The sequence below is a fragment of the Aedes aegypti genome, chromosome 2 (genome assembly GCF_002204515.2).
Source record: "Aedes aegypti strain LVP_AGWG chromosome 2, AaegL5.0 Primary Assembly, whole genome shotgun sequence".
In the NCBI taxonomy this organism is placed as follows: Eukaryota; Metazoa; Arthropoda; class Insecta; order Diptera; family Culicidae; genus Aedes; species Aedes aegypti.
The window spans coordinates 212,127,194-212,271,372 of NC_035108.1; the positions used below are offsets into that span (position 1 = coordinate 212,127,194).

At 38.5% G+C, this 144,179-nt stretch overlaps 3 protein-coding genes and 1 long non-coding RNA gene across 5 annotated transcripts; 3 read left to right on the forward strand and 1 right to left on the reverse strand.

The window, feature by feature from the left end:
* The first annotated feature begins 10,616 nt into the window (after positions 1–10,616).
* LOC5576997 lies at positions 10,617–12,089 on the forward strand. Its single transcript, XR_002500305.1, has 2 exons — positions 10,617–11,497; positions 11,557–12,089. It is a non-coding gene; the product is annotated as an uncharacterized LOC5576997 (long non-coding RNA).
* A 12,903-nt stretch (positions 12,090–24,992) lies between these two features.
* On the forward strand, positions 24,993–26,806 carry LOC5576996 (chitinase-3-like protein 1). The gene is made up of 4 exons (XM_001663049.2): positions 24,993–25,164; positions 25,220–26,079; positions 26,138–26,260; positions 26,317–26,806. The coding sequence occupies exons 1-4, from the start codon at positions 25,095–25,097 to the stop codon at positions 26,755–26,757; spliced, it is 1,494 nt and encodes a 497-aa protein (XP_001663099.2). The 5' UTR covers positions 24,993–25,094; the 3' UTR covers positions 26,758–26,806.
* A 4,825-nt stretch (positions 26,807–31,631) lies between these two features.
* Positions 31,632–62,463, forward strand: LOC5576995 (chitinase-3-like protein 1). The gene is made up of 4 exons (XM_001663047.2): positions 31,632–31,775; positions 31,834–32,290; positions 55,008–55,533; positions 61,897–62,463. Exons 1-4 carry the CDS (start codon positions 31,706–31,708, stop codon positions 62,251–62,253), a joined length of 1,410 nt encoding a protein of 469 aa, XP_001663097.2. The 5' UTR covers positions 31,632–31,705; the 3' UTR covers positions 62,254–62,463.
* A 787-nt stretch (positions 62,464–63,250) lies between these two features.
* LOC5576993 (glucose-6-phosphate exchanger SLC37A2) lies at positions 63,251–117,870 on the reverse strand. 2 transcript variants are annotated; one of them, XM_021843881.1, is made up of 11 exons: positions 117,652–117,869; positions 117,379–117,576; positions 96,175–96,534; positions 95,902–96,099; positions 74,482–75,262; positions 74,352–74,402; positions 69,409–69,592; positions 69,196–69,344; positions 69,015–69,138; positions 63,627–63,704; positions 63,251–63,560 (listed from the first exon to the last, which is right to left on the reverse strand). In XM_021843881.1, exons 4-11 carry the CDS (start codon positions 96,027–96,029, stop codon positions 63,394–63,396), a joined length of 1,662 nt encoding a protein of 553 aa, XP_021699573.1. In that variant the 5' UTR covers positions 96,030–96,099; positions 96,175–96,534; positions 117,379–117,576; positions 117,652–117,869; the 3' UTR covers positions 63,251–63,393. The 2 variants fall into 2 exon arrangements, with proteins under 2 accessions (XP_021699573.1, XP_021699574.1); XM_021843882.1 differs by lacking the exon at positions 74,352–74,402 and having other exon boundaries at positions 117,652–117,870.
* Between the last annotated feature and the right edge of the window lie 26,309 nt (positions 117,871–144,179).

Consider the following 144,179-nt stretch of genomic DNA (forward strand, 5'->3'; position numbering starts at 1 on the left):
TGAGTTGTGGACTTTGGGGCTACTACCAAGTAAATCCAAAGATCAAAATTAAAAATATCCAAAGCAAAATTTAAGTGCATATTACACTTCCATGCTAACATTGCGTACACAAAATCTTTCTGCAGACGGAAGCTTGGTTCTACCTAAAGCGAAGTATGCACTTCAACAGAAAAGTAATCGCCTATCTCGTTGCGTGGGAAATTTCTTGCAAGAAATGCTCAAGAAAAGCATTTTTCTTTGATCGCAGTACGCAGTTGAAACGAAATGTCAATTCAAATGGAGCTCACTGTAGGAAATTTCTTGACCATTTCTTGGGCAGAAATTTTTACTTTTCTTGAGCGGAATAGCATACCTAAAGCAATAAAACAGTACTTTTCACTATTTCATAATTATCGATCACTTACGATTCTTGCTTTCAATTTTTTGTTTGACCTGCTATTATGCGTTAGCGGTGGTTATCCCTTTTGGGCAAAAAACTTTGATGATGATTACTACTACGAATAAATGGTAGGGTAAATCTCTAGATTCTTAACTAACATTACTAAAATTTGGATTCTTCAACTGTTACTAAAAGTGGTAAAAATGAAAGGAATAGTATTTCTTCCAAATGCATGCTTTCTTCAAAGGTTGCGAAAGATAATGTTGAAAATTATTTTGAAATGAGCAAGCAATCTTATGCAAATTCCACAAGCTATAAATCGAAGCAACCTTTAAATCAGGTTTAAGTGAATAAGCAGAGAGAGCCGCCAATCAAAGTCAGTATTTTTGAATTCACTGCCTTTAGGCAAGAGATCTTGAACTCCATTAGTGGACTAAAGGTTTGTTTCTGAATCGTCTTTGGACTTTCAAGTTTTTCCTTAACCTTTAGAGATCACGTAGGAAAAAAGTGCAAGTTTTCGACTTAGAACTAATTTTCACCCATTCATACGACTTAGGCCTACTTTGTATGCAAATCCGAAAATTGGTAGGTCGAAAAATAGTGCTTTTCCACTACTACTTCTCAAACCATTTCAGGAGTAGCCGAAATGCATTTACGTCTGGCCACATGTCTGTCTCTTATTTTGATTTCTTATCTGAACTATTGTAATAGATAATTGGCGCAATGCTCAAAATTGCAACTATGTATGAAACAGTTGAAGTTGGCTTGAAATTTTCCAATAAAATTGTAATTAGATTACGATGTTCTAAGTCATCACAATAATGTTTTGAAATATGAAGAATTGTTCTTTCAACGAGTTTTTTTTACAGTTAATAGCTCGTATGTTTTAGTTAATACTGAAATCTTTTTGAAACTTGAATCCAAACTCAAAAGATATGCACATTTTTTCATATGTCATAATGATTTTAATGGCTAATTTTAACCGAGATCCGCACAGCCGAGAAGTCGGCAAACTAATTTCCTGGGATCTCAGTAAATAAAAGCCGAGTATCAGTAAATCGTGCTTAAGCAACCGGACAAATTGTTAGCTGAGTCTCGGTTAAAATCGGAAAACCGAGATTTGCACAGCCGAGCTCGTGAAAAAAATCCTAAGTGTGTGTATCAATTAAAATATAAAAGATCTTGCCCGGATATTCCAGGAATATCTTAGTAGAAGTGTTTACTATGGAATGATGTTCAGAATTTTCATAGAGGACAATGGGCGACCTCTGGCGATTTTTCCTTGCAAAAGTAAGTTTTCCCATAGTAAATCCCATACAAACTTTGAACGGCTGGCGCTAAAATATAGTTTCACCGATCGAGTTGAAATTTTGCACAGTTCGTATGGAACCCAAATGCAATCCAAAGAGTGAACGGGAGCGAGAATCTAAATTTTTCATATCACCGTGTCCCAGGATAATGTACATGAAAAACTTATCAGAACAAGCCATTTTTTCGATTATTGGTTTAATCGCCCATAGTGCTAGGATCGCATTTGCACTGGTTTTGTGTTGTATAACTCGATACCTCCCTTACTTGATGGTCCTTTCAATTTCGAGTTATGGAGAATTGGAAGAATTTTTCAACAGGTTCTTGAAGAATCGTTCTTCCAAAAAATTCTCAAAGAAACTCTCAAGTCATTCCAGATTTCTCTGAGAGCGTATCCTGGGAGCTACTAAGAAATTTTTTTCAGAAATAATTGGACAGAATTCCTGGAAAAAACTCGTGATTAATTCCTACAAACTACTAAAGAGAAGCCTTTTACAGATCTCCAGAATTTGTCTGGACTCTTGAGAAAATCTTGGATCTTGGACACGGAAAATGGCCATGCAAATTGTGGAGTTTTCATGTCTTCACTGTATGACAGTTTCATTATTATGATCCTCCATATTAACACGGTCTACTCGACAGTTTGCCAAATCCTTTTCTCTTGAAGAACACGGTAATTCGGCTGGTTACGTGTCCACCAATGCGTTGGGTACTCTGTCCAGGTTCAGTCCGTACTCGCTCGTTGCTTCGCCTTCGAGGTCGACATTTCCATCCTAGCTGACATCCTGATCGGAGCCATTCCACTGCTGACGACATGTGTACCGAATTTCCCAGATGCCGTCAACCGCTCGACTGCCTGTGCCAACCAAATACTACTGGCGTTTCTGCACCAATGCAAGGCGATCCTCGAAGCAGGTCCGTCCCACTCGGGCTCAGATTGGGTACCACTTCTAGTACTGCATTTGGTCCCTCGGTAGTGCAACGGTTCCGAAGGACAGAAAAGCCGCGTGGACGGAACTCCTAGGACGGGTAGGTCCTAGTAGATGAGTTCAACGAACGTCCATTTCCAGTACCCGTTCGGTGTTTCCACGCTACCACCTCCACCGAAAGAGTTCCGCAGTCTACCGTACCACCATCTCTCCAGAGATCCCGAGCATACCGGCCGGTTAAGTAGGTTTAGATTTAAGTAATTACACTACTACCTTTTCCAGTCTTCGTCGCTTGAGCTGTTTGCCTCGCTTACCACAGTCGGAGTGTTTTGTCTGAAAATACGTTTAATTTGGTGTATATTATTTGTTTAATGTTATGTAGTGTATTGCATTCTGAAACGCCAATTTCACTGCACAAGAAAACATCTTCCTGAGTCTACGAACGTGCATTTATTGCCGATTTATTTCATTGCGGGAACGAAATTATATTCATCACCATCGTTTCGACTCTACTTGCATCCAACACAGTTGTTATTCCAGATTGCTACACGACGCCATCAATACGTATACTTCTCGTCGATAACAGTTGGTGACGTAATGGATAGCTGCAATGCATGCAAAGCCGAAATCCGTCCAGAAGATATCGTTGTTTCTTGTGACATGTTATGTGAAAGTCGGCACTGTTTTCATGCTAAGTGTGTGGGTCTAACGTACGACGAAGGTTGTGCGTGCTTACATCGCAACATTTTTTGGATGTGTGACTCCTGCAGGAACTTCATCGAAACCGGTCGATTCCGAACTTCGGTTAAGGATGAGGAAAATGTCGAATATGCGACGAGAAATGAGCTCAACTCTTTGAAATCCGAGGTGGAACGAATTAGTAAAATAATGTCCCAAACTGAAAAGAACTGCGAGACTGTAATTGATACATCCGCTTCATCTAGTCAACGACATCATAACTACATCGCTAAACATTCTACTCCTGTTACTTCAATTTTGATGCATGAAAACGACCTGGCTGCCAATACTATGAACGATTCAATAGATCTGTACGTATCGAACATTGCAACCGACGTGACCGAAAATGAACTGAAGATGATGGTATGTGAGTCCATTGGAGCGGAAAATGTGTTGCATGTAAAATGTTTGGTAGCTTCGTGGATGAACGTCTCAACACCAGGCTTTATTCTGCTCATCTTGATCTGATAGATGAAGCGACCTCGTACGCTCACAACAATTATGAACCAGCATTCGCTGTTGGTTGAATAATCCGTGGCTGAGAGAGTGGAGAGAAACGTTGGCTCTATCCAAACGCACATCTTCCATTTGACAGCTCTAGCTTACTGCGAGGCTCTGCAAACACATCATCATTGGTTTTGGGATGAACTGAGGTTGGTTTCTCCGTCAACACAAGAGCATGATTTCGCTGTCCTCTTTGCCCTTTTGGGCAAAGAGCTACAAAGAGACAACGAAGAGCTGTCTGGAAATGCTCTTCCCCGAACTGAGAAATGGGAAAACATGCTCTCCCCCTAACTGAGAAAGGGAGAAAATAATCTCCTTCTCTTTTAAGCACTGAGGTTGTCAAAACAAGCTCTTCACCACTGTGGGAATGAAAATAACAAAACACAAACGTGTGAACTCTTCATCCCGCAGAGCTCGTACGCTCAGTTTGCGTATGGGTAAAATCGCTTCTCTTTTGTAGTTGATCATTAAAAGGGGGAGAAAGAGGATAAGTCAAGAGCAAGGAAGAAGCCTGCTCAACACTGAACTATGTATCTTTCAAAGTTTCCGTCGATGCACGATTCCGTGATGCTGCCCTGAGGAGATCTAGTTGGCCAAACGGAGTAAGATGCCGTGAGTTTCATGAACACGCAAACGTTGTATGGCGACCAAATCGAACAACATAATTCTATTTCGATTTATCTAAACCGTTCTTTTAAATTTGCATCTCTTTATATGTAACTTTGCTGATATGTAATGTATTTTAGTTAAGAATTATATCATACTACTGAGGGATTCCACGGAGGCATGCAAGTCGATTCTGATCGACCATTTCAAAAATATCTGAAACTTTGCACAGTTTTTCAGTTCCATCTAAATCGTCATTTTCCGATATCAAATCTTCAAGTTGAGTCACGACTAACTTTTCAAAAGGGTGTATGTAAAAATGGTTCAAAAATATTCAAAAAGCTGCACAGCAAAAACGGTTCGTTCGATTGTTAGACAACTAAAGAAACAAAGTTAGACAACTAAATAAAAATTCCAAAAAAAATACACACAGTAAAAAAATTTTTTTTTCTGCATTAAAAAACATTATTTTTGTCACAAAAACTCAAATATCTCAAAACCCTATCGGAATACCAACGTAATTTTTTGAGGGAAAACGGTCCATTATATTAGCTATCTACCATAAAAATTTGGTGATGGTAAGCCAATAAACAAAACAGTTATGACATTTCAAATATTTCACAAATTTGACACTTGGCGAATTTTTTTTTTTTCATTGTTAATTTTTTTTAGGACCGCAGTTTGTTGCTGAATTTTTTGTTAAGGGTACCACATGAGGTTAACAAGTTGTTTTCATGATATTTTATTTAATTATTCATAACTATTATAGCATCTATTAGAAAGTTAGACGCGATCCAGTGTTGTGATCTAAAATCTTGATAGTGTCATATTTTTTATTGTACGTAACTGAAGAAAAATTCTCTCAATAGTGTTGAATCCTTTTGATAAAAGAAACCTATAAGAAATCTAATATTGAAGACAAAAGCTACAAAAAAAGTTTTCTATACAGGTATACGACTTGTTTACCTGCAAAAAGTTTACCTCGTAGAGAACAAGGCGGGTCTATACCCAGGTGATCTAGTATACGTAAAGCAGGTCGGTTTTCTCGGCGCTGGTTTTCTCCACAAAGTTAAAATCTGATTACACCTGGGTATAGACCCGCCTTGGTAGAGAATAGACTTTGTTAATCATATTTAGGAGAAAGCGAGTAACTTCAACAACATTAAAAACATGATAGGTACATACCATGAACATACTCACGAAAAAGCTAAAAATATACTACCACTATGGTTATAAAAGATTTAATTGTAAAATTTTTCTTCAGTCAAGCAAACGACACCAAACTAGTCAGTAAAAACTTAAAAGTGATTTTGTTTATTAAAATCTAACGAGCAACATGAGTAGTCGCTTTCTCAACTGTTGCAGGCCGTTTGCAGAAAAAAAGTGTTCGAAAGAGCTACGAAATCTCACCGAAAGCACCATAGATAAACTGAAAGCGGCTGGATATGCTCCAATGTCTACATTGAATATAAATTTACGCATTTGTACGTCCTGCCGTTTAAACGTTGACAAACGGGCAATCTGTACATCATCGGTGGATCAGGTTGCAGGAAGTTCGAAAACAACAACAACTGAGGAATTACTAGATGCACCGACAACAACTGAGGAGTTACCAGAAGTACCAAGTGCAGATAGTCTTGCCACGGTACCATCAGCGACATCTGTTTCAACAAATCAATCAGAAGATGAGTGCATCCAGAAGGTCAACATCGAACGCTTCAACGAAGGGATAGCTGGAATAAAAGTGACTCCGATTAAATGGACGAAGATGGGTTACGTCAATTATCCCGAGAAAAAATACCGTGAAATCAACGAAGCTGTACGAAGAAACCTCTTCAAATTAGGACCTGAGGATGTGGAAAATACAGACTACGATGAGGTAATTATGAATATGAAGGAAAGGTTCTCGAATCTAGCCACGACAAGGAAAGAAAAATTATTGATTGTGTCGATGCTGCCAAGCTCGTGATCTATTCAAGACGCCATTGATGAGTTCAAAACCAATAGAAATACAGCAAAAGAGGCAAAACAATTCAAAAATAACTGTCTTGCAACCAAAAATGCTAGGTCGAGTACTTCATTAACAGATGAGACAAAAGAAAAAATAATTCAATATTTTGAAGACGATGAAGTAAGTAGAGCTATGCCTGGCCAAAAAGATTATGTATCTGTAAAAAAAGATGGAAAGCGTCAAGCAATCCAAAAACGATTAATGATGACTACTTTGAAAGAAGCGTATACACGCTTCAAGGAAATTAACGAAAATATTAAGGTAGGTTTTTCCTCATTTGCAAGCCTTCGTCCAAGGCAATGCAAGCTTCTATCCAATTCAGGAACTCATAATGTTTGTGTGTGCACAACACACGAAAATATTAACCTAATCTTACATAGTTTGAAAAGAATCAATTTATCAAAGGATATTAAAATGTTAACTGGTAGTCTTTTGTGTGAAAATACAACATCAAATTGCTATCTACGATCTTGTTCGGATTGTCCAGATTCTTCATCATTGGAAAATACTTTATTCGCTGAGTTTGAAGAAAATTATATTGATCAGTTATCATTTGAGCAATGGGTGACCACGGATAGGTGTGACCTAGAAACTATTGTAAAACCTGTAGATGAGTTTGTGTCATTTTTTTGCTTGAAATTAGAAAGTTTAATTCCTCACGACTTTATTAAAACAGAGCAATCCCGCTTTTTAAAAAATACGAAAAATACATTACAAGATGGTGAATTTTTAGTCATTTGTGATTTTTCTGAATTTAGCTTTGTATTGCAAGATGAAGTGCAGTCCCATCACTGGAACGTACAACAAGCTACAATTCATCCATTCGTTATTTATTTCAATGGAAGTACGCAAATTGAACATTTTAGTTTTATTGCAATTTCCGAAGATTTAAGACACGACTCAGTATCTGTAAATTTGTTCATTGCCAAAATGATTAACTTTTTACGCGTTGATAAGGATAAAGAAATCAGAAAGATATATTTCATGTCTGATGGAGCAGCATCGCAGTACAAAAACCGTAAGAATTTTTCGAGCCTATGTCAATTTAAATCAAAGTACGGAATTGATGCAGAATGGCATTTCTTTGCTACGTCACATGGCAAAGGTCCTTGTGATGCTATTGGAGGAACCATAAAGCGCATGGCCACAAGAGCAAGTTTAGTCAAAGAACGTGAGCATCCAATTAAAACTGCAAAAGAACTATTTGATTGGGCGAATCGCAGAAAAGAAGAAGATTTAACAAAATTATCATTTTGTTTTACTACTACTGAAGAGTACGAATTAACGGCATCAGAGCTCAGCGAGCAATATAATAACGCGAAAACGATCCAAGGAACCCAAAAATTTCATGACTGATAATGATGCAAAAGTGTTCGATATTGTAAAAAAATTGAATAACAATAAATAAATAAATAAGTATTAATAAAATGTTTTCATGATCTCATAACGCATACCTAAATCCAAAACTTTTAAAGTTTATATATAACATTTAGAAACTCATCGATCATACTCTAAAAAAAAATATCCTGGTAAAAAAAAAAAATATTTTCGTGTAATCTGTTAATTCATTTTAATTTATACATATATACATATACATATAATATTTATACATATACATAATATTTATACATATAATATACATAATACTAATGAATACATGAAAAAGACTTGTTTAATTCACGCAAGGCCCTTAACAATAAAATCAGCAACAAACTGCGGTTCCCGTAATAATTTACAACGAAAAAAAAATTTTTTTTTTCTACTATATGTGAAAATTGTGACATGTTTGAAATGTCATAACTTTTTTGTTTATTGGTTTACCATCACCAAATTTTTATGGTAGATAGCTAATATAATGGACCGTTTTCCCTCAAAAAATTACGTTGGTATTCCGATAGGGTTTTGAGATATTTGAGTTTTTGTGTCAAAAATTATGTTTTTTAATGCAAAAAAAAAATTTTTTACTGTGTGTATTTTTTTTTGGAATCTTTATTTAGTTGTCTAACTTTGTTTCTTTAGTTGTCTAACAATCGAACGAACCGTTTTTGCTGTGCAGCTTTTTGAATATTTTTGAACCATTTTCACATACACCCTTTTGAAAAGTTAGTCGTGACTCAACTTGAAGATTTGATATCGGAAAATGACGATTTAGATGGAACTGGAAAACTGTGCAAAGTTTCAGCTCAATAGAAAAAAATGAATTAAAAAATTTACCAAATTTTGGTGCTGTTGCTTGGAATCACTCTACTAGCAATCTGTACGACTTAGTCGAAGATGAAGTATAAATAAATAAATAAATAAATAAATATATAAATAAATAAATACACTGCACACCCACCACACAGCTATGTACAAATAGGGCAATATACAGGATAAATTGTGAAAAACTAAAGCTTTTAATTACACCCAACCCGATATCCGAGGTCTGATTATCCTAATAGAGTATTCCAGCCGACCTTGAGACCAGAGAGGTGCTCCAGATCGCGCTAGCCAAGAAAAGAGGTCCTTGACGCACCCAACCTCAAAAGGCATGCCGTTGCTCAGCCAAGCTTGCCGAGGTCTTTGTCCTGGCAACCCACGTGTTGTCCAACCTAGCAGTAACAATGGACGCTCAGGCGAAGAGAGGATATCCGATATCCAGGGACGAGGAGCTACATCTTCTCCGTAGAAAGTGTAGGAGTGGCAGTAACGACGGCGGTGGAGTCAGGAGTCAGGAATCCACTACTAAACGAATCGACTCCGGGAGGTTCGAGACTGGAATCTTATGGCGGTTCGACAACGTGCAGTTTCCCGATAGTAGGCCGATAGTAGACAGAAGTTGTTTGTGCAAAATATAAAAATGCTCGCCGAAAGCACCCCCAATTGCACCACTTTCAGCCGCTCGTCTTAAACCATATGTTAGAGCTTTCACGTTTACGGGTCTGGATTATATTGGGCCGCTGAATGTACGCTTCGGCCGTGGCTGTATCAAGCGATGGGTGGCGCTCTTCACGTGTTTAGGAACGCGTGCAGTCCATCTAGAGCTCGCATATTCTTTGTCCACTGAATCATGCAAAACAGCGATTCGTCGGTTCGTCGCTCGTCGCTGAGCACCGAAAGAGATCTACTCCGACAGGGGGACCAATTTTCAAGGGGCTAGTGCAGAATTACGACTATTAATGAGATCAAAGCTATTAATGAGGAGTTGGCGGAGGTATTCACAAACGCCGAAACAGCGAAGAAAGTGAGGCCTTGACTCCGAACCACTTTCTGCTGCTCAGTTCTAATAGAGTTAGTTCAGCTTCGTGGTCGAACTGGTGCCATATCAAAGTTATGTTAGACCGATTTTGGCAACGTTGGATTCGCGAGTATCTTCCGGTTTTTGCTCGGCAGCCAAAATGGTTTGGGGAAGTAGTTCCTGTCGGTGAATTGGTAATTGTTGTGAATGAAGGAGTAAGGGACACTGGAAGCGATGGATGAGTACGCAGTGCGGATGTGCAGACCTCGATGGGTATCATGCGACGCCCTGTGACGAGGCTCGCGGTATTGATTGTTGCCAAGGAAGAGAGTACCGCTGAAGAACTCTTGAAGCAATACAGGCCGGGTGTGTTGGCAATACAGGTCGACTCGTTCTATATCACCCGTATTCAACGAGAGATGTGCGCGAAGCCCGAAGTTCGATAGGGCATGTTTTGGATCGAGGACAAAAGAATAGCAAGAACTACAATCCATGTTTACATCTTCCACATATATCATTAACTAAATTTGTGCCAAAAAAAAACTCAATTTGTTTCTAAAATATTGCAACCATGTAAGTACGTACCTAAATTAACAATAAATAACTTTATGAACATGTAACATGTAGGGACAGAAACCAACAGAAACTATATTATCAGTATCACAGATCGGCGGGTTCTTATATGTAGGACTGATAATGTAAGTAAAACTTAACCTAAACCAATTGAAATGGTAGTACACATGTTTTTTTTATGTTTGTAGCTAAAAGCTAACTCTAGCAGAAGATAACGAGTTTACTCGTAGAGGTTTGAAAAGCATCCTTCCCGTGATAACAGTGGGAATTTTTTACCTTATCGCCGAACACTTTTCTCATTCTGTCTCATATTCCAAGCAACATGAACAATCAGCATTTAAATTAATAATATCGCAAATAAATTTATCTGAGCTAGTCGTTTTGACCTTGAACTCTTGCAACTCATAAACTTAATCATGAAATGCAAATGAACGCCCTATTCTGAATATCAATTGACAGTTTACAATGAAATATTTCTTTGTAATCTCCAAGTGCTTGAAATGCGAGACAAAACGGTACTCGTCTGTACTTTTTCGTGGTAATGGAGGTGGTAAATCGCTTGTGGTTTTAACTAATAACATCGAATTCAGAAGTCATATAACTTAGGTTACATTTTGACCAAATGTTTACAGATTAACACCGTCAGTGGCGTCTCTCAGTCGGGTATTTCGTCAGAAATGGTAGCGCATACAAACTGATGTAAACTTTAAATTTCACAATGGTAAGTCATCGTCCTACACATGTTCTAATTAGCCAAAATGAGTATGCTCAACTGATGATTTATACAACCTGATGAAACTCATTCAATCATACAAAAGTTTAGCAAACCAATTATCAAATATTCCTTAAACTGTTGGATGTGTACACATTACACACGACAGACTACAGGTGACCGTTTTGTGCTAATTGATATCAGAACTATAACGTGTCTAGTTCGTAGTTATGAGTAACGAACCAAGAACGGCTTGTAGGGTGCCATATTTTTCACACCCTCCGGAATAATAGACAGATGCCTTGCAACTTCTTAGAACTAAAATTATCGTGCTAGGGATCACGTATAAATGCGATTGCTAATCATCTCTCAGGGCTCAGATCCATCGCATCGATCAAGTGCGCATTTTAAGTCGGACGTCAATCCAACGTGATAAACAAGTGTGACTAAAGTGCTAAAGAAAATCCTACGTGCGATATCCATATCAAAAACAATGTTTCTTGTGAAAGTTTTGATTTCGGTAAGGCTATACAGGCATTAAAATCAATTCACAATTTTGACAGTGGTTTATTTCTTTAGTTTTTTCCACTAGTATTAGTTGGAGTCTACGGTGTCCCGCTCCAACGGGAGTTGTTGGACACATCGTCAGAAGGCACATCCTCAGATGCTGCTCCAACATATGTGGTGAATTTCGACTCGGTAGAAGCGACAACCGATCAATACTTGTTATATGAGCTGCCCATAGTGAAAAGAAGTATTATTGCTACATTGGAAAAGCAAAAAACTGCAGTCGTAGATTCAGATTCTTCATCGGTTGAGCAAAATGATATGGAAGTGGCAGAGACGCATCTCTTCCGGCCAGTGTTTCGTTACAAGTCCCAGTACGCAGAGCGAAGACGTATCAGACAAATTCCTCCGCAATTTTCACTAGTTGTGCAACAGTGAGTGTAGGTATTATCATGCTGATTTAATCTATCCTAAGTACGTTTGTGAACGATTTATCAGATCTCATTGAATAAGATAAGTGAAACGAGTGATTCTGTGAATGCTATTTGTTGAGTAATAAATAAGTCGAAAATATTCAAAATAAAATTTGTGTTTGAAATGCCCAACGCGCAATTTTTCTACGCTATTAGACCAACATCCGAAAACTCCGTTTGACGCTTGATTAAACAAAACGCAATTTAGTCAAGAAGTGATGAGGTTCGTTTAAAACTATTTGCACTCATTTTTGATATTTAACATGCCAGAAAAAAAAACCGTTTTGACTCATAGTCCCGAACACTTAAGACTAACAGTAACTTCCAATGCATTTGATATGCATGAATTTGCAGATATCTGTAAAACATTCAATTTCTTTGCAAAACTCAACCGTTAGCAGTTTGGTGTGCCGAAAATGTTGTTGATTCAATAAATTCTAGTATTGTTTTTACGTAAATGTATGTACCTAACAACATTTTAATTCAAATGCTCATACTCCGAACACCTTGATTCAAATTTCGAACAGCACGAAAAAATCGTACCGTAATCCGGGGTAACATTGATCAGTTTTTTTTTTATTTTTCTTAAAAATATCATTTCAAAATGCATACCTTGCAATTTTTAATTTTTAAAACAAGTACTGACACTCATTCCTCGTGTCTATATACAGTATTTTGCTTTCTGAAAGTTCAAAGTATGTTTGAAAAAATGTTTAGAGTGATTTTTTTATTTAGCTGATAAGGGGTAACATTGATCACCCATAACAACAACGTTCGGTAATATTAAAAACATAACTAAAATCATGGTCCCTGAAGCCGAATATGAAGGCCAATTTCTTGAAAGTAATTTACTTTTTGAGTTATTTCAAAAATAAAAACACCTTGAATTGGGTCCTAAAATTTTTAATGAAATTTCGTTTTTATTTGATAACACGAAAGAGCATGTTGCTGCAATTACTTTAGCAATTTTTCCCGCTTAAAAAAAGACTATATCATTTTTAAACTTTAACTTAAAAATTGGGTCCATAAATGAACCTTGACACTTTTGATCATGTTTGACGTTCGCTTAGTCGACAAAAATACCACAGGGGTTGTTCCTATCTGACATTTTGGAAGGGACATGGAAAACAAAATATACCCAAAATTTGAGTTTAAGCAAAGGGGTGTGACAATAAGGCAATCCATGAGACAGCTGTGATCAGCTGGTTTTTTGTTTATCATGAGATTTTGACGTTTCGCGGTCGGAGTGACGGTCGATTACAAAGGGAAATGTTAAGCTCTGATAATTTTTGCATGTTTTGTTTACCCTTCCGTTTCGGTTGCATTTACACTTTTAGCTGTCAGTCCTATCGCGGAAAGTCCTCATGGATAGCCTTCTATCTAAAGAAACATGAAAAAATGTTTTTTGGACTTAAACCATCGGAGAACATAAAAAAAATGATTAAACATGTATTTTTGGCCTAAACTTAAGTTTTTGGCACTGAAATTGGTACAGGGCTTAAGAGTAGTGTTTGATCTTTCGACCTTGACGCTTGCTGCAGCGGGAGCAGGCGATGAGGGCAGGATCGAACATGTCGCGCGTCGGTAGTTAGAAGTGAAAAAGTGATCGGTTCGTTAGGGGTCGTTCAAATATTACGTAACGCAACAGGGGGAGGGAGGGGGTCTCAAATAGTGTTACGGTCCATACAAAAATTTAAAATTGTCCATACAAAAAAAGCTGTTAGCTGTTAGCCCCTCCAACAGGGGGAGGGAGGGGGTCTAAAATTGCCAAATTTTGCGTTACGTAATATTTGAATGAACCCTTAGTAGTGTTTGATCCTTTGACCTTGACGCTTGCTCCAGCGGGGGCGGGCGATGAGGGCAGAACATGTCGCGCGTCGGACGAGTAAAATGAAAAAGTGCCGCGATCGATTGGTTCTTTTTTATCCTTCGACCTTGACGCTTGCTCCTGGGCAGACGAGTGAAGCTGATAGTGGATTGTTGCTGCTCAGTCAAGGATGACAGATCAATTGGTGAGCTCGTTTCATGTTACTATTTCTAATCTATAAAATATATATGACTGCACATTTAATCGTTACAATGGTGGGACGTAAATATGATTTTTCAACAAACTATGAATGGTTCGTCACTGTGAGTGTCGACATAAACTCTGATTCTTAAATTATTTATGTTTACCTTTTTTTTTTCAAAACACCCCTTCCTTTTTACCTTTATTTTTGTAATTAAAATAAAAACTTTGAATGGTTCGACACTACAAGTGTAGGCTTGCGAAAGCTTCACTTTATTCAACGAACTTTGAATGGTTTGCCACTGTAAATGTCGGCATAAGTATAAGGGTGTTAGAAATGTTACATTTAGATATTTGTTCAACAAACTTTGAATGGTTCGTCACCTCAAGTGTCGGCATAATTTTCCTCTACATAGAAATTGTTCATATTAAATGAAAATATTTTTTTACATACAAGCATATTTATATCTCACAAATAATTATTTATCATGGTCTAATCGCTTATCAAAGTGAATCCTGTGACCCAACGATCCTCCCCATTAACAAACATCCCTCCCAGTAACCTTTGTGGAGATGCAGAGGAAAACACGGTCTCCAAATAGCAAAGATTACACACTAACATTCCTTCCCCCAATCCCACCTGACTGCAAGGACGTGGCCGGCGCCGTTATTGACCCTGTATAAATAAAGGCATTGAATTATGCACACTGAAGAAGATTATGGCCAATCCCAGCCGAAATTCTAGTTGATTCTTTGTGCATTTTCACTGACTTCGGTCAATCACGGAATAGCAACCATTGATATTTGTAGACAGTCTAAGCTAAGCTAAGCTACGCTGAAATTGGGACAGGGCTTAAGGAACCTATTGTAAAATAAGCCTGAAGGTAGGCAATTTCCTAAGAAAATTATTGTAAGTTGTGAATTATGTTTCACTGAACATATTTATAAAAGTTTTGAAAACGGATTCGTTTTCGGCGATGTCATTTTTAGCAACAATCGCATTTTTTTGCTCATATCATTTTCAGAACTCATGTGAGACATGATTTTTTAATCGTGTCATCCATAATAATGAAAATCAATGTTTCCAAAAGTTAAAAAATTTGCTCATTAGCACAATTTAATTTTCGCAAAAACCTCAACGGGGAAAGAAAAACCATTCATGCATTGAAAATATTTCATCGTTCATTTTCATTTATTTAGTTAACATCTAAACAGATAACACTGAATTAAAAATTTCACGCCACAATACTCGATTCGTGGCCGCATCTCTCCATCCTCGATTCTGCCCCACGTTCGCCAAATCGATACGCACTTGATCCGCCCACCTTCTTGTACCAACTGGATCCAAATCGAACACTATCTTTGCAAGGTTGCTATTCGGCATTCTTGCAACATGCTCTGCCCATCGCATCCTTCCAGCTTTGGCCATCTTCTGGATACTGGGTTCACCGTAGAGTTGGGCGAGCTCGTGGTTCATCCTTCGCCGCCATATACCATTTTTCTGCACACCGCCTAAGATCGTCCTAAGCACCCGACGTTCGAAGACTCCAAGTGCTTGCAAGTCTTCCTCGAGCATCGTCCACGTTTCATGCCCGTAGAGGACTACCGGTCTTATGAGCGTTTTGTACCTGAGAGAGAGGAGACAGCTCACTGACAACTGGCTTGTTTTCTTGGCTTCTTTGATTTATTCTTCTCAAAGTGGGTTGTGCACAATGGTTCGGAGAGCACAAACTAGGTCAAAACCATTTTCACATCCCATTTGTTATCAAAAAGATCATAAAATTAAAGAATTTCAATAGTCCATTCGACAATATTTAAATATTCAACGATTCTATATGCGAGAGCACAGGAAAGCAACCTGTATTTTTAATCACATCCAGTTTTAGTTTGACCAAATTTTGACGGTTTTTCACGCTCTACCGTTTGAATGTGCGGTTTTCCAGTGACAGATGATTCCAGGTTCCCTTGACTTTTGGGAGCTCGCAATCCAAACCAACTGTCTCCTCTCTCTCAGTTTTGTACATGGTACATTTGGTGTGAGTGAGATTTTTTTTTGACCGAAGCTTCTTGTGGAGGCCATAGTAGGCTCGACTTCAACTTATGATGCGCCTCCGTATTAAACGGCTTACGTTATTGTCAGTCGTCTGCAAGGATCCAAAATAAACGAACTCGTAGACCACCTCGAACACTGCTAACTAGGCGAGTCCTGTCGCGCTCGGCCCCACCAGCTAGCATGTATATACTTTGTTTTGGTCGCATTCACTACCAGTCCAACTTTTGCTGCCTTGCATTTCAGGCGGGTGTACATGTCTGCCACCTTTTCAAATGTTCGGTCGACAATGTCCATATCATCCGCGAAGCAAACAAATTGACTGGATCTCGTAAAAATCGTACCCTGGCTGTCAAGCCCGGCTCTCCGCATAACACCTGCTAGCACAATATTGAACAACAGCTACGAGTGACCATCGCCTTATCGTAGTCCTCGGCAGGATCCAAACGAACTGGAGTGTTCGCCTGAAACCTTCATACAATTTGGCACACCTTCCATCGTCGCTCTTATCAGTCTCGTGAGCTTCCCGGGAAAGCTGTTCTCGGAAAGCTCTACATGGTCGATACTATCGTATGCCACCTTGAAATTTATGAAAAAGTGATGCGTTGAGAACTATAACCTACTATAAAGTGGTCATGGCAGCCGGTGATGCTGGAAATACTTCGGAAAGCATATCCTTTGAAAATCATGAAGTTTGATGCCCATATTGACATGGTTCCGGATATGTTCCTAATTGACCACTTCCCCCAGGGCACCTGGAACCTTCTATAAAGTGGTCTGTGCATCTAATGGTTCTGAATACGCTGCAAGAAACATCATTTTTAAGGTTGATGTCCTCTTGGATATAGCTCTGGATATTATTTACATGATTGGAAATACAAACATGACTGACCATGCTTTCCGGAACCAGTTTTACGGAAATGGTCATATTTCTGAAGATTTTGAACCAATCTTAATGCGTCCGGTGGCATTCAACTTCCTATTAGTTATAGTTTCTAGGAAAATTGCAAACATCTATCTCACTTTTCACCGCACAAAAATACAAGCGACAGAAAAAATGACATTTGGACATGACCTCAGAAAATTCGGAACATCTCCGGTGTCCAATGGCCAATATGCATGGCCAAGGAAGTTCCTAAAACTGGACCAAATTTGCCGTCGACTGCTTCCAGATGCATCCAATTTCATCCATTTTTCATAAAGTTATAAGCATTTGTTTTTGGGCAAAATTTTGCCTATCTCAATCATTTTGCCTAAACCCTGTACTTTGTAGGTCGCATTTAAGGTGAAACAGTTTTGAATCAACTTCTAAGATTGCACTAAAACTTCAAAGGCACAAATTTCGCAAAGAAAGCATCCAACAACCGTGCACTTTTTATTTTGGCTTTATGCACTAGCAGTAAGCTTAAAATAAGAAGATCAGAAACGTTTGCCAACTATTTCTCCAGTTTTGTGCCTTTGAAATCGTGAGTAGGGGCACAAGTCGGCCATTGTGCCGGCCATCTTTGGATTCTGAGATGTTTCACCTTAATATGGTGATCGCTTGAAAGTTTTTACATTCTAACTTGTCGCCTTTCTTGTAGATGGAGCATATTACCCCTTCCTTCCTCTCTTTCGGTAGCTGTTTTGTTTCTCAGATTGTGACTACCAGCTGGTCTAGACAATTGGCCATTGCTGTGTAGTTTCCGGCTTATATAATATAACTACGGATGACCTGTTCCGGCGGTAAGAGTCCACCAAACAGGGTAACCCCAATTCAAGGTGTGAAGCGAAAAACCGTGCTGAGGAATGAATGGTCGAGGGGGTGCAAAAGATGTTCGGCCATTAACGGAGCCTGTGGGGCACCTGGTCACCCCTCACAGTAATTTGTCCCTTACCGCGTTAATGCAGGGCTCTGGCGTGGTGGGCCTCTTTTCCCGTGCTACTTGTGGGATCCAAAATGAGTACAATTTCAAATCAAAATAGCAGTAGTAGTGCAGGTAGTAGCAGTAGTATGGAAGCGAACCCCTTCACAAGAAGTGGGTTAGCTAGGTCTCCGTTGAGGAGAGCGGAAGCAGGAGGAGGCAGCAGTGCACGTAGTGCCAGTGCTGGACACCATATCTCATCCCCGGCTAACGCATCGGGTGAAGTTATGGATGGAGCGTGGTTGATGAGGGCCATCAATAAAAGTAGAAATTGGCTCTCTGCTATGGAAGTGGCTGCACAGCAGCTTGACTCCATCATTGACTTTGCGTCCTCGAAGTCTAACATCAGCAAGGACCTTAAGCAGGCCCTGTTCAGACTTCGTAAGTCGATGTTGGCGGCCAAGCAGAACCATGCTGAACCCATGGCGACTGTGGCAGCGGCAGAACCCGTGGAATTGAAGGTGCCGAAGTCTACCCAGACGGAGCCCTTCGTTTTCGCGGGTAGCCCCAAAAGTACGGAAGCGGATGCTTACAACAAGCAATCGCAGAAGCGTGCGAGGCAGCCGTCTGGGGAGGAGCTACCCGGCGGCGCTCGCAAGGCCAGGCGAATATTAACCCCGAAAGATGGCATAAGTGCCGGAAAATCGGACCACAGCCAGGTGTCCCGGAAAGCCGAGAAGGGTGGGCCCGAAAATGCTGGCCCCTCACGGAGTGCGGTGGGACCAGGGGGTTGCGACCTTTGAGAGGTCCTCAATCACCACAGGTTAGGGCGGATCAGGGGGGGACGCCCCCTGGACAATCGTAGAGCGAAAGAAGAAGAAGAAGAAACAGGAAGTGCAGGAGCTCAGGGACACCAGGCCAAAGAAAGGTAGGAGGGTAGGTGCCAAGCGCAAAAAGGGTGATGCGATCATCATTAAGACGGAAGAGTCCAAGTACTCGGAAGTCCTGAAGGCGATGCGCTGTGACGCGAAGCTCGCAGATCTAGGAGCCGACGTACGCAGTGTCAGACGCACTCGTACAGGTGAAATGATCCTCGAGCTTAAGCGCGACAAGGAGCGCAAGGGTGCCGCCTACAAAAAATTGGCGGAAGAGGTCCTTGGCGAGGGTGTCGAGGTGAGGGCTCTAACGCAGTCAGTGACTCTGAAGGTGATGAACCTTGACGAGATCACCAACGCAGAAGAGCTCGTCACTGCACTGCGGCAACAGTGCGAGATTCAGGTGCCCACCGCTGCCGTTCAGCTACGGAAAGGTCCGGCAGGAACTCAGGTGGCCTTAGTACACCTACCTGTGGCGGACGCAAATAAGTCAGCTAAGGTAGGTAAGATCAAGGTTGGTTGGTCAGTATGCTCACTGAACATACATGAGCAACCAGTGATCTGCTTTAGGTGTAGGGAACCAGGACACAAGTCCTCGGGCTGTAAAGGCTCTGATAGGACCAGGTTGTGTAGGCGATGTGGTGAGGAAGATCATAAGGCACTAGGCTGCGAGAACCCTCCCAAGTGCTTGATTTGTTCCGGGAAGTCCGCGAACAACAAGCATCCAACGGAAGGCTCAAGGTGCCCGACCTTCAAAATAGCCATAATCGAAAAGACACAGTGCAGGTAACGCAGCTGAACCTGAACCACTGTGACGCAGCTCAGCAACTGCTGTATCAGGCAGTTGCTGAGTGGGGGACGGATATCGCCATCATATCGGACCCATACTGAGTACCCGCCGGCAATGGCAACTGGGTCGTGGATGAATCCGGAAAAATGGCGGCGATATGGACGACGGGTAAATACCCCATCCATGAGTTAGTGTCTACTACATACGAGGGCTTCGTGATCGCCAAGGTAAACGGGGTCCTCTTCTGTAGCTGCTATGCGCCTCCGAGTTGGTCGACCGAGCGGTTCACCCAGATGCTGGACTGTATGACGACCGTGCTGACAGGGTGAAGGCCAGTAATAATAGCCAATGCAGTCGACAGCCGGGGATTGGGGCTGGCGATGAGGATAGGGTAACCGATGAGGAACTTGTAGGGATTACAAAATCCCTTAGCATGGGGAAGGCACCAGGTCCGGACGGAGTTCCAAACCTGGCCCTCAAAGTCGCAATCTTGGAGGTTCCCGGGATGTTCAGATCTGCTATGCAGATATGCCTGGACGAGGGAGTATTTCCAGATGTGTGGAAGAGGCTGGTACTATTGCCAAAGGCGGGAAAACCACCCGGTGACCCGTCGGCGTATAGACCAATATGCCTGATTGACACGGCGGGGAAGGTGCTCATCTTCAACAGACTGTTGAGGTACACTGAGGGTGTAAATGGTCTCTCAAGCAACCAGTTCGGCTTCCGGAAAGGGAGGTCCACCGTAGACGCTACTCTGACGGTTAAGAAAACCGCTGAGATATCACTCCAGCGTAAGATGAGGAGTATTCGCTACTGCGCAGTAGTGACTCTGGATGTAAGGAACGCATTTAATAGTGCCAGTTGGGTGGCTATTGCTGATGTGCTCCTGCGTCTGGGTATACCCGAGTACCTGTACAAGATTCTCGGAAGTTACTTCCAGAATCGGGTATTAGTCTATGACACAGAGGTGGGTCGGAAGTGCTTTCAAATTGATTCCGAGGATAGATATCTGGGTCAATAGGCGCCATGGGGAACTAACATTCCACCTGACACAGGTCCTTTCGGGCCATGGTTGCTTTTTTAGACAGTATCTACACCGTTTCGGTCATGCGGGTTCTCCCGAATGTCCAGTTTGTGCAGGTTTAGAGGAAACGGCGGAACATGTTTTGTTTGTGTGCCCGCGTTTCCACACAATGCGTGACCGCATGTTTGCCACATGCGGTCGGGACACGGACAATTTGGTCCAGAGGATGTGTGAAGACGAGTTTGGCTGGAATGACGTATTATCGGCTATCACCCACATCGTCTCGGAATTACAAAGGAGGTGACGAGTGGACTCGAGGAGTGGCTAGTGCAGACGCTAAACAACAGGTGGTCCAAGGGTTCGCAGTCGGCTATGTAGGTCATACCGGTGCCCTACGGTCGAAATCGACCCTCACAGCGATTAAGTGGCCGCGGGAAGAACATCCTGGTAGCGCTGCTGTCGTGGCGCCGGCCTACTGGGTTGGATACGAGCCTCTGGTTGTTCGGGGCAGGTGGAGGCCCCTTCGTCAGCAATCCCGGCTGGTGCTAGCTGATAGGGCCTGAGCCTTCAGTAGGTCAAATTGCGAAGCCCGCAGTATCAGTTCTAGATACCTGCGGTGTAGCTGGGCGCGGGCGTAGTGGTCGACCCTGCCCGCCTTCAGTGGACAATGGGAGGTAAGAACCACCTGGGAAGCTGGCAAAGCGCCAGCATGCTACCTTGGTGGACCCCCCTAAGCGTGTCATCGATGTTCGTTGCTGCATGGCTACGCAGCTAACCTGGAGGATGCGATGTGCAATAGCCCCTCTCCGAAGCAATGCCTGCTTGGTGGTCCCGGAGAGACGAAGGGTTTGGTGGCAATGGAAATGGTTTAGTGGGTCGGGGGTGTAGTCCTGTTTACTGCTTGCATGTAGTAAATGGTCCCCAACCCCACACTCCTGGACCTTGGTCCGGAGTCTGTTGAGCAGATTATCTCCCCATTGCTTAGAAGGAATAAAAAGACAAATGGCCAGTCTCTCCGGACCCATCTTAATGAGTTCAGCTCTCAGCGCCATTCAGGTATTCGTCGAAGTGCTGCTTCCACCTTTTGATCACCTCACGCTCGTCCGTCAAAATGATCCCATCCTTATCCCTGCACATGTCGGCTCGCGACACGAAGCCGTTGCTTGATGCGTTGAGCTTCTGATAGAACTTACGTGTTTCTTGAGACCGGCAGAGCTGTTCCATCTCCTCGCACTCCGTCTCCTCCAGGCGGCGTGTTTTTATCCCGAAAGAGGCCGGTCTGCTGTTGCCGTTTCCGTCTATTGCGTTCCACGTACTGTCGGGTCCCTTGCTGCAGCATGACCGCCCGCGCTGATCCTCCTCCTCAATTCTTCTCCTCCAGAATCTGCCTACATTCCTCGTCGAACCAATCGTTCCGTCGACTCCGTCCCACGTGTCGGGTACGTGATACGTTGCTCTTAGCTGCATTGTTGATGGTTGCTTTTACTGTTCTCCAGCAGCCCTCAAAAGGGACTTCATCCAGCCCCAGTTCCCCCCCCCCCTTCCGATAATGCAGCCTCGAGGTGCTGCGTATACGCAGTTGCGACATCCGGTTGCTTAAGCCGCTCTAGATCATACCGGGGTGGCCGTCGGTACCGTAAGTTGTTAACAACGGAGAGTTTTGGGCGCAGTTTAACCATCATAAGATAGTGGTCAGAGTCGATGTTAGCGCCACGATAGGGCCACGTTAAAAGCGTCTTTATCATCATCAGTGCTTGCGGAGTGAGGGCTGTGCACGTTCATTATGCTGAAGTTGAAGGACCGGCCTTTGAGCCTCAACTTGCACATTCTCTCATTGATCGGCCACCACCAGATCACGCGGCTCTGCATATCACCCATCACTATAAAAGCTGTTCCCAGCTCGTGTGTGTTGCCGCTGCTCTGGTAGATGGTATGGTTGCCTCTGAACGTTCGCACCATTGATCCCTTCCAACACACTTCCTGGTCCTTCAGCACGTCGGCGAGTATGCGTGTGCTCCCGATGAAGTTGAGAGATTTACAGTTCCACGTACCGAGCTTCCAATCGTTAGTCCCTTTACGTCGCTGGTCTTCGCCGATTGTTCCGGTTCGAATTCTCTCGTTGGTTATACGTTGCTTGATGTTTTTACGGCTGGCTTGCAAGGCCTGACACCAGCCCTCTAGATTTCCGGAGGACCATTCTTCCTAAATGATCGGAGGACCATAGTGCGCAGATTAGCTTAGAGTCCTTCTCTGGCACTCAGACGATGATCAGCCGCCCCTGACATGGAGTACAGACGCTCCAGCAAAAGCAAAAGCAAACCCCCCTTCCCTGTCAGCAGACGACTAGAGTTCCCAACGGGGTTGGTTACCCGATCTTCCCTAAGGTTACTCGTACCCCGGCCAGTACCGCGAGGAGGTAGGGATAGGAGTTGCTGGGCAAGAGGCTAAGGACCGCACAAAGGGGTCTATTTTATCCCTGCAGGTAAGCGAGGTACCAATGGTACGCCATACCCAGCCATTTACCGAAGAAAGCTTACACGGGGGTGGGACATTTCGCATAAGGACGTTTCGCATATGGACATTTAGCATAATGAGAATTATATGCCTGCTTTAAAATGCTACCTGTTCTTGTATGAAACTGCTTTATGCGAAATGTCCATTATGTCAAACGTCCGTATGCGAAACGTCTTTGTGCGAAACGTCTTTATGCGAAATGGGTCACCCCTGCTTGCACCCTTTTAGCCATAGGATTAAGGTAGTCCCCTATATTTCACAAAGTATTGCGAGGAAAGCTTAAAAAGAATACCTACATCACAAAATCAATCAAATGCTTCTACGCGAAATCAATCTGATGACGAAGTGCTATTTCTTACATTTCAAATTGGCTCAGGAATATCCACTGTGGACTGTTGTATTAAATTATCAATAATTCTAGGCAAAACCGTTGTAATTTTCTATTGTCACAATAAGCTTCTTATGATTCAATTTAAAAAATGAAAATGGCAGGATCTTTTATTGATTTCAGGAGTTTTTAAATTAGTATCTTCATTCAAAATCAAGAAAAAATACATAAAAATGTCCTCACTGTATTATATTTTCCAACCGAAACACAGTAGACACATTTTCATCGAATATGTTTTTAGAAAAACTGCTTTTACATACAAGTAATTCTTAATCACCCTTTAATTTCTAAACTGTCATGGAAAATAAAAATAAAAACATTATTTAATAAAATGTTAACAATGGCACAATTTGATTTTGAAATGTAGTGCGTTAAGTATCACAATTTGTCATAAAAAATGAATGATACAGGAGTGATACCGTAATTTCGGGTGAAATTGATCACTTTTCACGGTTTTTCTTGTCTGTTTTCTATAATTTTGAAAATGCCGAACAACTAAATGCAGGAAAACAAGTACAAAGGTGAGCCTCATCGGCTCACGTACTGAAATTTTCTAACAAATGTCATCTTAGTGCTAACAAATATCTCTAAAATAAAAAATCGGGGGATCTCATTTCGGGGTGAAATTGATCACTTGTCAATGCGATTATTGTTAGTTTCCAAAACAATTTTTCTTAATAAATTCGAGCTCCCTGAATCCGAATATGCTTGTTAAATTCTTAACAATACAGTATTCATATGAATATTGAACAGTTAAATTTCAAGAATTACGCGGAAAACGCCTAAATGTATGCAATTTCCTAAGGAATTCCCTGATATCTATCAGAAATTCAATTATTTCAACCAAATGAGCAAATTGTTACGAGTTTTGGTGATGAAATCTGCTTTGGGGATATATCTTAATCATCCTCTCAAACTTTCAGGTTTATACCATGTTCGAATCCTTGTTTATAACTAGGAGTTTATGTATGTTTGTCAATACTGCACCGTACATGATTTTGAAATTTTGCATTATTTTCATAGTAATTAACATTCGTTAACGCAAAAAACATCACAACACACAATTCGACAATAGTTACGACAAACAATGCTCATTCACTGCAAGTTAAATTGATATTTGTGCTCCATAAGGAAGACATAAAATCTAGTGACACGATGATCAATTTCACCCAACTGATCAATTTCACCCGAATTTACGGTACTAATGAACAAATTAAAAAAATAAGTCTCTTGCAGCGCATCAAGTAAGTAGTAATAATAAAAACTGCTCTGATTGTATTTTAAATTTCATCAAGCTTCACTAAGAAAAAAAAAAGTTATGAGGATTAATCTTGTTCTGGAATATTTTTACATGTTAGAATAGAAATTAATTAGTCAGTGTTCTAATTCTTTTCCATAGCACCACAAAAACTAATCTAACTTATCTGAAAATGAATTTACTTCAGTTGAAATGTAGCTCCTAGCCGAAATTGAAGAACAATGTTTTGTATCGATGCGAATAATCCATTTACCTCAATACTTCGAGAGCTTCATATAAACACAGGAAGTATGACTCGTGTGCTCAGTTCATTACAAGGTTTCCATTAAAAACGTTTGTCTCCAATTTTGATTGAAATCCACTTTCCACAAGTGCACCACTTCAGAATGGTATCAGCAAATGTCACAGGATTAGTGCTGACGACAATAGTTTTTCTGTCCAAGATAATTAATGCAAGTGAGTAGCATATATCGTGTGCTGTTCTTTGAAAAAATAAACTATTCATTTTTAGAAAATATTGTGTGCTACTACGGCACTTGGGCCACATATCGAAATGGAAATGGAAAGTTCGTGGTGGACAATATAGACCCTTTTCTTTGTACGCATCTAATATATGCTTTTGTTGGAATCAATGCAAACGGTACCATCCGAGTTCTGGATCCGTGGCTTGACTTGGAGGATAATTGGGGTCTCGGAACTATGCGACAATTCAACGATTTGAAAAATTCCAATCATAAATTGAAAACTTTGGTCGCCGTCGGTGGATGGAACGAGGGATCTGAGAAATTTTCCACCGTTGCTGAGAGTCCTATTCTAAGGAAGAGATTTGCCCAAGATGCAGCTCGTTTCTGCTCGTACCACGGATTCGATGGACTGGACGTTGACTGGGAATATCCAGCGCAACGTGATGGAGATCCAACCGTGGACCGAGAAAACTTTGTTTTGTTTTTGGCTGATCTAAGGGAAGAATTTTCAAATCGCGGGCTTTTATTGACTGCAGCAGTTGCAGCCACTGAATCGTCAGCATCGATATCTTACAATATTCCGGAGGTATCCAAGTACTTGGACTTCATTAACGTGATGGCATATGACCTACACGGTCCTTGGGAGTCTAAAACTGGGCACAATGCCCCACTCTTTGTAGGACTCCACGATAATACTACGAATAAAATGCAGCTTAATGTAAAAAGCAGTATAAGCTATTGGTTACATCAAGGTGTTCCTGCAAGGAAGATTATGCTGGGAGTAGCATTCTACGGTAGATCGTTTACGTTGCGATCCAATAGTGAGCACGGCGTTGGAGCTCCAACAAGTGGCCCAGGACAAGCAGGCCAATATACATACGAATCTGGATTCCTCGGATACAACGAGGTGAAATGTTTGAGTTAGAACTTGTAGTTTAGTGTTTTAAATTTCTTTTGTTTCCTAGATATGTGAGAAATTGATAGTTGACAAGTGGAATCAGAACTGGGATGCTGATCAGAAAGTACCTTACGCCTATAGTGGCAATCAGTGGGTTGGATTCGATAATGATGAAAGCTTATCTCTGAAGGTGTGATACATGAAAAGCTATGAAATTCATTAACTTAGTAAGTGTTTTTTTTACAGTGTGATTTTGTAGATCAATATGAGCTCGGTGGCGTGATGCTATGGTCTATTGAAACTGATGATTTTCATGGAAGGTGTGGTGAAAAATTTACTCTGCTGAATACATTGAACAGCAAACTATTCGGCTCAACAGCGTCTACGGTAGCTACAACTAGCATGCAGCCTTCAACTACCACAAACGACAGTGCACCAACGTGGTCAACATCTCCAGTGGAAACTACAGTCACAACGACAGTTTCTACATCAACTATTACGCAGAGCACAAGTACTACTTCGGGTGAATTTGTATGTGTTACGACTGGTTATTTCCGTGATCCCGAAAATTGTGCCAAATTTTACTACTGTGATAAAACCTCTCGGTATGATTTTGAGTGTCCTGCTGGATTGGTTTACGATCCGGAAAATTTAATTTGCAACTGGTCAAATGTTGTGGAGTGCTAACAATATTTACTAATAAAGTTTAAAATATGCAAATGCTGTAAAACTATGAGATGTTGTGGCTTATTTTTAAGAATTTACTCAAAACCGAAAGATCGTGTGCTCTTCAAAATTTAAACCAAATGAAAAGATAATCCTAAAGTCCGAGCATCAATATTAAGATTTAAATGTGACACAAGTGATAATGCATAGTCAACCGATTTTTTTACGTGCTTATGGAGATAATATTTATTTTTTATCAAACAGCAAACATTAAAAATCGCTACCGAAAAACTAAACATTACATATATTTTGCAATTGGATTAAATGAACAAATTGATGTTAAATTTGCGTAAAACTTTCACGGCTTCACATATGAAAACGTTAAATAGCCATATCTTTTCCAAATCTCAATCGAATTCTATAATGTTTGGAATTAAAGTCCTCTACCTGAGTAGCATTCGAAGCATCATGACATTTATATCATTAGGTTTGAAGTGAGATAGAAAATTCAGAAAAAAAAACTCTTGCCCCACTTTACAAACAAAGAGTGCCGCCTATCGTGGTCAGTTGTTCCGAATTTGGGGGAACTTCATTAGGGGAATCAAGATTACCTTCCAAATCACAAAGAAGGGAGACTGTCGCGTTTTGCCGGATACTCTTAACGATCGCGAACTTTTTCTCAAACATCTTGAAGAAGCACATTTTTTTTACTTATGACGCCAAAATTGAACGTTTGTTCAAAGTTGTCTTGAAAGGTCTCTCAATTGACTATAAGTTGCCGGAAGAGATCAAAAATGGAATAAACGATTTACTTGGATTTTCCCCAGTCAAGTAATCACTATGAAAAAGCGAACCCAAACTGGCATTCTTCGGAAAGGGCTTTCTCAAGAATATTATTTAGTTCACTTTAACAAAAGTAATCTGAATAATATTAAAGCTTGAGAAAAAGCTAGTCTTATGTTCGATGTCCATGTGTATGGATCCAGCTGATTAATTTTCTTACAGCTAATAACGTGAATATAGCAGTTATTACTGAAACATATTTTAAACCTGGAAATAAACTAAAAAAAGATCCTAACTTTTTTTGTTTGTTGTTTCGTAATGATCGTCTAGATGGGCCACGTGGGGGAATTGCAATCATCATTTATAGGCGTATAAAACATCAAGCTGCCTATTTGCCGATTGAATGCACTGGACAGCAAGTTAGTTTGATCCAAACTGACTTGCGAAAATTGACTCGTAATAAGTCAAATTTATTTTTGTCATTGGTGACTTTAATGCCAAACATCGGTCATGGAATAATTCACAAAGTAATTTCATCGGCAGAATTTTATTTGATGAGTGCTCTTCAAGATATTTTTCAATTCAATACCCTGATAGCCCTACATGTTTTTCCTCTTCTAGAAATCCATCTACGATTGATTTGGTCTTAACCGACCCTAGTCATCTTTGTAGCCAACTAATTACTCATGCTGATTTTGACTCTGATTATGTCCCTGTTACGTTTCGAATATCTCATGAAGCGATTCTCAATCCTATCAGCTCCACTTTCAATTATTTTTGAGCCGACTGGAATATATATGAAACAAATACTGACTCTAATCTTGATGTCAACATTTCTTTACAAACAAAACTTGATATTGACAATGCTCTTGAAACTTTAACAAATTCCATTGTTGAAGCCAGAAGCATTGCAATTCCAAAATGTGAAATAAAATTTGAATCCGTGATTATAGACGATGGTCTTAAACTCTTGATCCGTCTTAAAAACGTGAGGAGAAGGCAATTTCAACGAATTCGCGATTCTGCTATGAAAATTATATGGCAGGATTTGCAGAAAGAAATCAAGAAACGTTTTTCACAATTAAAAAACAACAATTTTGAAAATAAAATTTCTCAATTGGATCCTGGCTCTAAGCCCTTTTGGAAATTATCTAAAAAAAACTCAAAAGCCAATACCGACATTGAAAGAGGAAAACAAATGGCGAAAAAGCTCAAAAACTTGCTATGCAGTTTGAAAGCTCGCAAAGTTTGCTTCCCTCCATCAGTGAACTTTTTGATAAAATCATTTTGAACAGAATGATGGTCCACATCATTGAAAATGCAATATTTGCCAATAAACAGTTCGGATTCTGACATGGACACTCATTCGACCACCCACCAAATTTTACGTGTAACAAGTTTGATACGCTGGTGTTCCTCAGAGCAGCATTTTGGGATCAATATTATACAATATTTTCACATCTGACTTACCTGAATTACCTCAGGGATGTCAAAAATCCTTGTTTGATGATGACACGGGTCTCTCCGCCAAAGGACGAAGCCTGCGTGTCATCTGTAGTAGGTTGCAAAACAAATTGGGTATTTTTTATTCATACTTGCAAAAATGGAAGATTTTTCCAAATGCATTCAAAACTAAACTAATAATATTCCCACATAAACCAAAATTTCTTTATTTGAAACCTTCAAGTAGACATGTTGTCACGATGAGAGCATTTCCAATAAATTGGTCAGATGAAGTTAAGTATCTAGGGCTACCCGTAACGCGGGTAGATTACCTTTACGAGGTGCGTTACGGGGTAAGATCTACCATATTGTACTCTTGTTGTATCTGTTCTAGTGAATACTTATAAGTTACGGTCGGAAGAGTATAAGAGAGTAACAAGCCACTAAGACCCACCTATTTGTCCTAGATGATGAGGAGGTCGAAGTGGAAAAATGGCTCAATCAGCAACTGAGGTTGGTTTTAACTCATGAGACAATTTCTTTACGAGTTCAAGAGTTTATCATTCGATATCTATGAGGGAAACGATTCCGAATCGGTGGAGAGCAGAACTCATAAATTCTAAAATAAGCTTTCTGTTTCAAGGAATCTAAATGTCTAATGCAATGAAACCTGTTCACAGTTTCAAAAAACGACTTTGAATCTTATAAGTAGAAGCAATAATTTGATACGCTAGAGTACCGATGCATGGTCAAAATCAGTATCATTCAACCAGCTTAGTGGCCGAACCTAATAAAGGGGCGCGCTTTTGAGAGTTTAATGGTGACAAACTGTTTTCTCCAAAGGGTATAATTAGCGGTATCTTCTTCTAAAGAGGCTCTATGTAAAATGGTAAAGAATGATATTTGTATAAAAAACGACTACTTCATTATTTCTCAATAGTAATGGAGTAGAACGACATGCACTAAACAAAGGACACGGGTATACCACAAAAGATCAAAGAAAACTGGTCGCAGTGGTTCATCCCGAACAGAAACAGAAAAAAAATCTAGGGCTCATGCTAGATACGAATTTAACTTTAAAAATCAAATTGAGGACATTCAAGCCAAATGTAACAAATATGTAAAATGTAATTAATAGAAAATCAAAACTTTGTCTTAAGAACAAGCTTTTGATATTCAAACAAATTTTCAGGCCAGCTATGTTGTATGCTGTACCAGTATGGACTAGCTGTTGCAATACCAGGAAGAAAGCTCTGCAGAGAATTCAAAATAAAATTTTGAAAATGATTCTGAAGCTTCCTTCCTCACAGAAAGAAAAATCCATGTAAATTTCAGCGAAAAATCATGCACATAAAGGGAATGCCAAGTGTGTCGCAAATTTACACGACACATCGTGTAAAATAACATGCATATCTTGTAAATTTGTGCGAATTGTCGTGTCATTGGTTTGAGTCCATGCTAGATTACACGATGTCTAGCGGAAACATACATGCTGTTATTGTAATTTTACATAATATGGCGTGTAAATTTGTGACAAATCTGGCATTCCCTTCATGTGCATGATTTTAAGCTGAAATTTACAAGAATTTTTCTTTCTGTGCTGGTAAAGTACCATAGTTACATAGAATATCCAATGTTGAAGCATTGGAACAAATGTCAAATAAAATAACTAATAATTTCAGGCAAAAATCGTGACAATCTTCTATTGCCACGATTAATGCGTTATATTTTTAGGTTAAGTTAGGGTAAGTAAATTCAAAGGTTTTTTTTTCTCTTATAAGCAGGTAAAATCATCTCACCTGTTAAAAAATCTGAACTGCTACGGCAAATGAAATGTAATATGTAGTTAACAAAATGTTAATAAAATCTTGAATTTGGTTTACCAAATTAGGATGACAACACGTCTAATAACACAGAACACCTAGACTTAAGAAATGAATGTAATGTTTGGAATGACACTAAAAAAAAAGGAAGAAAAATGGCGGAGAATGGCGAATCTGAAACGGTTAACATTCTTAACAACCTGTTTCTCGTATGGTCGAGTGTCTAAACACTGTATTCACTAAGGTCGAAACTTTATCCAAGTAATTTCCTTCTATGATTCATAGTACCATATCTATTACGATTATAAAAGGAATGTACACAGTTATTTTCATGATTCTTTCAAGGTTTTGGTTTATGCGGGAGATCACGAAACTTGAATAGTGTTGTGTCAAAATTTTATTGAATTGGACTGAATATTATAGAAATTATAGCCAAAAGATCATGAAAATTTGGTTGTACAAAGTGGTCAGGAACGTAATTAAGCACATTAATCTGTGCTGCGCCATTACGACCTTCTTGTAAAGGAAGAAATGTTATTTAGCTACCATTATATGGTAACTAAGAACAGAGAAGTCCGTTGCTTCTCCATGGTCATCAAGGGAAAGCGTTTCCGTTGGTTGTGCAAAGTGGCCGATCCTAAGGTGATGCAATCCCTTATGAACGATTTACCTTGAAATGGAATCACACTATGGTCGTGTGGAGGAAACAAATCAATAACGATGAGCTAATTTGCTAAATGCATAATACCTCTGCTTAAGTGCATTAGTGATATCAATTCAAAGTATTGAGTGATTTCAAGACCCTCTTAAGCCGACGATTGATAAAAAGTTTATAAAAGCGACACTCGAATCAGTTTTATTCACAGTAGAAGAAAGGTGCAATTTCTGTTCAATGTTTTCAACATAAAAAAATCACCAACATGAACTATTTTGTAGCTCAATTATTTGTGATACTGCTAGCGTTTGTTATAACAAATATCTGTGCTGAAAGTAGGAGCATTTCAGTGAAAGTGCAAGTGAAAAATTATAAATCTCGAATATTTTTTAGAAAAAATCGTTTGCTACGTTGGTACATGGGCAGTGTACAGACCAGGACGAGGTCGCTTTGATATTGATCACATTGATCCTTTCCTGTGTACGCACTTAGTTTACGCGTTCTTTGGAATCAACATCGATGGTTCGATAAGGATCATTGACCCTTACCTGGATTTAGAAGAAAATTGGGGCCGAGGACATATAAAGCGATTCAATGCACTGAAATCTGTGAATCCAAGTCTGAAGACGCTGGCAGCTGTTGGAGGTTGGAATGAGGGCTCGAGAAAGTTTTCTGCTGTGGCTGCAAATCCAGACTTGAGACGAAGATTTATCTCGGACAGTGTAGAATTTTGCCGGATACACAGTTTCGATGGAATCGATCTTGACTGGGAGTATCCTGCGCAACGTGACGGAGATGCGAATATCGACATGGTTAATCATGCAGTGTGGCTGGAAGAAATAAGACATGAGTAAGTTTTTATGGCAACAAAGCAATAAATACGTAGCGTTGATAAAGGAGCGTTTCTTGGATTGCATATTAAACTTACATACTCAAGTGGGTATAACGCCAAGCAAGCACTCATGATTTATTGAATTTTTTTTTTTATTAGTAAATCATTTCAAACGTTACATTCATTTCTTCTATCTAGGTGTTCTGTGTTAGGTAACACTATGATCCTAGTTTGGTAGAACTCAATTAAAATATAATTTACATTTTGTTGACAACTTATTACATTTCATTTGTCTTAGCAGTTTAGATTTTTACAGGTGAATTGATTTCACCTGCATATAAGAAAAAAAAGGTCAATTAATTTAACCTTTCTTATCCCAAATATATTAACTTCAGACACGAATGCCATGACAAATGGTAAAGTGTCTTAAATAAAACATAATAATAATAATAATAATGCATTAATCGTGGCAAAAGCAGATTACAACGACTTTTGTCTAAAATTCGACATTTGATCAAATGTTTCAACATTGGCTATTCTGAGTAGCTCATTAGTACTATATCAGAAAGGGATCTTCAAGAACATTTTTATTTTGCTCGTATTTCTTCTTGGTATTACAATAGTTAGTTCATATTGGAACAGCATACAACATGGCAAGCCTGAAAATTTGTTTAACGTTCAAAAACTTGCGTTTGAGACACAGTTTAGATTTTCTGTTATTAAGAAGCTAAAGACATTTTAAATACTTGTTACACACTTAAACAGATCATAGGAGTTCGGTAATGAAAATCACCGAAAGCGATCGGTAACTTATGAAATTACTGATGTTTCGGTAATTCAGTTCGGTAAACTAGCATGGAATTGTCAAAAAAATACCGAAAAGTCTGTAAATCATCGGTATCACCGAAGACGGTAAATACAGAACCGAGTTTTCGGTAATCGTCTTATCAAGTCACCGAGTTCGGTAACTTGGCAGATTGAAAAGTCAAAACATGACACTTCTTTTAGATGTGTGGTGCGGTGAAGTGCAGATTCTATAGCAGAGGTAATTGTATAGCAGTTAATAATTTTTCAACTAAACTGTATTGCTTGCAGCATGAATAAAGCTTCCGCTGTGAAGGCCACTTCATAGTTTATCCACCGACGAAGTTTACCTTTGATTTGAAACATCGAAAGAAATGGCACTACAGGCTCCGCATTACTGATATAACGATGATTTTTTTCTGGAATCAATTATTGTTGGGTTCAATTCCACGTATTATTTGTATAAAACTAGTGGGCCCGGCAAGCTTCGTCTTGCCATCAAGTAGGCTGTTCAAAAACGCTATTGATCGTCCCATACAAAATGACAGTTCCGTTCACGTTCGTTTTTCCGACTTTCCCGGTGAATATCCTAGGATTTTTATACACACAAACACGTCGGAACACTTGACGAACAAAACGGAAAAATAATCATTCAAATCAGTTGACCCGTTCGGAAGCCATTTCATGACATACGAACACCACTCCATTTTTATTTATATAGATAAATCATTGCAGTAACCAAATGTCGTAGCTTCTACCTTTTTTCTCGATAAAAATGCAACAAAACGCAGCAAAATACCGGTGCACCAAGCTGGGCACGGATTACCGTATTTCCGTAAGCGATTACCGAACGGTCAGTAAATTTGACAGTTGCTCACCAGAATCCAATTTACAGACTTTTCGGTAATCTGTGAGTTTACCGAATCGTTTACCGATTAATCAGCTGTTGAGATTTCGATAAATAATTTATCGAATTCAGTAATTTATGTCAAGTGTGTACATAAACCCTATAAAACACAAATTTTTATTTTCGATGTAAATATAATTTTTAGGTATCTAAAATCGTTCTAAACATGTTCTGGGCAATGATTGATTTTTATTCGCAAGTCTATAATTTTTGGTTTCCATTTTTATAAATTTTATTTTTGAACATCACTATCCTTTTTCATTTTTTCTTGAAACTTCTTCTAGTTACTGATTTTTGGCAATAATAAAAATTAAAGTTTCACCGGTACTTTTAAAAACATTATTTTTTTTGTTTCCCGTGTTATTAACAGAAAAACATGTTTGAAATTATTTTAATACCACCAAGCTCTTCTTCTATGATAGGTTGATCGCAGAAAAATATAAAATGTGCGATTTTTTATATAACACGTAAAATGAAGTTGAGTTTTGGAAGCATTAGGAGAAATCTTCCATTATAGCAGGTATGAAGACAAATATCCATTTTTTTTGCAATCTACTTCAAATGACAAGCAAACACTTAACATAAATTACCGAATTCGGTTATTTTTTTACCGAAATCTCAACAGCTGATTAATCGGTAAACGATTCGGTAAACTCAATGATTACCGAACAGTCTGTAAATTGGATTCTGGTGAGCAACTGTCAAATTTACTGACCGTTCGGTAATCGCTTACCGAAATACGGTAATCCGTGCCCAGCTCGGTGCACCGGTATTTTGCTGCATTTTGTTGCATTTTATCGAGAAAAAAGGTAGAAGCTACGACATTTGATTACTGCAATGATTTATTTCATATAAATAATACGTGGAATTGAACCCAGCAATAATTGATTCCAGAAAAAAAATCATCGTTATATCAGTACCGTAATCCGGGGGCAAATTGATCACTGGGGCGAATTTGACCGGGTCGGTACCAAATAGCTTTTCCTTTCAAGGATGCTTAATACTTCGTTTCCATCACAGACATTTCATGTTTTCTAGTTTATAGATGTCTAATGATGGTTTTAAACTATTTCTTTTTTTATTAAGGTAAGTTTTGCATAGAAATATTCACGGTTTTTGAAGGTGTTAGCAATACTGTTGGCAATATCGGCACTAAACAATCTGCTGGTGCTAAGCCTGCATGTAAACTTTGAGTGTTAAAAATATTGTGTTAGCATCAGTGTGAACTGCTGAACTCATTTTGGAAATCGTTCAGCATTAAAAGATTAGTTTTTTTGCTCGTAAAACCGTTTTTTGTTGAATGAAGTGCTTGTTTCAATATAAATTGCATACATTTAGGCGTATTATGCATATTTACATATTTAGTTTAATTATGCAATAAAATGATGATATACACGAGTTGTAAGAATTTTGGCATCATTTTCAGATTCAGGAGACCCAAATTTAGTAAATAGAGAAATTTTATTTTCTAAAATATGCTTTATTATATAGTGATCGATTTCGCCCCAACACGTAGAAGAATTTCTTTATGTTGAGATTACTATCTCGTTAATTACTTTTACTTACGCACAGTTAGTTCTTTCGAAGTAAAATTAACTTACACCAACACTAAATTAACGTCAAATCAAATACACATACTTCATTGATTCAACGATCCACTTGTACCTATATCAATTATAACTTGGATAATTACCACTAACCGAAAACATTCACATCCCTAGACTTCAAGTCATGCTCACAAATCTACTTACTTTTAACTTGTAAGGATTAGTGTAGTTGATAAGATGACCACCTCTCACTCAGGGGACCACGTATCAAGTTTGCCGACGCGCACTTTATTTTGATTGTTGCCATCCCAAGTAACCGTACAGCTGTATAAAGTTGCATTAATATCACTTTATATGCTACTATAGAATATGGCATATAAAGTCATACCGCATTATATGTCTCATTAAAGCAGTATTAAAGTGGAAAAGGGCACTATTACAGTTTAAATACGGCTACATTTCCTAGCTCTATGACGGCAATTGCTAAAGTATAGTTACTGTCTGTACCGTTTAAAAGCTTTAGCTAAAGTGTATTTAATGCATGAAGGAAACCATTATTTTGAGATCAAAAATAGAAACACAAAAATATTTGATCGTTGGGTGTCTGCGTTGCTTTTGCCTGTCTTTGTTTTGAGTATGCTTCATATGTGTATTTTGCTTAATTCCTTTGTCGGGATTCGAACCTAAACTAATTGAGAGATATTTACGATGACTCGCCGCGCCTATCCTCCGAACCATGAATGATGTATGTCTTGGCCGGGAAAATGGTTCAACTTCAAGCAGCGCCATTTCGTTGCCAGTGGTAAATATTGTCAATTTCACTCCAAGTTGGACCGTCACAAATGTGTAAGCTCCTTCAAAGTGTGATAGCAGCTCAGGATTGCATCGAATCATGATGATGTTTTAAGTGCACTTATTCCTTGTAGTTCAAGGAACAAGTGCATCAAATACGTTGAGATGATCCGTTGCAAGAGTGCACTTTATCACATTTTTTCTGCTTTCTTCAAATTTTGCAATAGTCCAATTTGGGGTGAAGTGCGCATTAAGTTGGTGGACACGACTGTTGCACTTACAAGTTTAGCGTGGTTGTCGATTTTTTTTGCTGTTGAGATTTTTTTTGTTTTCATTGTGTGGGGCTAAAACAGCTGCTCATTTGCACGCTTTATGTATCGTTTTAGCATCTCGCCACATTGAGCCATCGTTAGGCGTGTGGTGTACGTACGGGCCTATCAATCGTAAGGTTTTTGGTTCAATTTCAGGTTGTTGCATTTTTTTTGTTTTCAAATTCTGGTCAAACCTACGAATTTCAACCAGATTTCTTTTGTTTTTTTTCCATAAGGGATATTTAGGTATTTATATAGATTATTTGTCTGAGTGAGGGAAGGATTGACGATAAATTTACGATATTAAAAATGTATTAATACAGCATTCTTGAAGTATTGCTATGAAGCATTGAGAAAGATGATGCAATGAAGCATTGGGCAGTGACCTTATATCACTCATTAATGCACATTTCATTGCTACAATAAAGAAATGCTACATTGCATTCATAAAATAGAATTAAAGCATTATTGCACGCATATTGTAGAATAAAAGCAATGATGCATTGCACTCGTTGAATTAAAGTTAAAATACGGTTATACCTTAATGCTTGTGGTTACTTGGGATGTTTTTTTTAGAACGATAAAGCAGCAGCGAATCTTTTCAGATATGTTGATATAGCAGAACAAAATGCTGAGTAAACATTGCATTATATTATAAACTCAATTAAATTTACTTTGAGTCAACTAAATTATGGTTGAATTTTGACGTTTGATGTATGTAAATTCAATAAAAAATAAAGTTGTTAACAACGATACGGTATAGTTGTTTGTAACAATATACTGTCTAATCAACTATATTTATAGTTATCTCTAGATTAACCTTAGAAAATAGTTAACATGACCGGAAAAATGATTACGTACACTCTATTTTGTTATCCGTGAATGTGTAATTTCAATTTTTTATATTAAAATTTATTTTATGAAATGTTAAATATTATTTCATAAAAAAACGATTACATAAACTGATAGAGATCAATGAAGTACTGATTTTAACGGAATAAATTTGGCAATTTTTGAATTCCAAAGAAAATTATGACAAAAAGTTGTGAAAAAGTTATCAATTTGCCCCCGGATTACGGTAATGTAGTGCCATTTCTTTTGATATTTCAAATCAGAGGTAAACTTCGTCGGTGGGTAAACTATGGAGGCCACAGCGGAACGATGCCCATCGGCGTGTTGGAAGCTTTATTTATGCTGCAAGCAATACAGTTTAGTTGAAAACTTATTAACTGCTATACAATTACCTCTGCTACAAGTTTCCGAACTCTGTGGCTTGATAAGACGATTACCGAAAACTCGGTTCTCCGCCTTCGGTGATACCGATGATTTACAGACTTTTCGGTATTTTTTTTTGACAATTCCATGCTAGTTTACCGAACTTCAGCTATTTTGTTCAAGCGGAAATGTCAAAAATGAACCAATTACCGAAACATCAGTAATTTCATAAGTTACCGATCACTTTCGGTGATTTTCATTACCGAACTCCTATGATCTGTTTAAGTGTGCAGGCTTCGTTCTTTGGCGGATAGGCTAGTGTCATCTGCAAATAATGATTTTTAACATCCCTGTGGTAACTCAGGTAGGTCAGATGTGAAATCAGATATGTTCTGCCTTGTTGCGATAGCTGCCAAGAACTTTTCCAGGCGAAATTGGATTTTAATCGCCTTACTGAGCAGCAAAAGCTTCTTACCGAGCAGCTCCATGCAAACACCGAAGTGGCTCATCGGTCTAATCTGCAGCAGAACAAACAAAGCATGGTAAATGAAGCTTTCGAAGGGCTCGAGATTTTGATGACCACAATAAAGAATGAGCTTGCTACCATTAACAAAACCAGTAGTCTAGCTGGTTGCGTAGTAGCCATAAAAAACCACATAACGACAATACTTGATACTGTCACTAAAATGACGAACGACAACATTTCGAAGTCTTTCGAATCTGTATCATCAAACTTGGCCACTGAGCTCAAAAACATTAATGATGGCATATGCCAAATCAATCAGCTGCACCTGGATTTGGCAGCCACAACCGCAATGTCTTCGAACCCATATCTAGGCATTGACATTCTCGACGAATTGAAAACTTGGTCAGCGAAAATCATAGCCCCGAGGAGCACTGAACCTTCTACTTCGTCACACGGTTCATGCACCAGTTTAAACCGCGAAAATGATGCCGATAACTCAGGTTGGCGCTGCCTTGGAACAAGAAAGGTGTGGAGGGTTGACTGGACGGACTACGATGCGCGCAAAATAGTCCGCCTTAATCAGCAAAAACAGGCGGCAAAGGCTAAGCGGAGAAGGAAGCAAAAAATCAACCGCAATAACACACACTGAACGAAATCCCCCGCCACGTATTGAATGATTTTTGTCTCATCCGAGCCCCATTCCTATTTTCAGACACATTCTGGATGATTTTCATCTTCGTTGAAATCATCTGATTACATATCGCACCGAATGAAAATCATCCAATCTTGAAATGATTTGAATCTCTGTAGAAACTGAATGAATTTGAATGATTATCATTCATAGCTGTAAACAAACCCCATTGCATGCTGGTTAATCATTAAAAAGAGATAAAATAAAATTACAGATAGTTTATTTCTTACACGATTCCTGGAGATTTATTAGCAATGTATTGAATAAGTGATTATAAATAATTATTATTCTTGACTGCCGGAAAAGATGACAGCCTACCGCATACATGCTGAGAGTTGTTTATTCTCCAAAATCCTCGAGCTTGAGTGGTTTGCGGTTCAGGAATCAGCAGTCAAACGAGCCTTTAAGAGTAAACAAATGCTTAAAAACGGTACAAATTTGGATTATTCTACCATAAATTGCACTTACCTGCAACATTTACGAAGAAGTTCGGAGTAACCACGCTACTGACGCCATACTTGAATTAGGACTGTCAACAAGGATGATTTCTATCTCGGATCATTAAACTTTTGTATGATAGTTAAGACGATAATTGAATGATTTTTGATTCGGGGCATGGAAGAAATTACAATCCGTCAAAAGTCCGATGTTATTCATTTCTATTAGTATAACTCAACTACCTGCTTAAAGTCATACGGAAATAGATAAGAAATCATCTTAGAAACGGATGATTTTCGTTCAATTGACGATGGATGAATCATATTGTTCCATATTCATTCAAATTAATGAATATGGAAGTTGGTAGCCATGTGAATTACAAATCATTCATTACACGGCTGAAGCTTTCGTTCAGTGCAGCTGACAACGGAATGAATCATCATCCAAACGACAGTCGAAATCGGAATAGTGCGGGTCGGCTGGATGGAGACTTCATAGCGGCAGGCGGTCACAGCTTTCTACCACCGGACCGAGTACTTTTGGCAGCAGCAAAGGAGAGATTTTCCAGACCACCACAGCGCTCATCATCAGGAACACCGGCTGCTCAACGGCCCATACAATTTCAACGAGGTGAAATTTTAAATCCCAGCCGGACATGCGTCGAAAATCAGCAACCTGCGCATGGCAGGCAGTCACATAGGATTTCTACCGGATGCTCATCAAATTCAGCTGCATCATGTGAAGCGTGCCATGCTCAACATTCGTGTTTTCGGCGCAATCGACGCACTCCTTAGAGGAAGGACTCGACTTAACGCACTCTATAGAGGTAGGACAAGATAGAAGTTTACTGTACTTGACACATTCCACACACAGTGAAGAGGTAAGAGACAGCCAAGAATCAGGTATTCCAATTGACTCAACCCAGAACACTTCTTCAAATCCAACACAAATTGGAACAGAAATCGTAATATATTGCCAAAATTTCAACCGAATGAAAAGTTCGTTGAAGATAAGAGAAATTCATAACAAAATTTTGAGTTGTTCCTTCCCAATAATTTTAGCAAATGAAACAAGTTGGGATGAAGGAGTTAGGAGTGAAGAAGTGTTTGGGTGTAACTATAATGTTTATAGAGATGACCGGAATTTTGAAACGTCTGAAAAGAAGTCAGGGGGTGGAGTTCTAGTTGCTGTTTCAATTCAATTTAATTCGGAAATTATCAGCACTGAAAAATGTAAAGAATTCGAACATGTTTGGGTGAAAATACTTGTGGAAGGCGAAACACATGTGTTTGCCTCGGTATACTTTCCCCCAAATAACGCTCGTAAAAACTCTTATGATAAATTTTTCCAAATCGCTGACGAAATCATGTCTAAGCTCTCTCCAGAAGTAAAAGTTCACATATTCGGAGATTTTAATCAAAGAAGCATTGACTTTATTCCAGACGCTGACAATGAGTGCATCTTGCTTCCAATCGTTGGTGATAACGAAACATTGCAATTTTTATTTGACAGAATCGCCAGCTTAGGCCTCAATCAAGTTAACCACATTAAAAATAAGCAAAATAACTATTTAGATTTTTTATTAACGAATATGTATGAGGACTTCTGTGTGTCTGAATCACTAACCCCATTATGGAAAAATGAAGCATTCCATACGGCAATTGAGCTCTCAATTTTTGTACACAAGAATAACAGACCTGATGACTGCGAATATGAAGAAGTTTTTCAATATCATTCGGCAAATTATGAAAATATTAGGGAAAGGTTAAACAGGATAGATTGGCAAACGATTTTAAGAAGCGAAAGAAATGTCGAAGCCTCAGTCGACGTATTTTACAAATTGTTATTTGAAATTATTCTTGACGAGGTTCCATTAAAAAGAATAAGCCGAAGAAACCATTCCAAGACTCCAGTGTGGTACAATGAACAAATAAAAAATTTGAAAAACCGCAAGCAGAAAGCACATAAAAAATACAAAAGAAATAACAATAATGAAAACTTAACAAGCTATCTATCAATTTGTGATCTACTTAATCAAGCCATAGATAACGCATATGAGAATTACAACTTAAAAACTGAAAATGAAATAAAATCTTGCCCAAAAAATTTCTTTAATTACGTCAATACAAAACTGAAGTCAGATAATTTTCCCTCGATAATGCATCTTGACAAAAACGTTGGTGATAGCTCCGAGGAAATTTGCAATCTTTTTGCATTTTTCTTTCAAGAAATCTATACTACTTTTGATGATGAAGACCGCGATTGCAATTACTTTGATTTCTTACCAGAATATACTAGAGACATTGAAATCAGTCATATCAACGTAAAGGACGTCATGAAAGGCTTGAATAAGTTAGATGTTTCAAAAGGGTCTGGACCAGATGGAATTCCACCATTATTCATGAAGAGCTTAGCTGTAGAACTTACAACTCCATTGTTTTGGCTTTTTAACATGTCATTAGAGTCTGATACTTTTCCAAAATCATGGAAAAGCTCATACCTGGTACCCATCTTTAAAAATGGAAAAAAATCTGACATAAGGAATTATCGTGGTATTGCCATTATTTCTTGTATTCCTAAACTATTCGAAGCAATCATTAATGAAAAACTATTCAATCAAATTAAAAGCAGAATAACAAATGCTCAACATGGATTCTTTAAAGGACGTTCAACAAATACAAATCTAATAGAATTTGTCAATTACACACTCACTGCAATGGATAATGGTCACCATGTAGAGGCACTTTATACTGACTTCAGTAAAGCATTTGACCGCGTTGATATACCTATGCTACTATTCAAATTACAAAGACTAGGAATAGAGTCTAATCTTCTGAAATGGATTGAGTCCTACTTAACCAACCGTCAACAAATAGTTAGATTCAAAGGAAGTAAATCTAATCCCATTCAAGTCACCTCTGGAGTCCCTCAAGGTTCCCATTTGGGCCCTCTTCTCTTCATACTGTTTGTCAACGACATCTCTTTGATCCTTAAACACATAAAAGTTCTGATTTACGCTGATGATATGAAACTTTATTTAGAAATTATTAATAAAGAGGACATAAATATATTCCAAAATGAAATAAAAGTCTTCTACACCTGGTGTAATAAATCCCTGCTGCAATTGAATGTAAAAAAATGTAACTTAATAGCTTTTAGTAGAAAACGAGACACACCAAACGTTGCAATCACCCTAGGAAATCAGCCAGTGGTAAAATGTGACAGAGTCAGAGACTTAGATTCAAAACTAACATTCATTGATCATTGTAATACAATCATCAACAGAGCAAATAACATGCTTGGATTCATAAAACGGTTTAGTTATAGTTTCCATGACCCGTACACAATTAAAACGTTATATACTGCATATGTAAGGTCAATAATTGAATATTGTAGTGTAGTTTGGTCTCCTTTTTCAATAACACATGAAGAACGGATAGAATCAGTACAAAAACAATTCCTACTGTTTGCCCTACGTAAATTAGGTTGGACAAGATTTCCACTACCTTCTTATAAAGCACGCTGCATGCTTATCAACATACAAACTCTAAAAGTGCGTCGTGAATTCGCAATGGTGTCCTTCGTAAATGATATTGTTTCACATCGTATTGACTCCGCAGAACTCTTAGCAAAACTAAATTTTTATACACCCTTCCGACAACTGCGAAACCGGAATATATTCCTTACGTGCCATCATCGTACTAACTATGCCAAATATGGGACTCTTAATCAGATGATGGCAACATATAATAAACATTGCGCTAGTATTGACTTCACAACGACAAAAACCAAATTGAAGCGATATTTCAATTCAGTTCGATGATTGTAAACTCGTTTATAAAACATTGCAGCATAAAATGTTCCTTTATAATTCCTGTTAGAAATAAGAAAAACATGTAAAATTAGTGTGTAATGAAACGGTCTACTATTGATTGACGACAAATAAATAAATAAAATAAAAAAATATTGGTCCCAAAATGCTACCTTGGGGAACATCAGTTCTTGCAGGAAGTCTTTCGGACTTGGAGTGGAGTGTACGATTTGACTGTAAACTTTGAATTATTCTAACAATGTATGTTGGAAAATTAAAGTTTTTAAATTCAACGATCAAGCCATCATGTCCAACGTTATCGAAAGCTTTTTCTATGTGTAGAAGAGCAAAACTATTTGAATAGCCTTCAGATTTGTTGGAACATATCAAATTTGTTACACGTAAAAGTTGATGAGTGGTTGAATGTTATTTATTTTTACTATGAGTTTCTTACTTAAATAATGGATAAATACATTCTTGTTTTTTATTGCTATGGCCTTAAAGGTGTACTTTTTTTTCACTATAATTTATTTTCATTCGGTTTCTTAGTATATTTCAATTTTTCGTGCAAAAAGTGCTCAATGTTCTCCTACAATGGTAACTGTTATGTCTACCTATCTCAAACGGTATTCTTCATTCTGTCTTATGATTTTGGTACCTTTCACTTTTTTATACTTACGTGATAAACACTGGCTGACATCCCGGACTGTGGACTGGTTATCATATTATTTTATTCTTCTGTACAGGATATAAAAGTACACAGCCAATTTATGGGTTAGCAAAATCCCCAACTACACGCTAACATAAAAGTACCCATGAAATGAGTTTCTTGTACCCATTTTTATGGCCAGTATGGAATTGTCAGAAAAAGGGTACTTTTCTGTGACATAAAAAAGGGTACTTTAACCTCATTGTGAAGTATCCTTCCAGCTAATATAAATGGGTAAATAGTGTGCACATGATAGTTTGCAAATCAACATCGTAATTTTTCAATTTCTGTTTATTTTTACCGCTCGGTGTTAGTGAAAAGTTAGTGGTTTTATCAATTGTACGATATATTCTTATGGACGAAAAGATTGCTCATACTATTTTCGACACGTAAGTAGAATCTGCGGTTACTTTCCCGTAAATTGATCTATTAATAATCGGTTTTCTGGTTGTAGATTTGTGGATGACCGCATCAGCGTAGTTCATTGCCGACTGCAGCGATTTCATTAGTGCCTGGGTTGTCTGCTAGATGATCGCATACGTGTTGGAATTCATTTTTTTAACTTTGAAATAAATGTACGTTGTATTTTATTTCGCCCTGTTTTGTTGTTGGTTTTTATTATATGGAACTTTTTTAATCCAAAACCATTGCCATAACCTCAAACTGCACAATCGCTCACAAAATAATGGGGTTTTATTACCCTTTTTCATACTAGAGACCAAGACTGAAAAATACCCATTATTTGAAGTTCAAAGCGAATACTCTTTAATGAGTAAATCGACTTTATTTTTTTAATGAGTTAAACCACTTTTCTTGAAAATGGGTACCATAGTACCCATTAATGGGTACATCCATGTTAGCGTGTAACAATTTTAGCGCTATACGCCAAGATTATTTACTTTGTGCTGTATAACAGTTAAATTAACCCTCTAATACCCAACCCCGTCTTTAGACGGGGTACACTTTGGAATTTTGTGTATTTTTTCGTAGCTCGAAAATCAAAATGATTTTATTTTTGGCTTAAACTTTTACTCATAACACGCATGTGAGAAAAGTTTTTTGTGACTTTTGAAACTTTTTTGTATTTTTGAAAATTGTTTGAAACATTGTATTCTTATATGACCTACAAATGCATAGGGTTCATTTAACGTGTAATATAAAAAATCGTACCTTTTATATTTTTCTACTATTAACCTATAACAGAAGAAGAGCTTGGTGATATTTAAATAATTTCAAACCTCTTTTTCCGTTAATTACACGGAAAATAAAATTATTTTCAGAAAAATATTTAAATTTTATTATTGTTAAAAGTACAGTAAAAACTTGAATTTTTATTGTTGCCAAAAATCAGTAACTAGAAGAGGTTTCAAGAAAAAATGAAAGAGGATAGGGATGTTCAAAAATAAAAATTATAAAATTCAAAAATCAAAATTCATACATTTGCGAATAAAAATAAATCATTGCCCAAAACGTGTTTAGAACGATTTTAGATAACTAAAAATGATATTTAGGTCGAAAATAAAAATTTGGGTATTAGAGGGTTAAAGCAGCAAACACAGCAAAAATTGAAAGCCGTCAAAAATAGAATTATTAGCGTTAATACAGCTGTATCGCAAACGATTTGCAGCTATAAATATTAGCTGAATAAACTTCGTTAGTTATCGCTTTTGCTGATTTCACTAAGCTGTAACTCAACACCGTAAAAAGTAGCAACCCAATGATGGGAAATAAAAGTCTCCATCATTATTCCGGCTGCTTCTATACAATATGATTTGTTAGGCTGCACAATATATAATTAAGAAGCGCTTTATCGTTAGTTATACAGCGAATATACAGCTGTGAGCTGTAAAACAACAACTTGTGACGCATCTATTGCAATTCTATTAACCTCATACTTAATTTTCGAAGAATCAATTCAGGAGCAGTGACCATCATTTAGCAGATAAACAAAATTCATAGATTTTCACATTTTATTTTTCGCTAATTATGTAATTTACTCTCCGAACAAAATTAGGAGCTTTTCACTGTATGCCAGCATCCGTCTGCCAATCTATGCCTAATTGCTATCTTCCACAAGCCGGAACCACCCTCCGGATCCTGCCAAAATTATTTTCCGCGGATCGCGCTTCTATAATGAGCTGTGGATAGGTTCCGCTTCTAAGTGCCCTGCTTCCAGTTTAATGGTACTTGTAGTTCCTGTGGTGCTTCCGTTTGCCGCAGTTGATGGCATAGACAAACACCATTCCGCCGACGATGACCTGGAAGAACGGGGCAATTGGGTCCTTAAATGTTTAATGAAATCTTGTTTTTATTTAATGACACGAAAAAGCATGTTGCTGCAACTATTTTAGCAATTTTTCCTGCTCAAATAACGGCTACATCATATTTAAACTTTAATTTAAAATGTGGGTCCATAAATGAACCTTGACACTTTTGATCTTGTTTGACGCTGCTTAATCGACAAAAACACCACAGGGCTTTTAGTTTTTACACCGGGGTTGTTCCTATCTGACATTTTGGAAGGGACACGGACAGCAAAATACACCCAAAATTTAAGTTGAAGCCAAGGAATGTGACAAAATCTAACAAAATGTTTTTTGGACTTAAACAAAAGAAACTTAAGCGTTTGGCATTAAAATCGGGACAGGCCTTTAGGACCCTATTCCCAGCCGCTTGGGTTTCCAGTATTTCTGTTACCATATCCTGATGGATGTAAACATTTCGTTTGACGTTTCACACCCTTTTACAGCCTGATGAAGTGGTGTAAGCGTGGCTATAACATCTTTTAATGTCATTATAGAATATTATATGAACCGATGTAGAACAAAACGGTGTGTTTTCTTTGCCTTCCATATATACTGTGGTGGCAGCAAAGACCACGTCAAGACTTGTGGATGCAGAGATCGTGAGTTCGATTCTAGGCGGTGGCAGATACTTTAATTGTGTAACGTAGGGAACATTCACATATTATGATTTAAAATTCTGGAAGCTGTGAAACAGCTTGGAAATAATATTTAATCGATAATACAGCGAAGCTGTATAAAATGATTCTATGACACTACCCCGAACGCCACTACCCCGAATGCCACTACCCCGAATGCCACTACCCCAAAAGCCATTACCCCGAATGGGTCATTACCCCGAACGCCATTACCCCGAATGGGTCACTACCCCGAACGCTATTACCCCGAATGGATAATATTTTGAGACATGTTCTAGTTAGAGTTTGGGGAGATAATTGTACGATTCCTTTTGAGTATTTCATGAGTTTGGCTCAAAAATGTATTTTTCAAATATTAGAAATTAAAAAAGCAGCTAGTTGTTCAGCAAATAATTTTTACACACTAAGTTTTGTCCTCTATTTTTGGGAAGATTCACACAGCCACATTGCAATGCTCTGAAGAACAGCCTATTTCGAAAAGAAGGGTGAATTTATTATGAGAAGGATAGCTATAATATGTACAAAATTAGGATGTAGTAAAGTCTCTTATTGGACGTCGGTAGCCACTTCCTTTACTCATTTTATAGGTGTCGGGCATTCAAATTAAGATCTTCTTAAAGATCAAAATCTTTCGTAAACGATGGTAATGGAAGTTCACTCTGAGATAGTCGCTGCAAAAGTTGTTCTATGGAACCCGCCTAAAAACCAACCTAATAGATGACCGTTCCGCTATCGCACTTGTACACTTGTACATGTTAGAAAAATCGGCGGACTCTGATTGACGCTACAGTAAGAACTTTTGTTGATTTGTGGGATCATTAATTTCAATTTCTGTGAGATAACCACAAAAAAAAAATTTTTTTTGATTCAAGATAATGAAGAAATGATTATGGCAGAAAAGTGGTGAGTAAATAAATAAGTGACCTGTCTGTTTTAATACAAGAAGATAAAAGAAAGGGAAAATTTCCGATTAGAATTATAGCAGGAATCACTTTAGTGAATGCGTTCAAGATATATTCCTTTATAAAAAGCTGTTCTATATGGAAATATTAGTGACTAGCTTATCTAACGAAAACGTGAAAGAACAGCCTATTTAAAAAAGAAGGGCAAATTTCTGGTGAAATGTTTGCAGCTATGACGTGAATGATCACTGTAACAACGTGATGCTATGACACAATCTATATTCATAAGAAAGAAAAATATTTGTTCAAAAACAAAATTGAAATATGAACACCACCAACAAGTCCAAATACCGGTGATTACGCATCTGTTAAGCAACACCATATTGAGGGTTATGGATTCGAATTCCTTTCAGTCAATAAAAGGCTTATTATATTAAAGCCAATTCACAAATTTCGTAACGCTGAACGGAGCAAAAAAGTTTGTGGGTGATTGTCCTCAAAATGTTACAGTCCATTCAATATGTAGAATTTCCATACAAAAAAAAAGTACGAGGTGTTAAAAATGGCAATTGTTGGCGAAATGAAATTTGTGAATGAACCCTTGAATTGCGAAGGTGCCCACTGAGCTGATAAACAGGCACTGTCTCAGAAAGAATGAGAAGAATATAGTTGCCATCAAGATATTTCGAAAAAATAAATATATGATGAACATTTTTATTAATTACCAGCTTTCATTAGAGACGCATTTTTGCACGCAAAACATGATACTGTACTGTATCTCATACTATTCGGGGTAATGGCTTTCGGGGTAGTGACCCATTCGGGGTAGTGGCGTTCGGGGTAATGGCGTTCGAGGTAATGGCATGGAGCCGTATAAAATATATTCAACAGTTGCAAAATAATTGAGAAAGCGCCTTTCAAAGATGTTTACACAGCTTACAAGTCGTATAACTGTCGAGTTAGAGCAATGATCGGTATGAATAAGAGCTGCCAACACAGTTTACAAATAGCTGAGTAGATTCGCCACATTTGTTAGTAAAAGGATCGCATAGAAGCTTTTGTTCGAATATACAGCGCCTGTACTCAGCATGAAGCCGTATAAAGAGGGCTTAGAGAATGTTATATTTGCACTAAATGTTAGTTCCCTTCTTGATATTTGCACAAGGCGGATAATGATGCTTGCTTCGTACTGCGTTTCTTTGTGTGTTTATTCATTTTGCTCCGTCTGCCACACCCTGCAATTCTTCAGTTATAGCTACAGGTACAGCTTCGTGGATATTATCTGAAATACAAGCTATTGACATTTTTTTATATATATATAAATTAATTAGTATCATTCCAAACATTACATTCATTTCTTATATCTAGGTGTTCTGTGTTATCAGACAACACTATCATCCTGATTTGGTAAAACAAATTTAAGATTTTATTAACATTTTGTTAACAATAATTACCGTTTTGTCTCAAATTCCGAACAGACTCATATTCCGAACACTCGGTTTTTGTATGGCAATTTGGTTGAAATGTTTCGCTGAAATATGTCACCAAATAACAAGGAAATGGCAGTCAATTGCAATTCAATTTTAACGTCTTCAATATAATTAATACCGCGGGAGTAGTGATGATTCTCTACTTTCAGACCAGAAGAACAAGCTTAAGTAAATTTATTTGCGAAATTGTTCATTTGAATACGATTTATTCGTGCTGTTCGGAATTTGAATCAAGGTGTTCGGAATATGAGACAGAATGAACACAGTGTTCGGCATTTGAATCAAAATGCTGTTCCGTACTTTAACGTTAAAAGAATATTAAAACTAATTAAATCAACATTACTATCGGTACACCCAACAGCTAACAGTTAGGTTTCGCGAGGAAATTGAAATTTACACAAATATCTGTCAATTTATGCCATTCAGATGCATTTGAAGTCACTGTTGGCCTTAAGTGTTCGGAATATGAGTCAAAACGGTACATTTAATTTTCCGTAGCAGTTCAGATTTTTTACAGGTGAGTTGATTTCACCTGCTTATAAGAGAAAAAAATTACGTTTTTAATTTACTTAACCTAACTTAACCTAAGCATATAATGCATTAATCGTGGCAAAAGAAGATTGTAACGATTTTTGCCTGAAATTATTTATTATTTTATTTGACATTTGTTCCAATGTTTCAACATTGGATATTCTATGTAACTCATTGGTACTATACCAGGGAGGAAGCTTCAGAATCATTTTCAAAATTTTATTTTGAATTCTCTGCAGAGCTTTCTTCCTGGTATTACAACAGCAAGTCCATATTGGTACAGCATACAACATGGCTGGCCTGAAAATTTGTTTGAATATCAAAAGCTTGTTCTTAAGACAAAGTTTTGATTTTCTATTAATAAGAGGATAGAGACATTTTACATATTTATTACATTTGGCTTGAATGCTCTCAATGTGATTTTTGAAAGTTAAATTCTTATCTAGCATGAGCCCTAGATAATTAACTTCATCTGACCAATGTATTGGAACCCTTCTTATCGTGACAATATGTCTACTTGAAGGTTTCAAATAAAGAGCTTTGGGTTTATGTGGGAATATTATTAGTTGAGTTTTGGAAGTATTTGGAGAAATCTTCCATTTTTGCAAGTATGAAGAAAAAATATCCATTTTTTTTTGTAATCGACTGCAGATGACACGCAGGCTTCGTCCTTTGGCGGAGAGGCCTGTGTCATCCGCAAACAAAGATTTTTGACATCCCTGAGGTAACCCAGGTAAGTCAGATGTGAAAATATTGTATAATATTGGTCCCAAAATGCTGCTCTGAGGAACACCAGCTCTTACAGAAAGTCTTTCAGATCTGAAGTTCTGATAATTAACCTGAAGTGTACGATTTGACAGTTAACTTTGAATTATTCTAACAATGTATGTTGGAAAATTAAAGTTTTTTAATTTTACGATCAAACCTGCATGCCAAACGCTGTCGAATGCTGACCAGTAGAATAGTCTTCAGATTTGTTGGAACGAATCAAATTTGTTACACGTAAAAGTTGATGAGTGGTCGAATGTCCATGGCGGAATCCGAACTGTTCATTGGCAAAAAATGAATTTTCGTTGATGTGGGCCATCATTCTGTTCAAAATAACCTTTTCAAAAAGTTTACTGATGGAGGAAAGCAAACTGATTGGACAATAGCTAGAAGCTTCTGCAGGATTTTTGTCTGGTTTTAAAATTGGAACAACCTTAGCATTTTTCCATTTGTCAGGAAAATATGGTATTTGAAAACATTCGTTAAATATATGAACTAAAAATGATAAGCTACTTGCTGGAAGTTTCTTGATGAGGATGTAGAAAATTCCATCATCGCCAGGAGCTTTCATATTTTTGAATTTTTTTCATAATAGTTCTCACTTCTTCCAAATCAGACTCCCAGGCATTTTGGAAAACGTTCTCTTGATTTAGAATATTTTCGAAGACCTGAGTAACATGATTTTCAATTGGACTAGTAAGTCCTAAATTAAAATTGTGCGCACTTTCAAACTGCATAGCAAGTTTTTGAGCTTTTTCGCAGTTAGTTAGTAATAATTTGTTGTCCTCTTTCAATGCCGGTATCGGTTTCTGAGGTTTTTTCAAAATTTTAGATAATTTCCAAAAGGGCTTAGAGCCAGGGTCCAATTGAAAAATCTTATTTTCAAAATTTTTGTTTCTTAATCGTGTAAAACGTTTCTTGATTTCTTTCTGCAAATCCTGCCATATAATTTTCATAGCAGGATCGCGAGTGCGTTGAAATTGCCTTCTCCTCACGTTTTTAAGGCGGATCAACAGTTTAAGGTCATCGTCTATAATCACGGATTCAAATTTTACTTCACTTTTGGGAATTGCATTGTAATTATCAAGTTTTGTTTGTTAACATCAAGATTAGAGTCAACATACGTTTCATGTATATATTCCAGTCGGCTCGTAAATAATTGAAAGTGGAGCTGATACGATTGAGAACCACTTCATGGGATATTTGAAATGTAAATGTAATGATCCTAATCAAAATCAGCATGAGTAACTAATTGGCTACAAAGATGACTAGAGTCAGTTAAGACCAAGGCAATCGTAGATGGATTTCTAGAAGAGGAAAAACATGTAGGGCTATCAGGGTATTGAATTGTGAAATATCCTGAAGAGCACTCATCAAATAAAATTCTGCCGATGAAATTACTTTGAGAATTATTCCATGACCGATGTTTGGCATTAAAGTCACCAATGGCAAAAAAAATTGTCGTTGAGGGGCCGAGATAGCCGTAGCGGTAAACGTGCAGCTATTCAGCAAGACCATGCTGAGGGTCGTGGGTTCAAATCCCACCGGTCAAGGATCTTTTCGGATTGGAAATTTTCTCGACTTCCCAGGGCATAGAGTATCTTCGTACCTGCCACACGATATACACATGCAAAAATGGTCATTGGCAAAGTAAGCTCTCAGTTAATAACTGTGGAAGTGCTCATAAGAACACTAAGCTGAGAAGAAGGCTCTGTCCCAGTGGGGACGTAACGCCAGAAAGAAGAAGAAGACAATTTTTTTTTACTTATTGCGAGTCAATTTTCGCAAGTCAGTTTGGAGCAAATTAACTTGCTGTCCAGAGCATTGAAAAGGCAAATAGGCAGCTATGAAAGTATACTTACCAAGATGTGTTTCAAAAACGAAAAAAGTTGATGTTTTATACGCCTATGAATGATGATTGCAACTCCCCCACATGCCCCATCAAGTCGATCATTACGATAAACAAAAAAGTTGGGATCTATTTTGAGTTTAAATCCAGGTTTCAAATTCTTTTCAGTAATAACTGCTACATGCACGGTATCAACTGTAAGAAATTTAAACAGCTCGTCCTCTTTACCATTCAGAGAACGAGCATTCCAATTTAAAATATTTAAATTATTATTTGGATCCATTAGAAAAACGTAATCCAATAACAATTTGATTCGTAAATTTTACACCAACTTGGACTGCTTCAGTCATAGTGGTGGCTTTGAACATTGCATCAATCATTAGATTCAATTGTTCAGTTAGAAAATAAGTATCAAAGACAGACATATCACTTGAAGTGGGTACATTATCTGATGATTTCCCATTAGAATTTTCGGTAGACGAAGAAGCGGAGTAGGAGTTATCTGTGGCGGTAGGATTTTTTCCATTTGATTTGAAACAAGTAGAATGGGTACTCATAGTACCTTTAGGGGAGGAGTTCAAATTACCTGCTACGATATCGGCAAAGGATTTTCCGTGGGTAGATACATTCGAAATTGAAAGATTCGAACGACTACCTGACGGAATAAAATAAGTTTGTGAATGAGCATGATTATGATCTTCCTGATGGGTATGATTCATGATCAAGCGATCGTTAACTGAAAAATGAGTATTGTTCGATACTCTACCAGGCAAATTCCGGAAACGTCCGCTATCGTGATGGATATTATCTTTCATCTGCCTGGCACGAGTCTCAATGATTCTTTGTCGTAAAGGGCAATTCCAAAAATTTGACTTATGATTAGCCCCACAATTAGAGCATATGATTTTGGTGGTATCTTCCTTCACTGGACAGACGTCATTGGCGTGAGAAGAATCTCCGCAAATCATGCATTTAGCATCAGTACGACAATTTTTTGTACCATGACCCCACTTTTGGCACCGATGGCACTGAGTGGGGTTCTGGTAATTTCCTCCAGGTTTCTGGAAATGTTCCCATGTCACACGGACATCGAACATAAGTTTTGCTTTTTCTAAAGCTTTAATATTATTTAGTTCTTTTTTGTTAAAGTGAACTAAATAATATTCTTGAGAAACCCCTTTCCGAACAATGCCAGATTGGGTTCTGTTTTTCATAATGATTACTTGGGCTGGGGAAAATCCAAGTAAATCATTAATTTCATTTTTGATCTCTTCAAGTGATTTATAGTCACTTGAGAGACCTTTCAAGGCAACTCTGAACAAACGTTCAGTTTTGTCGTCATAAGTAAAAACATGTGTTTCTTCTCTTCAAGATGTCTGAGAAGAAGTTCGCGATCTTTAAAAGTTTCCGGCAAAACGCGACAGTCTCCTTTCTTTGCGGTTTGGAAGGAAACCTTGATTCCCCTAATGGAGTTCAAGATCTCCTGCCTAAATCCCCTAAATTCGGAACAACTGACCACGATAGGCGGCACCCTTTGCTTCCTCACTTGAATCGAAGAGCCAGGGCTAGAGGCTGCTTCGAATTGGTGTTCTGAAAATTTGTCTAAAGCATCGAACTGATTGCTCATTTCGATACAATTATCAACATTATTCATTTCACCCTTGGAAGAAAGTTCGCCTTCCGGAGAAACCGGGTCCAACGAAAAATCGAAGAAACGGGTCCAAACAAGGATCGTAAAGGGATCAATAGTAGAAAAAATAGTACTGAAAAGTACTGTTTTTGTAGCACTGAAAAGTACCGTTTTTAATTTTAGCACTGAAAAGTACTGTTTTATTGCTTTTTAAAAACTTTCCAAGAGCAGAGAGAATTCGTGTACGCACAGCACGAAGGTACGATGCGCACTGCGCTATTGACATTGATTCTTCTAAACTGCCCATCTTGCTGCGTACGGTACTGTGTAGCTACTCCATCCGTTTCCAAGCGTTGGATATTGAATTCCATCATTCTGCAATTTTCGTGGAGCCTTCCTTAGCCGAGTGGTTAGAAACCGCGGCTACAAAGCAAAGTCTACTGAAGGTATCTGGGTTCGGTTCACCGTACCTGCCACACGATATACGAATGCAGAAATGGCAATTTAGGCAAAGAACGCTCTCAGTTAATAACTTTGGAAGTGCTCATACGAACACCAAGCTGAGAAGCAGGCTCTGTCCCAGTGGGGACGTTAATGCCAAGAAGAAAAAGAATATTTGCAATTCTGTGAAGTTTGTTGTGCAACCCTATTCTGTTTTTACAGAACAAAATTGTTGCTTTCATATATTTTAAAGCTGAACCTATTTTAATTACCATTTTCAAGAAAAAAAATCAATTCTTTTCTAGTTATGATTATCCAAATACAACAATAGTTATTTTGTCTTAAATTTTTACTATCATCTAAGAATATACAAACCCGTTTATCACGACGAGAGCAGTTGGAAATGTAGATATAAATACTGTTCTCTCCAATGAAACTAATTGTGACGCCGATAAACATAGAAAATTAATGGTTCACTTAACATCATTTCAGATTCGATCGATATGGCTTGATCTTGAGTGCAGCTGTGGCATCCGCCGAATTTTCAGCATCAGTTTCCTACATCATTCCTCGTGTCTCGGCTGCACTCCACTTCATCAACGTTATGACCTACGACATGCATGGAGCATGGGAAGACCACTGTGGACTGAATGCACCTCTTTATGCAGGACCTGCCGATATAACCGAAGTTCAGAAGCAAATGAATGTGAATGCTAGCATCCACTACTGGTTATCATCTGGCGCACCGAAGGAGAAACTGATTTTGGGTATCCCTTTGTACGGGCGGTCATTCACTCTTGCGAACGCCGCCAATAGTTTTGTCGGAGCACCCGTCAATGGTCCAGGAACCGCAGGGCCTTACTCCAGGGAACCAGGAGTGATGGGATACAATGAATTTTGTGAAAAACTACAAACTGAACAATGGGCGATTCACTCAAGTGCAGAACAATTTGGCCTATATGCTGTTCAAAATAACCAATGGCTGGGATTTGATGATGTCACAACGGTGAAATACAAGGTAATTATTAGTTTAGGCACATTAGGGCGATCATGATTTAGTTAAGTTTGAAAATCCAATCTCCCATATCTTTCTTACGATACATGCGATAAAAATAGTGTTCTGTAAATTGTTTAGTTTTTTTTCGGTGGTGATTCAATGGTGGCTTTAAGACAATGTACAGTATCGGATTATCATTATCATATCATTAAAGCCGTTCTCTAATACAAAATTATCAACTTCAGATAGTCATATCTCCGTCATTTTTCAATCGATTCTTTTCAGTTTTTCTGTGACGAACTACAAATTACCTGAATTTTGATAACTTTTGAAACAGTTTCGTGAAAACTATTGATTCAATATGACGGGGTTGGTGGTCTGATGGCTACCGCTTCTGCTTCATAAGCAGAATTCTTAAGGTCATAGGTTTAATCCCAGGCCCGTCCATTTCCTCGTACTTTGTATGTTTTATATCTCTCACTTGCTTCTATCTTACATTCTAAATCTATCACACTCGAACTATTCGTTCATAGCAAACGCTAGAACCAGAGACGGACAAGAAACCGTTTCCCTAACGCTTCCATTCTTCCACGCGCATGCCTTTCCTTATGCCTGATTCATAGGCAGTCTGCTAACCACAAAAGCAAACCTCTCTGCCATGCCTTTCCCCCAATCCAAACACTCCCGCATGAACTGGCGTAGATGCAGTGGTATATACGGTCTACGTGGGAGCCAGTATAATGCATCACCGATTCCTCCCCCTTCCCCACATTGGTCTGCATTCTGACGTGGCAGGCACCATTATCGTCTAAAAATAGAAGATCACCATCACTTATACACTGAGGATGCCTGTTAGTCCCAAGCAGTTATTCGGTTGGTTCCTTGTGTAAGTGCAGCTGATCTGGCGATTCTGGAGTAGCATCCACGGGCGGCCAATCAAGCTCAAGCTCAAGTTTCGTGAAAACTATTGATTCAAAAGTTACAGATAGGTTGAATTTGAACCAAAAAAATGCACCAAAACCCAAAATGATCCAGCAGAAAAACTACGTATCGAATTATCTTGATGTCTTCAGCGCGTTTGTCCCTTCACTTCATGAACAAATGTGCTGAAGACACCAAGTTCATTCGAAACATAGTTTTTTTGCTATATTACTTTTGGTTTTGATGCATTTTTTTGTCAAACAGCTTTTTCAACAGTTTTCAAAAATTGAGGTAATTTGCAGTTGGACACAGAAAAACGGAATAAATCGTTTTAGAAACGACGGGGATCTGAAGTTATGAAAAAAATCAGAGGGGGTTGTGTACAAGACACGACCGCATGACGTTAACTACGCCAAGTGATTTTCTGCATTTGAACTTTAGTCGATTTTCATAGTTGCAGCCGGGACCTTTTTCCGAAAAAAATATTTGGTGTTGGTTGTACGTAACAATAATGACTATCACGCCTACCAAATATTTTTTCGATTAATGCTTTCATTCGCGAGAAATTTGAAGTTAGATGCCTTTCCCCATACAAAATAAAACGAGTAAACTTCTGCTGATCAACTGTGGACAAGACCAAAGCAGGTAATCCATTGACACCCAGTATATTACCGATAGACGTAGTTAACGTCAAAAGAAGAATGGGCGAAAAAGAAAGCTTTGATAGTGCGCTTTCCAACCCGTGTGTTTGGTTGCGTAAGAAAAGAGTCGACATTTTCCCAATTTTCGACAGTCTATCGTCAGAAATCAAAAGTTTTCTCCATTTGAGTAAAATGTTGTATAAATTTCCTACCGATTGGTGGGAAAATATTGAAAATCTACCGATAAATGGCTAAGTTATTAGTATTCAAAATTTTACATAATTTCGTGACGGTCGCAACATTTTAGATTTTTAATTGACACCCAGTATATTGCCGTAAGACGTAGTTAACGTCAAAACGGCATTGGTGCGTGTTTAATGTCCAGTACTGTACGTTAGTTTAGAAATTAGCTATATTAGAAATTATTTATATAGAAAAATCTTGTACCAACCGGATTCGACGCGAACACCATATTGTTGTCCGGTAGTCCCTGCAATTGTTGTCCGGTAGTCTTGCAACATGCCCTGCCCAACGCACCTTTCCGGTTGCGTCACATACAGGGTTCGCCGTAGAGCCTAGCGAGCTCGTGGTTCATTCTCCGCCACCACACACCGTTCTCCATCACACCGCCAAAGTTGGTCCTAAGCACCCGTCGTTTGAATACTCCAAGTGCTTGCAGATCCTCTTCCTGCATGGTCCGGTCTAATGAGCGTTTCGTACATGGTACATTTGGTGAGAGGGTGAATCTTTCTGGATCGCAGCTTCTTCTGGAGCTCATAGTAGGTGCGACTTCCACTGATGATGTTTCTCTGTATTTTACGACTAACGTTGTTATCAGCCGTTAACAAGGATCCGAGGTAGACGAACTCATCAACCACGTCGAGAGTATCCCAGTCTGTCGTAACACTGCTTCCTAAGAGAGTTCTGTCGCACTCGGTTGGCCTATCAGCTTGTAATTTATTTTTGACGCATTCATCACCAAACCGACTTTTGTCCCATCACGTTTCACGCGGGTGTCTAGATCTGTCACCGGTCCAAATGTTCTGCTGACAATATCCATATCATCCGCTAAGCAAACAAATTGGGTGGATCTTGTGAAAATCGTATCTCGGTTTTTAAGTCCGACTCTTCGCATGACACCTTTTAGTGCAATGTTGAACAGCAGGAACGAGAGTCCATTACCCTGTCCAAGTCCCCGGTGGGATTCGAACGAACTGGATTGTTCGCCCGAAATCTTCCGAGAAAGCTGTACTCTCCCATGATTTTCCATAGCTCTTTGCGATCGATGCTATGATAAGCCGCTTTAAAATCGATGAATAGATTATGTGTTGGGACTTGGTATTCACTGCATTTCTGGAGGATTTGCGGTACAGTGAAGTTTTGGTCCGTCGTCGAGCGGCCGTTGATGAAACTAGCTTGACAACTTCCCACAAAACTCATTTGCTATTGGTGATAGACGACGGAAGATAATCTGGGATAGCACTTTGTAGGCGGCATTCAGAATAGTGATCGCATAGTTTTTGTATTCCAGTTTGTCGCCCTTCTTGTAGATGGAGCATATGACCCCTTGCTTCCACTTCTCCAGCAGCTGTTCCGTTTCCCAGATTCTGACAATCAGCCGGTGCAGACAGGTGGCCAACCTTTCCGAGCCCATTTTGATGAGTTCAGCTCTAATACTATCCTTACCAGCGGCCTTGTTGTTCTTGAGCTGTTGAATGGCATCCTTAACTTCTCTTAATCCGCCATAAACTAAGTCGTATAATGTTACAGAATAATTCGTAATACAATCTATACACTCGCATTGTATGCCAATTTTCATCATATAAATTATGCACATATGTCGCCTCCACTTTTGTACGCATAAGGCCTTTTGACGAAATCTGGTTGTTTCGATTACCTCACGTCCGTCCGTCAAGATGCTTCCTGCTTATGCTTACTCATTTTGGCTCGCGGCACAAAGCCCTCTCGTGATGCGTTAAGCATCTCGTTGAACTTGCACATTTCTTGTGAACGATGCAGCTGCTCCATTTCTTCACATTCCGCTTCTTCCAGGCGGCAGAATAGGCGGGTTTTCTGCTTTCGTTTCCTTTTATATCGCTCCATTGAGCTCTCGCCGAGCGGTGTCACGAACACATGCGAAAATTTGCTGGTTGAAATTACTGCCATTTGATTTTGCTGGGAACAGCTGATCTTTGTTTATATTTTCCACCAGCAATTTTTAAGTAGTGTTGGTGACATGTACCGTGTATGTACACGAGCGCAGAAACCACTATGTTTTGACGCGTTCCTTGTTGGAGTATTGCAACCCGGGCTGCATCATTGTCCACCGAATTCTGCCTGCATTCTTCGTCGAACCAATCGTAACATGTCCTTTTTCCACGTACCTGACGTACCCTACGATGCTCTCGGCTGCGTTGTTGATGGCTGCTTTTATGTTACTCCAGCAGTCCGCAAGAGGGGCTTCGTCAAACTCACCCTCTTCCGGCAACGTCACCTCGAGATGTTGCGCGTATGCGGTGGCGACGTGCGGTTGGGTCAGTCGCGCTAGGTTATACCGAGGCTGGTGTCGATACCGTACATTGTTGATGACGGATAGTTTTGGGTGCAGTTTTACCATCACTAGATAGTGATCAGAGTGAATGTTAGCGCCACGATAGGTTATAACATCGGTTATATCGGAGAAGTTTAGGCGTATTGTGCCACGAAGCGTGGGTTCGATTCCCGCTCCAGTCGGTGGAAACTTTTCGTCAAACGTAAAATTCATCACTGGGCTACTGGGTGTTCTGTGTTGTCCGTTGCCTAATGTTCGTGATTGTTCAGTCTGTGCAGCCTTTGGCTGAAGACGGTGTAAATTGTCTATTTTAAAAGTGCCGTCCATCGATCAAAACGTCGATTTATGATTCCGTTCTTGGAGGCGTCAAAATCTATCAGTCGTAGGTCGTTCTCGTTCGTCAGGGGGTGGGCGCTGAACTTTCCGATCGTCCAATCGTTCCAATCGTGGCTTGGGCAACGGTCGTACTCGCATTCGAGCTGCGCGTAAAATAAGTCCTTGTCATCATCAGTGCTTTCGAAGTGTGAGTTATGCACGTTTATGATGTAGGCCCAAACGCAATGATAGCGGAACGGCAACGGAATGCGGAACCGGTTCGCCAGCATGAATCACACCATCTCGACTGAGCTGATAACGAATGAAATTGAATTAACACTGAGTCGACAAGCTTGTTGTAGTTCATGCTGGCGAACCGGTTCCGCTATCATTGCGTTTGGGCCTTGTAGAAGTTGAAGATCACGTACCTTTGCATATTACCCATGACTTAAAAAGCTGTACCTAGCTCACGTGTGTTGCCGCAGTTCTGGTAGATAGTATGGTTACCTCCTGGGAGGGAGAAACCGATACAAAATTTATGCACGTCAAGGTGAGCCGGGATTTTCTGTCACGAACTGTCACTGTGAGCCCGGATCATTAACAATGGACAAACATGATAAAAGCACAGAGAACAGACATGGAGGCTCGAACAAAATTTTATCTGAACCATGTGTAAAGGTTCGAATCAAACATCAGCGCCGCCAACGCAGACAGCCCGACATACAAACTCGTTTCGACAACACGATGTCACTAGTGAACATCAAAATGCATTAGCACACAAATCAACGCTAGCGACAAGTGGCAATTTTTGTTATCGACACTAGCGCCTTTGACGACAGCGCCGCGTAACAGGAGTACAACGACATACTTTGAAATGACCAGTACAATGCTTTACACACGCTGACGAGAAAAGATGAACGTCTGTTCTCTGTGATAAAAGTGCGTAATTAATCGAAACATACTATTTAATTTCTGGACTAACGAGTTAGGGAGCTATCGAGTTGTAGAGCACAAAACTAGTGCAAATGCAATTCTAGGGACCATCAAGGTAGTCGAGAAAATCTACTTTTACTTTGGTTCTTTATCTCGATATCAAGATACGAAATATCGAGTATGGGACAGTTGCCGGTATCTCTTCACTATCAATAAGGCTTGAAGAAGAAGTTTTCATTATGAGATGATTCGTATGTACTTACATTACAGTACTAACGTGTTTAGAACATTTTTCCTAATTTCTCCATAGTGATTTGAGCATGAGCATAGATGACCTCACAATTCGTAGTTGCTACTCCGTGATTGACCAGAACAATCGAAGTTGCACAGAGATTCAATGAATGGGGCTTGGGACTAGCTTACCATTCTCAATATGCACAAATGGAGAGCTCAAAATTTAAAAGTCAATGAAGGCGGTCACGTCCTCACGGTCATCAGGGATGGGAAGGAATGTAAGTATACCTCTGCATCTCTACAGTTGTCATGGAAAGGATATTGGGTTAGTATGATAAGGTAGATATCTAGGAAAGACATGCGATCCATGCTATAATCTCTCCTAACTGAATTCGCGATATTATTTGATAATTGCATTGTACGCCGAACAAGTGTTCATCACTCGCCTCGCAAAAGCAAGCGACGCGATCAATAGATCAAACACTATGCTAACGATTCGCGGCGCTTTTTCATTTCACAAGTTTGATCCTGCCCTCATCGTCCGCCCCCGCAGGAGCAAGCAACAAGGTCAAACACTGCTCTCGAAATTTCTTCATCGTGATTTCCATATAAACTTACATTACCCATTTTTAAATCCTTAAAATAAACGAAAATTTCACAGAATACTATTTTTATCGTAAGGATGGTAAGGAAGATATGGGAGGTTGGAATATAATACTTGTGTTTTTAACCCGTCTAAAGTACATTTGGTGTCTGTATAATTTACGAATATTCCTCATTGTTTTGTAGATGGACTACGTTTTACAGATGGAGCTTGGCGGTGCTATGGTATGGTCACTGGAATCTGACGATTTTCTTGGAGTGTGCCATAGCCAGAGCAATATTCTAATAAACACTATATATTCCGCCATGAACAATGGGCTAACGCCACCAACGACCGCAGCAACAACCTCTACGACCGGCTGGGTTCCATCCGAATGCACGGGAGATGGACTTTTCCCTGATCCGGATTCGTGTAAAAAATACTACGTTTGCTCAAACGGACACATTTTCGAATTCTCTTGTCCAGATGGTTTACTTTTTGATCAACAAAATCAAATATGCAATTGGCCTGAAATGGTAGATTGTGAGAACAATCAAATTTGATTACACATATATTTCAAGCTCATCAAATTTTCTATGGGTAACTACCTCAACGTACTCAGTATTTATATTCGTGGAATTGCAAATGAAGGTTTTTGGAAGATTCATATAGGTTATGTCTTGTTAATGTCGATCTCTAAAAGGTCGGTTATTACAAACATACATATTAACACAAACCGTAACGGAATAAAATGACACTTTCCAAAAAAAAAAGCGGATTGATTGTATTTAACCCGAAATACTTCCACCAAAAATATCTCTTCATTCAAACCTGAAACTCATATACATATATGAATATGTAACGGTTCGTAGTATCGCCTCCGCAGGTTATCGAGGTTTTGTCGCGGTTAGTGTAGTTTTCGTATTATTTGAATGTTCATAATGCAGGAAAGTGTTTGTGTTGTGTGTTTCCTTCTTCTTTGGTCACCCGATAACCATGCAGCTAGCCAAATATCTTCCATCATTGACAATCAGATGGCGTGTGCGGCATACAATGTTGGTTACATGCATTGGTAGAAAATGGAGGCCATGGATTATGAGTGGTACGGTTCTGTGGTATAATCACGGGGTTCTGTGTCCCTAACAAACCACATTCACTCGTCCACCTTTCTTTGGTGGGATTACTTGGGCAAATGGCCGATTTCAGTCTTTGGACTGTTGAGGGTCTGGAAAAACGATACAACCTAAAGCCTGATTCGCTGCTGACATGTAATTTCTCGGCCTATCTTGATGCATGGGAAATTTCTGCAAGGAATCGATCAAGAATGCGCTCTTTTCTGATCGCAGTACGCAATTGAAAAGAACTGTCAGTTCAAATGGGAGTCGCTGTAGGAAATTTCTGCTAGGAATCGGCGAGCAAATCAGGCTTAACGCTTCAACCTTTATCTCAGCTTTCTTTGATCAGTCAACAGGCATCCACCACCGGAATGTATTGACATATTGCAGCATAAACTGTCTCAAGGCATTTCTTTCTTTATCTAATGAATCATATACCATAAACTTTGAAGCTTTCCGCAAAAAAGGAAGATCATTATTTAAAATTTTTCGTTTGAGATGCTTAAAAATCAGTTCATATTAGCTAGGTAGTCATTTTTGAAAATCTTTAAGCTTCGCAGCTTGCTTTGCTATCTACTACGTTTTACGTTACTCTATTCGGACATTGCGCCGCCTCGATCGCCGCGATACTTCTTTGGTCACTAGCCGCAGTAGTAACAGGAGCGCCAATATATCCGATGCAATCAACATGTAGAAGACGTTTTCCCAACCGGACGATGATATCAATCCAGCAATCAGCGGCCCAACAGCAGCTCCTGTGTAATATGATTAAAAGTATTTTTATGCTAAGACTTTAAGCCACGCCAAGGGGGCATACATACCGATTGATCCCGTTCCATCGATGATCGCTGTTACAGTAGCAAGGGCTTTGGAATTGCCGTTCAAAGAACTATGTTGACCTGGGGAATAACGATAATTGGATAAATATTTTTTTTTACAATTTCTCTTTGTTATTGGCTGTTCAACATTCAATGCAATAAATTATCAGTTATGCAGTGTCGTAAGAGTCATTATGCAACGTTTTCTTCCCTTACGTAATTGTTTGAGCTGCGTTATGAATTTTCAGAATGCGTTATGGATTTTTAATAAATTTCAGAAATAGCAAAATAAAGGTGAATACATCTGATTTCGGATATCCTCAAGCGGCATTTAAGAAATGAGCAATTTTCGCTGAAACCAGGCCGCCATCGACACACGTATGAATTACAATTTTTTGCAATTTCTCATCGTAATAGGCTGTTTTTCATCACGCCAATCTGTCATGAAACGGCCTACTTTCCTGCACTGAAGTATGCAGTGCGGGAATAGTCATTACTCATTACGACAAGCCTCGTAGGATAAATTTCCGACTCGTGCTGTAAAAATCATCATTCTTCAACTTGTTCCGTAATAGTTATTTATGCAACAAGTTGCAAAATGATGATTTTTTCAGCACGAGTTGTACATTTATCCAACGAGGCTCGCCGAGTTGGATAAATACAACGAGTGCTGAAAAAATCGAGTTTTGCAACGAGTTGCATACAACATTTTTTGCCTTTTCGAAAAATGCCGTTTCAACTGGATGAACTTTAAAAGCACAAACAAACATTTCAAGAGAACCCACATGGCCATACAGTCATCCGTAGTTTCAATTCAGTATTTTTCAATCACGTAGGCTGTGATACAGTAGTACCCATGAATGTCACAAATTTTCTCGTTCTCATCAGTAGCGGACTACACGTTCGGATTCCACATCAGAAACGCCAGCCTGTGTCGGAACCAGATCGCACAACGGATATAGATGGGTTTATTCTACGAACGGCTTGTGGTCAGAATTGTCGGTCTCGTATAGCGAAGTGACAATTCTCGCCTCGAGTGAAGTGGCTCGCCGTGTAAACCAAATGAAAAGTCACTCGAGTCGAGAATTGTCACCTAGCTATACGAGACCGACAGTTCTGACCTCAAGCCGTTCGTAGAATAAACCCATCTATAATCCGTTGTTCGATCTGGTTCCGACACAGGCTGGCGAATCTGATGTGGGATCGGATCGTCCAGCATTTGATGCCAGACGTAAAATTAGCTCAAGAATAAGATGCAATTGTGCTTATAAGGCGAGACGAATCGAATGAAGTGACAATTGTCGACTCGCTCCCATTTGATTAACATTAGTCGCCTCATGCCACCCGAGGTGAGAACGACTCATCTCGACTCACACACCGCGCAGAATAAACACAAATGGCATGACTGGGTTATTCGGTTGACGCCCATCAAAACAGTACTGAAAAGTGCTACTTTTCAGCACCGAAAAGAGTGCTGAAAAGTAGCACTTTTCAGCACTGCTTCTTTTGATAGGAAAAGAAGGCCGTTATGTTGATCAACTTCTCAATGAAAAGTTGATTGATTTGCAACGGAATTGCAAAAACTACTATTATGTCACTGGTCGTTATTTCAGTATAATTACAAATAACTGCCGATGATTTAAAGAAGAAAAAGTTTTCAATTAAGACATAAGCTAAATTATGGCCAATTGTTATAAAACCAGTATAACTCAAAAGAATAGTATATTTTTAAAAGAAGGAAAAACTCATTATAAAAACACTTGAAAACCTTGCACACCATTGGTAACCCAGAGACGAATGAAGCATCAGCCTAGGATCTTGACGCGATGTGGGAAACTCACAACTTCGTTCTGAATTAACGGGTCGATATTATCATTCTTTTGGAGCATTATAGACAAACATGATGCCCCGTCACATCAAAAAGCCATCAAATTAACATGCTGATTAGTTATTGGGCCACACGTATGGATTCTACACATCAGGGTTTAAGTAATTTGATAATATGTTGGACCTTAGTCGGTAAAACGACCCATTCGGCCAAATGCCAATCGGCCAAATGAAGTTCTGCCAAACGGCATTCGGCCAAATGGCCGGACTGATTTTTTCACTCAAAATACTACTTCTATTCTTTACTTGACTCGAAGAAAAGACCAACGATTGAAAACTTGTTTCTCTGTTTTACGAAAAATGATGTTTTGCATGGATTGCATACGTCAAAGTCGTAGAAATTGATTTATAAAGTTATTTCATAGGGTGAATAACATTGCACACGTAGTTTTTTTAGCTGCTCTTACTCATTTTTTTGCTCAGCTTTCTGATGGTGATCTAAGAATTCGAGTGGTGCGCTAATGGTGCAAAAAGGGGTTGACTGACGAAAATCAAGATGGTGACCAAATTCAAAATGGTCGCCAAAATTTAACAATTTTTTTTAGCTACATGCTTCCTCTATACGTACAACTAAATTTGCTATGTGACACATATCACGTTTTATCGAAAATTTTGAGTAAACCGAAACGACCACCCTTTAGTTTTAGCATGTTCTAGAGCAGTACTTTTCAAACTTTTTTAACTTTCGCCCCTTGAGGCCAATATTTATCTGAAGATCCTATAACATTTCCCCGAATACCATTACCCCGAAAACCATCACCCCGAAAGTCAATACCCCGAATGGTCAAGTACCCCGAAAACCAATACCCCGAAAACCATTACCCCGAATAGTCCGTTACCCCGAATACCATTTCCCCGAATTGGCACGAAAAATTCAAAATGAAGATCCAACAAATGAATCCCATATACTTATTTCATAGAAATTTGATTTTCATTTGAATTCATGTTCTTCATGTTATCAAAGATTTATTATTCTTTCAATCAACAGCTATTCTTCATGAGCCAAGTGAGAACGCAAATTTTACTAACAGGCGTGTACTTGATTTTGTGAGAATGATTGTGTTCACAGCAATAAATCATTTTTTCGAACTGATGATAATGCTGACATGTTAATATTAAAGACCTTTCCCGCCCTCTTTCAAAAGCGTTATATTATTCGATAATGCCTAATTATATTTTTATATTGCTGGAGGCAATGCGAGTTCAACATATTCTAAAATGTCATTAGACTATGGTTTGAAAAATGTCAGATAAAAATGTTAACTAATATTAAACTGACCACTTTTTCAAAAGTACATCGATAAAGAACAGCCTATTATAAAAGAAGAAAAAAACACTGTTGAAAGCGACAATAATTATGATGCCGACAATCACTTTGCTAGTGTCGAAAAGAAGGACAAATCTCTAGTTGGAAATTGTAATACTGACAAGATGTAATACGGACAAGTTAGTAATGCAGGGGCTTATTTTCATATATTTTTTGAAGTCACTGTCAACTTTGAATTTCGCTCAAGACAATTTTGTCAGTCGATTTTTTTTACCGCTTTCGCTCAAACTTCAACTCAAACGGTACAACTCGAAAGAACAGCCTATAACTCAATGAAGAGAAATTCATTGATTAAAATTTTTACACTGCCATTATACAACCTCGAAAGAACAGCCGATGATTGAAAGAATAAAAAATCACTAATAGGAATACTACTATTAAGCCGAAAGCTTTCAGGCTCAAATTCGCGAGCTTCCTTGAAGAATTTCTTGAAGGCATCACTGATTTTCGGGGAAGTGTCGTGTTCGGGGAACTGGTTTTCGGGGTAATGGTTTTCGGGGTAATGTGTCATTCGGGGTAACGTTGCATTCGGGGTAATGGTTTTCGGGGTACTGGCTTTCGGGGAGATGGTTTTCGGGGTAATGGTATTCGGGGAAGTGTTATAGGACCGCATATCCATATAATCGTAATACAATAACTATTATGTACATTTAAAAATATTTTCTTAAATATCGATAACCCACAATTATTAGAAAAGGTTTACTCGACTGTAATTTATAAAAGCAATTTTAACAATGTCTTGCGTGCATTACAGGCTACTGAATCATTTGCCGATACAAGTTCGGTCCAGTTTTAACTATTTAAATGTAATATATGCATACACGGCTACTTGTGACGAAGTTGGGGGTGAAACTTTCCCAAATTTAACCAAATACAATGTTTTCCGAGCAAACTCATTTCTGTTCACATGAATATATCATATTTGGGTGAACTACATTGATTATCTTTGCAATTGTGCATTTTTGCAGGGTGTCACCATCCCAAATAAGTCACCAGTTGGCGCGTATATGTAATATGATTCGTAAATTGTGATTTCATACATTTATTGGGATTTCATTTTTTTAACACAGATTTTTCTGGACGTTCATTAGGTTCAAATTCGACGCATCTCTGATATTTCTTCAAATATATTTTTAAATAGCATGTTTTTCGTCTTCGGTATCAAGCGGTTTTATCGTTGGAACCCGCTATTTGTCAGCTAAATTTTGCAAGATGTGTTTCTAATATTATTTGTACCATAAGAAATGATAAAAATGAGTGCAACTGAAACTTCAAATTGGGTACTGTACTTGTTTCCGTAAAAAGCTGGATGCGAATTAAAAAATATTAGCTTCCTTACTGCAAAGTTCCCATACAAAAAAAACCTTATATAAAATATTGGGCATTTGCAAAAAAATTTAAAAAGTCTCAGAAACTTATTTTGTACATCTAAAATATGCCGTGTTTTAAACTCCTAAAATTAATTACTAATTTTACTGTGACTAATCAGTCCGACCTTGTGAAAATCTCAAATACCGACTATTCGTAAAACTCACATGATATTAAAAAACCTGAATACATGACACTAACATTTTGTGTTTTTTTTTTTTTTTTTTTTTTTTTTTTTTTGGGGATTGTGAGTGCGGTCATTCATCCCATACATTTTGTGTTTGACAATCATCAAGTGTTTTCTATCATAAGTTTGAAATGACCATAATTAGATATATAGTCCTGGAATAAGATAAGATTGGAATTGATTAACCTTCAGATGTGTGTTTTCCAAAGGTTATGAGTAATTATAACCTTTGTAATTTGCCAATGCTCCCGTGTTAGCTTTTTCGCCCCCTTTCTGGATTCACTGGGGACACTTTGGGAATCACTGTTCTAGAGTATAGTGACACAAAACTGGAATACGAACGATGTGTTCCGATGGCGGCCTGGTTTCAGCGATAATCGCTCGAATTGTAATTTTTATTTTCTATCTTTATTAACGAGATTTTTAGCCCTGGGCTAGTTCATCTCAGGACCAACGGCTTTACTTCCCTTCCGAAGAAAGTCGTCACTGAAATTTTTAGTGACTATCTCGGAGATGGGATTCGATCCCTGGTCCTCGGCGTGAGAGGCGTGTGTTCTAACCCCAACACCAGGTCCGTCTCCTCGAAATTGTAAAACATGTTGACTGCATTTTAACTACTTACCTAGTTCAGCACTAACGGAAGTAGTAATAAGTGCATATGGTCCATTGACTAGCACTCCAGCAATGAAGAGCAAGAAAATGTTGAACGATAGAGAGATAGCACCCCATTGTTGGTAGATCAGCAACTGGAAATCAATAGAATAGTAGTAAGGGAGAAAAAATATAAATAAAAAATTACATACAGCAGGTGCGGCCAACGCTAGCATGCCAGTGCACGTCGATGCAGACATTCCAGTGTAGTCGGAGATTAGGCCAGCCGCTATGGCGCCAACAATGCCACCGATATCGAACACAGTCGATACATCTGCACTTAGTTCTGCCCCCAGTGTTGCTAAAAAATTAGTAAAGAAAAAGAATAATTAAACTGGATTTCACCTACCAATCGTTATACTCACTAGAGGACTGAATGTACAGTGGTAACCAGAAGAGGAATGTGTAACTAACAAGTTTGGAGAAAAACAGACACATGGAGAACTCTACAACTCCTGGAATCCTTAATGCACCGCCGAAACCAATTGCATCGTCTTGAACAGGTGTTCGATTAATACTGCCTATAATTGGTGTGCGTTCGTTTACATCCTGAAAGATAGATAAATTGGGAATGAAAGGTTTTTCTATTGAATACATGCGACTAGTTCTATTTAAAATATATTTATTTACCAGACGTTATATCAAGTACTAGGAAAAAGGCAAGTTTATTTTTATACCGGGTTAGTTTTGTGCCACTAGATAATTTGTTAGATTTTCCTAACTATCAGAAATCACTCTCATATCCCCGTTGTTAAGCAAACCTTTGTGACATAGTTTTTTTTTTTGAAGCTAAGGCAGCGTCCATTTATTACGTAACGCTGAAATTGGAAATTGTTGACCCCCTCCCCCCCGTCCGTAACACTTTTTGTCAACTTTTTTTATGAACCGTAACACTTGAGCCTACTGAGTATTGTTTGATCCTTCGACCTGGTTGCCTGCTCTTGCGAGCTCGAGCGACGAGGGCAGGATCAAACATGTCGCGCGTCGTTCGGGAAGAAATGAAAAAGTGCCGCGAGCGTTAGTATTGTTTGATCCTTTGATCTTGTCGCTTGCTCCTGTGGGGGCGGGCGACGAACACTTGTTCGGCGTTCAATGCGTTTATCGAGTAATATCGCGAATCCGGTTGGACGCAATAATTTCAAATTATATACTTATCGTTTACCAAAACGAATCCTTTACCCAACCCTTATCCATATCCAAACTCCCTGTATCCACTTGTGGAAGTGCAGAGGACTCCTCGGCTTCTATAAAGCAAGTATCACGTAAACATTTCCCTCCCATCCCCAAATTGACCTGCATTCGGACGTAGCCGGCGCCGTTATTGTTTGTTATAATAATGAGAGCACCAGTACTTACACATTGAGTATGCTACTGATCCCGAGTAGTGTCTGTTGGTTCCCTGTGTAAGTACAGCTGTTCTTGCAATAACGGAGTAGCATCTGCGGGCGGTCAATCATGCTCATGCTCATGCTCAACCGTAACACTTGAGCCTACTCCCCCTCCCCCTAGAGTGTTACGTAATTTATGGATGCCGCCTAACTCAAAAGCTTAACAAAAAAGGTTACTGCTTTAAGTCCCTAGATCTACAAGCACAAGACCGGTGGTCCTCTATGGACATGAAGCATGGACCATGCTGGAAGAGAACCTGCAAGCACTTGGAGAGAACCTGCAACCACTTGGAGAAGACACAATTTTATCATATGATTATTGGCAATACTCGAGTAGCAACGGGCGGCCAGTAAAGCTCAAAAATTTTATCATTAAATTCTATCACAAATTTCATTGAAGTCTGTAAGAATATTTGAAGGATTCGAACCCAAATTTAACTAAGGACACCTTCAAGCATATCTCTAAGCATGGATATCTGAAGGACCTCCTTCAAGTATTTTTCCATATAGTGCCCTCCAGGAATTCAAACAGGGTTCATTTCAGGAACTTGCCTACACGTAGAGAAATGAATTATAAACGCAAATAAAATTTAGTTCAAATCGAGCAATTTTACAGTTTATTACAGCGACAAACTAATTTCGAGTTTGATTTGAACTGCTCTTAGTTAGGATTACATTTTTTCATATTTTTATCCGTCCAAAATAAAAAAAAACGCTTCCAATATTTAATTTTTGGTTAAAAATAATGACGATTTGGTTGATTCAATAAAAAATGCGTTTTCATACGAAGGCCCGTTTGATGTTTGAAGAAAATAAACAGGTTTCGAATAGGAATTAACCCAGGGATTGGACCAGCAATTTTTCCCATGATTCTACTTATATTTCATCCAAAGACTACAAGGGACTGAAGGGATTTCATCCGGCATTCTTAAAGAGATTTAATCAAGATTTCCTACCGGAATTTGACCATGTTGTTTTTTAGGAATTCATCAAGGAATTCCATCAGAAATTCCACCAAGCATTTCAATAACAGATTTGCGGATTTTATTGTGGGAATTCTAGTGGAATCTTTGAAAAACTCCCTGGTGAAATCGCCGGAGGAAAGTTTTAATCCCTGATGAAATTCATGCTGGAAATTTTTGAACAAATTTCTGATAGAATGTCTGGAAGATTTCTTGGTGAAATTCCTAAAAAATACTGTTCTAGCAGTCTGAAAAAAATCCTAGTAGAATCCCCACTAAAATTTCTGGTGGAATCGTTGCAGGATTGAAGGAGAAATTTAAGTAAAAGTTAGTAAAAGTTCGTAGAAGAAATATGAAAGGAACCTCTGGAGAAATTCATGGTAAAATCGTTGGTGGAATTTCACAAGGAATTTCTGAAATATTTTTTGAAAAAAAATCCTAGTTAAACACTGTTTGGAATTTCTAGGTGAAATTTTTGGAGGAATTGTAGGTTGTTTCCCAGAAGGAATTCCTGGTTGAATCCTTAAAGGCACTTATGGTCACATTCCTGGGAAAATTCCATGTCGAATTCCAGAGAGAATCGATGGAAATACTTTTGGTGGGAACCCTGTTGGAATTTCTAGTGGAATCTCTGGAAGAAATCTTGGTACAAATCCTAGAGAAAATCCTTGTTTTTGGAAAATTTCTGGAAGTACTCCAGGTTACCCTGTATAATATACTGGTAAAATCCCTTGTGGAATTTCTGATGGATTTCTTCAAGGATTCCCAAGAAGAATTCTTGTTTGAATATCTGGAAGAATTTCTGGTAGAATCCGTAGAAAACATACCGTAGAGGGAATACCGGTGTAATCGCGACGGAAGAATTTCTGTAGGAATCCCTAGTCAAAATTCTGAAGAAATTCCTGAACCTAGTACTGGTGTAATCCGTGTTATTTGTTCTGTTTTAACTTTTCGAAATTCTAGACGGAAATGTCTGGTGGAATTCCATATGAAATCCCTGAAGAACAGTTTTCCTATCAAATATCTTGATTCCTGGGGGAAATTATCGGAGTTTTCCTGGTGCAATATCTAGTAAAACTCCTGCTTGAATCCCTAGAATAATTCCTAGTGAAATTCCTTGTGAAATGTTTTGAAGAATTGATTTCAAAACCCAAAAAAATCATGATTGAATCCATGTTGCTATTCCTGCCGAAATTTCTGGACCTGTAGAGGCAATTCTGTGTTGAAATTTTAGAGATTTGTGTGTATCCGATAGCAATATTTCTCCCCCGCTTCCTTCTGGAGAAAAAACTCCGCTTAAAGGAGACGAAATGTGAGAAGATGGAACAGCTGTTCCGGCTTCGGGCGGCGAGTCCTCGTGGTGGGATACGGTTTGGAAGCATATTGACGGACGAACGTGAGGGGATCGAAAGGTGGAAGCAGCACTTCGACGAACACGTGAATGGTACTGAGAGCGCAGGCAATGAAGGTCGAGACAACGGACGAAATTGCTTCGCCAGTACTGTGGATAATGGAAACCAACCAGCCCCCAAATTCGAGGGAGGTTTAGGGGTACGAAAATATAGAGAAACAAAAAAGCTATTGTGATTAAAACTATTCATAGTAGTACACTTTCCGAGCCATATGAAGCTTTATGGGTAGGAATGAGAATGTTTCACGAGAATTTGATAAGTATATACTGTAGTAGATTTTGTAGATCATAAGGACCTGAATTGAGGTCTTCCTGACCCGTGTGGTCAGAGTTCGCGACTACAAAGCAAAGAACACTAAGCAGAGAAGCAGGCTCTTTCCCAGTGAGGATGTAATGCCAAAAGAAGAAGAAGGACCTGAATTCCAGGACGATTTGGATGACTTCCAATATCCAATATCTTGTCAAATTTTGAGGACACTTCTTTTGACGCTTAATAAGTGCTGTTAAGCAGTAAACGTGAACATCGCGTTAAAAATAATTTATGAACCTGTGTTGATAATGGCCAAAATTTGAAAACGTTCTGGAGGCCTTGGCATTGTTCTATGTTATTTATACATTTCTAAACCCACTAATACATCGTAACTTATTGCAAATAACTGGTCTGTACACTTTTTGTATGAAAACATTTAGTTTCCGAATGATAAATGATTTCTAAAAGGAAGTTCATGTGATGTTCACCATATCTGACCCAGAGTTGTGCTGGAATAACTGTGTAAACAATTATCCGAATGTATACTTTCCCATCACTCATGAAACTACAGCTAATAGTGAAGTAATCATCAAAATTTCCGATACGAATGCACCCTTCTGGTGTAAAATGTCATTAATAAAAAAAAAAAAAATCAAAATTTCATTGGAAAAATATTGAGTTATGTTCAAACGCGAGCAATTTGAATTTTGTATGTCAGCCCTGTAGCCTACGGGTTAAATATTTTTTGTTTAATGGAAAAATGATGCAAGTAGAGGAATTAACCCTCACTTTCCCATGGTAGCACAGGTGATCCACTGATTTTCGACGAAAGCTAGCTAAACCGAATTGATACGATTAGCTCAATAATGATTGGAATAAGTTTATGCGCTCGTTTGTCTCAACAAACATCGAAAAAAATGATCTAAGAGTCAAACTATTGAAAAACAATCAGCTAACTATTGAAAAACAGTGAAAAACATTTATTGTGATTTTGAATACTTTAGCTTATTTGTAACAACTTTTGTTCAAGGTTTTTTTTAAAAACCCCATTTTGCCACTTAAATTGTCGAACAAAGCTGTGGGAAAGAGAGGGTTTATCGTGGCCGCTACTAGAAAAATGCGTAAATGTATTTTAAGACTGAACTATAACAAATTTTGTTCCAGTCTTTTCTATGGAAAAGAAATGATTAATTATCTAGTGTTGTTACCCCGTTAAACGGTTGTTCTCAAAACCACTTATATATAATTAGTAAAAAATATATAATGTCTAGTGATTATTATTTACTCATGCACTTACTATGATGTTAGAGTAAAAGCTGCCTCGTAAACTTCTTAGGGAAGGATTTTCCTAATATTAGAAAAAAAAACACAAAAAAACATGCCGAAAAAACAGAAAAACTTTGAAGTTAGAATACACATTTACGTACCTGTTCACTACTGGTTCCAACCGATTCTTCAGCATCAGAGTTACCACCGGATTCTCCAATTCTACCGTCCTCAATTCTCCTATAGCCTCCTCTACGGTCGCCTACTTTCTCGTGGCAATCCACAATCTCGGGTTGATCCACCAGAAACAGGAACATAATGAATCCAAACACGCCCATTACAAATCCGGGCACCACAAATGACATTGCCCAATCCTTTTCCACGTAGTATCCAGCTATCAATGTCCCCATGATGTTTCCAATCGATGTATGACTATTCCAAATACCGAAAATCAAGCCACGCTTCGATTTCCCGAACCAGCGGCCCACAATGGTTACCACCCCTGGCCAACCGGTAGTTTGAAAAATACCAGCCATTGCCTGTACCAGCACGAAGTACATCATCGAGTGAATATCGTATACTTTGGCAATTCCGAACAGATAACAAAAAATGCCAGAGAACAACATGCCAAAGGTCAAGAAATATCGTAGAGAGACCCGTTCAGCAATGAACCCCGAGAAGAACATTGCAATTGCGTAGCTGAAAAGAAACGACGAATCCAGCGTCCCCAGCAAGGCCGCAGAATCTGCCCCATCGAAAGGCGCATAGTCACACCAGGTGCTATCATTCGGGGGCTCTCCACCGTTGTGAATGAATTCCGGCGGAATTTGAACTCCGGAACAATTACGATGCAGTACGGATTTCACAACGGAGATCGGTTTCCTAGTCATGTGATAGCACATGTACGCCAGATAGGTGAGCGTGAGCACCGAGCATTTGAACCTGAAATCACATAAGAACGAAAATGCGTGAATAACAACCGTCACTCGAAAGTTTGTTCAGGAGATAACACTAATAAACAAATCCTAACGCAAAGCACATGGAGACAATACGAGGAGATAACAGCACGAGCTATGCACGTGTTGCGAATGCATGCTGTTTGTTATTTAAATCTTGCTCCTTCATTCCCGAGACTTGTGGGTGTGTGGAAGATTAGAAAGCAGAACAAATGACAATATAGAAGATCCATCTGCAGTGGGATCACAATGCAGTGAACTTGCACGCTTGGCCTTATCGCTTGCATCGCCCGACTTCGAACGTTTACGGGTAGCATATGTAAGTTTAGAAAGTATTTTGAGAACCATGTTTGATGTATTCAGGCAGTGATAACCTACGACAATACAACCTAAAAAAACCTATGTTCTGTAACAAAGACAAATATTAGGAAGTGAATACAAACAGGATGGTACCACTAACAAACTTTAACTATGAAATATTTCTAACACTTTTTGTTTTCACCTGTTGATGTATGCTTAGAAAACTGTCCATTATATAGATTAAGTTTGGTATTAAAATGCTATAACAATCTAAATCTACGCTTCGCTTTTATTTCTAATCATTTCTTTTCATATATTTTGACATTTTTAATTTTATTAGCCATGTTAATTTTTATATCCCCTCCATATCTCCATACAACTTTTTGATGAATTTTAATGAACTTTGATGAAACACTACTTCTCAGTGCTACAAAAACAAATCTTTTTATTTAGGGGGAGATCCCCTAGTACCGGACAGTACCCAATACCGGACAATGTCGAAAAAATGAAAAATCATGGTCTAATCAAGATGGTGTATTATTAGGAAAGGAAGCTATTATGGAGACTAATGTTTGCGTCCTTGAAATATGCATGCCTTTTTAAAAGAGTAGAAAAGTTTGAGAATCTTAAAAAATTGACGTATTGCATTAATTTTGAGCCTATTTTGTAATTATTTTGAATATGAAAAAAAACTTTGAATCACGCTTGTTCGAACATTATCCTAATTAGATAGTATAAATGTATTTTGTATAATAATTGAACTAAATATGGACAAATTACAATTTTGGTTCAGTACCTCCTGTGCCCCAGTTTCGGACAGCTTGATTTGTTATATGATATCTTTGTAATTATTGCACCAGTGTCTCAAACTACATTCATTTTTCATGAATTCCGTCGATCATGGCATCAAACATGCAATATAATTAAGAAGTAATGTTCTATTCCTATAGTAAACACATTCAATGATGTTCAAATTTTCAGAATTCGAGGCATTTCCAGATCGTGTTCGGTATTGGGTGCCACCTTTCAAGATCGATCAATTTGGTACTTAAATATATCATCAAAATGCAATGTCAAAATGCACATTTATATTTTCAAATTTATTTTTGTACACTATAAAAATGATAATATTTATCATAAATGGGTAACATGAGCACATAAAACCAATATTTTACGAATTATGATTTTAGTGTCTCGTGTGTCCGGTACTGGGGGAGCTCCCCCTATACTTTTTAAACATACAGCCATTCCATGAAAAACCGATCTACTGTGTCACCGAATTCCGTGAAAATTTGTTATTTGGTTTTGAACCGCTTGACCGATTTTAATTTTTTTTTTACGAAAATTTTTACTTTTCAAAAAAAATATATTTTATTTAAACAAAAATTGGTTTTTACATGAAAACAAATTTCCGTTTTTTCGTGTTTTGAAGGCCGGGGGACCAAAGGGACTATTGCTGTTCTCATTTTTTCTTGAAAGTTCAGAAAATTTTACGTTTACTGTCAAATTTTCAACAATGTATATTTGTTATATACATTCAAAACACTAAAAAACGTTTTTTTCATGTAGAAACAATTTTTGTGAAGTCTTATATTTTTCTTGAAAAGTCAAAATATTAAGCTTTAACTTCGTCCAAGAAAATTGATAATCGGTCAAGCGGTTCAAAAGTTATGGCTTTTTAAAAATAAAAATTTTGTCGCGATTTTTCTGGTCACCCTTTATCGGAAATGATCACCCTAATCAAAAAATCCAAAAACACTTGTATCCTTAGTTCGGGCACGGTAAATGGCTGGGCATGGCGTACCATTGGTACCTCGCGTACCTACAGGAATAAAATAGACCCTATTGTGTGGTCCTTAGCCTCTTGCCCAGCAACTCCTATCCCTACCTCCTCGTGGTACTGGCCGGGGTACGAGTAACCTTGGGGAAGATCGGGTAACCAACCCCCGGTGGGAACTTTGGTCGTATGCTGACAGGGAAGGGGGGGTTTGCTTTGCAAAACTTGAGCGTCTGATAATCGTCCGAGTGCCAGAGAAGGACTCTAAGCTAAACTGCGCACTATGGCCCTCCGAACATTTAGGGGGAATGGTCCTCCGGAAATCTAGGGGGTTGGTGTCAGACCCTGCAAGCCAGCCGTAAAAATACATCAGCATAGGAACGCCAACGAGAGAATACGGACCGGAACAATCGGCAAAGACCACAGCGACGAAAATGGACTAGCGATTGGAAACTCGGTACATGGAACTGCAAATCTCTCAACTTCATCGGAAGCACACGCATACTCTGCGATGTACTGAAGATCCGCGGTTTCGACATCGTAGCACTGCAGGAGGTGTGCTGGACAGGTTCGATGGTTGCGAACATTTAGAGGTAATCATACCATCTACCAGAGCTGCGGCAACACACGTGAGCTGGGGACAGCTTTTATAGTGATAGGTGATATGCAGAGGCGCGTGATCGGGTGGTGGCCGATCAACGAAAGAATGGCTCAAAGGCCGGTTCTTCAACTTCAGCATCATAAACGTGCATAGCCCTCACTCCGGAAGTACTGATGATGACAAGGACGCATTTTACGCGCAGCTCGAACGCGAGTACGACCGCTGCCCAAGCCACGACGTCAAGATCATCATAGGAGACTTAAACGCTCAGGTTGGCCAGGAGGAGGAGTTCAGACCGACGATTGGAAAGTTCATCGCCTACCGGCTGACGAACGAGAACGGCCTACGACTGATAGATTTTGCCGCCTCCAAGAACATGGTCATTCGCAGCACCTGCTTCCAGCACAGCCTCCCGTATCGATACACCTGGAGATCACCACTGCAGACGGAATCAAAAATCGACCACGTTTTGATCGATGGACGGCACTTCTCCGATATTACCGACGTCAGAACCTATCGTGGCGCTAACATTGACTCCGACCACTACCTGGTGATGGTGAAACTGCGCCAAAAACTATCCGTCATTAACAATGTACGGTATCGACGCCCGCCTCGGTATAACCTAGCGCGACTGGCCCAACTGAACGTCGCTGCCGCATACGCGCAGCATCTCGAGGTATCGTTGCCGGAAGAGGGCGAGCTTGACGAAGCCCCTCTTGAGGACTGCTGGAGCAACATAAAAGCAGCCATCATCAACGCAGCCGAGAGCATCGTCGGGTACGTGGAAAGGAGGACATGTGACGATTGGTTCGACGAAGAATGCAGGCAGGTTTTGGAGGAGAAGGATGCAGCGCGGGCTGCAATGCTGCAGCAAGGAACGCGACAAAACGTGGAGCGATATAAAAGAAAACGAAAGCAGCAAACCCGCCTATTCCGGGACAAGAAGCGCCGCCTGGAAGAAGCGGAATGTGAAGAAATGGAACAGCTGCATCGTTCACAAGAAACGCGAAAGTTCTACGAGAAGCTTAACGCATCCCGAAAAGACTTCGTGCCGCGAGCCGAAATGTGTAGGGATAAGGACGGATGCATCTTGACGGACGGACGTGAGGTGATTGAAAGGTGGAAGAAGCACTACGATAAACACCTGAATGGCACGGAGAACACAGGCGCCGAGGGTCACAACAGCGGAGGAAGTGGCTACGTCAGCACGGCGGATGAAGGAAACCAACCTGCCCCCACATTGAGGGAAGTTAAGGATGCCATCAACCAGCTCAAGAATAACAAGGCCGCTGGTAAGGATAGTGTAGTGTCGAAGTAGTAACAAGCGTTACAAGAGAATACTAAAGAACAACAGGGCATACATTGTGTGGTTGGATGTAAGCGAGCGAAATAAAGAAATCACTTTTGTACCGACGAGCAAGTAAGCTAGACGCGTGTTCCTCATTTATTGCGAGTTCCGATCCTACATTTTGGCGACTCGAGGAAATAATTTGGAGTGAGTTTTCTTTCGAGGTTCCGGGAGTGCAAATTTATTTCGAGTAAAGGTTCTGCATTATTTTCGGAGGTGAGTTATTTTCTTGATGAAATAATGCCGTTTGATGCCATCACACGAGGAAGAAAATGGCGGAGTGCATTGGAGTGTTTAGAGAAGTGTAATGGAGGTGGATGGATTAATCCATAGTATAAAAGAAAATCAAGCATTTAGAATGGATTCGCGATCCGCAGTGGTGGTATTGGAAAACAATCAACTATTAGTGAAAAAATGGAAAAGGGAGTTGGAGAGATACTTCGACGCTTGCGGGGTTACATCACAGTGGGAAAAGCGATCACAGTTATTGCATTTGGCGGGTTCAGAAATTCAAGAAATTTTTGATCATCTACCCGGTGTTGATCAAATTCCGCATGTGGTGGCAGATCCTCCTTATTACGAGGTGGCCATTCAAAAATTAGATGAACATTTTGAGCCGATGAGAAGACGTAATTACGAGCGTCATTTGTTCAGACAGATTGTTCAGAAACAGGATGAGAGGTTTGCTGATTATGTATTGAGACTACGCATCCAAGCGAAGAGATGCGAATTTGATCGCTTCGATCCAAGAGAGATTGAGGACCGTATTATCGAGCAAATTGTGGAAACCTGCAAATCAAATGAGCTTCGGCGGCAAATATTGGCAAAAGATCTGGCTCTTGAGGAAATCGTTACTCTGGGAACGACGTTGGCTGATGTTCAGCTGCAGATGAGAGAACTTGATCGTTCGCATGTTGAGACCAAACCGGCAGAGATGGTGAGCAAAATTACGAAGCGCCCGGTGTCAGAAAGACAGAGGCCAAATTTTACCCCATTCAAGACATACAGCAGATCCTGTTTTGCGTGTGGCCGGAAGGGACACTTAAAAGGTGACAATTTCTGCCGAGCACGGAACGCAAAATGTCTCAAATGTGGTGAAATTGGACATTTCATAAACCGATGTCTAAAACGTACTAGCCGTTTTGAACCGGAAGCTACTAAACCGAAGCGAATCAGACAGATTGCAGACACGTCGGACAATCATGCAGAGCTTCAGAAAGATGATTCGATTTTTTATGCGATGGGCAAGAACGTTTTTGATTTTGTTGTGGGTGGAATAAAGATTCCAATGGTTATCGACTCGGGCGCGGATGCCAATATTATTGAGGAGCAAACTTGGAAGCGTGTACGGGAAGCCGGCATAAAAATAACCAAGATGTCCCAAGACGTTGATCGTAAATTGGTTGCCTATGCCACAGACAACCCAATGAAGATCAAAATTATATTCTGGGCTGTCGTGGAAGCGGGACCAAATTCAGTGAGTGCAAAATTCTAGGGTGGACAACAGAACCTACTCGGCGATGCCACAGCAAAAGCACTAAAAGTCCTAAAGGTTGGATTCAACATCGGAACAGTAAATGCTTCAGTTTCAAGCGTTTTCCCAAAGATAAAAGGCATCATTTTGGAGATCCCCATCGACAAAACAGTACAGCCAATCCAACAAGCATACCGAAGAGCTCCGATTGCCTTGGTAGAACGTATCCATGATGAATTGAAGTACTTGCTCGAAATGGATATCATTGAAAAAGTAAGTGGTCCGTCTCCCTGGGTTTCTCCGGTTGTTCCTATTCTGAAGCAATCTGGAGACTTGAGGCTCTGTGTTGACATGCGACAAGCCAATCAGGCAATATTGCGTGAAACGCACCCGTTGCCTGTGATCGAAGAGCTGCATTCGGATGTAGAAGGAGCGATCAAATTTTCAAAACTGGATGTGAAAGATGCGTTTCACCAGCTCGAGTTATCGGAAGATTCCAGAGTTATCACGACGTTCATAACAAAGTATGGACTTTTCAGGTAAAGAGTTTGGAGCAATTTTACAAAGAAAAGACGAATAAAATTATTTGATTATTGAAATATTTTCTTGGTTTTCATTAAATTTCATTTAACTAGATACAAAAGATTCATGTTCGGGATCAGTTGCGCGCCGGAGCTGTTCCAGAAAATAATGGATACAATCGTTGCTGGATTAGATGGCGTAATAGTTTACTTAGACGATGTTGTTGTTTCTGGACACACTCAAGAGGAACATGATTCTCGCGTGAACAAACTCTTGCAGCGGTTCCAGGAATATGGTGTGGTTATAAATAGCGATAAATGTCAATTCAATTTTGATAACCTTGGATTTGTCGGTCATGAGTTATCCACAAGCGGTGTTAAACCAACAGCTAATCGGGTTCAGGCTGTAAATCAGTTCAGGAAACCAAATAATGCATCTGAACTCAGAAGCTTCCTGGGTTTGGTAACCTACGTAGGAAGATTCATACCGCATCTTGCAAGTAAAACAGATTCTCTAAGAGCGCTTCTAAAAAAAGAGTCGTTTGGTCAGAACAGCACTAACAGGCGTTCGATGAAATCAAGCGAGCTGTCAGTGATATCAAACAATTGGGATTCTTCAACGTCCGTGATAAAACCATTCTTGTTGCGGATGCAAGTCCATTCGGACTAGGGGCTGTATTGCTACAGGAAAACGTTCAGGGCCGAAGAAGAATAATCGCTTATGCCAGTAAATCTTTGACTTACCTAGAAAGGAAGTACTGCCAAACAGAGAAGGAGGCTTTGGCACTGGTCTGGGCAGTTGATCGTTTTCGACTTTACCTTCAGGGTGCAAAATTCACGCTAATCACGGACTGTAAACCATTGAAATTTTTGTTCAGCCCAAAATCTAAGCCTTGTGCTCGAATAGAACGCTGGGTTCTACGACTTCAATCGTACAGTTATGATGTTGTATATCAACCAGGGGCCACCAACGTTGCAGACGTACTATCTAGGCTTTCTGAATCGAGTCCAGAGACGTACGATCCGGACAATGAATGCTACGTTCAGATGCTGCTCACTCTCGCAGCACCAGTAGCTATAACCGTTCAGGAGATTCAAGAAGACACTAGGAAAGATGAAGAAATTCAGGAAGTCTACGAAGCGTTGGAAACTGGAATATGGTCTGAAAAGGCAAAACCATTCAAGGCATATGCAACAGAACTATGTGTAGCGTCGAGCGTGCTTCTGCGAGGAGGAAGAATTGTGGTCCCAAAATCTTTGCGAAACAGAACATTGGAAATCGCGCATGAGGGACATCCGGGAGTCGTGGTAATGAAAAGACGTCTAAGACAGAAGGTATGGTGGCCGGGTATGGATGCAGAAACTGAGCGTTTTGTCAGAAGTTGCAAAGAATGTACCCTAGTATCCTCCCCAGCGGCACCAGAACCATTGTTAACAACAAAAATTCCAGATAAACCTTGGGTTCATATTGCAGTTGATTTCATGGGCCCATTACCTTCAGGCCACAATCTCCTAGTTCTGATTGACTATTTCAGTAGGTTTGTTGAGGTCATCATTATTGTAGGCTTTTCGGTCTTATGGACCAAACCCCCCCCCCCCCCCGTTAATGAGTTACCACAATGAACTTTAATACTCGTGTGAGTGTCGCTCTGCGACTATAAAAGAGCACTGAATAAACCAGCTGATCAATGTTTATACTTGGATCGTAACTAATAAACAAGTGTTGTCACTCCGTGAAAGAAGCCACCCTCAAGTTAAAGTGGCGTACGAGGATAAATCTTTGAAAATTATTGTGATTTCGAGTGATTAGTGCCTAGTAATTGGCAGTTTGCGGTTCGCTAGTGTTTGCGCGGCGTTAAGAAACAGCAAGTTCGTCGTGTGCTGGTTCGGTGTAATTATTTACCGGCCAACTCTTTTGCAAAGGCAGCAAACGAATCGATCGTGGAGTTTGGAAGAAACGGCGGTTGTTTATACCAAGCTGTGTGGAGCATATTTGGGCTGCGGCTGAATAGTGACGGATTTTTGGGCTGTTTTTGGTGCTGCCTGCTGGTGTGCTGTTGCTGTTACTGTTGCTGTTGTGGAGAAGTTGTGCTGCTGATTGGATTGAGCCAGTATTTTTTGGTCGGTTGTACAGCGTTGAAAATAAAGTATGTGTTTTGTTTTATTTTATTGATTTTCTTGCTGGAAATTTGCTCCAATTTTTGAGATTTTTTCTCTGTTGTTTTTTTTTCTAATTATTTTCAATCAGACGTGCTAAATATGCCGCTGATTGGTGCAATCGAAGCTTACATCCCTGGTTCTACTAGCTTTGCGCAGTATGTAATTGAATGGATCTTCAAGATCAATAAAATTCCAGAGGAGGAAAAGCTAGCTTATTTTCTTGGGCTATGTGGTCGAGAGACTTATAGTGAACTTAAACTGTTGCATCCTGGCGTCGACCTTGCGACGTTGACCTATGACACAATGATTGACTCTTTAAAAAGACGTTTTGATAAAGCAGAAACTGACATGTTTCAGCGCTATAAATTTTACAATATGATTCAAAGTGAATCAGAGGCTGCTGAAGATTTTATATTAAGGGTCAAGCTCCAGGCGGAAAGCAGCGAATTTGGCGCTTTCAAGGAAACAGCTATCAGAGATAAGCTAGTAATGGGGGTCCAGGATAAGCAAATTCAACAGAGATTAATAGAAGAGGAGGATTTAACGTTGGCCAAAGCAGAAAAGCTCATCGTAAACCGAGAATCCGCGGGCGTTCGAACCAGGATGATGAACGGTAATAACTTAACAGTTGTTGCTAAGATTGATGACAACAAGCGGAAGGTTTACAGTTCCAGTCGATCCAGGAGCAAGGAAAGAAGAAGTAGGAACAATAGAAATTTTAGCAATAGTCATAGCAGAAGCCGCAGTAGATCATGATTGATTGATTTGACTTTATTAACGAGATTTTTAGCCCTGGGCTAGTTCATCTCGGGACCAACGGCTTTACTTCCCTTCCGAAGGAAGTCGTCACTATAACTTTTTACGTCATAAGTGACTATGTCGGGGATGGGATTCGAACCCAGGTCCTCGGCGTGAGAGGCGAGTGTTCTAACCACTACACCAGGTCCGTCCCCCACAGTAGATCATCACCAACTCCAAGAAAGTCATTTTATTGTAACTATTGCAACAAAAAAGGCCACACTAAAAAGTATTGCTATGAACTAAAGAAACAGAAAAAGTTGCATGTTAAATTCGTTGATGCTCCTCCAGTTCAAATTCCCAGCACTTCGGATTACTTCAAACGCCTGAGAGAAGATCCAAAAGATGACGATTCCGAATCTGAGGAAAACTGCATGAAAATTACATCGGTCAATCGTAGGAATGAGCCATGTTTTGTAAAACCAATAGTTGAACAAGTGGAAATGCGTATGGAAGTCGACTGCGGTTCTGCAGTCAGCGTCATTGATGAGCGAGATTTTCTTGATTACTTTGGAAATTTATCCCTGGAACGGTATGATAACAGGCTTGTAGTAGTAGATGGAGCGAGTTTGGAAGTTTTAGGATGCGTTCGAGTTACAGTCCAGTTAAATGGCATTCGAGAGCATCAACTGGAGCTAGTTGTGTTGAAAATGCGCCAAGCGGTTGCGTAGAATTGTCCCTCTTCTTGGAAGAAAATGGCTGGATGTTTTCTTTCCAGAATGGCGTCTGCCTTTTTCTAATGAAAGAGTCAACAAAATTTCGGAAAATCTAATCGAAAAATACTGTTGAAGATGTGAAGCGTAAGTTTGATATTATTTTTAAGAAAAATTTTCCTAGATCCAATTGTTGGTTTTGAAGGAGATTTGATTCTGAAGGAAGATAGACCCATTTTCAAAAAGGCCTATGAAGTGCCTTTGAGACTGAGACAAAAGGTTATTGATCACATTGATGCTTTGGAGAAAGATGGAGTAATTACACCCATAGAGGCGAGCGAGTGGGCTTCTCCAGTCGTGGTAGTAGTTAAAAAGAACCAGGATATCCGCTTAGTAATCGACTGCAAAGTGTCAATAAATAAGCTCATTGTTGCAAATACCTACCCTTTGCCAAATGCTCAAGATCTTTTTGCATCTTTGGCAGGAGCTAAGGTATTTTGTTCTTTAGACCTTGCTGGAGCACTCAATTGAAATTGTCAAAAAAATCCCAAAAGTTCATGGTGATCAACACCCTTAAAGGTCTTTATCAATACAATAGGCTGCCTCAGGGTGCAGTGTCTTCCAGTGCGTCAATATTTACCTTTGGTAGTTTGTTATCAAGATGACGTTCTAATTGCAGGAGTTGATTTTGAAGATTGCAAAAAGAATCTTTACTTAGTTCTAGACAGGCTTTCTAAAGCAAATATTAAGGTGAATCTTAGCAAATGCAAATTTTTTGTAGATTCTTTACCTTATCTTGGGCATGTAGTTTCCGATAAAGGTCTTATACCGTGTCCAGAAAAAGTAGACACTATCCGTGCAGCGAAAGCTCCCCAAAATGTGTCTGAACTGAAAGCTTTCCTGGGACTTTTGAACTTTTATGGAAAGTTCATTCCACATTTGTCATCTCGTTTAAACTGTCTCCATAAATTACTTAAAAAAGATGCTCGTTTAGTTTGGTCCCATGAATGTCACAAAACTTTTGACGAATGTAAAACATACCTTTTGTGTTCAAACCTTTTGGAACTTTTCGATCCTAAGAAACCAGTGGTAGTAGTTTCTGACGCTTCAAGTTACGGACTTGGAGGAGTGATTGCCCATGAAATTGATGTGTGTTGAAAAACCAATTTCATTTACGTCATTTTCATTGAATGACGCTCAACGAAAGTATCCGATAATACATTTGGAAGCTTTGGCGGTAGTAAGTACAATAAAAAAGTTCCATAAATTTTTGTATGGACAAAAATTTACGGTATACACCGACCATAAACCACTCATTGGTATTTTCGGAAAAGAAGGGCGTAACTCTATGTACGTAACACGACTTCAACGCTATGTATTGGAACTTTCGATATACGATTTTGATATTGTGTATCGACCCTCTTCTAAAATGGGAAACGCGGATTTTTGTTCCCGATTCCCTCTACCTATTGAGGTTCCAAAATCGTTGCAAAGGGAATACATAAAAAACTTGAATTTTTCTTCAGATTTCCCAGTCGATTATCAACAAATAGCCAGTGAAACATTGAAAGATAATTTTCTTCAGCAAGTTCAATCCTTCATAAATTTTCGCTGGCCGAACAAACCTAAACCAGAATTTAAAGACGTTAATACACACTATCAAGATCTTGAAATAGTTGATGGGTGCATTTTATTCCAAGACAGAATACTCATACCGCGCACAATGCAACAAACAATTCTTAAAATGTTGCACAAGAATCACACAGGAACACAGAAAATGAAACAACTAGCGCGAAGGAGTGTATATTGGTTTGGTTTAAACAAGGATATTGAGAGTCACGTTAAAGCGTGTCGAACTTGCAACGAAATATACATTGCACAAAAACCAAAAACCTCCAACGAATGGATCCCGACTACCCGACCATTCAGTCGTCTGCATGCTGATTTTTTCTATTTTCAACAAAAAGTATTTTTAATTATAGTTGATAGTAATTCTAAATGGTTAGAATTAGAGCTGATGCCACATGGGACAGACAGCAAAAAGGTGATAAGAAAATTCACTGCATTATTTGCTAGATTTGGATTCCCAGATGTCGTGGTTACTGACGGAGGTCCTCCTTTCAATTCAACTCCATTCATCAGATTTCTGGAAAACCAAGGTATCAAAGTGCTTAAGAGCCCGCCTTGTAATCCACAGAGCAACGGACAAGCAGAAAGGATGGTAAGACTGATAAAGGAAGTGTTTAAAAAGTACTTACTTGACCTGCAATTACAATCTTTGGATACAGAGGAAAGGATCTACAATTTCTTGTTTAATTACAGAAACACTTGCCTAGACAACGGTGATTTTCCTTCAGAACGAGTCTTCTGTTTCAAGCCAAAAACAGATTTGGATCTAATTAACCCAAAATTACATTATAAAAAACAGCTAACTATTCCAAAGCATGACAAAACTAACAGTCAGAAAAGAACAGTTATACCTGCACATGACCCTTTAATCAAACTGACTGCAGGTGATCCTGTTTACTACAAAAACCACAACCCTACAGATATACGTCGCTGGGTAAGAGTAAAGTTTATTAAGAAGTTATCTACCAACATTTTCCAGATATCTTTTGGTGGTCGTCTGCTATCCGCACACCGGCAACAACTTCGATTGGTGGAGAACTGTTCTGATCGGAATTTTGTCCCGGTGTTGTTCGATCGGGACGCGCCGGATCGTAAACATGACCCAGACCCAGCCAGCACAACCAATGCAGAACAAATCGAGTCAGAAGAAGAAGATTTTTACGGTTTTGCTGCGGAATCATGCATTTACCGTGCACCCGTCCAATCTTCTACCTTACCTTTGAGTCTGAACAATGCAAGCTTATCGAGAAAGCGCAAGAACGTGGACACACCTGTTTGGCGATCGAAAAGACTCAAGCATTCCAAGAAAAACTCTGACTGTGTATATTATTGAAATTAAATGAAATTGCTTATAACTAGAGGGGGAAGAATTGTAGGCTTTTCGGTCTTATGGACCAAACCCCCCCGTTAATGAGTTACCACAATGAACTTTAATACTCGTGTGAGTGTCGCTCTGCGACTATAAAAGAGCACTGAATAAACCAGCTGATCATTGTTTATACTTGGATCGTAACTAGTAAACAAGTGTTGTCACTCCGTGAAAGAAGCCACCCTCAAGTTAAAATTATGAGGGAGATTTCGGCTAAAAATACGATACAAGCATTGCACGAAACCTTCTGCAGATACGGAATTCCGGAATCCATCAGATCAGATAATGGTCCCCAATTCGTAAGTGAATCGCTGCAAAGTTTCTGTAAGGAATTCGGAATTGAATTTCGAAAGACGACGCCATATTGGCCACAGGCCAACGGTGAAGTGGAACGGGCGAACAGGTCATTGAAAAAGCGGCTACAGATCAGCCAGGAGTCATCCAAGGTGGATTGGAGGTGGGATCTGCGTATGTACTTGCTAATGTACAATTCCACTCCTCATTCCACCACGGGAGTTGCACCATCAGCACTCATGTTCGGTAGGGTGCTTCGTGATAAACTTCCAGCTTTTCCAATAAATCCAGCGAAGACTATTGAAGAAATACAGGACACAGATCGTGAAAAGAAGTTAAAAGGAGCGGAGTACACGAATATAAGACGAAAGGCTCGTCCAAGCTCGTTGAAAGAAGGAGACGTTGTTGTCGCGAAAAGGATGACAAAGGATAACAAGCTTTCGACTAACTTCAATCCCGAAGAAATGATAATCCTTAACCGCAATGGAGCAGACGCAACCATACAATCGAAGGCTAGTGGGAAAATATTCCATCGTAATGTATCGCATTTAAAGCCAATCATCCCGAGAACCGAGATAAGAGCAGAACTTCCAAATGAAGAACCATGCACTTCGCATCGCAGCCTTGAACAAAGTGAGCAGTCCGATGACAACAACAGTAACCCGAATGTAACTTTCGAGCCACCTTGTCGATCACGGAAGAAACCGAAATATCTCGAGGATTTTCAACTGGGTATAGTTCAGGACTACCAAGAAAGTGGGGAAGTGTAGTGTCGAAGTAGTAACAAGCGTTACAAGAGAATACTAAAGAACAACAGGGCATACCAACCCCCCCGCGAAGTGACAGATAACGCAATTTTCACGTACCTACTTTCAACGTAAACAATGGGGCCATCCACCGCTGCCGGCACAATTTTTCACTATGGCAGATCGGAATTTTGTTTCGTTGTTGACGGGTGCAAAACAACGAATGGAATGAAATGAAATAAGGGCGAGTCTGATATTTTCGTCTGCCAATGGAAATAAATTTAATAAAATCACCAAGTTTAAGCCTAGTATCCACATCCTAAGTAGAGCGGTCAAGTACAATTTGTTGCTAATTACCAAAGTAATTTTGACAGCTGATCCAGAATGAGCGAAGTGTCACTTTTACTTGCGGAATAATTGAGCGGCACATTTTTCCGTACGGAATAGTGACAGCTCCATTTGATTTGTACGGCAGGCGTTACCAATGTTACGAAATTAGCTCTACTTGTCAACTGGATACAGCTCTAGTAATTTGAACAGCTGAAGTATTTCTTGACCATTACTTGTCCTATCCTTTTGCACAGTACTTACGAAGTGGATACCAACCATTAAGCACCAAATGAACTTAAGAGCGTACCAATTCGTTCGATGAAAAGATTAAATGACGTGTTAGTGCTTTGTTTTGCGGAAAAGTAATCTATAAGAAATTACTTACAATACAGCCTAACTGATTTGTGGATCGCTTTTATGCCCTCAAAAGAAAGCGCTGGCCGTAAAATAAAATAAAATATTGTGAGCCTCGTGGCCGTGCGGTTAGTGTCGTTAGGCATTTAAGCGCATCGTGTCATTGGGTGTGGGTTCGATTCCCACTCCAGCCATTGAAACTTTTCGTCAGGAATGTTTCTCAATTGTGCCACTGGAGCATCCTTATCCATTGTCTAGTGTTAAGTTACATTCCGTGCAGCTAAATGGCTGGAGACGGTGTCCTTATATTTTAATTGGAGATCGAATCAAGTCGAAAAGTGATATTTTTTTATTTGCAGTTTTTTTTTCTATGCGGATTAGAACACTTTTTTTCATACTCACCACCAGAGGTCTAAGTTTCAATCAAATAAGCCTATGAACTAATATACGATGACGTCACGCTGCAACTTTCAGCGTGAAGAAAACCTTTACAGCGGGCGATGTATACAGAAAAATAAATGATTTCGTTGCACATTCATCCACGCATTGTTCATCCGATGAACATTCGTGTTGGCGTGGATGTTATTTTATGTAAACATATTTAGATCGGAAAAAATCAACAAGAAAAGTAGACCGTGGATAAGTCCATTGGCTGAACTATCCAGCTTTTTAAAAGCGGTAAAGGCCGCCAAAAGTTAGCTTACTTTCTGGTAGGGATCCAACATATTGACGTTTGGCTTTGTTCCGGTCAATAGGCAAATTTAATGCGCCACCATCATAGAGGTCGCTAGGGAAGAAGGAGAGAAATGTCATTGAAAATGTTTGTTTACGTCCAAAATTCAATTTTTTTTACCCAAAAATTAGCTCATAATCAATTAATTATTAAACTATTTTCCATTGGCATAATCATTTCGACCCTTTATTCTTGCGATACGCGTGATTTCATAACAAATTTAACCACAAACAAAGAATCCGGAGGTTTATAACCTATGTAGCCAAACACCAATTTTCCAATTTTATCCCACTAATCGTACATGAGCACTGTAGGATCTGTACATTTTCGAAGGAAAAAAAGTTTATCAGGTTTTTCAATGCTCTCTGATCGTCTACAACATAACTATTCCGAGAAAAAGTGTAATATGTTTGCTCTTTCCTATGCTGCACACGGTGCGGTCTCAACTCAATCTCTTTTATGACGGTTCTCCTACTAGCCACCAAATGTCTAAGTGATCGTTCAGCTTTGAAAATATTATCCTATTGACTTGTCCACCGGTGTGATAAATTCACTCGGTTAAAGAATTTTGACGTTTTAGCGGGTCACGTAGATGCTTCCCACGTGTTTCGGTCAAGTGTAAAAATTCTTGGACTGAGTAAATTTAGTGCACCGGTGGATAAGTCCATATCAAGCGACCCAAGTCAAACGCCAGATCACTAGATCCCTTTTTGTAAAAGTGGGCTAATTTTTGGTGATATTAGCGTTCGTAAAAGCGGGATACTTCATCCAATAAGCTTATCTGATTGAAACTTAGACATCTGGTGGTGAGTATGAGAAAAAAAGTGTTCAAATCCGCAAAATAAAATGTACTGCGAGTTGATATAATCTTAGATTGATTTCAAGCTTATAACTACAGTCAATTTCCCATAAATTGATGATTATCGTAAATATCTAAGGGATGATTCAAATATTATGTGACGAAGAAATTTGCCAATTTAAACCCCCTCCTTCCCTGAAGTAACAGGTTTTATATGGAAAATTTCAATTTATTGTATAGACCGAAACACTACAAAATATCCCTTACCTCTCCTTGTTGTGTTTGAACGTAATATTTGAACGATCCCTAACAAATTTGTCTTGCTTTGAATTGCCAAGTGGTCAAAAAATAATTTCGTAAACAAAGGAACGATTACTATAAGCAACTTACAGCATGCGGACCACATCACACCACTATTCAAAACTCGCTCGTGGGCCATACAAAATCTTCCCGATGACCGTACAAATCCTTTTAGAGAATCGCTATTTGGTGATCACTCGTTTATAATGATGTTACAAATGCCAAACAAAATATGTAAAACTTTTTTTATGTCCATCAAGCATAATTCTAGTTTACGCCCTATTTTGAGAACACTCCATGATTTCATTGAGTTTGACAGTACCACGGACCAAAATTTTTCGGTACATTGACGTTGTACTGCAGCTGTCATGATGCTCCCGGGTTGGGGCATACATTGTGTGGTTGGATGTAAGCGAGCGAAATAAAGAAATCACTTTTGTACCGACGAGCAAGTAAGCTAGACGCGTGTTCCTCATTTATTGCGAGTTCCGATCCTACAGATAGTATTGGAGCTGAACTCATCAAAATGGGCCCGGAGAGGTTGGCAGCCTGGCTGATTGTCAAAATCTGGGAAACGGAACAGCTGCCGGAGGAGTGGAAGCAAGGGGTCATATGCCCCATCTACAAGAAGGGCGACAAACTGGAATGTGAAAACTATCGTGCGATCACTATCCTGATTGCCGCCTACAAAGTGCTATCCCAGATTATCTTCCGTCGTCTATCACCAATAACAAATGAGTTTGTGGGAAGTTAACAAGCTAGTTTCATCAACGGCCACTCGACAACGGACCAAATCTTCACTGTACGGCAAATCCTCCAGAAATGCCGTAAATACCAAGTCCCAACGCATCACTTGTTCATCGATTTCCAAGCGGCTCATGATAGCATCGACCGCGAAGAGCTATGGAAAATCATGGACGAGTACAGCTTACCCGGGAAGCTCACAAGACTAATAAGAGCAACGATGGACGGTGTGCAGAATAGCGTGAAGATTTCGGGCGAACATTCCAGTTCGTTCGAATCCCGCCGGAGACTTCGACAGGGTGATGGACTTTCGTGCCTACTGTTCACAAGATCCAGCCAATTTGTTTGCTTCGCGGATGATATGGATATTATCGGCAGAACATTTGGAACGGTGGCAGATCTGTACACCCGCCTGAAACGTGAAGCGATAAAAGTCGGCCTGGTGGTGAATGCGTCAAAAACAAAGTACATGCTGATAGGCGGAACCGAGCGCGACAGAGCCCGTCTGGGAAGCAGTGTCACGATAGACGGGGATACTTTTGAGGTGGTTGATGAGTTCGTCTACCTCGGATCCTTGTTAACGGCTGATAACAACGTTAGTCGTGAAATACTGAGACGCATCATCAGTAGAAGTCGCGCCTACTATAGGCTCCAGAAGAAGCTACGGTCGAGAAAGATTCACTCTCGCACCAAATGTACAGCATGGACCATGCTGGAAGAGGACCTGCAAGCACTTGGAGTGTTCGAACGAAGGGTGCTTAGGACGATCTTTGGCGGAGTACAGAAAAACAGTTTGTGGCGGCGGAGATTGAACCACGAGCTCGCTAGGCTCTACGGCGAACCCAGTATCCAGAAGGTTGCGAAAGCCGGAACGGTGCGCTGGGCAGGGCATGTTGCAAGACTACCGGACAACAATCCTGCAAAGATGGTGTTCGCGTCGAATCCGGTTGGCACAATAAGGCGAGGAGCACAGCGAGCGAGGTGGCTTGATCAGGTGCAACAAGATCTGGAGAACGTGGGCCAAAATCGAATTTGGAGAGACACAGCCATGGACCGAGTAAATTGGCGTAACATCGTTAACGAGGTTTTATCAAATTAATTGATGTAACACCAATTAAATAAATAATAATCTTTATTTCGGATAAGGAACTAGATAACAACCCTGATAATTTCCAACCCCGCCTTGAGAAAACCCTTAGAAAACCTTAGAAGGTCTCTTCTGAATACAGTGGGGATTCTCTCCATGGGGCTCTGCTACATGTAATGACTCAATGGTTGGGTGCTCGCTAGTTGAAAAAAAAATCCAATTGGAAAGCACTCGAATATCAAGAGCAGATGTCAAACTAACTTCAACTTCAACAATTTCAAAGAATATGAGATTACGATTAATCGTAATTATCGTAATCGAATTCTTATGACACATTGATTTCAAATTTATGTCAGATTTACCAATTCGAAGTTAAGATGAAACTCGTCTTTGGTGAAATAGCATAAAATACAAATTAAACAAGTTATCAAAATTTTAAAGGTATAAGTCTATCGAAATAATCTAGAAACTTTTGTTTATTTGAGTGCTTTGTGCACTAGTAGTAGGAAATTTGGATCGTTAACCTATTATTTCTCTTAAAGGCGCTTATTGAAAACAGTAATTTGGATTGATGTCGGTCGAATTTGGATTCTGACATGATTACCATTAATACATCAGAATACCACAGAATTATTAGACACACAAACCGGGTCTTACTTTCCCCTTTTGACGGAATTTTAAGGAGGATTCTTTGTCAGGTTTGGACGGTATTCTCACGTGGCTTTCTTTGAGTAGAATTTTCAGAGAATACCATTCATGATTCTGATAAAATCTTGATAACATTCGTAGCTAGGTTATTGAAGAATTATATAACATTGAAATGAAAACAGGAGTGGAAAGCCATACTAAGTTTTATTCGTAACATGAGCAATAATTTCAATTTATTGTGCAAAATAATGTTCTCATATACTAATAGAGTAATTTGCCCATTGGGGATCATGCACAAATTACGTCACGCTCCAAGGGGGGAGGGGGTCGAGCCAAGCGTGACAAGCCTTACAAAATTTTTGGATGAATCATACAAAAAGTGTGACAAAGGGGGTAGGGAGGGGGTCGAAAAAGTTGAAATTTAGCGTGACATAATTTGTGTACCATCCCTTGTTGCGGTATTAAAATAAAAAAATGAAAATTGATGAGATTTTACTATTTACGGAACGCTATTTGATGAAGTTGTAATGAGTTCATCAATTATTCTTGACAGCCTTATTGTAGTAGAACATGAATTCGGTTTCAAATCTCTTTGCGAAAAGCAAGTTCACAAATTTGGGCCATTTTTTCATATGACGTTAGACGCCAGAGGTATGCTTTAATAATAGGTATTTTAATTTGCTCGTTCAATTTTGTTCGGAATACATTCATTTATATTCCAAAACCAACGATTTATGTTTAATTCAATGTCGAAACATGAATATTGATCAATATACATTCAGATTTAATATTTCATGCAAATTTTTATCGAATTGAAATAGTGTTTGTCGTGTTTGTCTCAACACTTAACTTTTTTGTATGTGTTTTTTTTTTCTAAAAATTCCCTCATTTAATGCATAAAACCTCTCTATTAACATTCTCACATCTAGTGCTAACTGCAATAATGTCAATCAAATACACAGCGCAACAAAAATGACATTTTTGCGTGTCTCAAGGATCAAATTATGTGTCTCTAGTAGTTATTAAAATCAAGAGCTACATTATCGGTCAACTTGCAGTCATTTGCCTCTGAAACCTTATTTGGTGAGGTGTGAATGTTATAATTTTCGAACCAAGTAAAAACATGCTCAATTTTTCTATTTTAAATCAATGTTTTGAACATTTTTTTCTGAAATTTTAGTGGATAATTTACTTCTCCGATAGGCAACTGAAATATTGTTTGCATTTAAAGTGTAAAAGTATTCGCTTATGCAAAGATACAGGGGGTGTCCATTCTGCCCGGGTGTCCATACTGCCCCCGGTACCCCTAATCCCAAAACAAATAAGTTCTGCTGGACCAAAAAGATAATTTGGTTTTGTACATCGTCACCATGACCTTCAATCACATTTTGTTCTGAAAAATTGCCATCCATAACTGAGGGGTGACTGTACCTTAGCAAAAAAGCATCATACTTGCTGAAATCGCGTCTAAAACAGTGTTTGCTGAGCGCTCGGTGGTGCCAATATCGGTAAAAAAAAGAGTGAGAAAAAAATCTAAGTGCTTATTCAATTGAAAAGAAATTCTGTGTTAAATACAACATTAATCCATATTTGTGGTTTTTCCATAACTGTGGTACAACTGTTATCATCTTCTTCCCCTGCATGATATAATATTTGCTTGCATATGCAGCTTGTCTACAACAATCACACTAGCTTTCAAATTGTCACTCTTGTCAGTTCTCTTCCACATCTAAATGATTCATCACCACAATTGCATTCTAGGTAGGTATATTAAATAACATTTCTTGTGCAAAATTGCCATTCCAAACATTGAATGTCAAGGCGATCAACGTTAAAATTGTCGTTTTGATTTGTATTGTCCTACGTATTATCTGTTATCAGCACAAATTTTTGCACTGCCACCTCATAATCGTCAATTATACTAGTAATTAATCATTTCACTTGTTAGCAAATAACTCACCAGAGCAATCGATTGATTTGCCATCGGGGACAAATCTTCCCGCATATAGCGGTTACAAGTCGAATCCCAAGGGGTGCATCTGGATAGCTGGTGCTCATTATTCTCCAACCGGAACGAAAGATTCGCATGAGCCTTGCAGCTTTTCTGTTACACAGTTACTCGTCTCCCGTTCCAAAAGACAGCAGAAATATGTTTTCGCTGAAATTTGCAAGAACAAAGAACCAGTTGATAGCATCCAAAGGAAGGTCAATCTCAACATTATATATGACTCACAATCACAGCACTGGTTAATATCAGAGTTCCATTATGACGATTTTTCAAACACTGTTGGTTTCGATTATGATTCCCAAACAGACTGATTGAAGCACAAAACACAACTGATTCTAGAGGAATAATGAGTAAAAGATGGAGAGCGATCAATCCCGATGGTGTGTTGTGGATTCTTCTGTCCAGGCTTTCTATGTTCCTGTTTTCTGATACGCTGGCTGGACGTCAGAATGGATGAATGAAATACGTCGATAACAGGGCACACAACAAACCACAATAAAATCGCGCTCACAAATATATTCAAACGCTCCTACCTAAATGAATAATATTGTGGTTCGAGTTTCCTAAGATTGCTCCAAGATGGCTCTGCAAAAAATAAATTTTAATATTTTCTCAAAGGGCTTCAAAATTTACAAATTCTTACAGGAATATTTACATCACACTTTTCAATGACTATAAAGTCAAGTGAATTACGAATAAATGCAGTTTTAATTATGTGGGAGATATTGGCCCTGTAAAAGCATAAGTTTGTAGACAAATTTATGACGTACTTAGACAAATTACTGCAAAATATAATTTTGCAGGGCGGTTGACATTGACATGAGTGGACACTTAAAACCCAACATTGATTCAAAACTCAGCTTTAAGTGTTTTTGTGTTGAGACTGATGAAACTTTTTTTTATAGGAAGGTGACCACAATGATACCAACACAATAATGAAAAAAGAAAATGTGTCATCAAATACGATGTTAGAATGCGATTTGCCAGAATCTAACACTAGCAGCACTTGAGCCGTTTACTCGAAAATCTGCTGCAAATCCAGTGGCTCTTCTAGCGCACTATCTGCCGTCGAATTTTTGCTATCCCTCTCTGCACTGTCGGAATCCTCGCTCGAGTTGACGACCACGTGTTGATCGTCGATCACATTCACCTGGCGCTCGCCATCTACGGTCTCTTGCGGATGAACTTCCGTAAAAACCATCGGTTCGATAGTCAAATCCGCATTGTCCGTCTCCGGTAACTCCTGTACCGGTCGCTCGTCCAGTATCACAACGTCTCGACTTTCAAAAACTTGATTTTTCTTCGTGTCGTACATACGATAGGCCTTGGAACACTCCGAGTAGCCGATCAAAATGCACGGTACCGACTTGGGGTCCCACTTCGCACGCTTGACTTTTGGAACGTACGCCATTGCTCTTGCTCCGAAGACTCGCAGTTTCGATAAATCCGGTTTCCTTCCCGTAGACTTCTCGAATGGGGTGACTAAGATGCCCTTTGTTGATTCGGTTGATTAGATATACCGCTGTCGATGCCGCTTCTGCCCAAAATCGCTTGTCCAACTTACTGTCGAACAACAAACATCTTGCTCGCTCCTGAATCGTCCGGTTCATGCGTTCAGCCAACCCGTTTTGCTCCGGATTGTGAGGCACTGTTGTCTCGTGATGGATTCCGTGTGTCTTGAGAAACTCCTCGAAATGATTACTGACATATTCTCCACCAGTCTTCAAAATATCCTTTGCATTGCGTTGCTTTGATCAATAAATTAGGGAGTAGGAAAATGCACACTCCTCATTTCCTAATCCAGCATTGCTTTGATTTGATCCTATCATTTCGTGAAAATACTGCATCAATGATCTTAAAAAATATCAACTCCTTCTGTTGAGCGAATATGTCTAGTAGGCATAGCAACCGCACGATTATCGTGGCATTGCGTGGTTGAAAACTGTCAGAATGCAGTTGTTTGCGGGTGAAAATGTTCATTGTTCTGAAATAGGTTGAGTATTTTATAATGCAAATAAAATTTTATTTGGATTTATTGTATTTTATTGTTGCTTTTCTTCTTTTATAGGAAACACTGTATTATTGGTAATGAGATATAAAACGACTCTATATTAATAGCCATGCAATTTGGTCAAGGCTTGTCCACTACGGCGCCAAATGGGAACCTGAAGCCCCAAAATACACATGTACCTCTTGCCTTTTTTCGTTTAGCACTTCAATCGGCGGCCTTTGCCGTTGGTGCCAGATTCAATCAGGAGCCTCATCGTGCTTATAAGCATATTTTTACTAGCACGTACTGACGACATTAGGAATTACGTGTATCGAGCTTTACTTATTCTGCCCACAACTGAATGCGACTAGGCGACAGTTTTCTTTTTTTTTTTTGACAAATGGCAACATCTTACCTGCTTCCAGTTTTTTTATTCATGTTTCCGGCAATAGTTCACTTATTACGTGCGACATGTTCACCTAAAACTACCATCACATGACACGTAACGAATCTTAGGCCCGAACTTCCTCAACATCGCTTAAATTATTACGGGCTATGATAAGTTAGATTTAGATTCCTACCAAGATCTCATGGGCAAGATTTTGTCGAGTCCAATTTAGTTTATGGTTAGATCACATGGTGAAATCGACTAAGTGCTTCCCTTTGAGCCCCTACCCACTTCATTTACTTAAATTACTCAATCTTGAAATTCTCCTTTCAAGGCACCATCCTAAAGGTAAGCGGTATTATCCCAGATACTCTTTAGTGATGATAAACTTGGTCAAAAAAGTAAATTCTTTGTATTGAATTATTATATGGACATCAGAAAATTTTCGCAGCATTCGATTACTGAATCGAGCACTCAAAATCATGTGGTGCAATTTCAAATGGCAAACATATTCTAATCCAGATCAGCTGAAATGATTTGCATCAATGATGCAATACTTTAGATCAAATGATCACAGGAGCATTGAAATGCGAGGATTCACATTCATCATTTGGTAATGAAAAATTTCAAGGCATGCTTTTTAAGTCTCTCTTGCACAATGATGGTTTCGGAAGACTGTTCTCCACCATTATCAGTGCGCAGGCACTTCAACTTCTTTCCAGTCTGGGTTTCGGAATAAGCCTTGAACTCCAAAAACGCTTTAAACACATCTTTATTCGATTTCAGGAAATAGATGAACGTCATCCTCGCATCATCATCGATGAAAGTGACAAAATACTTGTTGCCGCCGATTGACGGTTTCTCCATCGCACCGCACACATCCGAATGGACCACTTCGAGAATGTCTTTTGCCACCGGATTTGAACAGCAGAGGTTGCTGCTTCGCTTTGATACATGGGACACAAGGCAACATCGCCCCGTTTGAAACTTCCATACCACTCACCATGGCAGGTAGTCGCTTCACGCTGTCCATGTTTGAATGACCCAATCGCCGATGCCAGACTTCCAAATTGGAGGCTGGACGTGCCACGCACGCGATCGTTTGACCAACCTGGCTCAGCCGGTAAAGGCCGTCCACGACTCATGGCTATGATTTCTCCCGTTGACTCTTGCTTGACCACGCATGATTCCTTGGTAAAATTGACGCAATAACCTTTCTTGCAAATGCGACTCACAGAAAGGAGATTTACTGCGAGATCTGGAACACATAAGACTTTAGAGACATCTAGGCTACAGCACTCACCATCGACATCAGCGTCAATCTTGACGTTTCCAGTGACGACAACTGGTATCTCGGATGCACCTGCAACAAAGATGGTTTGCGATACGACCTTCGTGCCAACTAGCATGCTTTCATCCTTACACATATGGTCTTCAGCTTCAGAATCCAGTACCCACTTTTCCAGTGATCCGTTCTGCTTCTTACACGCCAGTAGTGCCTTCTTACGAGAACTCTTCTCGTTCTTGTTCGTCGTTTTCTGTGGACATTCCGAAGCGTAGTGTCCAAGTTTCTCGCACTTGAAACACCTCATGGCCGATTTATCCTTCTTGCTTGCTTGTCTCGGACGTGTTGCTAGCGCACCGGTTGAACTGCCAGCCCTGGTGCTGGACTCGATCGTCACGTCCTGGTGAATTTTTGATTTCACCCAATCTGCCGTCCACTTGATACCTGAGGCGTCCATTCCCATGACCTCGCATCTTTTCGGCAGCCCCATCATGAGGATCAACGACATCCACTCGTCGTTAAGCGGAAATCCTATCTCCTGCAGTTTCTGGCTTGTGGTCAAAATTTCGTCTACGTATTCTTCAACGGATGAACAGTCTTTGAGTTCCAGTCTCATTAGCTTCCGCAGCAGACTAATCTTGCGATTCTTTCCGCTGTCCTGGAAGGCCGTTCGGAGACTGTGCCAAGCTTCTTTGGCCGTTCTTGCGCTCTGGACTAGGCTGTAATTGTACCTCTCGATACTGAGGCAAATCGTCGCTAAAGCACGGTCCGACAAGTCCTCGCTGAACTGCATATCGTCCGCTGAATTTACGGCACGCCAAGTTCCCTCCTTGATCATCACCATCCGCATTCCGAATGCCCACGCTGCGTAGTCCTCTCGACCATTTTAGCTTCTCCAGGGACTGATGGGAAGCGCTACTGAACGGAATCCGCAAATCACACGCTCTTGCTATTTCGTTTCCCCCGGGGGCTTCTTCCCTTTGGCCGCCGAAACCGATGACTTGAGCTGGATCGCTTGTTCGTTCTCCATTCCCAACCGGAACACCGTCTTGAATTGGTGGTAATCTGTTTCCCGTTCTTCTCACGGAAATGTTTCAGAACTGCTCAGAAAATCTTCCTGCAAAAAAAAAATTCACCTTTCGGCTGTTTGTTTAGCAGGTTGCTAGGCTACCCGTTGCAAACAGCTATACTGGGCCGATAACCTGATAGAGAGTAAAAGCGTCTGAACAGGTATACAGTCTAGCAACGAATGATTTTTGCTCAATTATAATGCAAAGCTTACTACGCTAACAGAGTCCTCTATTGGTCGGTGGCTTCAAATTGTGGTAGCATTTGGCAGACTGCGTACCGATCGGGTGACCAAACATAGAGCAGAAACACACAACACAAACACTTTCCTGAATTAACAACATTCAAATGACACGAAAACTACACTAATCGCGACAAAACCTCGATAACCTGCTGAGGGAGTACTACGAACCGTTACACAGTCTATTCTGCCATAGCATCTGATTCTATATCTGATGTGCAATCCAATTGCAAGACTGTCGGCGATAAAAAGTTCGAATTGGTTTCTCGCCGAAGTTGGATCTTTCTTCGAATCTATGCAAGATACCTAACTTTGGAAGTGGAGCATTCGATTCGCATCCGTTCTAATGCGCCCTACTTCCGAAGCAGGGTATCTTGCGAGGATGCCGAGAAAAAAAAAACATTTTCGGCGATCTGCATTTTCTAACGATTGACCGATCTTACAATACGGAAACGGATCGTCCAGCATTCGTAGAGGTGGCAGCAGAACCCGCTACTTACCTGTTTTGTGCCCCAATATGGAATATGCTGCCCATAAACGCATAATTGTCCCATGTGAGTAGGAATCCATGCAAACATGTGTTTATGGGCAGTATGGGTCTGTATGATGTGAACTAGAAAATATGAGACATTCGTGGATACTACTATGTAGCAGCCTACGTGATAGAAAAATACTGAAATGATACTACACATGGATGTGTGCCCACGTGGTTTCTGTTGAAATGTTTGTTTGTTCGTTTATGTCCATATATGCTGAAAACTAGCGAGATTGAAAAAAAACCGCGGCTTTCCAAGTCATTTTTAACGATTTGACCACTTTTACGGATGTTCCGGATCTTCCAGTGAGCCCCCCAATGGCCATACAGGGTTTTATGCACTCAAAGCATTATTTATGTCCATGTATGCTAAAAACTAGTGAGATTGAAAAAAAACGCGGCTTTCCAAGTCATTTTTAACGATTTGACCACTTTACCGGATGTTCCGGATCTTCCGGTGAGCCCCCCAATGGCCATACAGGGTCTTATGCACTCAAAGCATCGTTTATGTCAATGTATGTTGAAAACTAGTGAGATTGAAAAAAACCGCGGCTTTCCAAGTAATTTTTAACGATTTGACCACTTTACCGGATGTTCCGGATCTTCCGGTGAGCCCCCAATGGCCATACAGGGTCTTATGCACTCAAAGCGTCGTTTATGTCCATGTATGTAGAAAACTAGCGACATTGAAAAAACCGCGGCTTTCTAAGTCATTTTTAACGATTTGACCACTTTACCGGATGTTCCGGATCTTCCGGTGAGCCCCCCAATGGCCATACAGGGTCTTATGCACTCAAAGCATCGTTTATGTCAATGTATGTTGAAAACTAGTGAGATTGAAAAAAAACCGCGGCTTTCCAAGTCATTTTTAACGATTTGACCATTTTTACGGATGTTCCGGATCTTCCGGAAGGCATATTTCAGTTTTTCAAGGAAACTTCCATGAAAGTGGCTCCTTAAATCACTTGATTATCTTTCATGTTGCACGATTGACTGTTCCTATAAAACTTAAGTAGTTAAATGACAGTTTAGTATTATAAAACTGTTCAGGAAAGGAAGTTGATCATTTTTTTACCCGACTTGACCCAGGAGGACACCGGAATAACTCCGGCCACAGGCAAAATTTTGGACCACTTTCTCCAGCATATGAAAATAGAAGAGTTTGGATTTCATATAGTGAAAGAAGTTTGCAAATCGGATAGAAAATAGCTTCACGAGAATTTTTTGAATTTTTTTTTCTTAACCCGGTCGGATACGGGTTAAACTTAATTCAGTATTTTGAAATGTTTCTGAAAAATTACTGGAAGGTCGGGTAAAGTCAGGGAATTTTATTTTCCAAATTGAGTCGACACCCTGTAGAGGATTGCTTGAAAAATTCACAGCAAAAATTATTGATTCCTTCTTGATTTCTCCTAATATTCCACAAGGTTTTCATAAATAATGAAATAAGATACAACTGGGAAAATGTTCTTAGTGATTTCTCAGAGAAGTTTTCATCAAATCTATCTGCATTTTTTTTAAAGAAAATAGGGTAAAACCACCGGTTTTGGCCAGCCTAAGAGAAAATGTCAATAAAAACTGAATGGGAAGCCGTATTTATACAACAAATATGTCAAATGCAAGCTTTCAATCCATATTATATGTGTAAAATATCAAAACTGAGCCAAAACCATTTTTTCGCTTTGATAATCCCGTTGGTCAATATAGGCCAACGGAACCAGTTTCGGCCAGAGATTTAACTTCGGTTCCTAAATTGGCCAATTGCATTGATTTCTCATGAGAGTGGCCAAATTAGGAGTGCCCTGGCCAAATTAGGTGTATGGGAGCTAAAATTATAAGGAAAATTAATTGTTTTTTTATGTTTTGAATCAATTTGGACAAGTAAATGAATGTAGCTCTATCATATGAATGTGACCTACTGCACACAAAAGGTTTCATGCTGATTGGCTATGTAAAACGGTGTATAATCCACTATGGCTACAACTGACGTATGGCCAAAACCGGTGCTTCTACCCTAGTCTAGTGTTTTTTTAGATTTATCTAAAAGTCAATTTGATATTAATCCCCAAAATCCTTACCCATATTTTTTCAATTCAATCATTTCAAAGTTTTTAGTGGAATGGGTTCAGCTATTCTTTCATTAACTCTTCCGTGAAAATATTCTAAAAATTTTCGAGAAATTTATTCAGAAATTTCTCTTTTTTTATTATCAAAGTTCAAATTGAATTTGGAAAAATATTGAACTCTTATCGGGAAACTCAAGAATTAATCGTAGAATTTTTGGAACTTTCTGACGTCATGACGATGAAAAAGTTTGGCGTTTTTTTGTAGGATTAACTACAAAAAATCTTGTTAATTTTTATCGTCTTCATAATAGACAATGGTTTATGTTAAAACAGATGGAATTTTTATAAAGGTGTTTGTATCTTACATTTTAGAAAATGTTTCGCATGAACTCCGAAGCTTTAATGGCAAATTAATCTAAAAACTTTTAACTATTGTGGTAGAACTGTAAAAGTTGAAGGTGAAAATATTGGCGGTTTTTATCAAGAACTCTGCTAAAAATGTTTTATAACAAAATTCATAATTTAAAACTTGGAGTAAATTTTTGCATAACTTCAAAAATTCGATGAGGAATTCCTGATGGATTTTCAGAAATCAGGAGCCATACGTATAAGAACTCTGAAAAATTTTAAAACTCCTGGAATTCATTTTTCTCCTTTAGATTCTTTAAAATGTTAGCTTTTGGAGTACGATTTTTTGTACGAAGGTGCCTAAGAATACGTCATGTGAAGGAAGGAGAAACAACAAAATGTTAAATCAGATCGAAACAACCAAAGATAAGTGGTTATCTATATTTTTTCTCTAGAGGTGAATCAATGGGCTGGATAAATAAACAATAAACTGTAGGATAATTAAAATCGCTCAAATCACATTAAAAAATAAAAAAAATTCAAGGAGCTCCATCAGAATCTTCATAATTAAGCCAAAAAGCCTCTAGGAATTCCGCCTTTAAAATGTACTAGAATTCAATTCCAGAATATATATTTTTTGCAGAATTTATAAAACAATTTCTGAAACATTGTTTTAAGGAAGATCTGCACAAATTTCTTCATGAATTTCTTAATTAATCCCTGCCCAATTATTTTGCTAAATTGCTTATTTCGGAAGTAAAAATATGCCTGGGATTTTTCAATAAATTTCTTCTGGAGATTCGAAGCCAAAAGACATTCCAAAATTACTTTTCGTATATAATTCCTGTAGAATCTGAGGATTTGAAGTAGAATTTACAAAAAAAAAACAAAGGAGAATTTGTAACGCAATTTACAATGCAATTTATAATGAACTTTGCGAAAAAGTTTTTAATAACTTTTTTGGGAAAACTAGGGTCATTTACGGCTTCGGCACCATTGGCAACCAAATTTCAAATGCCAGATACACAGATTTTTTTCTTCAAAACACATCAATGAAAACATTTAGATGTTTCTTTGTTTTGTCAGCTTCCCGTTGACGAGATTGCCGAGACTGGACGAACAATTTCATCATAGATGCCATCAATTCAAATGAACACGCCTCAAAGTGCGACTGATTTGGAGATTTGCCTACAGTGCTTATGGAAAATCTGCCGAAGAGAATATTTAAGGCTGCCGACATTAGTCACACGGATATGGGTTGTTCGAAGCGTTATAAATAAGTCTCCAAGAAGGTTTTAACCAGTCTATCGGTGTGAATTGATAGAGGATTGAGCAGCGCATACATGTAAACAGGCAAAAACGTAATTTGTCTGCTGATGTTCGAGGAAATTGCAAAAGAAGAGCGACATCGGTTTGTACTGCCAAGAATACGTAAATTCCCCTATATGAAGGAATTTGACAGAATCAATGATTATTTAGAAAAAAAAATGTTAGGGCAAAGTTTGAACTTTTTCAAGGCTTAGAAATTTTTAGCAAATCTCAATATTATTTGACTACTTTCTAAAAGATTTGAAGCAAAAGGTGTAAACCACTCTTCGATATACATTAACGGATTTGATCACTAAAATTCTTGAGACTGTAAAAAACTTACTCGGTAAAACGTAGTTTAGAGATAAATTCAAAAGTTCATTCATACGAAATTATTAAAAAAAAATGAAGCGAAAACAGAAAAAGAACATATTGCTGGAATCAAAAATTATGGTCGATTTTTTTACTTTTTTTTTGAAGCCTCAGGTAAGTTCGAAATTCTTTGAAGAGATATGTTTTGAATTAGGCCTTGTTTTTCGCCAATAATTGCAGCTATTTTACGTCTTAGAAGTTCCTTTAGTAATGTTGCCTATTTATTTTTTTTTGCCAAGACCTTTTTTATCAATGAATTTCAACCTCGATCAGGACACCCTCCAAGAACACAAGAAATCGTAATTCAGTTAAAAGGCTACACTATGCTAGAACATTTGAAATAGTTTGGTTTGCTCTACTCAGAAAAAACGAATTAACGGAGCCGATTTTCTAGGACACTGACGCTTTTTAGTATCACAGTATTTTGAAACGGAGATGTCGAGCGACAGCAGGACGCTTAATTTTTCGATGGTCGCACAATTCAACGAATTCAGAACCGCCACACTAATGCTGTGAACGACAAGCTAGGTTTTCCCACTATTATTGAACAAAATAAAAGAACGTAACTACTGAAGAATGTTTATCAATAGATTCAGAAGATTTTACTTCACTTTAGAATTATGTTAACATTTTTTTTCATATATATTTTCATTCAAAATTCTGTGGAAGGGGTCTGGAAGACTCTGGGGGGCCTGGCCCCCCTGCCCCCCCTGTTCCTACGCCAATGGCAATTCTCGCTGAATTGCTCAAGCGATGTACAGAATGCACATACTCTTCGCTCTCCAGAACCACCTTTAGGTATTTCTTCTGGAAGAAGAAGAGGATATGGAGCTGTAAGTGTATGACTAATCGTATAATTCCCAATTGTCAAACAAGAAACATACAATAGGGAGACTTACGGCTTCGGCACCATTCGACTATTATCGGCAATCAAATTTTAAACGCCAAATACACAGTATTTTTCTGTCGAAACACATCAGTGGAAACATTCAGATGATTCTTCGTTCTGCCCGGTTCCCGCTGGCGAGATTTCCGAGACTAAACAAACGATATCGCCGGAGATGTTATCAATTCAAACGAGCACGCCTCAAAATGCGACTGATTTTGAGCTGCCGAAGAGATTCACCAGCAGTTGTTATGGGAAAGTTGCCGAAGAGATTGAGGCTGCCGACAATAGTCACACTGACAAGGGATGTTTGCAGCGTTGTGAAAACGATTCTAGAATCATTTTGACAAGTCTGTCGGTGTGAATCGATAAAGGATTGAGCAACGTATAAATGTAATTAGACAAACACGGACTTTGTCTGCTGATGTCCGAGAAAATTACAAAAGAAGCACGGCATCGGCTTAAGCTGACGAGAATACGTAAGTTCCCCTACTTCTTATTATCAACTAATATTTTTTTTATTGATTACAACAATTGTATAGCTCCTATAATTAAGGTACAGTGGGTGAAGTGTATCAGTGAGGTAAGTGGATCATTTGTCTATATTGAGCATAAATACTTGAATATGTTGAATGTTTTCGCAGCATTGCTTCGTTTTAGGTTATGTTCTAACGTCCACACTAATACTAATGCAAAACTGATACTGCACCAACACTAACACAAGAAAACTTGTTGGCTGCAAAAATCAATTAATTTCAAAATTGTTTTCCGTCAATCAAAAATTAATTGTATCTCTGCCTTAAATCAAATTCTACTAGTTTTTTCAACGCATGGTGAACATTTCAGTTCTAATTGTATGAATCACAATGAAAAATATGTGAGTTTCATAAATAAATACAGATATATTGGACATGGTACACTTATCCCCACTTTTTAATGGGGTGGGGAAAGTGGATCAAGTATTATTATCATTTATTGGCAGACTGCTTACGATAATTTGAATAAGTTTGAATACTCGCAAATATTGTTTTGTTTTTACTGTTTCTCGTTACTAGCTTAAATTTGCCTAATTGACTATAGAAAATTTGAATTATTTCACCTAAAATTTATTTTAATCTTTCTGGTATAAGAAAATATAAAATATATATAATTCTAACAAAACTTTTCGTGGTTTATTAAAGCTGAGTTTCAAAAGAGCAAAATAAACAAATTTTTCAATTGAAAACCTGTTATCGTACCTTATTTGACCATATAAATTGTTCTAGACAGATGATACAAATACATTCAATAATATAATAAGAAGATTTCAGTTTGTTGAACAAAAATAAATGTATCTTATAATTTTAAACTACAAGTGTTTTTCAAAAACATCGTTAGGAATAATCCTACAATGCTTCTTTATAACTAATGTGATTATATTAAAGAATTTTCTCCAAATAATTCTAGGTACAATGTTTTATTTTTGTTTGAATTAGTGTGAACTAATGTATAAATATTTTCAATAATATTTTGATAAAATGAAGACACTTTTCAATTTTTATGGTATCAAAACATAGCATAACTAGCACTAATAACAAGAACGAGAGCAATATCATTCTTAGTATACATGATTACACCATATATGTTTTGGGAAAAAAAAAATTAGTGGTGTTCCACTTACCCCACCATGGTGAGGCAAGTGGATTATTTGGCGCAAATTTTCAAGTCCCTCATACTCAATACATAAAAAACAGGAAAATCTAAATAAATGACGATTTGAAGTATATTAGTCCCTCATTTGATATCCACAGAAAAAAGTTTGAATTACATTATTTACGTAAGCTGTACGTAATAATGAAGTTGACTAATGATATTTCTGTATCCACTTACCCCACGGTACCTTATTATTTTATTTTTACTTCCGACTTCCCAGCCGAAGTGAATCAGAAATGCAGCAAACCCTAAAAAGGTTAATAAAAATAAAAACGAGATATCATTTTAAAAAGTATTGTTCGCTAACCGTACATGTGATTGAAGAGTTCCGTCTTAGTTGGACATTTACCCGGTTATTTCACTACCAATTCCTTGTCAAATGTGTTTGGTTTTCCGTCAAGAAAATCAAATGACACATTCCACACACATCTCCGCTAAGGTATCAAAATTTCAAACTCTGTAATAATTTAAAAGCTATGCAGAACTTGAAAGACAATATATTGAGTTGTATAAAAAACATAAATTTGATTGAAAATACCATAAAAAACATACCTGAAAAGTTATATAAACTTGATATAATCTATTGCTGAGAAATTTAAATATTTTATAACATTTTTATAAAAGTTCTGAATCACATTTTATCAAATGTCATATGAATCGTTTATACGTTAACTTGGAGGTTATTTGATGACATTGTAATATTAGGGTTTAATTATTTTCAAAGAATTATTGGTTCTTTGAAAACGTACTTTTTCAAATAATCACATTAATATGGTGTCGCGTTACGAAAATCGCCTAATTTTTGACATTGTAAAATAAATACTTCTTATAGAAAGTTTTGATGTCGCGTTACGTTAACTTAAGGCCCAAGTAAAAATGGAGCAAATATCAAAAGTGAAAAAGCAGTTTTCGGCGTTAAAATCGACAAATCGAATAAAATAAAAACACACAGCTGTTTTATTTGCAAAATAAAAAGACTGTGTGTTTTTATTTTTTTCGATTTGTTGATTTCAAGGGCGAAAACTGTTTTTTTTTATTTTTGACATTTGCCTCATTTTTTCTTGCACCATAAACCGTAAATTTCCAGGACGAAACAACAATTTTCAAAATGCTCGTTCTCAGCAGTGCTCCAACCGATTTTCGAAATTTTTGGCTTTTAGTGGAAGAAAATAGTTATACTAGCTTTCAGCGTTGGTGCCGCCCCGCTGAAACCATCCCCGTTATTGTGAGATGTGAGTATGTCTGTTTTTTTTTCTTGCTTTTCACTAAAATCTGATCAAGTGGCTCTGGGTTTTCAATGAACTCGTTGGCTAGTGACCCAACTCTTATCAGACAGGTTTCGTTTAGTGCAATATAGGCTCTTACATGTTGGGGAACACTTGGCTCCGATGATAAACAACATGGTACTCTGACGGATAATCAGGAACATCCGTAAAAATGGTCGATTCATGTAAATAATCCAAGACAGCTGCGGTTTTTTGCAAACTCATCAGAATTCCTTGTTATAGAACGCAATAGATTATTTGGATGGTTCGTGGACCTAGGTGGTCACAATAACGGCATCTGAAAGATCCGGAACATCCGCAAAAATGGTAATTTCGAGAAAATTATCATAGACCACTGCGGTCTTTTCCAAACTCATCAGAAATCATAGTAGTAAAACTTAACGGATGATTTAGATTGTTAATCTATGTGGGTGACCAATATAAAGCACTTAAGAGGATCTGGAATAACCGTAAAATGGTCATCTCGAAGAAATCAACCTAGACATACGTAGTTTTTTTTTTCAGGATAACTTATCATGAGATTTGTCTATGAATGCCAAACCCATCCTTTAAGTTGAATAATAATTGATCTCAATACGTTTGTAATGAACTTTGATGATTTTTACGACAAATTTTGCGGATCTTCCGGAGGGAGTTCTAGTGGTCACTTATGTCCATGAACAGCTTCGATCATCTTTTGTGGTGTATAATAAGGAATTCTGATTAGTTTGCAAAAAACTGTAACTGTCTACGATGATTTCCAAGAATTGATATTTTTCATGGATACAGTAATGGCCCAATTTTTTCAACCCCTGATTTTGTCTACCCCCGATTTTAGCACCCTTGTTGACCCGATTTTGTCAGCCGCAAATTTAAATATATTTTAATCAGACTAAACACGTCTATACTGGCAATATTGGATGTGTAAAGTCAATTATGATATTGGCCACGTCTATACAATCATCTAAAGACCAAAATTTTGAAATTTGAAATTTTTAATAATTATCCATTCATCGACCTACACCTTTCTGATAAGATTTGGGTCACTTCTAAAAATCAGACCAAAAACCAGACCTATTTGATCAACTTTGTGCAAAAAAGCAAAGCAAATATATATCACAATATACAAGAAATTATATAATCTCACAAAATATATATCTCACAAAAACGTGGAAGGTTTCAGTTAAATTGCGCCTATGCTTAAAGCTGGTACAACTATAATAATAATTCCCCTTCAATAAAAGCTAAAACAATCAGTTCGTTAATTGCTAGATATGAGCGTTTTGAAAATTGAGGTTCGTCCTGACATGTTATAAGTTAAAATATATTTACAATTTTGCCTAATAATCTGGTCTACTAACTCTACTGTGCGACAGAATGGCATGATATTCAGATTACTATTTTGAGATTATAACGTCCTCTATAATTTTGCTAAGAATATGATCTTCAAAATACTGAAATATTACCCCACTGTGGAATTACCCCACTGTAAAACAGATCTACAGATTGTTCGGTCCACCATTTGAAAGCTATTATGGTACACATTTCTGAAACAATATTCTAAAAGTACTATATTGAAACATTTGAATATTTTTGAATATAAAACTCCACACAGTACTTACGAAGTGGATACCAACCATTAAGCACCAAATGAACTTAAGAGCGTACCAATTCGTTCGATGAAAAGATTAAATGACGTGTTAGTGCTTTGTTTTGCGGAAAAGTAATCTATAAGAAATTACTTACAATACAGCCTAACTGATTTGTGGATCGCTTTTATGCCCTCAAAAGAAAGCGCTGGCCGTAAAATAAAATAAAATATTGTGAGCCTCGTGGCCGTGCGGTTAGTGTCGTTAGGCATTTAAGCGCATCGTGTCATTGGGTGTGGGTTCGATTCCCACTCCAGCCATTGAAACTTTTCGTCAGGAATGTTTCTCAATTGTGCCACTGGAGCATCCTTATCCATTGTCTAGTGTTAAGTTACATTCCGTGCAGCTAAATGGCTGGAGACGGTGTCCTTATATTTTAATTGGAGATCGAATCAAGTCGAAAAGTGATATTTTTTTATTTGCAGTTTTTTTTTCTATGCGGATTAGAACACTTTTTTTCATACTCACCACCAGAGGTCTAAGTTTCAATCAAATAAGCCTATGAACTAATATACGATGACGTCACGCTGCAACTTTCAGCGTGAAGAAAACCTTTACAGCGGGCGATGTATACAGAAAAATAAATGATTTCGTTGCACATTCATCCACGCATTGTTCATCCGATGAACATTCGTGTTGGCGTGGATGTTATTTTATGTAAACATATTTAGATCGGAAAAAATCAACAAGAAAAGTAGACCGTGGATAAGTCCATTGGCTGAACTATCCAGCTTTTTAAAAGCGGTAAAGGCCGCCAAAAGTTAGCTTACTTTCTGGTAGGGATCCAACATATTGACGTTTGGCTTTGTTCCGGTCAATAGGCAAATTTAATGCGCCACCATCATAGAGGTCGCTAGGGAAGAAGGAGAGAAATGTCATTGAAAATGTTTGTTTACGTCCAAAATTCAATTTTTTTTACCCAAAAATTAGCTCATAATCAATTAATTATTAAACTATTTTCCATTGGCATAATCATTTCGACCCTTTATTCTTGCGATACGCGTGATTTCATAACAAATTTAACCACAAACAAAGAATCCGGAGGTTTATAACCTATGTAGCCAAACACCAATTTTCCAATTTTATCCCACTAATCGTACATGAGCACTGTAGGATCTGTACATTTTCGAAGGAAAAAAAGTTTATCAGGTTTTTCAATGCTCTCTGATCGTCTACAACATAACTATTCCGAGAAAAAGTGTAATATGTTTGCTCTTTCCTATGCTGCACACGGTGCGGTCTCAACTCAATCTCTTTTATGACGGTTCTCCTACTAGCCACCAAATGTCTAAGTGATCGTTCAGCTTTGAAAATATTATCCTATTGACTTGTCCACCGGTGTGATAAATTCACTCGGTTAAAGAATTTTGACGTTTTAGCGGGTCACGTAGATGCTTCCCACGTGTTTCGGTCAAGTGTAAAAATTCTTGGACTGAGTAAATTTAGTGCACCGGTGGATAAGTCCATATCAAGCGACCCAAGTCAAACGCCAGATCACTAGATCCCTTTTTGTAAAAGTGGGCTAATTTTTGGTGATATTAGCGTTCGTAAAAGCGGGATACTTCATCCAATAAGCTTATCTGATTGAAACTTAGACATCTGGTGGTGAGTATGAGAAAAAAAGTGTTCAAATCCGCAAAATAAAATGTACTGCGAGTTGATATAATCTTAGATTGATTTCAAGCTTATAACTACAGTCAATTTCCCATAAATTGATGATTATCGTAAATATCTAAGGGATGATTCAAATATTATGTGACGAAGAAATTTGCCAATTTAAACCCCCTCCTTCCCTGAAGTAACAGGTTTTATATGGAAAATTTCAATTTATTGTATAGACCGAAACACTACAAAATATCCCTTACCTCTCCTTGTTGTGTTTGAACGTAATATTTGAACGATCCCTAACAAATTTGTCTTGCTTTGAATTGCCAAGTGGTCAAAAAATAATTTCGTAAACAAAGGAACGATTACTATAAGCAACTTACAGCATGCGGACCACATCACACCACTATTCAAAACTCGCTCGTGGGCCATACAAAATCTTCCCGATGACCGTACAAATCCTTTTAGAGAATCGCTATTTGGTGATCACTCGTTTATAATGATGTTACAAATGCCAAACAAAATATGTAAAACTTTTTTTATGTCCATCAAGCATAATTCTAGTTTACGCCCTATTTTGAGAACACTCCATGATTTCATTGAGTTTGACAGTACCACGGACCAAAATTTTTCGGTACATTGACGTTGTACTGCAGCTGTCATGATGCTCCCGGGTTGGGGCATACATTGTGTGGTTGGATGTAAGCGAGCGAAATAAAGAAATCACTTTTGTACCGACGAGCAAGTAAGCTAGACGCGTGTTCCTCATTTATTGCGAGTTCCGATCCTACAGATAGTATTGGAGCTGAACTCATCAAAATGGGCCCGGAGAGGTTGGCAGCCTGGCTGATTGTCAAAATCTGGGAAACGGAACAGCTGCCGGAGGAGTGGAAGCAAGGGGTCATATGCCCCATCTACAAGAAGGGCGACAAACTGGAATGTGAAAACTATCGTGCGATCACTATCCTGATTGCCGCCTACAAAGTGCTATCCCAGATTATCTTCCGTCGTCTATCACCAATAACAAATGAGTTTGTGGGAAGTTAACAAGCTAGTTTCATCAACGGCCACTCGACAACGGACCAAATCTTCACTGTACGGCAAATCCTCCAGAAATGCCGTAAATACCAAGTCCCAACGCATCACTTGTTCATCGATTTCCAAGCGGCTCATGATAGCATCGACCGCGAAGAGCTATGGAAAATCATGGACGAGTACAGCTTTCCCGGGAAGCTCACAAGACTAATAAGAGCAACGATGGACGGTGTGCAGAATAGCGTGAAGATTTCGGGCGAACATTCCAGTTCGTTCGAATCCCGCCGGAGACTTCGACAGGGTGATGGACTTTCGTGCCTACTGTTCACAAGATCCAGCCAATTTGTTTGCTTCGCGGATGATATGGATATTATCGGCAGAACATTTGGAACGGTGGCAGATCTGTACACCCGCCTGAAACGTGAAGCGATAAAAGTCGGCCTGGTGGTGAATGCGTCAAAAACAAAGTACATGCTGATAGGCGGAACCGAGCGCGACAGAGCCCGTCTGGGAAGCAGTGTCACGATAGACGGGGATACTTTTGAGGTGGTTGATGAGTTCGTCTACCTCGGATCCTTGTTAACGGCTGATAACAACGTTAGTCGTGAAATACTGAGACGCATCATCAGTAGAAGTCGCGCCTACTATAGGCTCCAGAAGAAGCTACGGTCGAGAAAGATTCACTCTCGCACCAAATGTACAGCATGGACCATGCTGGAAGAGGACCTGCAAGCACTTGGAGTGTTCGAACGAAGGGTGCTTAGGACGATCTTTGGCGGAGTACAGAAAAACAGTTTGTGGCGGCGGAGATTGAACCACGAGCTCGCTAGGCTCTACGGCGAACCCAGTATCCAGAAGGTTGCGAAAGCCGGAACGGTGCGCTGGGCAGGGCATGTTGCAAGACTACCGGACAACAATCCTGCAAAGATGGTGTTCGCGTCGAATCCGGTTGGCACAATAAGGCGAGGAGCACAGCGAGCGAGGTGGCTTGATCAGGTGCAACAAGATCTGGAGAACGTGGGCCAAAATCGAATTTGGAGAGACACAGCCATGGACCGAGTAAATTGGCGTAACATCGTTAACGAGGTTTTATCAAATTAATTGATGTAACACCAATTAAATAAATAATAATCTTTATTTCGGATAAGGAACTAGATAACAACCCTGATAATTTCCAACCCCGCCTTGAGAAAACCCTTAGAAAACCTTAGAAGGTCTCTTCTGAATACAGTGGGGATTCTCTCCATGGGGCTCTGCTACATGTAATGACTCAATGGTTGGGTGCTCGCTAGTTGAAAAAAAAATCCAATTGGAAAGCACTCGAATATCAAGAGCAGATGTCAAACTAACTTCAACTTCAACAATTTCAAAGAATATGAGATTACGATTAATCGTAATTATCGTAATCGAATTCTTATGACACATTGATTTCAAATTTATGTCAGATTTACCAATTCGAAGTTAAGATGAAACTCGTCTTTGGTGAAATAGCATAAAATACAAATTAAACAAGTTATCAAAATTTTAAAGGTATAAGTCTATCGAAATAATCTAGAAACTTTTGTTTATTTGAGTGCTTTGTGCACTAGTAGTAGGAAATTTGGATCGTTAACCTATTATTTCTCTTAAAGGCGCTTATTGAAAACAGTAATTTGGATTGATGTCGGTCGAATTTGGATTCTGACATGATTACCATTAATACATCAGAATACCACAGAATTATTAGACACACAAACCGGGTCTTACTTTCCCCTTTTGACGGAATTTTAAGGAGGATTCTTTGTCAGGTTTGGACGGTATTCTCACGTGGCTTTCTTTGAGTAGAATTTTCAGAGAATACCATTCATGATTCTGATAAAATCTTGATAACATTCGTAGCTAGGTTATTGAAGAATTATATAACATTGAAATGAAAACAGGAGTGGAAAGCCATACTAAGTTTTATTCGTAACATGAGCAATAATTTCAATTTATTGTGCAAAATAATGTTCTCATATACTAATAGAGTAATTTGCCCATTGGGGATCATGCACAAATTACGTCACGCTCCAAGGGGGGAGGGGGTCGAGCCAAGCGTGACAAGCCTTACAAAATTTTTGGATGAATCATACAAAAAGTGTGACAAAGGGGGTAGGGAGGGGGTCGAAAAAGTTGAAATTTAGCGTGACATAATTTGTGTACCATCCCTTGTTGCGGTATTAAAATAAAAAAATGAAAATTGATGAGATTTTACTATTTACGGAACGCTATTTGATGAAGTTGTAATGAGTTCATCAATTATTCTTGACAGCCTTATTGTAGTAGAACATGAATTCGGTTTCAAATCTCTTTGCGAAAAGCAAGTTCACAAATTTGGGCCATTTTTTCATATGACGTTAGACGCCAGAGGTATGCTTTAATAATAGGTATTTTAATTTGCTCGTTCAATTTTGTTCGGAATACATTCATTTATATTCCAAAACCAACGATTTATGTTTAATTCAATGTCGAAACATGAATATTGATCAATATACATTCAGATTTAATATTTCATGCAAATTTTTATCGAATTGAAATAGTGTTTGTCGTGTTTGTCTCAACACTTAACTTTTTTGTATGTATGTATTTTTCTAAAAATTCCCTCATTTAATGCATAAAACCTCTCTATTAACATTCTCACATCTAGTGCTAACTGCAATAATGTCAATCAAATACACAGCGCAACAAAAATGACATTTTTGCGTGTCTCAAGGATCAAATTATGTGTCTCTAGTAGTTATTAAAATCAAGAGCTACATTATCGGTCAACTTGCAGTCATTTGCCTCTGAAACCTTATTTGGTGAGGTGTGAATGTTATAATTTTCGAACCAAGTAAAAACATGCTCAATTTTTCTATTTTAAATCAATGTTTTGAACATTTTTTTCTGAAATTTTAGTGGATAATTTACTTCTCCGATAGGCAACTGAAATATTGTTTGCATTTAAAGTGTAAAAGTATTCGCTTATGCAAAGATACAGGGGGTGTCCATTCTGCCCGGGTGTCCATACTGCCCCCGGTACCCCTAATCCCAAAACAAATAAGTTCTGCTGGACCAAAAAGATAATTTGGTTTTGTACATCGTCACCATGACCTTCAATCACATTTTGTTCTGAAAAATTGCCATCCATAACTGAGGGGTGACTGTACCTTAGCAAAAAAGCATCATACTTGCTGAAATCGCGTCTAAAACAGTGTTTGCTGAGCGCTCGGTGGTGCCAATATCGGTAAAAAAAAGAGTGAGAAAAAAATCTAAGTGCTTATTCAATTGAAAAGAAATTCTGTGTTAAATACAACATTAATCCATATTTGTGGTTTTTCCATAACTGTGGTACAACTGTTATCATCTTCTTCCCCTGCATGATATAATATTTGCTTGCATATGCAGCTTGTCTACAACAATCACACTAGCTTTCAAATTGTCACTCTTGTCAGTTCTCTTCCACATCTAAATGATTCATCACCACAATTGCATTCTAGGTAGGTATATTAAATAACATTTCTTGTGCAAAATTGCCATTCCAAACATTGAATGTCAAGGCGATCAACGTTAAAATTGTCGTTTTGATTTGTATTGTCCTACGTATTATCTGTTATCAGCACAAATTTTTGCACTGCCACCTCATAATCGTCAATTATACTAGTAATTAATCATTTCACTTGTTAGCAAATAACTCACCAGAGCAATCGATTGATTTGCCATCGGGGACAAATCTTCCCGCATATAGCGGTTACAAGTCGAATCCCAAGGGGTGCATCTGGATAGCTGGTGCTCATTATTCTCCAACCGGAACGAAAGATTCGCATGAGCCTTGCAGCTTTTCTGTTACACAGTTACTCGTCTCCCGTTCCAAAAGACAGCAGAAATATGTTTTCGCTGAAATTTGCAAGAACAAAGAACCAGTTGATAGCATCCAAAGGAAGGTCAATCTCAACATTATATATGACTCACAATCACAGCACTGGTTAATATCAGAGTTCCATTATGACGATTTTTCAAACACTGTTGGTTTCGATTATGATTCCCAAACAGACTGATTGAAGCACAAAACACAACTGATTCTAGAGGAATAATGAGTAAAAGATGGAGAGCGATCAATCCCGATGGTGTGTTGTGGATTCTTCTGTCCAGGCTTTCTATGTTCCTGTTTTCTGATACGCTGGCTGGACGTCAGAATGGATGAATGAAATACGTCGATAACAGGGCACACAACAAACCACAATAAAATCGCGCTCACAAATATATTCAAACGCTCCTACCTAAATGAATAATATTGTGGTTCGAGTTTCCTAAGATTGCTCCAAGATGGCTCTGCAAAAAATAAATTTTAATATTTTCTCAAAGGGCTTCAAAATTTACAAATTCTTACAGGAATATTTACATCACACTTTTCAATGACTATAAAGTCAAGTGAATTACGAATAAATGCAGTTTTAATTATGTGGGAGATATTGGCCCTGTAAAAGCATAAGTTTGTAGACAAATTTATGACGTACTTAGACAAATTACTGCAAAATATAATTTTGCAGGGCGGTTGACATTGACATGAGTGGACACTTAAAACCCAACATTGATTCAAAACTCAGCTTTAAGTGTTTTTGTGTTGAGACTGATGAAACTTTTTTTTATAGGAAGGTGACCACAATGATACCAACACAATAATGAAAAAAGAAAATGTGTCATCAAATACGATGTTAGAATGCGATTTGCCAGAATCTAACACTAGCAGCACTTGAGCCGTTTACTCGAAAATCTGCTGCAAATCCAGTGGCTCTTCTAGCGCACTATCTGCCGTCGAATTTTTGCTATCCCTCTCTGCACTGTCGGAATCCTCGCTCGAGTTGACGACCACGTGTTGATCGTCGATCACATTCACCTGGCGCTCGCCATCTACGGTCTCTTGCGGATGAACTTCCGTAAAAACCATCGGTTCGATAGTCAAATCCGCATTGTCCGTCTCCGGTAACTCCTGTACCGGTCGCTCGTCCAGTATCACAACGTCTCGACTTTCAAAAACTTGATTTTTCTTCGTGTCGTACATACGATAGGCCTTGGAACACTCCGAGTAGCCGATCAAAATGCACGGTACCGACTTGGGGTCCCACTTCGCACGCTTGACTTTTGGAACGTACGCCATTGCTCTTGCTCCGAAGACTCGCAGTTTCGATAAATCCGGTTTCCTTCCCGTAGACTTCTCGAATGGGGTGACTAAGATGCCCTTTGTTGATTCGGTTGATTAGATATACCGCTGTCGATGCCGCTTCTGCCCAAAATCGCTTGTCCAACTTACTGTCGAACAACAAACATCTTGCTCGCTCCTGAATCGTCCGGTTCATGCGTTCAGCCAACCCGTTTTGCTCCGGATTGTGAGGCACTGTTGTCTCGTGATGGATTCCGTGTGTCTTGAGAAACTCCTCGAAATGATTACTGACATATTCTCCACCAGTCTTCAAAATATCCTTTGCATTGCGTTGCTTTGATCAATAAATTAGGGAGTAGGAAAATGCACACTCCTCATTTCCTAATCCAGCATTGCTTTGATTTGATCCTATCATTTCGTGAAAATACTGCATCAATGATCTTAAAAAATATCAACTCCTTCTGTTGAGCGAATATGTCTAGTAGGCATAGCAACCGCACGATTATCGTGGCATTGCGTGGTTGAAAACTGTCAGAATGCAGTTGTTTGCGGGTGAAAATGTTCATTGTTCTGAAATAGGTTGAGTATTTTATAATGCAAATAAAATTTTATTTGGATTTATTGTATTTTATTGTTGCTTTTCTTCTTTTATAGGAAACACTGTATTATTGGTAATGAGATATAAAACGACTCTATATTAATAGCCATGCAATTTGGTCAAGGCTTGTCCACTACGGCGCCAAATGGGAACCTGAAGCCCCAAAATACACATGTACCTCTTGCCTTTTTTCGTTTAGCACTTCAATCGGCGGCCTTTGCCGTTGGTGCCAGATTCAATCAGGAGCCTCATCGTGCTTATAAGCATATTTTTACTAGCACGTACTGACGACATTAGGAATTACGTGTATCGAGCTTTACTTATTCTGCCCACAACTGAATGCGACTAGGCGACAGTTTTCTTTTTTTTTTTTGACAAATGGCAACATCTTACCTGCTTCCAGTTTTTTTATTCATGTTTCCGGCAATAGTTCACTTATTACGTGCGACATGTTCACCTAAAACTACCATCACATGACACGTAACGAATCTTAGGCCCGAACTTCCTCAACATCGCTTAAATTATTACGGGCTATGATAAGTTAGATTTAGATTCCTACCAAGATCTCATGGGCAAGATTTTGTCGAGTCCAATTTAGTTTATGGTTAGATCACATGGTGAAATCGACTAAGTGCTTCCCTTTGAGCCCCTACCCACTTCATTTACTTAAATTACTCAATCTTGAAATTCTCCTTTCAAGGCACCATCCTAAAGGTAAGCGGTATTATCCCAGATACTCTTTAGTGATGATAAACTTGGTCAAAAAAGTAAATTCTTTGTATTGAATTATTATATGGACATCAGAAAATTTTCGCAGCATTCGATTACTGAATCGAGCACTCAAAATCATGTGGTGCAATTTCAAATGGCAAACATATTCTAATCCAGATCAGCTGAAATGATTTGCATCAATGATGCAATACTTTAGATCAAATGATCACAGGAGCATTGAAATGCGAGGATTCACATTCATCATTTGGTAATGAAAAATTTCAAGGCATGCTTTTTAAGTCTCTCTTGCACAATGATGGTTTCGGAAGACTGTTCTCCACCATTATCAGTGCGCAGGCACTTCAACTTCTTTCCAGTCTGGGTTTCGGAATAAGCCTTGAACTCCAAAAACGCTTTAAACACATCTTTATTCGATTTCAGGAAATAGATGAACGTCATCCTCGCATCATCATCGATGAAAGTGACAAAATACTTGTTGCCGCCGATTGACGGTTTCTCCATCGCACCGCACACATCCGAATGGACCACTTCGAGAATGTCTTTTGCCACCGGATTTGAACAGCAGAGGTTGCTGCTTCGCTTTGATACATGGGACACAAGGCAACATCGCCCCGTTTGAAACTTCCATACCACTCACCATGGCAGGTAGTCGCTTCACGCTGTCCATGTTTGAATGACCCAATCGCCGATGCCAGACTTCCAAATTGGAGGCTGGACGTGCCACGCACGCGATCGTTTGACCAACCTGGCTCAGCCGGTAAAGGCCGTCCACGACTCATGGCTATGATTTCTCCCGTTGACTCTTGCTTGACCACGCATGATTCCTTGGTAAAATTGACGCAATAACCTTTCTTGCAAATGCGACTCACAGAAAGGAGATTTACTGCGAGATCTGGAACACATAAGACTTTAGAGACATCTAGGCTACAGCACTCACCATCGACATCAGCGTCAATCTTGACGTTTCCAGTGACGACAACTGGTATCTCGGATGCACCTGCAACAAAGATGGTTTGCGATACGACCTTCGTGCCAACTAGCATGCTTTCATCCTTACACATATGGTCTTCAGCTTCAGAATCCAGTACCCACTTTTCCAGTGATCCGTTCTGCTTCTTACACGCCAGTAGTGCCTTCTTACGAGAACTCTTCTCGTTCTTGTTCGTCGTTTTCTGTGGACATTCCGAAGCGTAGTGTCCAAGTTTCTCGCACTTGAAACACCTCATGGCCGATTTATCCTTCTTGCTTGCTTGTCTCGGACGTGTTGCTAGCGCACCGGTTGAACTGCCAGCCCTGGTGCTGGACTCGATCGTCACGTCCTGGTGAATTTTTGATTTCACCCAATCTGCCGTCCACTTGATACCTGAGGCGTCCATTCCCATGACCTCGCATCTTTTCGGCAGCCCCATCATGAGGATCAACGACATCCACTCGTCGTTAAGCGGAAATCCTATCTCCTGCAGTTTCTGGCTTGTGGTCAAAATTTCGTCTACGTATTCTTCAACGGATGAACAGTCTTTGAGTTCCAGTCTCATTAGCTTCCGCAGCAGACTAATCTTGCGATTCTTTCCGCTGTCCTGGAAGGCCGTTCGGAGACTGTGCCAAGCTTCTTTGGCCGTTCTTGCGCTCTGGACTAGGCTGTAATTGTACCTCTCGATACTGAGGCAAATCGTCGCTAAAGCACGGTCCGACAAGTCCTCGCTGAACTGCATATCGTCCGCTGAATTTACGGCACGCCAAGTTCCCTCCTTGATCATCACCATCCGCATTCCGAATGCCCACGCTGCGTAGTCCTCTCGACCATTTTAGCTTCTCCAGGGACTGATGGGAAGCGCTACTGAACGGAATCCGCAAATCACACGCTCTTGCTATTTCGTTTCCCCCGGGGGCTTCTTCCCTTTGGCCGCCGAAACCGATGACTTGAGCTGGATCGCTTGTTCGTTCTCCATTCCCAACCGGAACACCGTCTTGAATTGGTGGTAATCTGTTTCCCGTTCTTCTCACGGAAATGTTTCAGAACTGCTCAGAAAATCTTCCTGCAAAAAAAAAATTCACCTTTCGGCTGTTTGTTTAGCAGGTTGCTAGGCTACCCGTTGCAAACAGCTATACTGGGCCGATAACCTGATAGAGAGTAAAAGCGTCTGAACAGGTATACAGTCTAGCAACGAATGATTTTTGCTCAATTATAATGCAAAGCTTACTACGCTAACAGAGTCCTCTATTGGTCGGTGGCTTCAAATTGTGGTAGCATTTGGCAGACTGCGTACCGATCGGGTGACCAAACATAGAGCAGAAACACACAACACAAACACTTTCCTGAATTAACAACATTCAAATGACACGAAAACTACACTAATCGCGACAAAACCTCGATAACCTGCTGAGGGAGTACTACGAACCGTTACACAGTCTATTCTGCCATAGCATCTGATTCTATATCTGATGTGCAATCCAATTGCAAGACTGTCGGCGATAAAAAGTTCGAATTGGTTTCTCGCCGAAGTTGGATCTTTCTTCGAATCTATGCAAGATACCTAACTTTGGAAGTGGAGCATTCGATTCGCATCCGTTCTAATGCGCCCTACTTCCGAAGCAGGGTATCTTGCGAGGATGCCGAGAAAAAAAAAACATTTTCGGCGATCTGCATTTTCTAACGATTGACCGATCTTACAATACGGAAACGGATCGTCCAGCATTCGTAGAGGTGGCAGCAGAACCCGCTACTTACCTGTTTTGTGCCCCAATATGGAATATGCTGCCCATAAACGCATAATTGTCCCATGTGAGTAGGAATCCATGCAAACATGTGTTTATGGGCAGTATGGGTCTGTATGATGTGAACTAGAAAATATGAGACATTCGTGGATACTACTATGTAGCAGCCTACGTGATAGAAAAATACTGAAATGATACTACACATGGATGTGTGCCCACGTGGTTTCTGTTGAAATGTTTGTTTGTTCGTTTATGTCCATATATGCTGAAAACTAGCGAGATTGAAAAAAAACCGCGGCTTTCCAAGTCATTTTTAACGATTTGACCACTTTTACGGATGTTCCGGATCTTCCAGTGAGCCCCCCAATGGCCATACAGGGTTTTATGCACTCAAAGCATTATTTATGTCCATGTATGCTAAAAACTAGTGAGATTGAAAAAAAACGCGGCTTTCCAAGTCATTTTTAACGATTTGACCACTTTACCGGATGTTCCGGATCTTCCGGTGAGCCCCCCAATGGCCATACAGGGTCTTATGCACTCAAAGCATCGTTTATGTCAATGTATGTTGAAAACTAGTGAGATTGAAAAAAACCGCGGCTTTCCAAGTAATTTTTAACGATTTGACCACTTTACCGGATGTTCCGGATCTTCCGGTGAGCCCCCAATGGCCATACAGGGTCTTATGCACTCAAAGCGTCGTTTATGTCCATGTATGTAGAAAACTAGCGACATTGAAAAAACCGCGGCTTTCTAAGTCATTTTTAACGATTTGACCACTTTACCGGATGTTCCGGATCTTCCGGTGAGCCCCCCAATGGCCATACAGGGTCTTATGCACTCAAAGCATCGTTTATGTCAATGTATGTTGAAAACTAGTGAGATTGAAAAAAAACCGCGGCTTTCCAAGTCATTTTTAACGATTTGACCATTTTTACGGATGTTCCGGATCTTCCGGAAGGCATATTTCAGTTTTTCAAGGAAACTTCCATGAAAGTGGCTCCTTAAATCACTTGATTATCTTTCATGTTGCACGATTGACTGTTCCTATAAAACTTAAGTAGTTAAATGACAGTTTAGTATTATAAAACTGTTCAGGAAAGGAAGTTGATCATTTTTTTACCCGACTTGACCCAGGAGGACACCGGAATAACTCCGGCCACAGGCAAAATTTTGGACCACTTTCTCCAGCATATGAAAATAGAAGAGTTTGGATTTCATATAGTGAAAGAAGTTTGCAAATCGGATAGAAAATAGCTTCACGAGAATTTTTTGAATTTTTTTTTCTTAACCCGGTCGGATACGGGTTAAACTTAATTCAGTATTTTGAAATGTTTCTGAAAAATTACTGGAAGGTCGGGTAAAGTCAGGGAATTTTATTTTCCAAATTGAGTCGACACCCTGTAGAGGATTGCTTGAAAAATTCACAGCAAAAATTATTGATTCCTTCTTAATTTCTCCTAATATTCCACAAGGTTTTCATAAATAATGAAATAAGATACAACTGGGAAAATGTTCTTAGTGATTTCTCAGAGAAGTTTTCATCAAATCTATCTGCATTTTTTTTAAAGAAAATAGGGTAAAACCACCGGTTTTGGCCAGCCTAAGAGAAAATGTCAATAAAAACTGAATGGGAAGCCGTATTTATACAACAAATATGTCAAATGCAAGCTTTCAATCCATATTATATGTGTAAAATATCAAAACTGAGCCAAAACCATTTTTTCGCTTTGATAATCCCGTTGGTCAATATAGGCCAACGGAACCAGTTTCGGCCAGAGATTTAACTTCGGTTCCTAAATTGGCCAATTGCATTGATTTCTCATGAGAGTGGCCAAATTAGGAGTGCCCTGGCCAAATTAGGTGTATGGGAGCTAAAATTATAAGGAAAATTAATTGTTTTTTTATGTTTTGAATCAATTTGGACAAGTAAATGAATGTAGCTCTATCATATGAATGTGACCTACTGCACACAAAAGGTTTCATGCTGATTGGCTATGTAAAACGGTGTATAATCCACTATGGCTACAACTGACGTATGGCCAAAACCGGTGCTTCTACCCTAGTCTAGTGTTTTTTTAGATTTATCTAAAAGTCAATTTGATATTAATCCCCAAAATCCTTACCCATATTTTTTCAATTCAATCATTTCAAAGTTTTTAGTGGAATGGGTTCAGCTATTCTTTCATTAACTCTTCCGTGAAAATATTCTAAAAATTTTCGAGAAATTTATTCAGAAATTTCTCTTTTTTTATTATCAAAGTTCAAATTGAATTTGGAAAAATATTGAACTCTTATCGGGAAACTCAAGAATTAATCGTAGAATTTTTGGAACTTTCTGACGTCATGACGATGAAAAAGTTTGGCGTTTTTTTGTAGGATTAACTACAAAAAATCTTGTTAATTTTTATCGTCTTCATAATAGACAATGGTTTATGTTAAAACAGATGGAATTTTTATAAAGGTGTTTGTATCTTACATTTTAGAAAATGTTTCGCATGAACTCCGAAGCTTTAATGGCAAATTAATCTAAAAACTTTTAACTATTGTGGTAGAACTGTAAAAGTTGAAGGTGAAAATATTGGCGGTTTTTATCAAGAACTCTGCTAAAAATGTTTTATAACAAAATTCATAATTTAAAACTTGGAGTAAATTTTTGCATAACTTCAAAAATTCGATGAGGAATTCCTGATGGATTTTCAGAAATCAGGAGCCATACGTATAAGAACTCTGAAAAATTTTAAAACTCCTGGAATTCATTTTTCTCCTTTAGATTCTTTAAAATGTTAGCTTTTGGAGTACGATTTTTTGTACGAAGGTGCCTAAGAATACGTCATGTGAAGGAAGGAGAAACAACAAAATGTTAAATCAGATCGAAACAACCAAAGATAAGTGGTTATCTATATTTTTTCTCTAGAGGTGAATCAATGGGCTGGATAAATAAACAATAAACTGTAGGATAATTAAAATCGCTCAAATCACATTAAAAAATAAAAAAAATTCAAGGAGCTCCATCAGAATCTTCATAATTAAGCCAAAAAGCCTCTAGGAATTCCGCCTTTAAAATGTACTAGAATTCAATTCCAGAATATATATTTTTTGCAGAATTTATAAAACAATTTCTGAAACATTGTTTTAAGGAAGATCTGCACAAATTTCTTCATGAATTTCTTAATTAATCCCTGCCCAATTATTTTGCTAAATTGCTTATTTCGGAAGTAAAAATATGCCTGGGATTTTTCAATAAATTTCTTCTGGAGATTCGAAGCCAAAAGACATTCCAAAATTACTTTTCGTATATAATTCCTGTAGAATCTGAGGATTTGAAGTAGAATTTACAAAAAAAAACAAAGGAGAATTTGTAACGCAATTTACAATGCAATTTATAATGAACTTTGCGAAAAAGTTTTTAATAACTTTTTTGGGAAAACTAGGGTCATTTACGGCTTCGGCACCATTGGCAACCAAATTTCAAATGCCAGATACACAGATTTTTTTCTTCAAAACACATCAATGAAAACATTTAGATGTTTCTTTGTTTTGTCAGCTTCCCGTTGACGAGATTGCCGAGACTGGACGAACAATTTCATCATAGATGCCATCAATTCAAATGAACACGCCTCAAAGTGCGACTGATTTGGAGATTTGCCTACAGTGCTTATGGAAAATCTGCCGAAGAGAATATTTAAGGCTGCCGACATTAGTCACACGGATATGGGTTGTTCGAAGCGTTATAAATAAGTCTCCAAGAAGGTTTTAACCAGTCTATCGGTGTGAATTGATAGAGGATTGAGCAGCGCATACATGTAAACAGGCAAAAACGTAATTTGTCTGCTGATGTTCGAGGAAATTGCAAAAGAAGAGCGACATCGGTTTGTACTGCCAAGAATACGTAAATTCCCCTATATGAAGGAATTTGACAGAATCAATGATTATTTAGAAAAAAAAATGTTAGGGCAAAGTTTGAACTTTTTCAAGGCTTAGAAATTTTTAGCAAATCTCAATATTATTTGACTACTTTCTAAAAGATTTGAAGCAAAAGGTGTAAACCACTCTTCGATATACATTAACGGATTTGATCACTAAAATTCTTGAGACTGTAAAAAACTTACTTGGTAAAACGTAGTTTAGAGATAAATTCAAAAGTTCATTCATACGAAATTATTAAAAAAAAATGAAGCGAAAACAGAAAAAGAACATATTGCTGGAATCAAAAATTATGGTCGATTTTTTTACTTTTTTTTTGAAGCCTCAGGTAAGTTCGAAATTCTTTGAAGAGATATGTTTTGAATTAGGCCTTGTTTTTCGCCAATAATTGCAGCTATTTTACGTCTTAGAAGTTCCTTTAGTAATGTTGCCTATTTATTTTTTTTTGCCAAGACCTTTTTTATCAATGAATTTCAACCTCGATCAGGACACCCTCCAAGAACACAAGAAATCGTAATTCAGTTAAAAGGCTACACTATGCTAGAACATTTGAAATAGTTTGGTTTGCTCTACTCAGAAAAAACGAATTAACGGAGCCGATTTTCTAGGACACTGACGCTTTTTAGTATCACAGTATTTTGAAACGGAGATGTCGAGCGACAGCAGGACGCTTAATTTTTCGATGGTCGCACAATTCAACGAATTCAGAACCGCCACACTAATGCTGTGAACGACAAGCTAGGTTTTCCCACTATTATTGAACAAAATAAAAGAACGTAACTACTGAAGAATGTTTATCAATAGATTCAGAAGATTTTACTTCACTTTAGAATTATGTTAACATTTTTTTTCATATATATTTTCATTCAAAATTCTGTGGAAGGGGTCTGGAAGACTCTGGGGGGCCTGGCCCCCCTGCCCCCCCTGTTCCTACGCCAATGGCAATTCTCGCTGAATTGCTCAAGCGATGTACAGAATGCACATACTCTTCGCTCTCCAGAACCACCTTTAGGTATTTCTTCTGGAAGAAGAAGAGGATATGGAGCTGTAAGTGTATGACTAATCGTATAATTCCCAATTGTCAAACAAGAAACATACAATAGGGAGACTTACGGCTTCGGCACCATTCGACTATTATCGGCAATCAAATTTTAAACGCCAAATACACAGTATTTTTCTGTCGAAACACATCAGTGGAAACATTCAGATGATTCTTCGTTCTGCCCGGTTCCCGCTGGCGAGATTTCCGAGACTAAACAAACGATATCGCCGGAGATGTTATCAATTCAAACGAGCACGCCTCAAAATGCGACTGATTTTGAGCTGCCGAAGAGATTCACCAGCAGTTGTTATGGGAAAGTTGCCGAAGAGATTGAGGCTGCCGACAATAGTCACACTGACAAGGGATGTTTGCAGCGTTGTGAAAACGATTCTAGAATCATTTTGACAAGTCTGTCGGTGTGAATCGATAAAGGATTGAGCAACGTATAAATGTAATTAGACAAACACGGACTTTGTCTGCTGATGTCCGAGAAAATTACAAAAGAAGCACGGCATCGGCTTAAGCTGACGAGAATACGTAAGTTCCCCTACTTCTTATTATCAACTAATATTTTTTTTATTGATTACAACAATTGTATAGCTCCTATAATTAAGGTACAGTGGGTGAAGTGTATCAGTGAGGTAAGTGGATCATTTGTCTATATTGAGCATAAATACTTGAATATGTTGAATGTTTTCGCAGCATTGCTTCGTTTTAGGTTATGTTCTAACGTCCACACTAATACTAATGCAAAACTGATACTGCACCAACACTAACACAAGAAAACTTGTTGGCTGCAAAAATCAATTAATTTCAAAATTGTTTTCCGTCAATCAAAAATTAATTGTATCTCTGCCTTAAATCAAATTCTACTAGTTTTTTCAACGCATGGTGAACATTTCAGTTCTAATTGTATGAATCACAATGAAAAATATGTGAGTTTCATAAATAAATACAGATATATTGGACATGGTACACTTATCCCCACTTTTTAATGGGGTGGGGAAAGTGGATCAAGTATTATTATCATTTATTGGCAGACTGCTTACGATAATTTGAATAAGTTTGAATACTCGCAAATATTGTTTTGTTTTTACTGTTTCTCGTTACTAGCTTAAATTTGCCTAATTGACTATAGAAAATTTGAATTATTTCACCTAAAATTTATTTTAATCTTTCTGGTATAAGAAAATATAAAATATATATAATTCTAACAAAACTTTTCGTGGTTTATTAAAGCTGAGTTTCAAAAGAGCAAAATAAACAAATTTTTCAATTGAAAACCTGTTATCGTACCTTATTTGACCATATAAATTGTTCTAGACAGATGATACAAATACATTCAATAATATAATAAGAAGATTTCAGTTTGTTGAACAAAAATAAATGTATCTTATAATTTTAAACTACAAGTGTTTTTCAAAAACATCGTTAGGAATAATCCTACAATGCTTCTTTATAACTAATGTGATTATATTAAAGAATTTTCTCCAAATAATTCTAGGTACAATGTTTTATTTTTGTTTGAATTAGTGTGAACTAATGTATAAATATTTTCAATAATATTTTGATAAAATGAAGACACTTTTCAATTTTTATGGTATCAAAACATAGCATAACTAGCACTAATAACAAGAACGAGAGCAATATCATTCTTAGTATACATGATTACACCATATATGTTTTGGGAAAAAAAAAATTAGTGGTGTTCCACTTACCCCACCATGGTGAGGCAAGTGGATTATTTGGCGCAAATTTTCAAGTCCCTCATACTCAATACATAAAAAACAGGAAAATCTAAATAAATGACGATTTGAAGTATATTAGTCCCTCATTTGATATCCACAGAAAAAAGTTTGAATTACATTATTTACGTAAGCTGTACGTAATAATGAAGTTGACTAATGATATTTCTGTATCCACTTACCCCACGGTACCTTATTATTTTATTTTTACTTCCGACTTCCCAGCCGAAGTGAATCAGAAATGCAGCAAACCCTAAAAAGGTTAATAAAAATAAAAACGAGATATCATTTTAAAAAGTATTGTTCGCTAACCGTACATGTGATTGAAGAGTTCCGTCTTAGTTGGACATTTACCCGGTTATTTCACTACCAATTCCTTGTCAAATGTGTTTGGTTTTCCGTCAAGAAAATCAAATGACACATTCCACACACATCTCCGCTAAGGTATCAAAATTTCAAACTCTGTAATAATTTAAAAGCTATGCAGAACTTGAAAGACAATATATTGAGTTGTATAAAAAACATAAATTTGATTGAAAATACCATAAAAAACATACCTGAAAAGTTATATAAACTTGATATAATCTATTGCTGAGAAATTTAAATATTTTATAACATTTTTATAAAAGTTCTGAATCACATTTTATCAAATGTCATATGAATCGTTTATACGTTAACTTGGAGGTTATTTGATGACATTGTAATATTAGGGTTTAATTATTTTCAAAGAATTATTGGTTCTTTGAAAACGTACTTTTTCAAATAATCACATTAATATGGTGTCGCGTTACGAAAATCGCCTAATTTTTGACATTGTAAAATAAATACTTCTTATAGAAAGTTTTGATGTCGCGTTACGTTAACTTAAGGCCCAAGTAAAAATGGAGCAAATATCAAAAGTGAAAAAGCAGTTTTCGGCGTTAAAATCGACAAATCGAATAAAATAAAAACACACAGCTGTTTTATTTGCAAAATAAAAAGACTGTGTGTTTTTATTTTTTTCGATTTGTTGATTTCAAGGGCGAAAACTGTTTTTTTTTATTTTTGACATTTGCCTCATTTTTTCTTGCACCATAAACCGTAAATTTCCAGGACGAAACAACAATTTTCAAAATGCTCGTTCTCAGCAGTGCTCCAACCGATTTTCGAAATTTTTGGCTTTTAGTGGAAGAAAATAGTTATACTAGCTTTCAGCGTTGGTGCCGCCCCGCTGAAACCATCCCCGTTATTGTGAGATGTGAGTATGTCTGTTTTTTTTTCTTGCTTTTCACTAAAATCTGATCAAGTGGCTCTGGGTTTTCAATGAACTCGTTGGCTAGTGACCCAACTCTTATCAGACAGGTTTCGTTTAGTGCAATATAGGCTCTTACATGTTGGGGAACACTTGGCTCCGATGATAAACAACATGGTACTCTGACGGATAATCAGGAACATCCGTAAAAATGGTCGATTCATGTAAATAATCCAAGACAGCTGCGGTTTTTTGCAAACTCATCAGAATTCCTTGTTATAGAACGCAATAGATTATTTGGATGGTTCGTGGACCTAGGTGGTCACAATAACGGCATCTGAAAGATCCGGAACATCCGCAAAAATGGTAATTTCGAGAAAATTATCATAGACCACTGCGGTCTTTTCCAAACTCATCAGAAATCATAGTAGTAAAACTTAACGGATGATTTAGATTGTTAATCTATGTGGGTGACCAATATAAAGCACTTAAGAGGATCTGGAATAACCGTAAAATGGTCATCTCGAAGAAATCAACCTAGACATACGTAGTTTTTTTTTTCAGGATAACTTATCATGAGATTTGTCTATGAATGCCAAACCCATCCTTTAAGTTGAATAATAATTGATCTCAATACGTTTGTAATGAACTTTGATGATTTTTACGACAAATTTTGCGGATCTTCCGGAGGGAGTTCTAGTGGTCACTTATGTCCATGAACAGCTTCGATCATCTTTTGTGGTGTATAATAAGGAATTCTGATTAGTTTGCAAAAAACTGTAACTGTCTACGATGATTTCCAAGAATTGATATTTTTCATGGATACAGTAATGGCCCAATTTTTTCAACCCCTGATTTTGTCTACCCCCGATTTTAGCACCCTTGTTGACCCGATTTTGTCAGCCGCAAATTTAAATATATTTTAATCAGACTAAACACGTCTATACTGGCAATATTGGATGTGTAAAGTCAATTATGATATTGGCCACGTCTATACAATCATCTAAAGACCAAAATTTTGAAATTTGAAATTTTTAATAATTATCCATTCATCGACCTACACCTTTCTGATAAGATTTGGGTCACTTCTAAAAATCAGACCAAAAACCAGACCTATTTGATCAACTTTGTGCAAAAAAGCAAAGCAAATATATATCACAATATACAAGAAATTATATAATCTCACAAAATATATATCTCACAAAAACGTGGAAGGTTTCAGTTAAATTGCGCCTATGCTTAAAGCTGGTACAACTATAATAATAATTCCCCTTCAATAAAAGCTAAAACAATCAGTTCGTTAATTGCTAGATATGAGCGTTTTGAAAATTGAGGTTCGTCCTGACATGTTATAAGTTAAAATATATTTACAATTTTGCCTAATAATCTGGTCTACTAACTCTACTGTGCGACAGAATGGCATGATATTCAGATTACTATTTTGAGATTATAACGTCCTCTATAATTTTGCTAAGAATATGATCTTCAAAATACTGAAATATTACCCCACTGTGGAATTACCCCACTGTAAAACAGATCTACAGATTGTTCGGTCCACCATTTGAAAGCTATTATGGTACACATTTCTGAAACAATATTCTAAAAGTACTATATTGAAACATTTGAATATTTTTGAATATAAAACTCCACTGTGTTATTGAATTTCGGCTGGTACATAAACGTCTGCCTGTCGAATTGGCCAAAAATTACTTTTCAAAGTACATCGTTGGAAGGTTTACTAATTTTATTTTACAATCAAATTCGATCATTCTACCATGTGTCAAAATACAGTATTATTTACTCCATCATCCGCAGGTACTGTACCGAAAACATTCTCAACTTATTTACTAGAAACATCTAAATATTATTGCAAAGAATTAAGTCATATTTCTATGGTGACCCAAGCGCTATCTTCGCTTTTACTGAGCACGAAAATCTTCACGGAAACAGTTAATTAATTTTGGCTAGAATCGAAACAAATTACTCCACTGTGAATCAGTATGTCAAATGTACAAAACAAATAACAATACTAGTTATACATTTTTTTTCCAAAACCCAAAAGCAACACTACCGATTTTATCAATAAAAATAAAAAATGTTTTGTGCGTAACGCGACACCATTTGCAGAACCCTGTTGGAAAATAAACGTAACGCGGCGCTCATAAAATTAAATCAATGAGATTCTGCAATTATTCAATATTTCCTTCCGGTTTGAAGTCACACTCTGGTTCTTATCAATACATAGAACGATAGCCTAGAACAAACCCGGATGGTAAAAATTATAGCAGAGCAGATATAGGTGATTATAGAGTGATGTTCGAAAAAGTGCATTTCAGCGATGGTGTCGCGTTACGAAATGTAACTGCTCTTAGTTACCATATATACAGTGTTAAGTTTCAAAATGAATGTCACAACATCAAGTACATTTAACCCCTCTACCGGCAGCTTCTTTTTTTACCGCAAGAAAAAAATTCAAATCACGATAACTTTTTTGTTTCTCGGTATTTTTGCACCATTTTTTCACAAGTTCTCAAAAAACTCTTCTAGTTTGAGGATCCGTGTCGATATTGATGATTGGTGATCTGGTTTTAAAGATATTCCAATGTTCCTTGGGGGACCGACATTTTCCATACAAAATGTCTTAGGCAGCCATTTTGTTTTACGTCAAATTATCGAAAAAGTACAATGTGGGCTATACAATGCTATGTAATAAGGAGCTACTCTGAAAAAATCATACAAATTGGTTAAGAATTCTTAGAGATATCTGAAAATTACGATATGAGGTTTTTTGAAGTTTTCAAGATCTTTATTTGGTCAGCTTGGTACCAGCAACATAAATGCTCATTACTCAAAGACGGCTGCTCCAAATTGCTTCATATTTTCACAACATACTCTCATTACTGTATTGTTCCAAAGAGTGAACATCTGAATACGTTAAAAATCTGTAGCCTAAGATATATACGTGGGTTATGATTAAGCGTCGGTCCCCCAAGGAATTTCGGAATATCTCTGGATCCAGATGACCAATGATCAATATCGACACGGATCCTCAAACTAGAAGAGTTTTTTGAGAACTTGTGAAAAAATGGTGCAAAAATACCAAGAAACAAAAAAGTTATTGCGGTTTTAATTTTTTTTCTGCGGTAAAAAATGAAGCTGCCGGTAGAGGGGTTAATAAGCAAAATATAATACCTGTTTAATCACATGGTCACAGGGAAAGTCGGTTCCTCGTGGTGTCGCGTTACGCTGGAATGTGTCAAATGCGTGGTTTGCTGAGTTCAAGATGACTCATCTGAGCATAAGATAATGACGAAAAATCGATCACAGAGCTCTAAGATGATATCTCACAATTCGATCTATATCATGCTCAAAAGATCGAAATATGGGATGAAATGCAATGCCTGATTCAAACTAATCAGCTGTCACTAATCGTCGAAGTGGTTCCGAACTTTGAGATAGGATTGGTATGAATTTCGAAAGATAAGTAATCATTCCTAGAAAGCGTAGCACGTCGTCCTTATTATCCGGTTTTGGCATCTCTTGTATTGCTTTCACTTTGTCTGGATCGGGCATTATTCCTTGATTGCTGATAATATGACCGAAAAATTTCACAAAGTCTTGACACAAACGCAGTTTGTCTTGATTAAGTTTCAAATTTTCTTTTCGTATACGAACTAGTAGATTTCTTAAAATATTGTCGTGATCAATAATTGCTTCTTCAGTAGTTTCTCCAGATCCAAATACTAAAATGTCATCAGCGATACAGACAACTCTTCTTAATCCTTGAAGTAGTAAATGTCTTTTTTTATATATTTCCATAGCTGGCTTAATTCCAAACGGCATACGAAGAAAACGATAATTTCCAAATGGTGTTACAAACGTGGTTAATTTGCTACCTCTCTCATCTAGTTTCAAGTTCCAAAATCCTTTCATTGCATCAAGACAGCTGAATACTTTTGTTTGATGTAACTCTGGTATAATTTCTTCTAGTTTCGGAATTTGATATTTAACGTCTAACAATGCCTTATTTAAGTCCACGGGATCAATGCAGAGTCTCAGTTTGTCATTGTGTCGTACTATAAGAATGTTACTAGTCCACTCTGAATATTCATTTACCTTTGCAATAACACCCATGTTTCCCATCTCATCCAGCTGCTTTTTAATCTCAGCTCGCAATTTTTGAGGAACTCGTCTTGGAATTTGCTGTTTAGGTGTAACTAATTCATCGATTTCTAAGCTGACTTCTCCTTCTACACAACCTAAGCCATCAAATACATCCGGAAATTCAGCGTTAACTCTTGACCATCTTGAATAACTGTGAGTTCACATCGACCTTCTGGTATTATTACACCTCCACCATAAACTCTGAGCTTTGTCGTTGTAGTTTTCAGTTCTTTCCTAGCTGCGATTCTGGTAAGGCAGCGTCCATTTATTACGTAAAGCTAAAATTTGAAATTTTGGTTTGATCTTCCTCCTTTATTCTGGATTTTATTGACATGTGCTTCAATTGACATCTTGGAATCGGATTTGAGTTGTTTCATCTGTTTTTCTGTAAGTTCAGCAGCACGACATTTTTGTATTGCTTCGTTCAACGTAATTTCTTGGTTCTCCCCAAAGACATTGATGCAGTCTCACGTCTCTTGCAGACACCAGGATTCTGTCCAACAATAGTTCATCTTGCATATCTCCGTATTGACAATTCTTGATCAGCCCTCGCAAACGATGTATATATTGGTCTATATTTTCTTGAACGGCGCTGTTGAAAATAGCTCTCTCGTAACGCTCATTTATCTTCGGGAGTAGATGTTCTTCTAAAGCAGACAATATCGTTTCACAAAATTAGTTGTCTTCAACACTTAACGGTAAGTTTTGATAAAGCTTCAAACAATCTTTCCCAATGCACGACAGAAGGGTTGCAATTTGTTGCTTCATGGGCCTGGTTGAAAGGTTGCTTGCTATACAGTAATATTCCCATGACGATTTGAAGAACTTGACACTTAGGCAAATATCTCCATGAATGTCAATGGCCCCCGATGTAGGAATATTGCAGGGACCTCTGGAATGCCAGCGCTAGTTACCGGACCATTTCCCCAATGGAGCGACGGTTCGATGCAGTCTTTTGCGCGCGTAAGCATAACTATTTGGTAGGTGCTATGTGTTAGCACCGAATTTAAATATTGCGCATGGGCACATGTTTTCACAAGTACACCACACCTCCCCCCTTTAAAGGAGAATGTTGTTAAACATTCTGACTAGCTATCACTCCAAAAGACTTTAACATATTTTTATTATTACAATTTTTTATATATTTTTGTTTTTGAATGAAATTTTTTTTTTATTCCTATGCCTACATTATCAAAAGAACTAATAAAAAAAATATTTAGAAGTTTTTTTTTGTATAGCGTCTTATTATTTAGCATATATATATGGGAAAAACATAGGGGTTCGCATTCTTGGGTTTAAAGTAAATGATTTTTACATTTTTATAATTCGGTTTTTGTGAATTTTGTTTTCTTTTTATCTATATAAATAAAAATGGAATGGTGTTTGTATGTCACGAAATGGCTTACGAACGGGTCAACGGATTTAAATGATTCTTTCTCCGTTTTGTTCGTCAAGGGTTCCGACGTGTTTGTCTGTATAAAAATCCCAGGATATTCACCGGAAAGTTGGATAAAAGAGCGCGAACGAAACTGTCATTTTGTATGGGACGATCAATAGCGTTTTTCAACAGCCTACTTGATGGCAAGACGAAGTTTGCCGGGACCACTAGTTATTAATATTTACTATTGTACAATTCATGTCATCTATATGTTTAATTTTGAATGGTCCTATATAATGCGGTTCTAATTTTTTTCTGTTCTCATTTGTTATATAGACTAAATCTCCTATTGCAATGTTGATTGGGTTTAAGTTTTTGTTAAGTTCGTTAGTTCTTTTTGTCTTTTGTTCAATCAAATTTTTCCGGGCTATTTCACTTGACTTTTGAAGTTTGAATCTTAATTCTGAATAGTATTCGTCTAAATTATATATTGGCTCAGTTGAAAATTTTCTCATATCTTGTGGAAGTTTGGCTTTCCTACCAAACACAAGCTCAAATGGCGTGTATTCGGTATCAGTATGTATAGTGGTGTTATACGAAAATTCATAAAATTTTGTCCATTCATCCCAGTCATTATGGTGAACATTGGAGAAATTCCTTAGGTATTCGTTCAGGCACCTATGATTCCTCTTTAAAGCACCTATTGACTGTGGATGGTAGGCTGTTGAAAAATTTTGCTTAAAATTGAGAATTTTACTAATTTTCTTGAGGACTTCGTTATTAAACTCTGTACCTTGATCAGACCTTAACTCTAAAAATGTCCCATAATTCAGAATAAAATTCTGCACCAAAGCGCGTGCTATGGTATCAGCTTCCTTATTTTCTAGCGGTATAATTATAATATATTTAGTTAAATCGCATTGCTAAGTAATGCAGTACCGATTATTTTTAATTGTTCGTGGCAACGGACCTACCGTGTCAATCGAAATGATTTCGAATGGCTTGGCAGGTGTTGTCGTTACCACTGATGCTTCTTTCGTTCGTCTCGTTACTTTGTTAATTTTACAAAGTTTGCAGGCCTTAACAAACTTTATAATTGTGGTTCTCATGCCTTTCCAATAGTAAAGGTCTCTGAGTTTAAGGTATAGCCGGTTTTGTCCTATATGACCACCTGTTGGAGTCATGTGGAAATCGTGTAATATGTTGTCGATCTCCTCAGAATTCGTCAATTCTTTTGGAGGTCGGTAAAGTATTAGTTCGAAATTACGGATGACGTCTAAAGCAATCCTTTTGAAATGTTGTAGTGGTATATGTGTCAAGATTTCATTATTTGTCGACATTGCTATCTTTTTATTTCTTAATATTTCATTCATCTCTGAAAGAGCAAACTCTAGCGTCTGACTTTAATTTTCGTGAATTATATCTTGTTCAAGTGTAATTAATGTTTTCTTCATATTTTGGTTCATTATTTTTATTACAATCATATTCTGTTGCATGCTTATACTCATTTTTTGTAATTTTCTTATTTCTGCCGGCGATTCTGTTTCATACACAAGAAGGTGATCAATCTTCTCTTTTGGTGAAACAATATGGTTATTGTCATGTCCTTGTTGTTTCTTGGTCATAGCTCTAGTATGTACCATAAGAATATTATTGTTTTTTTATCTCCTCCGATGTTACTATTCTGGATAATGCATCTGCACCAACATTATCCCTTCCTTTTATATAATGTATTTCGGAGTCATAATCTTCAAGATCTAACCGCATCTGCGTTAGCCTTTTGGTAGGTTCTTTCATACCAAAAAGATAAACTAGAGGGCGATGATCTGTTTTGATAATAAATTTTCTTCCGTACAGATATGGTTTGAAATGATCTATTGCCCAATGAATAGCAATCATTTCTTGCATAATTGTGGGTTTTTTTTGATTCAGCGTTAGAAAATGCTTTACTCGCAAAAGCAATTGGCAAATCATTTCCGTCATAATCTTGAGACAATACTGCTCCACAAGCAATGTTGGATGCATCTGTTGTCAATGTGAAGGTTTTTGAAAAATCAGGATATTTCAAAATTGATGAGGATAGTAATTTGTTACGAAGAGTTTCAACAGCTGTTTGACAATCTTCATTCCAAGAAAATGTTGTATTTTTCTTTAGAAGGTTATTTAAAGGTTTAGCAATTTGTGCGAATTTTGGGATAAATTTCCTATAATAATTACAAAAGGCAACAAATCGACGAATGTCGTCTGCATTTGTTGGCTTGGGATAATTTTTAACAACTTCAAACTTTGAATCGTCTGGTAGTATACCTTGATCTGTAATTTTGTGTCCTAAATATATAACTTCTGTCTTAAAAAATTGGCACTTTTCTGGATTGAGTTTTAAATTATAACATCTCAATCTGTCAAAGACTCTTTTCAAATTATTTATGTGGTGATTGATGGAACATCCGATTACCACTATATCATCTATATAAACGAATGCACATTCAGGTGTCAAACCTGCCATGGCAATCGTCATCATGCGTTGAAAACTATTTGGACTTATATTTAGTCCAAATGGTAAACGCGTAAAAGCATAATGTCCAGAGGTTGTCGAGAATGCGGTGAACCTTCTGGAATTAGAATCAAGAGGGATTTGATGGAATCCTGCCATTAAATCCAATGTGCTGAAATATTTGGCTCTCCCTAACTGATCCAATATGGTATCAATCCTGGGAAGCGGAAATCGGTCAGCTAAAATCTTTTTGTTTAACTGTCTGAAATCTATTACTAAGCTCCATTTTTTTTTCATTTGTGCTCGATTTTTTAGGTACCAATAAAATTGGTGAATTGTAAGCCGATACAGAATGTTCAATAATTTTGTTGTCTAGCATTTTTTTTAACTTGGGATTCAATTTCTTCATTGTGTGCATGAATACTCCTGTAATTTGGAATGTAAACAGGCACACTGTCACTTAATTCGATATTTTGCGTATAGAAATTGTTTGTAGTCAAATTATCTTCCCCTAATGCAAAAATATCATTATATTCTTCGATAAGGGTTTCAAAAGGTTTCATGGCAGTTAGAGGTAAATTTGAAACACTTATTTTCTGCTTAATTTTTTCAACTCGTGTAGGAACGTTATTATTTTTATCAATTTTTGCTACGATAAAATTTTTTAAAGGTATCATCATAGGTGTGAATGGTCTGATTAATGCGGGCTTATCAGTTGTGTTTATAAGTTTTACATATTGTGCTGAAGGTGATGCTAATATGTTTCCGCAGAAGATTCCTGGCTGAATCTCTTGAGAACATACCAACATGTCTTCAGTTATATTTAAGTAATTTAAATTTCTTATAACTTCACTTCGTTCGGGGAGTATGATTCCTTCATTTAAATTGTCTTCAATTGGGATATTTACTTCTTCATTGTTGTGTCTAAAATTTAATGTCCATGATTCATAATCTATGGTACATCGAAATTTTACTAAAAAGTCTCGGCCTAGTATGCCATCTGTGAATATTGGAAATTGTTCATCTACTAATTGGAATTCATGTTCTAATGTAAATGAATTCTGAAATGTAAGCTGAGTTGTTGTTGATGCAAGGGTTTCAATCTTATTTCCAGATATACCTTAGATCATGCATTTTTGATCTTGGTGTAATAGTTGATTATTTCGAATTTTGTTCAGTTTAAATATAGAAATGTCAGCTCCAGAATCAACCATAAAGGTGCATGTTGAATTAGACATTCTAACATGTGCCTCAATGAAGTTTGAAGCTGATGTATTTATTGTGTATATCTTTGAAGTTGTCCTAAAAAATTAGGTTGTTGTTGTGTGTTTGGTTGTATATTTGGTTGTTGAGTTTGGTTATTTTGTCTATTCTGTGTTGGTGTTGGTGGTGCATTTTGTTCATTATCGGTATTTGCGTAGAAGATACGTGATTGCGTGTTACCACGATACGATCCTCTACCGCGTTGGAAACGTGGGTTTTGGAAATTATGTTGGTAATTTCCTTGACCACGGTAGTTGGAAAAATTCCCGCGATTACTAAAATTGGAGTAATTTCCGCGATTGGAGAAATTTCCGCGATTTCTATTGTAGTTTTCGTGGCCTCCTTGACGATTGCTATTGGAGTTTCCGTAATGTTTTTTGTAACCATGGCGGTTAGTAAACATGATCTGATTTATGTGTGTTGTTGCGATAGGTTCATTTTCTGTTGCTTTTAATATTGCTGCGGACAGTGTAGAAAATTGTCCGGCTTTTAAAATAAGCTTGGTGTCGTTATTACGAATGCCTGAGCAGAGAGCTTTGACGCCCTGCTTTGTATCCATTTTGCTAGCAACATCTAATGGAATGTTATCGGTTACTAGTGACCTTTCGAGAAGAAGAGTTAGATTTTCAACTTCCGTGGTGAATTTGTTAATATCACCAGTTTGCTTTATATGATTTAATTTTGATATGTAAACGTCCGGAGATGTGGCTAAACCACATTTATCCTTCAACTTGTCAATAATATCGTTTATTGTTGGTGAGTTATCCCCAACGGCTGCTCTAGCCTTTCCTGTAAGTCTTGTTTTTATAAATCTTATCAGTGTTGCTAGAGCTGCTGCTTTTTGGTCAGCAGTTGCCGTATTGAAATCCGTATTAACGGAATCTTCAAAAAGTCGGACTGAGTCGATAAACGCTCCTAATCCTTCTTGATTTCCATCATAAATTGGTATAATTGATGTTCCCAATTTAAAATCAACTTTTGGAACTGCCATTTTTTTGTGCTTTTTATATAAACTATTAAAAAATATTACCAAATGAGTTACAGTTTTTAGTTTTATTAAGTGGCCTGTCGCAGTGTCCAGGCGCGTATCAATTGTAATTTTACTTTTACTAAAAAGATTCCTAGCTTCTGATAATAGCAATTTTTGCTGTGTTTGTGGAAAATTTGCTACAAGATATAAGATATCCTCGTAAATTTCCCTAGCTCTTTTTCCTTTTGAGACTAATCTTCTTTCTGGCGTTACGTCCCAACTGGGACAAAGCCTGCTTCTAAGATTAGTGTTCTTATGAGCACTTCCACAGTTATTAACTGAGAGCTTTCTTTGCCGATTGACCATTTTTGCATGTGTATAATCGTGTGGCAGGTACGAAGATAACCTATGCCCTGGGAATCGAGAAAATTTCCTTTACGAAAAGATCCTCGATCAGCGGGATTCGAACCCACGACCCTCAGCATGGTCATGCTGAATAGCTGCGCGTTTACCGCTACGGCTATGTGGGCCCTGAGACTAATGTTTGTTTTAAATATCTCCTTGAAGGAGCTTTTTTAAAATTTAAAATGATTGCTTCTAATTCTTCAAGAAGCTTATGCACTTGTTTTTCCATTAAGGAATTTTAAGGTAATTACCTGTGGTACTACGGCGGAGGCGCTCTCCTCTACGCTCGTTGTTGTTGCTTATGATGAGTTGTGCTGTTACTCAGCCTTGGTAACGAATCCTTGTGGCCTGTTTCTTCATAGTGGTTTTGAGTTTGGCAGCCAGTGCCTTTACTTTTTCTATGTCCACTTTAACTTGTTTTCCCCACTGTACGATGTTTTGTTGAGTCTCGTTTTCAATTTTTATGATTTGAATAGGTTGTTTTGATTTCATAGAGTTTGATTTTTTCACTTCTGATTGTCCTTTATCTTGTTTTGGTTGTTTTTCTTTTTCATTACAAAAAACCTTTTTTAAATGTTCTCTTTTTTCACTTACTGCACTAAGTGTCAGGCTATGATATGCCTGCACATTGGACACTCTTTGTTTTACCATTTTCGTCTGTTCTCTTATTCACTTAGATAATAGTTTGTTAGCCACATAAAAAGGCTATAGAATGTCACTAGTTCTAAAATTGCTGCTGTCATGAATAGGGAAAGACTGAGTTTATCCATTATTTTCACACGACGTAGTTTTTTTTTCTCACATAATCACGTTTCTGTTGCTGATGTTCTTGAGTGTTTTTTTTTTTTTTTTTACACAATGGTTGCCACTGTAGGAGAACGACGGCTGCGGTTTTCAATCTCTCGCATTAGAATTTTCCAGATAACTCGCAATAATAGTGCAGCGATAATAATCACCATGCATGTAGCGATTACGTGTACTGGACCAATTCCTGATGCCACCGGTAATGACTGTTGCTGTTGTCCTGTTTGCTGCTGCTGCTGCTGCTGCTGCTGCTGCTGCTGCTGCTGGACCACTATTTCCTCTCGGGATTCTGAACTTCCCATCTTCCTTTTGTATTTCGTATGTTTTTATCCGTTTTTCATTTGCTTTAGCGATAATTAGCGTATTTCTGGAGACGGATTGGCGGATTAACGGAGAAAGCTGCTCTATCACCCTAACAGGCTGCTTTTGGTCTGTTGTCCGTTGATATCGTTGCTTATACGGGATCGCCCGTGTTAAGGTTCCCTCCGGGGCGTGCTCTGCGATTTGCTGTTCCGGTGCTTCCGTTGGCTTCTATGCGTCCTCCAGGGCCTTGTAGGTTCCGATTAGTCCGGTCGCCATGAGGTAGGCTACTTGCCTACTAGTAGACTTAGTGGTGGATCCGGGATGGTGGTGATATTTTACTTAATTAAAAGGCTCAATTAAGTGATGATCTGAGACCATCGAATGGAACTGCCTCTATTTGGCTGGTCAGGGGTATTTTATACCCGTCCAGCACTTCAAAAGTGTCGCACTACATTTTACAATTACATAGGGTCTATCGGAAGACTTCTGGAGTGATTTGTGCTTTGGTCAGCGCGTGACAATTAAAGTCCATCAAGTGGATGGCTCATAGCAAACGAACATATTGCAATCGAACTGTGCCCCCAATGGGGCGACGGCTCGATGCAGTCTTTCGCGCGCGTAAGCATAACTATTTGGTAGGTGCTATGTGTTAGCACCGAATTTAAATATTGCGCATGGGCACATGTTTTCACAAGTACACCACAGCATTTTGCAATTCGATAATTTGCAATTTCAGCTCTTCCACTTTTTCTGTTATTCCTGTTGCTATGGATCTGACACCATGTTTTTATGTAGGAAATAAGGCGACTGTTCTCTACAGGTAGTAACGGATAACTGTTTATTCAACTCATAAGACTACTACGATTAATACTATAACATTATGATTATTATTAGGTAAGTATGTTATAATAAGTTGTTAAAGTATTGCAACCTAGTGTTTTAAATTACCACAGCAAAGACCGAGAAGATCCGGCAAAGCCGATGCCAACTTAGTTTGCTGATCTGGATGATAGAGCATAACTAGAAATCCTGAAGATTTGCCCGTGTTTATTAGCTGTTATAACAACTCTACGAAAGCGTGTGAGTTCTCTAACGTAGAAAACCTTATGAGCCTACAATGATGCATTCGTGGTCCTGCTCGTCAAGCCGTTGGTAGTAAATTACTGCTTCCAGAATGTGTAGCTTAAGTCATCGAGACTTCACAACTGCTATATGGGAGACCTGAGTTGCTGATATCCTCTCTCATCTTAAATGCCTTGCGATTAACCGTTCAAAATTTATCGGATCATATGATCACAGCTGGATTGCAATCACATTTTTTTTTTTCTAATCGTTTATTTGGTAGGCTCAATTGTTTTCTAAAAACTCTACGGAGCCGATCATCTTATAGAATAATTTGTTATTCTAAAAAAACGTACTATATACTCAATAGCGGGTCTTGCGAGCGACCTTTATTTTTGGCCCGGCACCTGTACTGGAACCAGAACCAGAACGTGAAGCCGCGAAGTCGTCCCGCCGTTGGGTTGCTTTCGATTTCAACATTGCCTCATGGATAGCTTTAGCCACCT

What these genes read in the sequence shown, in the direction of transcription:
- LOC5576996 (XM_001663049.2), top strand. Translation starts at nt 25,095, where the DNA reads ATGGTATCAGCAAATGTCACAGGATTAGTGCTGACGACAATAGTTTTT. An exon ending in GTCCAAGATAATTAATGCAA is followed by an intron (nt 25,165 to 25,219) that starts GTGAGTAGCATA and finishes ATTCATTTTTAG; the next exon opens with AAAATATTGTGTGCTACTAC. An exon ending in GATTCCTCGGATACAACGAG is followed by an intron (nt 26,080 to 26,137) that starts GTGAAATGTTTG and finishes TTTGTTTCCTAG; the next exon opens with ATATGTGAGAAATTGATAGT.
- LOC5576993 (XM_021843881.1), bottom strand. Translation starts at nt 96,029, where the DNA reads ATGCGAATCTTTCGTTCCGGTTGGAGAATAATGAGCACCAGCTATCCA. An exon ending in GCTTTTACTCTAACATCATA is followed by an intron (nt 69,593 to 74,351) that starts GTAAGTGCATGA and finishes TCTATCTTTCAG; the next exon opens with GATGTAAACGAACGCACACC. An exon ending in TAGCGTTGGCCGCACCTGCT is followed by an intron (nt 69,139 to 69,195) that starts GTATGTAATTTT and finishes ATTGATTTCCAG; the next exon opens with TTGCTGATCTACCAACAATG.
- LOC5576995 (XM_001663047.2), top strand. Translation starts at nt 31,706, where the DNA reads ATGAACTATTTTGTAGCTCAATTATTTGTGATACTGCTAGCGTTTGTT. An exon ending in AACAAATATCTGTGCTGAAA is followed by an intron (nt 31,776 to 31,833) that starts GTAGGAGCATTT and finishes AATATTTTTTAG; the next exon opens with AAAAAATCGTTTGCTACGTT. An exon ending in CTGGAAGAAATAAGACATGA is followed by an intron (nt 32,291 to 55,007) that starts GTAAGTTTTTAT and finishes ACATCATTTCAG; the next exon opens with ATTCGATCGATATGGCTTGA.